The sequence below is a fragment of the Salmo trutta genome, chromosome 3, assembly GCF_901001165.1.
Source record: "Salmo trutta chromosome 3, fSalTru1.1, whole genome shotgun sequence".
In the NCBI taxonomy this organism is placed as follows: Eukaryota; Metazoa; Chordata; class Actinopteri; order Salmoniformes; family Salmonidae; genus Salmo; species Salmo trutta.
In genome coordinates this window covers 51,831,900-51,935,190 of record NC_042959.1, presented here as the reverse complement: position 1 = coordinate 51,935,190, position 103,291 = coordinate 51,831,900, and the positions used below count along the sequence as shown (strand labels likewise).

At 42.5% G+C, this 103,291-nt stretch overlaps 5 protein-coding genes across 9 annotated transcripts; 4 read left to right on the top strand and 1 right to left on the bottom strand.

The window, feature by feature from the left end:
* The first annotated feature begins 18,927 nt into the window (after positions 1–18,927).
* On the top strand, positions 18,928–27,541 carry LOC115177917 (transmembrane protein 106B). Its single transcript, XM_029738914.1, has 8 exons — positions 18,928–19,070; positions 19,836–20,046; positions 20,307–20,370; positions 20,510–20,669; positions 23,815–23,955; positions 24,370–24,419; positions 24,506–24,559; positions 26,021–27,541. The coding sequence occupies exons 2-8, from the start codon at positions 19,842–19,844 to the stop codon at positions 26,136–26,138; spliced, it is 792 nt and encodes a 263-aa protein (XP_029594774.1). The 5' UTR covers positions 18,928–19,070; positions 19,836–19,841; the 3' UTR covers positions 26,139–27,541.
* Positions 27,542–36,547: 9,006 nt separating this feature from the next.
* Positions 36,548–38,515, top strand: LOC115177907 (von Willebrand factor D and EGF domain-containing protein-like). The gene is made up of 5 exons (XM_029738906.1): positions 36,548–36,927; positions 37,120–37,215; positions 37,475–37,579; positions 37,868–37,963; positions 38,212–38,515. The coding sequence occupies exons 1-5, from the start codon at positions 36,687–36,689 to the stop codon at positions 38,319–38,321; spliced, it is 648 nt and encodes a 215-aa protein (XP_029594766.1). The 5' UTR covers positions 36,548–36,686; the 3' UTR covers positions 38,322–38,515.
* A 184-nt stretch (positions 38,516–38,699) lies between these two features.
* On the bottom strand, positions 38,700–66,254 carry vwde (von Willebrand factor D and EGF domains). Its single transcript, XM_029718758.1, is given in 33 exon segments — positions 38,700–39,036; positions 39,836–39,933; positions 40,054–40,149; positions 40,307–40,402; positions 40,844–40,939; positions 41,053–41,148; positions 41,302–41,397; positions 41,648–41,743; positions 41,907–42,002; positions 44,694–45,048; positions 45,095–45,111; positions 45,355–45,618; positions 45,779–45,913; positions 46,235–46,454; positions 46,842–47,104; positions 47,656–47,773; positions 48,794–48,898; positions 49,253–49,417; positions 49,565–49,701; positions 49,925–50,793; positions 51,128–51,185; positions 51,188–51,329; positions 51,672–51,945; positions 52,090–52,163; positions 52,959–53,176; positions 53,398–53,548; positions 53,738–53,827; positions 54,273–54,474; positions 54,477–54,504; positions 55,231–55,296; positions 55,946–56,177; positions 60,533–60,723; positions 65,919–66,254. Coding segments are annotated over 33 exon segments (5,235 nt in total). The 5' UTR covers positions 65,935–66,254; the 3' UTR covers positions 38,700–38,961.
* Positions 66,255–74,213: 7,959 nt separating this feature from the next.
* c3h7orf78 (chromosome 3 C7orf78 homolog) lies at positions 74,214–78,037 on the top strand. Of its 3 annotated transcripts, none has more exons than XM_029738859.1 (5): positions 74,214–74,304; positions 74,459–74,939; positions 75,100–75,184; positions 75,408–75,550; positions 77,501–78,037. In XM_029738859.1, exons 2-5 carry the CDS (start codon positions 74,496–74,498, stop codon positions 77,582–77,584), a joined length of 756 nt encoding a protein of 251 aa, XP_029594719.1. In that variant the 5' UTR covers positions 74,214–74,304; positions 74,459–74,495; the 3' UTR covers positions 77,585–78,037. The 3 variants fall into 3 exon arrangements, with proteins under 3 accessions (XP_029594719.1, XP_029594733.1, XP_029594727.1); XM_029738873.1 differs by having other exon boundaries at positions 74,227–74,304; positions 74,625–74,939; XM_029738867.1 differs by lacking the exon at positions 74,214–74,304 and having other exon boundaries at positions 74,455–74,939.
* Positions 78,038–79,737: 1,700 nt separating this feature from the next.
* arl4aa (ADP-ribosylation factor-like 4aa) lies at positions 79,738–83,141 on the top strand. Of its 3 annotated transcripts, none has more exons than XM_029738896.1 (2): positions 79,738–79,888; positions 81,704–83,141. In XM_029738896.1, the coding sequence occupies exon 2, from the start codon at positions 81,804–81,806 to the stop codon at positions 82,404–82,406; it is 603 nt and encodes a 200-aa protein (XP_029594756.1). In that variant the 5' UTR covers positions 79,738–79,888; positions 81,704–81,803; the 3' UTR covers positions 82,407–83,141. The 3 variants fall into 3 exon arrangements, with proteins under 3 accessions (XP_029594756.1, XP_029594749.1, XP_029594742.1); XM_029738889.1 differs by lacking the exon at positions 79,738–79,888 and adding an exon at positions 79,935–80,694; XM_029738882.1 differs by lacking the exon at positions 79,738–79,888 and adding an exon at positions 80,811–81,238.
* Positions 83,142–103,291: the final 20,150 nt, after the last annotated feature.

Here is a 103,291-nt window from a genome sequence, read left to right as displayed (position 1 = left end):
CACGTGTGTGCACACAGATACTGTGTAAATTTGTTTGCCCACACTCTAACACACAAACACACTATGCATTATGCACATGCACACCCACTCACACTCTCACTCTCTCTCACACACATCTCCCTCACACTCAAACACAACCTCACACACACATGCACACCCCTCCTGCAGAGAATTGTCCAGACTGTGCGATGCATGTGAGTAAGATATTGCACCTTGGAGTGCACTAGAGTCCCAGTCGTGTCCTCCCAGTGAGGCAAGGAAGGACTTCAGGAGATTAAGAGCTTACCTCATCTGCCCCGACCACTCTCAGCTGTCCTCATCTACTGACCATGGGCCAAAACCAATTAGTCTGATGACAGGCTAGCGTCACAACACACACGCAGTATGCTGGGCAGATTTTTTCCCCACAAAGCCTGCTGCTGCTGCTGCTGCTACTTCAAAATAGCTCCACATTAATTAATGGACTGTTCGACTAAACATTCAACTCTTTGATGCGACTTTGATCAGTGCCCTCACTAAAAGCTGGGGTCAAACAATCAATTACATAATGGACCACTCGACTAATCAATGGCAGTCGAGTCACACCCATTTTTTAACTAATCAAAATGAATCTATTGATTAATCAAAATTACCAATATGTATTTTGTCAATGAATGATAATTCATTGGAATTAGTTGTACTGTAACTACCAGTGAGATCATAAATGACAGTTGTGATCGACATATCTGTTGATCTTCTAAACTTTGAAAAATATGAGCATATGAAAGCAAATTGTTGTATTGAGAATAAAAAGCACCTTCCTAATTATTTTCATATAGATGCTCGGATGGAGTCAAAGTAAATACGGGTCAGTAGCATTGGAAAACAAGCCAAAAGAAGCCAGGAAAGAACGAGGTCAGGTGCAGTTCTTTTTAGTGGCCTCCCAGCCAATCCACCCAAAATAGAGGAAATGACCCAGATGTCATATCACAGCCTACACTTCACGTCATCATGTAGACCACCTGCATGGCTGGACGTTTAGCAGAGGTTCAATAATGTACGGAACATATCATGGAGGACGGAATCATCAATAATGTCGGTTTCTCAAAGTTTGCAGGTTGAATAACTCAAGTTTAATCATTAACGCCATGCAAATGGTGAAAAAAGTGAAGGGGTCACATGCTTTTATGGTAAGAGTATTTAGTCATTTTGAGTAATACAATAACAGCAGGAGCCTGCATATGTTCTTTTTGGTGATAATAATGCTTTCTAGTATAATTCTGACACCGCTGACTTGTGGCTGGTTTTTCTTTTGAAGGCGCAGCCTAGAGGACAGGCCTACAGCCAGACACTTTTCAATGAGTGCTGCCATAGCAACGGCGACGAGAGCAACCAGACCCAATGGTAATGTACTGTGACAAGCAGACAGGATGGCAGTGTGTGTGTGTATATGTGTGTGTGTGTGTGTGTGTGTGTGTGTGTGTGTGTGTGTGTGTGTGTGTGTGTGTGTGTGTGTGTGTGTGTATGCCGGCGTGTGCCTGTGTGCATGCCTGTGTGTGATGCTCATTAACTACTCAACACCACTCATTTGTCTTTGCTGTTCAGAAGGAGAGACTTGGGAAGAAATTGGAGCAGGGGTAGGACTATAGCTAGTCCTGAAGCACTCCTACTGTGTGTGTGTGTGTGTGTGTGTGTGTGTGTGTGTGTGTGTGTGTGTGTGTGTGTGTGTGTGTGTGTGTGTGTGTGTGTGCATGCACGTGCGTACGTGCATGTGTACGTGGCGTGTGGCGCAGGAAGGCACGGCCAAGGTTCTGCCCCCACAGGCATCACATTGGGCCCCTGGGGGACGCCTTAGTGAGTCCAAACAGAGAGAGGTCCAGTGGGTCAGGTTCACCAGGCATTACCATGACCTACAATCACACAGCCTGCTCTATTTCCATCTCCTGCCACTTCCTTATACTCTATTGGTCTCAAAACACACCGCAATTTGATCAATTAAAATTCTGTCATGGAGATTAGAGCGACTTCAATCACATTCCATTTCCCCCCCCAGCCTACTAGTCAAAACATGGTATCTGCCTTGCACAGTCGTACATAACACAAAAAGAATCACCAAAATACAGACTGTAACCTCAAAACCCTCGTGACACCCAACAACCTACTGGCTACACCATCCACATCTGGCTACACCATCCACATCTGGCCAGACCATCCACATCTGGCCACAGTCCTCCCCAACGCACCAGTCAGTTCCTCTCCTATAGTCTCAATCCCAACAGGACGCTAATGCTACAGTCTAGCAGCTGTGGTGAAACACAGATAGCGTGGCATGTTAATCCAACCACTGGCCTGACGCTCCAAAAAACGTGATTAATGTGCAGCCCTCCAGATTGACGGGCTAAGTAATTGACCTTGGACACATGTTGGGACCAATATTACACCCCTCAGAATGAGGGGGGTTCAAAATGGCAAGCAGGTGATCAACAGCAACAAACAACATCTCAGCAAATATTAAAGTAAGTAGTGTAGTATGTGTGTCAAAGGTCACCGTAACATGTAAACAAATACAGTTAAGTACAACAAAAACATATGAGGGCAGAAGCTTTTTTGGGGAAGGTTAATGTGTTAACTTAAAGAGCCATGCTGTGCATCAAGCATTAGTCGAAACCCCAATAGTCCAGAGGGAAAGTCTGCATGGGCCACGACCAAGCCCTCTGAGCAATCGCAGATCTCAAGAGTCATATTCTAGGAGAGAGCAAAGCAAACCAAATCAGGTCAGCACTACAAGGAGTGGCCCATTTCATTCATTCAAAGAAGGAGGGCAAGAAAAAGGAGGGCAGTAAAAGAACCATTTAACCACACACTAAAAGCCTCATGCAAACCATGATCTAATCCCACATACACCCAGACACTGTCATAAAATCTCTCCCCAGCTTTTCTCAATTTGGTCAGAATGTGATTGGATGATCCTCTGTGGAAACAGATGTACGTACTGTACATAACCAAGATCAATCTAGGGTTAGCTATGTCTGACAACAACCTCAACACACACGGTATGCTGAACAGTTTATACTATATAGGACACAGTTAAACTGTTTCAATACTGTAGATCCCCCCTCAAGATTACCTGTCTCCTTGTAGTTGACTCCTTGATCCCTAAAACAACATTTTACATTGATAATCTATAATTCTGTAAGTGGTGTTGTAGTTATTTGAACCACCGTACAGGACTGTGCAGTAATAGTATTTTTGATTGAAAAGCTGGTGAATATTCTTTGAGATTGTTGAGAGATGGGGTTGAAAAAAAGGCAAAAATGCCCCCAGGACTCATCTGAAAACTGTATGATTGCATGTTGAGTAATCACAGTTTATCATAATTATTAGGAGGATTCAACCAAGACGACTAATATTCATGCTTCCTGGATTTCCGAGGGCTCTGTATCCTGGTGGCTTTTGACTTTGCCTGCAATTACCAATTCATGTAAACTTGTTCTAACCAATCGCAGAGGGAATGGCAACGTTAATATTTCATTGCAGTTCAATATTGAGAACTTACAGAGCAATTACAAACAAGCACATGGCAATTCAAGTGAGGATATTGCTTTAGGGAGTTGTGGAGTTGTGCCTCGTCCCTAACGTAGCATCGCTACTCCCAGTTTAAGCGTGACTATTCCTTTTTAACATCAGTGCGTAGTTTATAGAATTCAAACGGCTTATGGCTGGGATTGATAACGTCCAGACCTCTTAAGGCCAATTCCAGAAATGTAAAGAGAGAAAGCATGCTTGGTATTTACATGATTAAATTCCACATTCTTATTATGTGGTTGATCATTTCAATTAACATTGGTTGCCTAATGCCCCGTTACTGATTTATGATTGACGGTTGAAATTGACAGGGGCAAATGAACTTAGCAGCAAGTGGACTGAAGGGACTGCAAAAATAACCTTGCAATATGGATTTCATCCGCACCCTCTGCACAGATGCTGATAGTTTGCTGACACTGGGAGAGGGCGGATGTGTCTACAAGGCTCTCCCTAAGGTCTTATCAGAGACACACAGGCAGCCTCAGACTGTAGTCTGTCTGGAACGGTAGCGCCAGAAGACTCTTAACTCTCCACCTAAGACTGGAACGGAAGGGTTTTCCATACCCCTTATGGTAATCCAGAGTAAATTATGTACAAATATGATTGTGTTTGTAGTGGGAGCTGAGTGCTTAGGATGCTGTAGCCGTACGGTAACAGGAAACGCAGACTGAGCAAGAGGAAGCCACCTCTCTAATAAAAGGTGGAGGAAAGTAGGGCTTGCTCCCCCTTACAAAAAAAGACAGCAGTCAGAGTTCAGTATAACTGCAGTATGCTGCAAATACTGCATCCAAAATAACCGTTTTTTTTAATACAGTAATTTTGCAGTGTAATTGCAGTTTGAGTGCAGTATAACTGCATTTCAACTGCAGTGCACTGCAGTTTTTCTGCAATTACTGCGCCCAAAATACCACAGTTGACTGCTGTTACTGCACTTTTACTGGAGTTTCAAAACGGCATCTTTTTTTGTAAGGGTCTCTCTGGGCTTGTTAAATCTGTACATGTAAATATGTTTGAGCACCTCAAGACTCCTTCTGCATTGGTCTGCATTTTAGGAATATTTTGTACATTATACTCATTAGCATCGACTGATTTCAGGAATATTTTGTACATTATACTCATTAGCATCGACTGATTTCAGGAATATTTTGTACATTATAATCATTAGCATCGACTGATTTCAGGAATATTTTGTACATTATAATCATTAGCATCGACTGATTTCGTCATGCTTGGAGCTGCCTCTCTTATTTTCTTAGTGTGGGCACAATGACGAAACTAGTGGCAATACAAAGTAGGCCACGACTAAAACACTGTTAGTGCAAAATATTTTGAAATGTTTCTACTTGACAGCTGTCCTAATTCACAATTTTCCCCACATTATTTAGAATAGCTCATGGGAATAAGTACAGAGATTGGAATAAAACTATTGTTCCAATAATCTGTTGAGGAACCATCCGGTCATCTGCAATACTTACAGTATACTGCCCTCCTGTGGTTATCAAAGACAATACTCCTTCTCCTGCCAGGCAATTCTAGAAATGTAAAAAGTGTGTATTACCTCACGTCTTCTTATCTGAAGGAATAGTGAGTTCTCTATATGTCTATCATCATCCTCTAGTCTAGCTAATACAAATAAATGCACACTGCCTACCAAATTATTTGAGTCTTAGTTCCTTTCCATTATTTGAGTCTCAGTTCCTTTCATTAATTTTCAAGAGCGACTGCCCCTAAAAAGCAACTTCTCGTTTTGAAAACGGCCCATGAGGCATCGATATCAGCCCAAAACATTTATTCAAGTGTCAAAATTGGATAAAAAGTTTAAATAGGAACATTTCTGTCATAAAGTCAGTCTCGTCCAAAAGTACGTTTTGCGAGATGATAGGAAAAAATTGTATGTCACAGAATGAAGGGTATTTCAATCCTGCCTACATGCCCACAGCTGGCCGCATCCAAGTAATCATGCATTTACTGCAATTCTACCCATTTGGCCATGGGGTGGAGAGAATTTTTTATTTATTTTGAAGCTAATCTCTTGCAATTCTATACATTTTGCCATGGTTTGGAGAGAATTTTTTATTTATTTTGAAGCTAATCTCTTGCAATTCTACACATTTTGCCATGTTAATGATGTCTGAGTGAGAGTGACTAACAAAGTCAATGGGGGCTTCCTGGAGGTCAGAGCCCCGGGGCCTGGTCGGTTTTGGCCTTTAGAACAATACGTTTAGATAGCTGGCTAGACTAACTTACCAATAAACTTTTTTCGCTGATATGGCTAATTGATAGACTGTTAGTGACTGACATAACAAGATAAAAATTGCTGATGCACAAACAAATTTCAAACATGAACCTTGTATATTCTACCTCCCAACAGTAAGTGTTTTATTATTTAACCAAGGAAAGTCGGTTAAGAACAAATTCTTATTTACAATGACGTCCTACACCAGCCAAACGTGCGCCACCCTATGGGACTCCCAATCATGTCTGGTTGTGATAGAGCCTGGATTCGAACCAGGGTGTCTGTAGTGAGTCCTCTAGCAGTGAGATGCAGTGCCTTAGACCACTGTGCCAATCAGGAGCCTTGAGACCCTGACTGAGTTCCAAAAAAATAAATACAAAATGTTGCAGTTTTTAAGCAAGTTTTCTGCAGTTCTACACATTTTGCCATGGGGTAGAGAAAACATTTTGCAATTGTATAACAAATTCCATGCATTTCTACTAATTTTGCCAAAATGTTACACATTTTGCCAAGACTAACGCCATGTTAATGACATCTGAGTGAAAATGACTAACAATATCAATGGGGGCCCCCTGGAGGTCAGGGCTCCTGGGCAAGTTACCGGTCGGTATTCAGCCATGATTACTACAAGTTTAGATAGCTGGCTAAACTAATTTACCAATCTAAACATTGTTAGCTGACATGGCTAACTGAGTGACTGTCAGTGACTGACATAACAAGAGAATTTAACCATCTAACCATCAGTAGGACATGGGCTCCTTCAAGGAATACACACACGGTAACCTTATTTCAGTATTGGAATCATGTGACAAACTTGTAGCCCGGTTACAATGCTGTCATTTGTAGAACACCTGGAAAGCCAAGAATTACAGTAGGTTAATCTCTCCCATCAGGTGACATAGGCTACCAGGTATCTGACAGTATAATTAGAACCTAAAGCCATGCTAGAATACTAAGTATGCTCTAAATGTCCCACTCCCACCTGAATTGCCTGTTTGTTCTAGAAACATGCAGTATCCAGACTACATAATCAATATGAGACACAGCAACCAACATATTTGAAATACAAAATAGATATAAGATTATTTACATTATCACACTAGTATTGTAAACACATTTCATATAAGATCTAGGCCTATAATTGTCACACAATTACATAACAACAAAGTCAGTCCAATTTAGATAGTGAGGGGGCATGTACGAATATCGTTCTCCTAGCAGCAGGATATTTTTCTGGCAGCACGATAGCGGAATGTTTCTTTCAAAATAAGAGTCCCTTGCAAATGCATACTAAACTTTTGGAATATATATTTTTTGAACTCTAGTGCAGTGCAACTGTTTTTCACAGCATTGCAACCACCTTTGATTTTTTTTAAATACACTTTGAATAAAATAGAAATGTATGTTATTGGAATTACTCAAAAGACTCTGCAAAACTTAAATGGTTCTTGTGCTGAGCAACCGATGTAGTGCAGAGTACTGGTGACTCCTTACTCCAACCACTCCAAAACGTTTCTACCTGTCTCAGCTAAAGTGGGGTGTGAAATACTCAGTAGGGTCTCTACTCAGTGGTGGAAAAAGTACCCAATTGTCATACTTGAATAAAAGTAAGATACCTTAATAGAAAATTACTCAAGTAAAATCACTCAAGTAAAAGTCACCAAGTAAAAGAATACTTGAGTAAAAGTCTAAAAGTATTTGGTTTTAAATATACTTAAGTAACAACAATAAATGTAGTTGCTTAAATATACTTAAGTATCAAATTTCTAACTCTTTATATTAAGCAAACCACGGCACCATTTTCTTGTTTTTAAAATGTACGGATAGCCGGGGGTACACCAACACTCAGACATCATTTACAAATGAAACATGTATGATTAGTGAGTACGCCAGATCAGAGGCAGTAGGGATGACCAGGTATGTTCTGTTGATAAGTGTGTGAATTGGATCATTTTCCTGTCCTGCTAAGTATTCAAAATGTAACCAGTACTTTTGGGTGTCAGGGAAAATGTATGGAGTAAAAAGTACATTATTTTCTTTAGGAATGTAGTGAAGTAGTTGTCAAAAATATAAATAGTGAAGTAAAGTACAGATACCCTAAAAGTAGTACTTTAAAGTATTTTTACTTAAGTACTTTACACCACTGTCTCTACGAACCAAATATGGTTACTTTTGGAGGGAGTCTGTGTTGCACGGCCTGCTGCTGGATTTTCACTCCATCCCCTCTGTAGTCCCTAATGCAATACACTGTAATAAACTGTATGTGGGAAACATATTGGCTTGTAGAGATAACTTTTCCAGCTTTCTCAGCTAAAGTGATGTGGGAAATACTTAGTAGGGTCTCCACTAACCAATCACAGCTTTAAATCACATGCTCTTGAAATCAATACACACTCAACAACAACAAAAATTAAACACAAAAGCTAAACTTTTTTAACAAAACTAAATCTAATTTATTTACGAGTTAAATGTAATGAATATTTACCAGGCTATTAGGACACAGTATAATCACACTTTCTGAACAGCAATGGACAGAATTATTTACGTTGTAGGCCGATATGTGCTTCTTATCTATCAAGGTTTGCAGTACATAGTAAAGGCCTATTACCTAGTTTAAAAACATTATAACAAAGACAAGATTATTTACATGATTATTGATCAAGATCAGCAAAAGCACTTTTTGTCGAGATTAAAATGTATTACAAGAGACAACAAGGTTACAAGGCTAACAGTACACAGTAAAATCAAGCTTTCAGAACAACAATGGAGAACATCATTTACAAGTTAAAGTGTAGCGGAAGAATGAGAGAAGGTGATACTCGCGACTAGCGACTGACTGGCGTGGGAGCACAGCGTGAGCACAGTGTGATGACTCAATCCGGATTTATAGCATTGTTCGCATGACAGGTTTCATGCATGTTAACATAAGAAGCTTCCTCCCTAAGTCTGTTTTATTCACTGCTTTAGCACACTCCGCCAACCCGGATGTCCTAGACGTGTCTGAATCCTGGCTTAGGAAGGCCACCAAAAATCCTGAAATTTCCATCCCCAACTATAACATTTTCCGACAAGATAGAACTGCCAAACTACACCTCTGCTGTCTTCAACCAGGATCTCAGCGATCACTGCCTCATTGCCTGCGTGCGTAATGGGTCCGCACCCCTCATCACTGGCAAACGCTCCCTAAAACACTTCAGCGAGCAGGCCTTTCTAATCGACTTCCGTGTATCCTGGAAGGATATTGACCTCATCCCGTCAGAAGAAAATGCCTGGTTGCTCTTCAAAAGTGCTTTCCTCACCATCTTAAATAAGCATACCCCATTCAAAAAATGTAGAACTAACAACAGATATCTTGGTTCACCCCAGACTTGACTGCCCTTGACCAGCACAAAAACATCCTGTGGCGTTCTGCATTAGCATCGAATAGCCCCCGCGATATGCAACTTTTCAGGGAAGTCAGGAACCAATATACTCAGTCAGTTAGGAAAGCTAAGGCTAGCTTTTTCAAACAGAAATTTGCATCCTGTAGCACTAATTCTAAAAAGTTTTGGGACACTAAAGTTCATGGAGAATAAAAGCACCTCCTCCCAGCTGCCCACTGCACTGAGGATAGGAAACACTTTCACCACCGATAAATCTACGATTATCGATAGTTTCAATAAGCATTTTTCTATGGATGGCCGTGCTTTCCACCTAGCTACCCCTACCCTGGCCAACATCTCAGCACCCCCTGCAGCAACTTGCCCAAGCCCCCCCCCCCCCCCCACACTTCTCCTTCACCCAGATCCAGACAGGGGATGCTCTGAAACAGCAGCAAAATCTGGATCCCTACAAATCAGCTGGGCCAGACAATCTGGACCCTCTCCTTCTAAAATTATCCACCAAAATTGTTGCAACCCCTATTACTGGCCTATTCAAACTCTCTTTCGTCTAGGATCCCCAAAGATTGGAAAGCTGCCGTGGTCATCCCCCTCTTCAAAGGGGGAGACACTTTAGACCCAAACTGTTATAGACCTATATCCATCCTGCCCTGCCTTTCTAAAATCTTCAAAAGCCAAGTGAACAAACAGGTCACCGACCATTTCAAATGCCACCGTACCTTCTCCACTACGCAATCTGGTTTCTGAGCTAGTCATGGGTGCACCTCAGGCACGCCATCTTCATCAACCTGGCCAAGGCTTTCGACTCTGTCAATCACCGCATTCTTATCGGCAGACTCAATAGCCTTGGCTTCTCAAATGACTTCCTTGACTGGTTCACCAACTACTTCTCAGATAGATTTCAGTGTGTCAAATCGGAGGGCCTGTTGTCTGGACCTCTGGCAGTCTCTATGGGGGTGCCACAGGGTTAAATTCTCGGGCTGACTCTTTTCTCTGTATATATCAATGATGTCGCTCTTGCTGCTGGTGATTCTCTGATCCACCTCTACGCAGACGACACCATTCTGTATGCATCTGGCCCTTCTTTGGACACTGTGTTAATAAACCTCCAAACGAGCTTCAACGCCATACAACACTACTTCCGTGGCCTCCAACTGCTAGTAAAACGAAATGCATGCTCTTCAACCGATTGCTGCCCGCACCCTCCCACCCGACTAGCATCACTACTCTGAGCGGTTCTGACTTAGAATATGTGGACAACTACAAATACATAAGTGTCTGGTTAGACTGTAAACTCTCCTTCCAGACTCACATTAAGCATCTCCAATCCAAAATTAAATCTAGAATCGGTTTCCTAGTTTGCAACAAAGCCTCCTTCACTCATGCTGCCAAACACACCCCTCGTAAAACTGACTGCCCTACCGATCATTGACTTCGGCGATGTCATTTACAAAGCATTCTCCAACACTCTACTCAGCAAACTGGATGTAGTCTATCACAGTGCCATCCGTTTTGTCACCAAAGCCCTATATACTACCCACCACTGCGACCTGCATGCTCTCGTTGACTGGCCCTCACTACATATTCGTCGCCAAACCCACTGGCTCCACCTTATCTCAGCTCACTGGTCACCATAGCAACACCCACCCGTAGCACGTGCTCCAGCAGGTATATTTCACTGGTCATCCCCAAAGCCAACACTTCCTTTGGCCACCATTCCTTCCAGTTCTCTGCTGCTCATGACTGGAATGACTTGCAAAAATCTCTGAACCTGGAGTCTTATATCTCCCTCTCTAACTTTAAGCATCAGCTGTCAGAGCAGCTTAACAATCACTGTACCTGTACACAGACAATCTGTAAATAGCACACCCAACTACCTCATCCCAATAGTATTACTTACTCTCTTGCTCTTTTGCACCCCAGTATCTTTACTTGCACATCATCATCTGCACATCTATCACTCCAGTGTTAATGATAAATTGTAATTATTTCGCCTCTTTGGCCTATTTATTGCCTTAGCTCCCTACTCTTCTACATTTGCACACACTCTACATAGATTTTTGTATTGTGTTATTGACTGCACGTTTGTTTATCCCATGTGTAACTCTGTGTTGTTTTTTGTCGCACTGCTTTGATTCATCTTGGCCAGGCCACAGTTGTAAATGAGAACTTGTTCTCAACTGGCCTACCTGGTTAAATAAAGGTGAAATAAAAAATAAATAAATAAAAAGACCATCTGTGGGCTATCACAGGGGTAAAACATACCTTATCTGTGGCAATCTCAATGAAAAAACATTCCCACAGAAGTCATAGGGTCACTGAAGCTAGGAGAGGTTGTGAGAGAAAATATTGTTGTCTGAAGAGATAGCATTGAATTGTACACAGCATCTCCTCTCCCTCTATCTTGGTTCGTGCAGGTGACTGTGACCTCCTCCTCAGACCAATTGGCAGTACGCCAAGAACCTTGTTCTGGGAACCAAAATGATACCTCAGTTTCAAGGTCTCAGGTTGGAGAGGAGACGCCTCATGAGGTATAGGTTGGTCTCATGCAGGAACCAAACGTTAATGACGAATTAATAATGAATAATGTAAATCACGCAAATATAACTTGTCTGTGTAAACAGTATATAAGAGAATTAACGGGACTGCCCCGGCAGAGCTCCCAACCAACATGTACTATGGCGCATTAACCTTTCCAGCTTGCTGATTATAAAGAATGATTCATTTAAGTTTGACTTTGAGTTCCTGGTGGTAATTTCCACAATAAGGTGAAAACTGATGAAACTTGAATCAAGGAAATCAATGTGACTGTGTCAATTAAATTGTAATGTTTGGATTGTTTCAAGAGTTCGTAAAGAGCTATGCATTTTGATAAGTGCTATGGATTTATAGTTACAGAGACACTGTGTTATTCTATTCATTGGATGGCGGATAGTTCAAAGAGGAGAGACACAGGGTGCACCAGTATAATTTAGATAAGAGTTGTGATGATTAGATCCAAGAATGTGTGTGTTGTTTTCATGCCTTTGTTTTAATGTTTTGGGCCATGCAAAGGGATGTTAATTAGAGAATAGGAGATACTCGGAGTTGGCACTCTTGGAAGAATAAAATCCGGGTTTAAACTTAGATCATGGAGTCACTGGTAAACCAATCTCCTGATGCACGTTAGTATGTCATAGTGGGGAGTTTTCTATGCTGTTAAGACAGTATCTTTTGTATTATTTTTATTGTTAGATTTCTGGTATGTTGAATAAAAAACATGAGCTGGCACACAACAAGAGAAAATTGTTTTGTGAAGAGGTGATGACTAACGGCAAATAAACTATAAGTTATAAAAAATAAAGAAAGTCGCACACTCTATATATAAACTCCCAGTAATTTATTGGGTAAATCACCAATGTTTTGGCATCACTGTGCCGTCTTCAAGGTAATGTCATGAATGCTTGAACCAGGTTATGTAGACAAACAGTGCAATTAGTGCAACCAATGACAATAGTGAGGGGTGTGTCATAATTATTAAGTTAATTAGAATTAATTGTGTGAAACTGTTTAATAACATTTGTTTATAGCATATTGAATATATTAGGCCATTTTATCTTCTGAAAACATTATAAAATATTGTACATAATATTAGCATCAACATACATTATTGTTTAATTCAATTTCACATATATATTTCATTGTTTCCTATTTCATTTTTTTTAGCAACATGCTCAATGCCTGTGTATTTGAGGGAGGAGATGGGATGGTTAGCTTCAACAAAGTGAGCTGCTTCTGGATAGCCAATGTTCTTACGCCTGATTGAGCTAGGGTGTTCAGCTATGCGTTGTTTATTAAAATGTATTACGTAGTCATTTTCTCTCTGATAACTGATATAAAACATACTCTCACATGCCATTGTGACAAAGCGTATTCAGAATGCCCTCTAATAAGACTGCATTACAGAATAGGCACACATTAAGACCACAACTACTACCATCTGACTGTCTTCTAAAATTGGGGAACTGATGAGAACAATTCATAGTTTAGTGTCACATCCACCACAAATACATACATTGCCAGATACTGTAATGCCAGGTATTTCTGAAGTGGAAGTAGTGTATCCTTTAATTCTCTTTCATTTAAAACCTGTTGGGGATAGGGGGCAGTATTTGCACGGCCGGATAAAAAACGTACCCGATTTAATCTGGTTACTACTCCTGCCCAGTAACTAGAATATGCATATTATTGTTTGATTTGGATAGAAAACACCCTAAAGTTTCTAAAACTGTTTGAATGGTGTCTGTGAGTATAACAGAACTCATATGGCAGTCAAAACCCTGAGACAAATCCTGACAGGAAACTGAAATCTGATGTGTGGATATCACTTCAAACATTTGCCATTGAAACACACAGGGGCTTGTGAATCATTTAGCACTTCCTATGGCTTCCACTAAATGTCCCCAGTCTTTACAAAGTGGTTTGAGTCTCCTATGGTAGTAACTGACCCAAAGAGAGGCTGTGGCACTTGGTCACAGGGGATGGGCCATTACCATTGTGACGTCGGCGCCCATGACTACTCTCCCTTTTCGAAACGTTTTGAAAAACAATGCAACCGTCCCAATGGAATATTATTGAAGCCCTGGTTGAAAAAGCCCCTAAAGATTTATGTTGTACAACGTTTGACATGTTTGAACGAACTTAAATATATATTTTTTGCTCATTCCTGACGACAAGTCAGACGCTCACGGTACATTTTCACTAGCCTTCGGAGCGCGCTAACACTATTGGGACATAAATTATTAACTTTTTTGAACAAAACTACATTTGTTATGGACCTGGGATTCCTAGAAGTGCCTTCTGATAAAGATAATCAAAGGTAAGGTATTATTTACAATAGTATTTTTGATGGTTGATCGTTCCAAGTTGGCTCCAACATGTATAGCCTAGACTTTTTTTCTGGGCATACCACGTCGTTTATTGCAAAGTGTGATTTCCCAGTAAAGTTATTTTTAAATCTGGCAAAGCGATGGCATTCAAGACATGTTAATCTATAAGTCTTTGAATGACAATATTACATTTTAACAATGTTTTCGAATAGTAATTTTGTAAATTGTAGCGCTAATTCACCGGAAGCATTTGAGGGAAAAGATTTTCTGAACGTCATGCGCCGATGTAAAATGCTGTTTTTATATATAAATATGGACTTTATCGAACGAAAAATGCATGTATTGTGTAACATGATGTCCTAGGAGTGTCATCTGATGAAGGTTGTCAAAGGTTAGTGCTGCATTTAGCTGTGTTTTGGGTATTTGTGATGCATGCTAGTTGCTTTGAAAATGGCTGTGTGATTATTTCTGGCTGGGTACTCTGCTGACATAATCAAATGTTTTGCTTTTGCTGTAAAGCCTTTTTGAAATCGGACAACGTGGTTCGATTCAGGAGAGGTGTATCTATAAAACGGTGTAAAATAATCATATGTTTGAGAAATTGAAGTTATAGCATTTATGAGGTTTTGCATTTAGCGCGACGTGATTCCACTGGCTGTTGATTAGGGTGGGACGCAAGCGTCCCACTGGCCTAGACAGGTTAAGGAATCCATCATTGTAATATGTAATGTAATACAATTACTGCTACTAACTATATGTTGCATATCTATGGCTATAACTGTCCAATTTGACATTAAGTTCACAGGCACGATCAAATCAAATCAAAGTTTATTTGTCACGTGCGCCGAATACAACCGGTGTAGACCTTACAGTAAAATGCTTACTTACCAACAGTACGATTATTAAGTAGAAAATAGGTATTTGGTGAACAACAGATAAGTAAAGAAATAAATACAACAATAAAAAGACAGTGAAAAATACCAGTAGCGAGGCTATATACAGTAGCGAGGCTATATACAGGCACCGGTTAGTTGGGCTAATTGAGGTAGTATGTACATGTAGGTATGGTTAAAGTGACTGCATATATTATAAACAGAGAGTAGCAGTAGCGTAGAAGAGGGGTTGGCAGGTGGTGGGTGGCGGGTGGCGGGACACAATGCCGATAGTCCGGGTAGCCAATGTGCGGGCGCACCGGTTAGTTGGGCTAATTGAGGTAGTATGTACATGAATGTATAGTTAAAGTGACTATGCATATATGATAGACAGAGAGTAGCAGCAGCGTAAAAAAGAGGGGTTGGGGGGGCAATGCAAATAGTCCGGGTAGCCATTTGATTACTTGTTCAGGAGTCTTATGGCTTGGGGGTAGAAACTGTTGAGAAGCCTTTTGGTCCTAGACTTGGTGCTCTGGTACCGCTTGCCATGTGGTAGTAGAGAGAACATTCTATGACTGGGGTGGCTGGGGTCTTTGACAATTTTTAGGGCTTTCCTCTGACACCGCCTGGTGTAGAGGTCCTGGATGGCAGGCAGCCAGTGATGTACTGGGCCGTACGCATTACCCTCTGTAGTGCCTAACAGTCGGAGGCCGAGCAGTTGCCGTGCCAGGCAGTGATTACAACCAATCAGGATGCTCTCGATGTTGCAGCTGTAGAACCTTTTGAGGATCTGAGGACCCATGCCAAATCTTTTTAGTTTCCTGAGGAGGAATAGGCTTTGTCGCGCCCTCTTCACGACTGTCTTGATGTGTTTGGACTATTCTAGTTTGTTGGTGATGTGGACACCAAGGAACTTGAAGCTCTCAACCTGCTCCACTGCAGCCCCGTCAATGAGAATGGGGGCGTGCTTGGTCCTCCTTTTCCTGTAGTCCACAATCATCTCCTTTGTCTTGATTATGTTGAGGGAGAGGTTGTTATTCTGGCACCACCCGGCCAGGTCTCTGACCTCCTCCCTATAGGCTGTCTCATCGTTGTCGGTGATCAGGCCTACCACTGTAATGTCATTTGCAAACTTAATGATGGTGTTGGAGTTGTGCCTGTCCACGCAGTCATGGGTGAACAGGGAGTACAGGAGGGGACTGAGCACGCACCCCTGAGGGACTCCAGTGTTGAGGATCAGCGTGGCGGATGTGTTGCTACCTACCCTCACCACCTGGGGGCGGCCCGTCAGGAAGTCCAGGATCCAGTTGCAGAGGGAGGTGTTTAGTCCCAGGATCCTTAGCTTAGTGATGAGCTTTGAGTGTACTATGGTGTTGAACGCTAAGCTGTAGTCAGTGAAAAGCATTCTCACGTAGGTGTTCCTATTGTCCAGGTGGGAAAGGGCAGTGTGGAGTGAAATAGAGATTGCATCATCTGTGGATCTGTTTGAGCGGTATGCAAATTGGAGTGGGTCTAGGGATTCTGGAATAATAGTGATAATGTGAGCCATTACCAACCTTTCAAAGCACTTCATGTCTATGGACCTGAGTGCTACGGGTCTGTAGTCATTAAGGCAGATTGCCTTAGTGTTCTTGGTCACAGGGACAATGGTGGTCTGCTTGAAACCAGTTTGGTATTACAGACTCAATCAGGGACATGTTGAAAATGTCAGTGAAGGCACCTGCCAGTTGGTCAGCACGTGCCCAGAGCACACGTCTGGTAATCCGTCTGACCCTGCGGCCTTGTGAATGTTGACCTGTTTAAAGGTCTTACGTCGGCAACGGAGAGCGTGATCACACAGTCATCCGGAACAGCTGATGCTCTCATGCATGCCTGTGTTGCTTGCCTTGAAGCGAGCATAGAAGTGATTTAGCTCATCTGGTAGGCTCGTGTCACTGGGCAGCTCGCGGATGTGATTCCTTTTGTAGTCTGTAATAGTTTGCAAGCCCTGCCACATAAGATGAGTGTCGGAGCCGGTGTAGTATGATTCAATCTTAGCCCTGTATTGGCACTTTGCCTGTTTGATGGTTCGTAGGAGGGCATAGCAGGATTTCTTATAAGCTTCCGGGTTAGAGTCCCGCACCTTGAAAGCGGCAGCTCTACCCTTTAGCTCAGTGCAAATGTTGCCTGTAATCCATGGCTTCTGGTTGGGGTATGTATGTACAGTCACTGTGGGGAAAATGTTCCAGTCAAGTAATATATTGACGGTTACAGCAACTTTCCCACTCGCCTTCTGTGGATCCTTGCGAGGCACCCCACTCTGTGTCCTCTGTACCTGCGTCTCTTTCTCTTGCCAATGACGGTGATGTTGGCCTTGTCGGGTGTTCGAAGTACATCCTGTGCGTGCCTTGCAGTCGGAGGCCGAGCAGTTGCCTTACCAGGCAGTGATGCAACCAGTCAGGATGCTTTCGATGTTGCAGCTGTAGAACCTTTTGAGGATAATAATTCATAAAAATATATATTATTACATTATTTTACAAGGCAAGTCAGTTAAGAACAAATTCTTATTTACAATGACGGCCTAGGAACAGTGGGTTAACTGCCTTGTTCAGGGGCAGAATGACAGATTTTTACCTTGTCAGGTCGGAGATTCAATCTAGCAACCTTTCGGTTACTGGACCAATACTCTAACCACTAGACTACCTGCCGCCCCCCATAAATAACTCCTGCTGTGTCCTGCATGTTTGTAGATTCTATAGAGATCATCTCTATTGAGATAATCTTAATCTTAAAAGAGTCAAATATAAGATGTGCCTTGTAGTGTCCTTTTTTGGCATTTATCTCTGAATGACAGACTACTGAGCTCAATATGTAGGTCAACCTCTCATTGCGAACTGCTGAAAGAGCAATAAAGCGAGATAGGGACACAAGGTTTCACATTACCGTGGATGACTTTTGACCTTACACGAGAAACATAAAGTGCAAGAATATCTGTAGTGCTGGTCCAAATAGTTAGTCTACTGAGTACGGCTGCACATTTACTGCATGTGGGTGAGGCTTCTCCCTTTGCAATCATTTGCTTGAAAAGAATGCCAAGCGTGCCTTTTTATGTTTGGTAGTGAAGTTTCTAATAAGGAGAGATGTACGGAAAAAATTATGAAATGTATGCATTCACTACTGTAAGTCGCTCTGGATAAGAGCATCTGCTAAATGACTAAAATGTAAAATGTAAATGTAATGTGCTGTGATCCATGAATCAGTCCAAAACCCAAATCCAAGAGGCCAGCCTTTGGATTGATTGCGACCGAGGTGGGTTTAAGAAAATCGTTGGAAGGCTATGCATAATTGGGGTGATATAAACCTATAGCAACATGATTTTACTAGGATGTTTTATTGTTTTATTTGTCAGGCCAAGTGATTGAGCGGATGCATGTTTTGGCACATGTCAAGGTTGGTCTTGGGCTCCATTTAAATGTGTAAAGTTGCAGCCATTACCATCACCATTAGGTTAATCTAGGTCTTTAACAGGTATGCCAGTCCATCCTTGCTTACGTTGTGTCTTTGTCTTTGTTTAAATTTTTATTTCACACCGGAAGCAAACAAGGCAGTTTTCTCTCTACAAGCAAATATGTATGCCATGTACAGTCTATTACAGTATATTGCATTGGGGGCTATGGAGGGGGTGGAGAATGAAGTGCTGCTGGATATGTATGACACAGTCCCCTTCCAAAACTAACCATGTTTGGTTAGTAGAGATCCTATTGAGTATTTCTAACCCCACTTTAGCTGAGATAGGTGGAAACGTTTTCTCTTTAAAGCCCAATATTCTCAACATAGTAGTGTCAACATGGTATTTTCATTATTGGTCTTAAAATATATTATTTACATTTGTTTTCATAAATTACTTATTGCAATTTCTTGTTGGCACAGTAAAAGTGGCCATAGATTAAAATTCAATATAATTTGAATTAGTTATACACATTGACATAGAATTTTTGAAATTCGGGCTTTTATTTTGAAGGTTTCAACATTACCATACGAAAGTGACGTTATCGTCGGAGCTGCTGGCAGAATACTAGTGCGTGTATTTATGTCAGTACTATATTGACCTAAACAGCGGCTGTTCGTGACCAAGCATATGTAAAGCAATTCTGCGTGAATATATGCAAAGGTAAGCAGATGAATCCAATATCGAATGTTGCCATTTTGATCATATCCGTAGTGCGTGTGTAATACCGCACAGTGATGCTTTGACATTGTCAGAGGAACCGGGCAACATTTTTCAATATGGAAACATTTTATCCATGCTAACAATGCCCTATGCTCTGCAAGTATTCTACGCAATCATCCACATCAATAACTTGACACCAAATACAAATACAACAGAATATCGGAGCGAATACGCAACAATGTATTCGTGAGTTTCGGATTAAAATGGCAGGCGGCGAACGAGTTTCTCTGGAAGGAACATGGTGTACTGAGCAGCATAATGGTCGTCTGCACGTCATCACAGTAGAATACACGATGCGATGTGTTTTGCTGACTAGGTTACGTATATTTGGTCCATACGAAACCTTGGTCAGACCAAGTGTCTTTTGTTTGACAATAATTGTTTGAAGCACGCATGAATTGCATAGATGGTGCACACTTTATAAGAGCTTTTGGGGAGTTGGTGTAAACTGGTCTAAACAAAACCAAAATAATCTATGCAAAAATGGTATAGGAGAATGGTAGCCTGTGTACAGTATAAATTGGCTTTAAAACCTGTATTTACATGGTCATGACATAGGCAGGTACATTGTTATAGTACAGAAGTAGTATAAAACAATTTGTGTAAACTGACCATAACTACCATGTAAATATCAAACGAATATGTGGCATGAGTTTACACTACCAACCACACCTACTTATTAGATCTTAAATGTTTTATTCACAGAAAGTGATGGGGAAGTCACACTCCCTCTTGTCGAAGGGGAAAGACGACCATGACAGTCAGAGTGGCCTGGCGACTGGTCCAGAGTACATAGATACACAGAGTGAAGAGGATGGAAAGAATGGAGATGTGTCTCAGTTCCCCTATGTGGAATTTACTGGCAAAGACAGTGTCACATGCCCCACATGCCAGGGCACTGGCAGAATACCACGGGGTAAGGGGATAAACATAAAAACAAATACATTCCTACACACTAATAAACATGAACTCTCACTCACTGACACAATACACCAACATCTGTTCTAAAACTCCACCTCATGAGCTGCTAATCATTTTTGCCTAATTTGCATTTTGATTTGATAGGCCACCTAGAAACACTGTGACTTCCAACATTCACTGAAAATGAAAAAGACATAAGTTGAACCAATATCAGTTTCCTCTGTAAATGGCTTTGTCATCCCATCTCTAATGCAGGCCAAGAGAACCAGCTTGTGGCTCTGATTCCATACAGTGACCAGAGGCTCCAGCCAAGGAGAACGTAAGTCTCTCATCTCACTCAGCCAGACGTCTCTTTTTTTTTTAAAGATGTGCAATTGAATAATTCAACTGTGGTTGACTGTGGTCTATATCCAACTTCTGTCTTTCTTTTAATGGCGCTTCCTCCCTTTTTCTTGCAGAAAGCTGTATGTCACTGTGTCCGTGTTTCTTTGCCTTCTGCTGTCTGGCCTGGCTGTGTTTTTCATGTTCCCTCGTTCTATCGACGTCTCCTATGTGGGCGTGAAGTCTGCATTCGTCTCCTATGACCAGGACAAACGGATTGTCTATCTCAATATCACGGTAAGATCCTCTCTCTGGTGTTAGTTGTCCTTGTGTTTCCATCTAAGGGTTGACATGGTTTCAAATCAAATTGTATTTGTCACATGTTTCGTAAAACAATGGGTGTAGACTAACCGTTCCCAACAATGCAGAGAGAAAAATAGAAAAACAACAACACAAGGACTAAGTACACCATGAGTAACAATAACATGGCTATATACACGGAGTACTAGCACCGACTCAATGTGCAGAGGTATGAGGTAATTGAGGTAGATATGTACAGTTGAAGTCAGAAGTTTACATACACTTAGGTTGGAGTCATTAAAACTCGATTTTCAACCACTTCACAAATTTCTTGTTAACAAACTATAGTTTTGGCAAGTCAGTTAGAACATCTCATTTGTGCATGACACAAGTAATTTTTCCAACAATTGTTTACAGACAGATTATTTAACTTATGTCTGTATCACAATTCCAGTGTGTCAGAAGTTTACATACACTAAGTTGACTGTGCCTTTAAACAGCTTGGAAAATTCCAGAAAATTATGTCATGGCTTTAGAAGCTTCTGATAGACTAATTGACATAATTTGAGTCAATTGGAGGTGTACCTGTGGATGTATTTCAAGGCCTACCTTCAAACTCAGTGCCTCTTTGCTTGACATCATGGGAAAATCAAAAGAAATCAGCCAAGACCTCAGAAAAAAGATTGTAGTCCTCCACAAGTCTGGTTCATCCTTGGGAGCAATTTCCAAACGCCTGAAGGTACCACGTTCATCTGTAAAAACAATAGTACGCAAGTATAAACACCATGGGACCACGCAGCCGTCATACCACTCAGGATGGAGATGCGTTCTGTCTCCTAGAGCTAAACGTACTTTGGTGCGAAAATTGCAAATCAATCCCATAACAACAGCAAAGGACCTTGTGAAGATGCTAGAGGAAACAGGTACAAAAGTATCTATATCCACAGTAAAACGAGTCCTATATCGACATAACCTGAAAGGCCGCTCAGCAAGGAAGAAGCCACTGCTCCAAAACCGCCATTAAAAAAAGCCAGACTACGGTTTGCAACTGCACATGGGGACAAATATTCACATTTTTGGAGAAATGTCCTCTGGTCTGATAAAATAAAAATAGAACTGTTTGGCCATAATGACCATCGATATGTTAGGAGGGAAAATGGGGAGGCTTGCAAACCGAAGAACACCATCCCAACCATGAAGCACGGGGGTGGCAGCATCATGTTGTGGTGGTGCCTTGCTGCAGGAGGGACTGGTGCACTTCACAAAATAGATGGCATCATGAGAAGGAAAATTATGTGGATGTATTGAAGCAACATCTCAAGACATCAGTCAGGAAGTTAAAGCTTGGTCGCAAATGGGTCTTCCAAATAAACATTGACCCCAAGTATACTTCCAAAGATGTGGCAAAATGGCTTATGGACAACGAAGTAAACATTTTGGAGTGGCCATCAAAAAGCCCTGTCCTCAATCCTATGGAAAATTTGTGGGCAGAACTGAAAAAGCGTGTGCGAGCAAGGAGGCCAACAAACCCGACTCAGTTACACCAGCTCTGTCAGGAGGAATGGGCCAAAATTCACCCAACTTATTGTGGGAAGCTTGTGGAAGGCTATCCGACGCATTTGACCCAAGTTAAACAATTTAAAGGCAATGCTACCAAATACTAATTGAGTGTATGTAAACTTCTGACCCACTGGGATTGTGAAGAAATAAATAAAAGCTGAAGTAAATCATTCTCTACTATTATTCTGACATTTCACATTCTTAAAATCAAGTGGTGATCCTAGCTGGCCTAAGACAGGGAATTTTTACTCTGATTTAAATGTCAGGAATTGTGAAAAACTGAGTTTTTAAATGTATTTGGCTGAGGTGTATGTAAACTTCTGACTTCAACTGTACATATAGGTAGGGCTAAAGTGAATAGGCAACAGGATAGATAATAAACAGTGTCAGCAGTGTATGTGATGAGTCAAAGTGCAGAAAGGGGCAATACAAATAGTCCTGATAGTTATTTGCTTAACAATTTAGCGGTCATAAGGTTAGGGGGAAGAAGCTGTTCAGGGTCCTGTTGGTTCCAGACTTGGTGTATCGGTACCGCCTGCCGTACAGTAGCAGAGAGAACAGTCTATGACTTGGGTGGCTGGAGTCTTTTACAATTTGTAGGGCCTTTTGTTACACCAACTGGTTCTGGATGGCAGGGAGCTCGGCCCCAGTGATGTACTGGGCTGTACGCACTACCCTCTGTATCGCCTTGCGGTCGGATGCCAAGCAGTTGCCATACTAAGCGGTTATGCAGCCAGTCAAAATGCTTTCAATTGTGCAGCTGTAGAACTTTTTGAGGATCTGAGGGTCCATGCCAAGTCTTTTCAGCCTCCTGTTGGGGGAGAGGTGTTGTTTTGCCTTCTTCAAAACTGTGTTGGTGTGTGTGGACAATGTTAATTCCTTAGTGATGTGGACACCGAGATACTTGAAGCTCTCAACCCGCTCCACTACAGCCCTGTCGATGTGAATGGGACCGTGCTCGGCCCTCCGTTTCCTATAGTCCACGATCAGCTCCTTTGTCTTGCTGATGTGGAGGGAGAGGTTGTTGTCCTGGCACCACACTGCCAGGTCACTGACCTCCCTATAGGCTGTCTCATTGTCGTCGGTGATCAGGCCTACCACCATTGTGCTGTTAGCAAACTTAATGATGGTGTTGGAGTCGTGTTCGGTCACACAGTCATGGGTGAACAGGGAATACAGGAGGGAAATTAACATGCACCCCTGAGGGGCCCCCGTGTTGAGGGTCATAGTAGTAGATGTGTTGTTGCTTACCTTCACCACCTGGGAAATATATATATTTTTTTAAACCTGTAAGGCAGCCTGTAAGGAAGTCCAGGATCCAGTTACATAGGGAGGTGTTCAGTTCCAGGGTCCTGAGCTTAGTGATGAGCCTAGAGGGCACTATGGTGTTGAATGTTGAGCTGTAGTCGATGAAGAGTATTAGCGCATAGGTGTCCTTCTTGTCCAGGTGGGAGAGGGCAGTGTGGAGTGCAATAGAGATCGCATCATCTGTGGTTCTGTTGGGGCGGTATGCAAATTGGGGTGGGTCCTACGTAATGGCTCTCTTTCCAACAACTGTTGTGCCGCATGTCTTTTCTTCTAGAACACTCTGAACATCACCAATAACAACTACTACGCTGTATCCCTGACCAACATCACAGCCCAAGTGCAGTTCTCTAAGACTGTGATCGGGAAGGCCCGTATTAGCAATGTGACGACCATCATACCACTGGATAAGCAGCAGGTGGGTCTTTACCATGTGTCGTTCAGAATAACATGCCTTGGTATAACTGCTTGTTATAAACATGTTACAGTGTATGAAGTGAGCATAGCTTGACAAGTGCATCAGAGTTGTACTTTCAACTGTCCTGAAGTGCTTTTCTATCGCTCAACACAGCAGCTCATTGTTCCGCCCGCTTTGCTGCAAAATCTAGACAACAAAATCAGGCAGCATTGATAATGAACCTTGTTGTTGTTGATGAATCCACTAGAACATCTGTCCCTGTTCTGAGGACATCAGTAGCAGCAAGGATGGAATAAGGATGGCATTTTTAGACTGTTGCCCTCAAAAGTTACTCATTACTTAGTCAGCACTCAACCGCCCTGTTCAATATGGGAGATGGATAACGGCTGCATTACAACATATTGTTTATTTCAGATTGACTACATGGTTCCCACAGTAATTGCTGATGACATGAGTTATATGTTGTAAGTATTTCACAAGTAATTACATTTTATTGTGTGGTTGACAGTACAAATCGTGACATTTCTTGAATAAATGTTTTGTGTTGCAGCGACTATTGCACCCTGCAGTCCATAAAGGTTCACAACATTGTGGTCATGATGCAGTAAGTATACAGTGCATTCGGAAAGTATTCAGACCCCTTCCCTTTTTCCACATTTTTGTTACATTACAGCCTTATTCTAAAAAAAGAAATTGCATTTTTTTGCTCATAAATCGACACACAATACTCCATAATGACAAAGTGAAAACAGGTTTTTAGACATTTTTGGAAATGTATTAAAAATAAAAAAAACTGAAAAACCTTATTTACATTGGTATTCATACCCTTTGCTATGAGACTCAAAATTGAGCTCAGGTTCATCCTGTTTCCATTTATCAGCCTTGAGATGTTTCTACAACTTGATTGGAGTCCACCTGTGGTAAATACAATTGATTGGACATGATTTGGAAAGGCACACACCTGTCTATATAAGGTCCCACAGTTGACAGTGCATGTCAGAGCAAAAACCAAGCCATGAAGTCGAAGGAATTGTCTGTAGAGCTCCAAGACAGGATTGTGTCGAGGCACAGATCTGGGAAGGGTACCAAAACATTTCTGCAGCAATGAAGTTCCCAAAGGACACAGTGGCCTCCATCGTTCTTAAATGGAAGAAGTTTGGAACCACCAAGACTCTAGAGCTGGCCGCCTGGCCAAACTGAGCAATCGGGAGAACAGCCTTGTTCAGGGAGGTGACCAAGAACCCGATGGTCACTCTGACAGAGCTCCAAAGTTCCTCTGTGGAGATGGGAGAACCTTCCAAAAGGACAACCATCTCTGCAGCACTCCACCAATCAGGCCTTTATGGTAGAGGGGCCAGACGGAAGCCACTCCTCAGTAAAAGGCACATGACAGCAAAGGACAGAGAGATCCTTGATGAAAACCTGCTTCAGAGCGCTCAGGACCTCAGACTGGGGCAAAGGTTCAACGTCCAACAGGACAACGACCCTAAGCACACAGCCAAGACAACGCAGGAGTGGCTTCGGGACAAGTCTCAATGTCCAGCCAGAGCCCAGACTTGAACCCGATCAAACATCTCTGGAGAGACCTGAAAATAGCTGTGCAGCAACGCAGAAACTCCCGAAATACAGGTGTGCCAAACTTGTAGCCTCATACCCAAGAAGACTCAAGTCTGTAATCGCTGACAAAGGTGCTTCAGCATAGTACTGAGTAAAGGGTTTGAATACTTAATATAATACTAATGAAATATCACATTTAAATGATTTTTTTTTTGCCAAAATTTCTAAAAGCCTGTTTTTGCTTTGTCATTATGGAGTATTGTGTGTAGATTGATGAGGGGGGAAAAAACGATTTAATCCATTTTAGTAATAGGCTGTAACGTAACAATGTGGAAAAAGTCAAGGGGTCTGAATACTTTCTGAATGCAGTGTACCTTTTCAAATATCTACTAATACATTGAGTTTACACATGTTACTGTACCTACTCTATTTATTTTGTCAAACCTCACACGCCCATGTGGGCAGCCATTTGGGGGAAACTCACTACTGTCCATTGACTGGTTTTCAGGGTGACTGTGACCACATCCTACTTTGGGCACTCGGAGCAGGTCTCCCAGGAGATGTACCAGTATGTGGACTGTGGGGGCAACACCACCTCACTGCATGAACATGTGAAGATGTATTAGTAAGGCAGTAAAAACAAAGCCATAATGGAAGCCCGTCGATCTAAAGGTAGACGAAAGGGTTTTACGGAGTTCCTTTGGGCACACGTCTACTGTAGAAGGAGGGACCATGTCTCAGAGAAAGTGAAGTTAGCAAGGTGCCAATGTACAGTTTAATGAGGGTTTGATGATGTCACCGGTAGAAAATCTCTTGTGCAAATTCTTCTTAATAGAATGATCCAATGTGTATAGGCATTTGAGATAAAGATGCACTTTAGCTTTGTATGGGAAACGCAATCATGGGAAAGTATTTATACGGCAGAGTTGTTGATGTAATGTAATCTGTACCACTAACCTTCCCAGACCACTTGGTATGGGACATGCAATACAAATAAAGTAATAGGACAGCATTCTCATTTTGATTATCAGCACCACTAATCACCCCAAACCACTGTTTGATGGCATTTTATTCCATTCTTTTTTTATACCCGCCATTTTGTTTTCTTCAAGGATGTATTTTGTACATAATAGTACTTCCTGATGTGTGTCGTTACTCTTACATTTTCATTGTAATGACAGTTAGATTTACATCTAATTCCGAGGTGGCTTATGTCGGGGTGAAGTCAGCGTAATTATGATGACTACGGACCTTAATTAGATTGCAACATTTAGGTATCTAATGAGAGGAATCTTGTATTTTTATATAATTCAAATACAGTACCTGTAACTATTAGATGTGTTCTGTATGATGTGAATTACTCTTTAATTGTAAACCTCTGAATTGTTTGTTTTAATGGGAATGTTAGGTGGGTTTTTTCCTTACTTGGGTAGTAGATGACTACTTATTTGGAAATATGATATTACGTAAATACCCTCAATGGTGTTGTAAAGTTAGGTCTTTATTTTCTCTTTTAAGAGGTCATTTTGTCTTTCCTTGTTTTGTTTGATTCCCTTTTGCCCCTTTTAATTCTTCATGATTGATCACTGAAACTTGCAAGTAAGTTGTGCTTTTCGAGTTTGTTTCTTTCTGAGATGATTAAATGTCAGGATACAGTAAGTATCCATTTGTTTATTTTCCTTAAACATTTGTTAAAGTCTGTTGTGCAGGTACAGAATACTTAACTGAGGACAATTAAAAATGCCCAAGATAAAATATCAGATGGGTACATTGTTTATATTATCTGAAAAACCCTATGGAGGAACAATCACTCCAATGTACTGTTGTATATGTCAATGTGCCATATTATGTACCAACTCATCCAAGAAGACAATTTTCATTTTAAAGTCCGTTCTGAATCATCACTGAGGTGTGTTGACCTTGTACTACTGTGTAAATGTGGATACTGTCCATGTAAGCCACTGCCAATCGTACATGTAACAATGTTTTTTCCTTGCATGAAACTGGGAATAAAAGTGGTTGATTTTGAGGTTTTTGTTTGGTGCATTTATTGATAGTTTTGTTGTTGGGGGATAATTCAAAGGTTGGAGAAATGTGCAATACCAATCACTATCACAGGGTAGGCGCCTAATTTAACAAAATTAACTTATAAGTAAGTGTTGGATGAAAATATCGTTTCTATAATGACCATATGCACAGGTTTGCATAAAAAGCTTACCATACTCACTATTAAAGTCCAAGTAATTAACAACACAATGCATGCCATTCATGTGTAAAACACACAAAGTCCAATATTTAGCATCTTAAAAATAGCATGACGTTACATTTAAAGTCCCACAGAATAGACAGGCTTAGGTATGTTTGATAGGGTGATTTAGTGAACAAATGTGAGTGTTTTATTCTAAATGGACAGCATACAGCATGTTTGCTGTCATACAGTATTGTGTCAATGTGGTACACTGTTCTACAAGATCCTAAACAGGTTTGTATGCTGTATTGTAATGCATCTGCTAGTCCTGCATGACCTTTGAATTTATTTGTAGACTGTTCTGGATGTGTGTCAGTGTGTTACTTTGTTTGCTTCCAGATGTTCACCGGTGCTTCAGGTCTCCAGTGTGTAACGGTATGTTTACCTCACATCTGTTGCTGTCGTTTAAACAGCAGTTGACTTCCTCTCCAGGATTCAGGTCAGGGACTTGGAGCGGTTCCTAATTAACCAGGGCCCAGTTTCCCAAAAGAATCTTAAAGCGATAGTTCACCCAAATTACTAAATTACACATTGGTTTCCTTCCTCTGTAAGCAGTCTATGGAAAAGGTATGACAGCAATCCATGATTTGGTTTAGTTTCCCTGGCACTGTTTCCACATGTTAACGTTCTAGCATTTGGCACAAATCCCATTCAAGTCATGGGACCAATATTAGCATTTTTCACCCACCATGTCCAAATCATCTGAACGTATCTAAAATTGATTGTAAAAGCTCAACAAAGTCAGTTATAAATGTTTTTGAACATGACGCGCAAAAAATGCTAATATCGGTGCAATGACTTGAATGGGATTCGTGCCTCAATGGTTTCCCAAAACCATTTTTACTAAAGTTTCACTTGAAAACACAGCTAAGTGCGTTGTTAGGTGCTTTTTTGCCCTTCCGCGTCATTTTATACACAGAAGATCTCCACTGAACATACAATAAGGATGTTTATACACCTCTGTGACCACAAAGTTCAATAGAAATACAAAGTTGCCAATGGCTTTGCAATTGTTACAAACAAGCAAAGGATAAAAATATGCTTTCAAATGAAAACCGAGATGACTGCATTAAAATGTAAATACATTATAGGCTACATAGGCCTATGTATTTCAATCATATTGTGTAACATGTTCGCGACTTGTAAGCTTAAGTTCCATCTATTGGGAAACCGGGTCCAGACACAGACAAAATGCAGTCACGTGCTGTGCTCACTGGCCCCATTTATGGCCACCAACTCTGAGGGAGATTGAGTTTTCCTGTATTCAGAGTGTATTGAAACTAATGGCCAAGATTCTGAACTATTTGTAATGCTGTGCAGGCTACTGTGCTTCCTCAGCATGATACAAGACATCTGGGAAATAAAGTAGACTGAGTGAGGATGTGAATTTGGTTTCAGACTTCTGGGTTAAGCAGTTCATGCAATGTTCACAAAATGGAGTTCTTGCGGAAATATGGTTGCTCTTCAGGGAGAAAAGGTACAAATGGTGAAAGTAAGATGACGTTTTTACAGCTATTGAGGAAGTACATTAACCCAGGGATGTATGGATGCCAGTGTATGGGTTCATGTTTCAGGGATGTATGGATGCCAGTGTATGGGTTCATGTTTCAGGGATGTATGGATGCCAGTGTATGGGTTCATGTTTCAGGGATGTATGGATGCCAGTGTATGGGTTCATGTTTCAGGGATGTATGGATGCCAGTGTATGGGTTCATGTTTCAGGGATGTATGGAGGCCAGTGTATGGGTTCATGTTTCAGGGATGTAGCCTAGACAAACAACAAGGGTGTGAAATAATTATCTAAATCCAATTGTGTTTCTACAAACAACACTAAATATCACAGCACACCGAAAAATACATTTAGATATCAGTGTAAGGTAGACTAGGAAGTTAGAAATGGGAGCACACTAGACCAGTTTGGCTGTGTAAATGTCATTTCCTTCCCCATAGATCATATATACTTTCCCTTTTCCAGATGTAAGGAAATTACTTTTCCAGGTGCGCTGTCGATGGACTTCCAGTACAGAGAAAACCAACTGAACATTTATGTTCTACCACGACCCTAGTCTCCCTTCCATGATGGAGAAATAGAGTTGCCTAGTACAACCTAAAATGGTTCCTTGAATAACCCTTTTTGGTTCCAGGTATAACCCTATTGCGTTCCATGTAGAACCCTTTTTCCAGAGGGTTCTAAATGCAACCCAAAATAGTTCTACCTGGAACTAAAAAAGGGTTCTAACTGGAACCAAAAGGGTTCTCCTATGGGGAACCGATTTTTCTAAGAGTGTACCTATCATTGTGAATTAGGTCTACTTCAAACTCAGCAGACTATACTTTACAGGCTATAGCCTACATTAGGCCTACATTCTGACTAATAACCATCCCATCATGCATAGAACGTACTAATGAAGCCTTGATCATTTTTAAACTTCTATTGAAGTCTATCATGTGAACACTTTAGCCTGGTTGCCGTCTCTGTTCGGCTATTACATTCCACTCCTTGCCACTTGTCATTTGCCAACGAGACTGGCCTTTCGGCAATCTTCAAATATGAACATTCTATCATTAATGAGCTTGAGGAGATCCTGGAGGATTTGATCCTGATTCGATAACCCTCACAGCTATCCAACCACAATGTTTATGCAAATTAGATAGCATTTAAAAAATACTTAATTCACACATTTGATTGGAAGCATTCTAACATTCAGCATTCTGACATAAAACATTTCATTGTAAACATAAACATTGGGCGCGGGGAGAACAGAGCATTCCCTTTCATTGTTTTCTTACCACCAGCCAGTGTGATCACATCACACCTGAGAAGCTTCCCCACCACTGTGAACACTCTAGCATATTTTATATCCAGCAAGCAAGGACAAGGTGCTTCTTTGTCGAATATATGTTTTATTTGCTCAAAATAGGTGACCAAACTACATTAAGTGTACTAACCATTAGGAACATCTACTCTATCCATGACATAGACTGACCAGGTGAATCCAGGTGAAAGCGATGATCCACTATTGATGTCACTTGTTAAATCCACTTCAATCAGTGTAGATGAAGGGGCGGAGACGGGTTAAAGAAGGATTTTTATGCTTAGAAAAAAAGGAGGACCAAGACACTCTTCATATAATTAATTAAAATGCCTTTATTTGTATGGCATGTTCAATGGAAACAAAGTTTTAAAAATCTGACGCGTTTGGCTGCATGACCTTCGTCAGGGAGTACAAAGAAATGATAATACAATGCCCTCTTTGGAACAGCTTTTTCCAAACAGAGGATTTTTATGCCTCGAGACAATTGAGGCATGGTTTGTGTATGTGTGCAATTCAGAGGGTGAATGGGCAAGACAAAAGATGTAAGTGCCTTTGAAAGGGGTATGACAATAGAAAGGGGCAACTCAATATTAGGAAGGTGTTTTGTACACTCAGTGTGTTGGGACACACATTGGGCTAGACTACTGGTTCAAGAGTTATAACAGGAATAGAGAGAGGATGGATGTAAGAGATGCCAGTGGAGATGCATGAATTGCACAATAATATTTTTTGTCTGACGCACGTTTTGTGCCAATGAATTGAAGTTGAACATCACCAAATGCGTCAGTTTAATTAAATGTGCAATAAAAAAGTATAATGTCTAGGCCTATTTAATTAAACCCTGGCTGTTTATGTAGGCAACTGACAGGAGTGTCAAGGAGTGGAATGTAAACTAAAAAAGACTGGTACACAGACTATGAACTACCAATTTGTAAGTCGCTCTGGATAAGAGCGTCTGCTAAATGACTTAAATGTAAATGTAAAATGAACACGTGACATAGTAGCTATAAGTCTCTAACATCAAGGGAGTCCCTTGTTGACCTTTCACATTAGCTGGAAAAGTCTTGACAGAGTTCAGAGACAGCTGTCAATAAATCACTTCAAAACAGTGAGTGACTTCCGTGCAATGGTAATTTCGGTTAACCCAGAACTAAAGTCTCAAGTAATTTGTCAGCTGCCCACCCATGAGAGATTAGTGCAATGGTAAAAATGTTGTAAATGTTCAGGCTATCTCAATTCTCTAAATCTAAATCTAAGTCTAAGTCTTCATGGCAGGCATTCCTCTCTGCAGAACCACTTAACAGAGAGGTCCCAAGAGAAAATTGAGGCCACGTTCAAACTCCCCAATCCCACCCTGTCCACACCGATGTGAAGCTAGCCACAATAACTATTAGCCACAATAATGGAATTTGCGAGTTGCCTTCAAAATAAAAGTCCCACATGGAAAGTGATGCAAACGGACACAAATAGTGGAACTATGCCATATTTGGACTAGATAATCCTAAACAAGCCTCGCTTGTGGTTATATAATTCAAAATAAATACAATAATTCATTAATTTGAAAATAAATAGTACAAAAAATGTTTTAATCTCACTGTGGATGTATTTGACTGCATAATTGCATTTGGGGCATACATACAGTATATGCATTGTACAGCCTTACCTATGGAGTGTGCACTGTCTGTGAACCCATGGAACGGGGTCTCAGCCTATTCAGTGACACCCACAGATTACAACTCGGTACAGTTTACACAAATATTAGCGTCAGAGCTCTTATTGTCATTGGTGATCAGTCCTGCTACCGTCATGTCGTCAGCAAAGTTGATGATGGTGTTGGAGTCAAAAATATTAGCGTCTTATTGCAGGACTTTGACTGTGTCAAATCACCTCCTCAGTCAAACCATTGTGCGTATTGAATATTCATTCATATTGGACTGTACAGCCTTAACTATGGAGTGTATGCCCATGAATTTGGGTATCAGCCTACTCAGTGACACCCACAGATTACAACTGTAGAGTTTACACATATATTAAAAATCTAATCAAATGTTATTCGTCACATGCTTCGTAAACAACAGGTGTAGACTAACAGTGAAATGCAGAGTTAAAGATAAAAGATCAAATAAAAAATGGAAATAGTGGCACGCGGAATAAATACAGAGTGAATAACAATAACAATGACGAGTAAAAATAACATGGCTATATACAGGAAGTACCAGTACCGAGTCGATGTGCAGGGGCACGAGGTAATTGAGGTAGCTATGTATATATAAGTAGGCTTACTGTAAAGTGACTAGGCAACAGAATAGATAACAAACAGTAGCAGTAACCTTTTGGAATTACCTGGATTTCTGCATAAATTGGTCATAAAATGTGATCTGATCTTCGTCTAAATTACAACAATAGACAAACACAGTATGATTAAACTAATAACACACAAATGACTGTATTTTTCTTGTCTATATTGAATACATAATTTAAATATGTGAACCCCTAGGCTAATGACTTCTCCAAAAGCTAATTGGAGTCAGGAGTCAGCTAACCTTGAGTCCAATCAATGAGATGAGATGGGAGATGTTGGTTAAGAGCTGCTCTGCCCTATAAAAAACACTCACAAAATTTGAGTTTGCTATTCACAAGAAGCATTGTCTGATATGAATCATGCCTTGAACAAAAGAGATATCAAAAGACCTAAGATTAAGAATTGTTGACTTGCATAAAGCCTGAAATGGTTACAAATGTATCTGTAAAAGCCTTGATTTCCACGGTAAGACAAATTGTCTATAAATGGAGAAAGATGCTACTCTCCCTAGGAGTGGCCGTCCTGCAAAGATGACTGCAAGAGCACAGCGCAAAATGCTCAATGAGGTTAAGAAGAATCCTAGAGTGTCAGCTAAAGACTTACAGAAATGTCTGGGACATGCTACCATCTCTGTTGACGAGTCTACGATACGTAAAACACTAAACAAGAATGGTGTTCATGGGAGGACACCCCGGAAGAAGCCACTGCTGTCCAAAAAAAACCATTGCTGCATGTCTGAGGTTAGCAAAAGAGCAGCTGGATGTTCCACAGCACTACTGGCAAAATATTCTGTGGACAGATTAAACTAAAGTTAAGTTGTTCGGAAGGAACACACACCATTATGTGTGGAGAAAAAAAGACACAGCACACCAACGTCAAAACCTCATCCCAACTGTAAAGCATGGTGGAGGTAGCATCATGGTTTGAGGCTGCTTTGCTGCCTCAGGGCCTGGACAGCTTGCTATCATGAATTCCCAAGTTAATCAAGACATTTTGCAGGAGAATGTTAGGCTATCTGTCCACCAATTGAAGCTCAACAGAAGTTGGGTGATGCAACAGGACAACGACAAAAAACACAGAAGTAAATCCACAACAGAATGGCTTCAACAGAAGAAAATACGTCTTCTGGAGTGGCCCAGTCAGAGTCCTGACTTCAACCCGATTGAGATGCTGTGACATGACCTCAAGAGAGCAATTCACACCAGACATCCCAAGAATATTGTTTAACTGATACAGTTTTGTAAAGAGGAATGGTCCAAAATTCCTCCTGACCGTTGTGCAGGTCTGATCCGCAACCACAGAAAATGTTTGATTGAGGTTATTGCTGCAAAAAGGAGGGTCAACCAGTTATTAAATCCAAGGGTTCACATACTTTTCCCACCCTGCACTGTGAATGTTTACACCGTGTGTTCAATAAAGACATGACAATGTATAATTGTTTGTGTGTTATTAGTTTAAGCAGACTGTGTTTGTCTATTGTTGTGACTTAGATGAAGATAAGATCAAATTTTATGACAAATTTATGCAGAAATCCAGGTAATTCTAAAGGATTCACATGCTTTTTCTTGCCACTGTATTTAGTAGTCTTGTTTAGCAGTCTTATGGCTTGGGGGTAGAAGCTATTCAGGGTCCTCCTCTCCACCCTCTCAGGGCTGGGCATCTCAGGCTCTGCACACTTTTTAATTGCATCCTACTTGGCAGGACGCTCCTACCATATGACATGGAGAGGATCTGTGAGTGCACCATGTACTCTAACTACTGGTGTCCTCCAGGGCTTGGTTCTAGGCCCTCTCCTCTTCTCTCTATACACCAAGTCACTCGGCTCTGTCATATCCTCACATAGTCTCTCCTATGATTTCTATGTGGATGACACGACTATCTTTCTCCTTCCCCACTTCTGACACCCAGGTGGCGACACGCATCTCTGTGTGCCTGGCAGATATCTCAGCTTGAATGTTGACCCACCACCTCAAGCTCTGTCCTCCAGGGGAAGGCCTGCCCGCTCCAAGACTTCTCCATCATGGTTGACAACTCCACAGTGTCCCCCTCCTAGAGTTCAAAGAACCTTGGCGTAACCTAGGACAACACCCTGTCCTTCTCTGCAAACATCAAAGCAGGACTCCTGCAGGATCATGCTCAACAACATCTGTTGAGTACAATCCTACCTCACACAGGAAGCGGCGCAGGTCCTAATCCAGGCACTTGTCATCTCCCGCCTGGACTACTGCAACTCGCTGTTGGCTGGTCTCCCCGCTTTTGCCATGAAACCCCTGCAACTTATCCAGAACGCTGCAGCCCAACTGGTGTTCAACCTTCTCAAGTCCACCATGACACCTTGCTCCTCTGCACACCCCACTGGCTTGCAGTTGATGCTCGCATCCCATAAAAGACCATAGTACTTGCCTACAGAGCAGCAAGAGGAACTTCCCCACCTACCTTCAGGCTATGCTCAACTCCTACACCCCAACCTGAGTACTCCTTTCTTAACACCTCTAGTCTCTTGGCCCTCCCACCCCTATGGGAGGGCAGCTCACGCTCACCCCAGTCCAAGCTCTTTTCTGTGCTGGCACCCCAATGGTGGAACCAGCTTCACCTTGAAGCTAGGATAGCAGAGTCCCTGCCCATCTTCCGAAAACATCTTCAACCCTACCTATTCAAAGAGTTCTTAAATAATCCCACAGCACGTGACGTTGAGGGAGAGGCTGTTGTCCTGGCACCACACTACCAGGTCTCTGATCTCATCCCTACAGGCTGCTTAATTGTCGTCGGTGATTAGTCCTACCACCATCGTGTCATCAGCAAACTTGATGATGGTGTTGGAGTCAAAACAATTAGCGCCATAGCTCTTATTGCAGGACTTTGACCATGGCAAATCCCCTCCCCAGCCAATCTATTGTGTGTACTGAACATTCATATTGAACTGTATAGTCTTACCTATTAAGTGTGCACCCATGAAATGGGAAGGTGATTTGCCACAGTCAAAGTCCTGCGATAAGAGTTATGAGGCTAATATTTGCTAACTCTACACAGTTTTGTTCCGCGGGTGTCACTGAGTAGGCAGATACCCCATGTCATAGGTGCACACGATAGGTAAGGCTGTACAGTGCATATACACTACATGGCCAAAAGAATTTGGACACCCTTTCAAATGAGTGGATTTGGCTATTTCAGCCACACCCGTTGCTGCCAGGTGTATAAAATCAGCCGCACACAAGCCTAAGATCACCATGAGCAATGCCACACGTCGGCTGGAGTGGTGTAAAGCTCGACACCACTGGACTCTGGAGCAGTGGAAATGCGTTCCCTGGAATGATGAATCATGCTTCACTATCTGGCAGTCCGAGGACGAATCTGGGTTTGGCGAATGCCCACTTTCGTCTGTTGGAATTGTCCATCTATGGCAGTAAAAGGGGGACCAACTCCATATTAATGCCCATGATCTTGGAATGAGATGTTGGACAGACATACTTTTGGCCATGTTGTGTATGTATGCCCCCAATGCAATAATTTTATAATCCAACCTTTTATTAGCATTACCTAGTCCAAATATGTCACGAAAACCAGTATTTGTATCCGTTCGCGTCACTTTCAATGAGGGACTTTTATTTGAAAGCCGAACTATTGTTGTTAATCGACATTGTGGCAAGCTTCACATAGGTCCCGTCCTCTCCGTATCCTTTCTCTCGACTAACATCTGCTGTAGTATCTCTGTCCATCAGTGGGGGCGACGTGGAGAGAAACCCTGAGGTGTCATTGTTCGAAGAACTTCGTTTCAACCCCAGTTCTCGTTGTCCACTAAGTGAAGAAGATGGTGCTTGCTCGCTGCTGCTTTCCCGCGTCGATAAAGATGAACGTTGCGCTGCTGGCCTGCTTGGTTGCGCTTGTGGGCATCTGCTTAGCGCGCTCGGACGCTCCGCGAGGGGTGGCGGTGCCCTTTGTTTTTGACCTCAAAGCGACGTGCGACCCTCCGTGCCAACATGCTGGCATCTGCATCCGAAACAACACCTGCTTCTGTTCTCGCGGCTATGAGGGAGAGACCTGCCAGTATGGTGATGTTACAACTTTATATTTACCTAGAAAGGAAACAGTAAACAAAATGGCCAAACTAGAAAAGAAAAGTGATGCATTGAAGAATATATGAAAAATGTATATCATATATTTTTTCATCACAACATGTATGTAAAAGTTGCATGACTTACTGGGTGAGTGCTGATTAATATATTGTCTGTTGTTTTGAACAGCAAACTGCTATCCCAAATGTAAGAATGGAGGAGAGTGTCTTCGCCCTGGAAAATGCAGATGTCCTTCTGGATTTGGAGGAAAATATTGTCATAAAGGTACTTATCTAACTCAGTTAACCTTTTAGATATACAGTATGTTGGTGCTTGGTTAATGTTAAAAATCTGATTAAGTATTGTAATTATATTTATTTATTGGTAACTACAGTAGGCTCGTACAAGTAACCTAATATGTTTTATTTAGAGAGAGTGTGGTTTGAAAAGGGTAGGGAGTTAAGACTTAGTCCTATAGTAGAGGTTATGAACATGGACATGGAGAGGTAAGTGGATGATCAGATTTTATGTCTGTCTTTTCCAGTGAAATGTGATAGTGGATGCTGGAATGGTGGCGACTGCATCGCTGTGAACGGAGTGGCCAAGTGCATCTGTCCCTCCAGCTGGACTGGCTCCAAATGCCAAGAGGGTTTGTTTACCTCCTAATTAGCCTAATCCACACAGAGGTGAAACCAGCAGTGAGACTGGTTGCACAGCTGGCCTATTAATCAACAGTAGCATATTCATCCTCTCCGGAAGCCTCTGACAACTTCATTGAAATGCTAAGATGCCTTCACACGTACTAAAACAATAAAGAAATAGTTGATTCAATTACGATCGAATGGGACAAAGAAAACGCTTCACATGGCCAAAGGTATAATGGTGATTTATTGGTTCCCGGAATGTTGAGAATGCGTTGTTGCGATGTTTTCCCCAGCGATCTGTCCCCAGGGGTGCAGGAACGGGGGCAGCTGTGTGGCCCCAGGAATCTGCAGCTGTCCAGAGGGCTGGCTGGGTGGAGCCTGCCACACTGGTGAGTGAGATCTTAAGATGAATGCACCAACTGTAAGTCGCTCTGGATACGAACGTCTGCTAAATGACTAAATGTAATGTAAAACGTGAGAATCATACACAGTTCAATGACTGTTTTGAGATGTTGTTCTCAGAGCTGTCTTTCCCCAGATGTGAAGGGGCCACCAGACCACATAATGAGCCCTCCTTCCTCTCTTTCTTAATGTAACATCTCTTTTTCTCATTTCCCCCCCTCTCTCTATCTTGCAGCTGTGTGTCACCGGCCCTGTCTGAATGGAGGCAAGTGTTTGTCTCCCGATTCGTGCCGCTGTCGCCCTCCTTACTCTGGACCACACTGTGAGGAGAGGAAGGTGTTTTAACCCTTTAGGGGTCAGGGGTCAAAGAGGACCAGATCTGGTGCTTTAGATATCGTCTCTCTACCTTTTGTAAAAATGTTTTTTTTATAAAGAACCACAGATTTTTGTGTTAACAATAACATTTGACTGTTAACGTAATATCTACTATACAATTTTGGGTTTGTGCTATATAATGAATAAAATGTGGACAAAAGGTTTATTGTTATTTTCTTTTGAAATCATTTCTTATCATGCAGTCAAGATGATTTACAGTAAAACAACACTTAGCGAACTGCTTTTACTAACAATATACTGTAGCCAATTAATAGTATAACTAAACTGTTACAAAAGTGTACGTCCATTCCTTACTGAATTGCATTTCAACGTGTTACTTAAAGCAAATGACACAATAACTTTTAATTTTGTTTCCATATGCGTGATTTACAACAACGCGGTGTACATGTTAAAATAACAAATGTTTTGACCTATGTAGAGTATAATGTACAAAAGTGATCAAGTATATCTGAATTGATACTTACAACAGATCTTCGTCAACAGTTACAAAACGATTGCAGACAAGTGGCCCTAAAAATCAAACAAGCTAATAACATTTCCAAGGCAGGTGTGATGTATAAAGAAGAATAGTGTTATTTCTCAATACATATTAAGTATTAAACAGTGCACAACAGCTTAGGCAAAAAAACACTTTCAGTACCACAATAAACCAGAGCTGAAAAAACTTTGGTCAAATCAATAACAAGGAACAACAAAACAAAAAGAAAAGTGGGTATTAATATCTTATAAAGCTAGATTGTTCTTCAATAAACCATCAACTAGTTTTTAATCTGATTCTCTTCTCTTACTCCAACATAATACTGTGTGCAGTAACACTTCTGTGTAAAAGCCTAGGATAAGGACTATAAAATACATTTGTATGCATTAAAATACATTAATTAATGTCTATGTTAGATTACATATTTTGGCTGCGTTTACACAGGCAGCACATTTCTGATCTTTTGCCCAATTATTGTCAAACGAGCTGATCTGATTGGTCAAAAGACCAATTAGTGGAAAAAGATCAGACTTGGGCTGCCTGTGTAAACGTAGCTTTTGAGACATCAACACGATTGGCATAAACATTTCTGAATGGCTATGCAGTGTTTAAGACAGTATTATGCATTGTTTATGAATATGTTATGCATTTCTTATGCAAGGGCTTTACATCAATGTGCTACCTTGAGCATTGAGGTAGTAACAAAACAGCGACAATTAGATACGTGCAATATATCCAGTCCCCCTGTTAATGTACAAAGATACACACACACACACACACATACAGGCACACACACTCCACAATCACACACTGCCTAATAAGGACTCTCCACTTGCGCTGTGTATTTTGTAAAACTTTTGCATCTTCATTTCCCTTATGCAAGAGCGGCCTACAGAAGAGCAAAGAGATTTTACAGTACATAATCTCCCAACAATAATAAAAAAAAAACTGTTAATAAACATCCAAACTGTGGCCCAATGCTTACCTTTAACCCACAGGTGACGCCAGTGTACCGGTTGCGGTAGTGGTAGAAGTTGGGCAGGACACACCTTCCCCCGTTGAGGCATCTCTGCTTACAGACGGCTGTCCGTCCGGCAGAAGGAGGAAATAGTATAGAACTCAATATAAGTATAGGATAAAAGTATATAGCTATGTATTGAAACTTGGCAGCAGTATATCATATTGAATGAGAGAAGGACTCACCAGACTGATACTGTAGGCCTTCCCATCCTGTGGAACAGTGGCAGGTGTTGGGTCCCACACACTCACCACCGTTCTTACACTTCTGCAGGCACACGGCTAAACACACGCACGCACGCACGCACGCACGCACGCACGCACACACACACACACACACACACACAAACACACACACACACACACACACAGTTGCTTAGCATTGTAAAGGCATCTTTACATGGTGACAGGTTCAGGTTAACATTATGTTGTCACTCACGAATGTTACACCTCTTCCCCCTCCACCCAGATGCACAGGAGCAGGAGTTGGGCCCCACACACTTCCCCTTGTTCATGCACATGGGGTCGCACACACCTGAAAGACACAATGCAACATGCATTTTTGGCTCAATTAACATAACTACATGTACATACTAGCTTGCTACAGGGTTATTACAATTAGGTCCTTTCACATGTATTTACGTTGGTATAGGGCCTATAACCATTTAATACTACATGGATAGACAGTGATGTGGGGTGTTTGGTTGTGTCTTCTGACACCGCTTCCCTGTGTAGCCCCCGGGGCAGGAGCACACGTTGTTCCTCATACACTGACCTCCGTTCTTACAGGGAGGAATGCACACAGCTGGAGGGCACAGCGCACAGTGACACAGCTACAGTTATACCTCACTAAACCACAGTACCACCATGCAATAGACTTCTGTGCAAATTGACGGATCAATCACTAATAGGGGAACAGTAGAATGTGTCACAATCAATTGAGGTCATTGATTGTCAGTGTGACACCTATTCTTACCAATCTGACATTGGGAGCCATAGAAGCCACCGGGACAGGCGCAGATGTTGGGTTTGATACAAGTCCCACCATTCAAACACACTGGATTGCAGACAGCTGGAGGTGAAGACAATGGAATATTTAGCCCATAGCTAAACATACTGTTGTCGAAAAGAGATATATTCGTCATGGGCTTCTAAGTAGAAACACGTGGTGTTGATTGGCGTTACCTGAGTTACATGTTGGTCCGTACCAGCCAGACTTGCACTTACACACATCGGGAGAAGTACACTCCCCTCCGTTTTCACAGTGTCTGTTGCACACCACTGAACAGAGACACACATAGACACAGTTACACACGACAACTCCTAACCCCTATACACACATTCCATTTTTTTTAAGAAGCAGACTGGTTTAGATAATTGTAGAGAAACATGATACATGCCAGAAAGGAACAAATGGATTGAATTATCTCTCACTGATTTCACATCTTGGTCCCACGTAACCGTAAGGACAGGTGCAGAGATTCCTGACCAGACAGGTTCCTCCATGCTGGCAAGATGGCTCACAGTTAGCTACAAACACAGCAACCAAGGGGTGTACAGAGCATCCAGTAAGAAAAGGAGAATATATACAATATTTACAATGGAGAACATAGCCTGTACCCAGATCTGTTTGTGCTATCTTATCATCTCATATTACGTCATTGTCAAGCCACACAATGAGTGGCAATGAGTCGGCAAGTTAGCACAAACAGATTTGCGGCCAGGATATAGAGTACAGTACATAGTTAGAGTTCAAATATGTGTGGGATGATATGTTTACCTTCCTCACATGTTGGTCCGCTGTAGCCCACGGGACACACACACACATCTGGGCTGACACACTTCCCCTGGTTCTTGCAGTCCGGTCGGCAGACAGCTGAGAAGGTAGAAGGTTAATAGAATTTACAACTTCTATGTGTAACTGAAAACAACTTATTCTAATTTACAGACATTTTTGCAGAAGTTACTTTGTAACTCTCATAAAGAGCCATAAGAATAGAAACTCAGCTGTCTCGTCCAACCCTGACTGTTGTTCCTACCTATGTGGCAGTTATATCCGGTATAGCCTTCTTTACAAGTGCAGGTGTTGGGTAGAGAGCAGTCCATATTCCTTCCACATGGATACCGGCACACAGCTGGAAAACACCACAAACAGTTTCATGGGAACCTACAGTACACAGTGGCTTGCGAAAGTATTCACCCCTCTTGGCATTTTTCCTATCTTGTTGCCTTACAACCTGGAGTTAAAATAGATTTTCGGGGGGGTTTGTATAATTTGATTTACACAACATGCCTACCACTTTGAAGATGTAAAATATTTTTTATTGTGAAACAAACAAGAAATAAGACAAAAAAACGGAAAACTTGAGCGTCCATAACTATTCCCCCCCCCAAAGTCAATACTTTGTTGAGCCACCTTTGGCAGCAATTACAGCTGCAAGTCTCTTGGGGTATGTCTCTATAAGCTTGGCACATCTAGCCACTGGGATTTTTGCCCATTCTTCAAGGCAAAACTGATCCAGTTCCTTCAAGTTGGATGGTTTCCGCTGGTGTACAGCAATCTTTAAGTCATACCACAGATTCTCAATTGAATTGAGGTCTTGGCTTTGACTAGGCCATTCCAAGACATTTAAATGTTTCCCCTTAAACCACTCGAGTGTTGCTTTAGCAGTATGCTTAGGGTCATTGTCCTGCTGGAAGGTGAACGGCCGTCCCAGTCTCAAATCTCTGGAAGACTGAAACAGGTTTCCCTCAAGAATTTCCCTGTATTTAGCGCCATCAATCATTCCTTCAATTCTGACCAGTTTCCCAGTCCCTGCCGAAGAAAAACATCCCCACAGCATGATGCTACCACCACCATACTTCACTGTGGAAATGGTGTTCTCGGGGTAAAGAGAGGTGTTGGGTTTGCGCCAGACATAGCATTTTCCTTGATGGCCAAAAAGCAACATTTTAGTCTCATCTGAACAGAGTACCTTCTTCCACATGTTTGGGGAGTCTCCCACATGCCTTTTGGTGAACACCATAACGTGTTTGCTTATTTTTTGTCTTTAAGCAATGTTTTTTTTCTGGCCACTCTTCCGTAAACCCCAGCTCTGTAGAGTGTACGGCTTAAAGTTGTCCTATGGACAGATACGCCAATCTCCGCTGTGGAGCTTTCCAGCTAAAGAAATCAGCCAAGACCTCAGAAAAAAATTGTAGACCTCCACAAGTCTGGTTCATCCTTGGGAGCAATTTCCAAACACCTGAAGGTACCACGTTCATCTGTACAAACAATAGTACACAAGTATAAACACCATGGGACCACGCAGTTGTCATACCGCTCAGGAAGGAGACGCGTTCTGTCTCCTAGAGACGAACGTATTTTGGTGTGAAAAGTGCTAATCAATCCCAGAACAGCAGCAAAAGACCATGTGAAGATGCTGGAGGAAACAGGTACAAAAGTATCTATATCCACAGTAAAACGAGTCCGATATTGACATAACCTGAAAGGCCGCTCACCAAGGAAGAATCCACTGCTCCAAAACCACCATAAAAAAGCCAGACTACGGTTTGCAACTGCACACGGGGACAAAGATCGTACTTTTTGGAAAAATGTCCTCTGGTCTGATGAAACAAAAATAGAACTGTTTGGCCATAATGACCATTGTTATGTTAGGAAGAAGAAGGGGGAGGCTTGCAAGCCGAAGAACACCATCCCAACCATGAAGCACGGGGTGGGCAGCATCATGTTGTGGGGGTGCTTTGATACAGGAGAGACTGGTGCACGTCACAAAATAGATGGCATCCTGAGGAAGGCAAATTATGTGGATATATTGAAGCAACATCTCAAGACATCAGTCAGGAAGTTAAAGCTTGGTCGCAAATGGGTCTTCCAAATGGACAATGACCCCAAGCAAACTTCCAATTTTGTGGCAAAATGGCTTAAGGACAGTAAAGTCAAGGTATTAGAGTGGTCATCACAAAGCCCCGACCTCAATCCTATAGAAAATTTGTGGGGAGAACTGAAAAAGCTTGTGCGTGCAAGGAGGCCTACAAACCTAACTCAGTTACATCAGATCTGTCATGAGGAATGGGCCAAAATGCGGCCAACTTATTGTGGGAAGCTTGTGGAAGGCTACCCAAAACGTTTGACCCAAGTTAAACAATTGAAAGGCAATGCAACAAAATACTAATTGACTGTATGTAAACTTCTGACCAACTTGGAATGTGACGAAATAAATAAAAGTTCAAATAAATCAGAATGATTCTGACATTCTGACATTTCACATTCTTTAAATAAAGTGGTGATCCTAACTGACCTAAGACAGGGGAATTTTACTTGGATTAAATATCAGGAATTGTGAAAAACTGACTTTAAATGTGTTTGGCTAAGGTGTATGTAAACTTCCGACTTCAACTGTATATACTGAGATCCTGTGACACTTAGATTACACACACGTCGACTTTATTTAACTAATTATGTGACTTCTGAAGGTAATTGGTTGCACCAGATCTTATTTAGGGGCTTCATAGCAAAGGGGGTGAATACATATGCACACACCACTTTTCCGTGTTTTATTTTGTAGAATTTTTTAAAACATGTTATATTTTTCATTTCACTTCACCAATTTGGACTATTTTGTGTATGTCCATTACATGAAATCCAAATAAAAATCCAATAAATTACAGGTTGTAATGCAACATAACAGGAAAAACGCCAAGGGGGATGAATACTTTTGCAAGGCACTGTACGTCCATGTAAGGAAATTCATTTTAAAAAGATATGAAAAAAGAACAAAGACCATATGAATGAAAAACAGACAACAAGAGTGCTGACCGCTAACCTTTGCAGGTGACCCCATCTCCAATGTAACCATACGGGCAGCGGCCACACTTGAAGGAGCCTGAGACAGTGGGCTCGCAGGGCACACTGGAGAAGAAGGGCGAGTCCGCACAGGTCACTATTTTAGACGATGACCCACACCTGACCCCATGGCTGAGGTCAGGAGTCAGGTCCACCTTGCTGCTCTGACCTCGGTTGTGATTGGTGGGGGTGGAGACTCTGGTGATAGTTTGGTCCTGGGGGCTAATAGATGTCTTTCTGTCCACGGAGAGGACTCTATTGCTACCCAATGAGGGCCCCTCAGTTTCTGGGAGGAGGTGGAGGAAGAAGAGGAGGAGGTGGTGCCAGTGATTTCCCTACTGGAGTCTTCCATCACTTGGGGACGTCCAAGTGGTAACTGGCCTCTGTCCTGTAAAACACTGGAAGTTAGAGGATAGAGCTTGAAAAGGAACTCAAATGGGATTTGTATAGAGCTATTATAACTCAGTCACCTCTATCAACTAACCCTGAAGACCTAGCATAACAGTTAGCTTTACTAGGAGCCAGCTATAAAACTATGAAATAAGCCCATATAAGCCCAGATATTTAATAACCTTATAATAAACACCCAAACACACGAACCCTGTGAATCATCAGCTAAGTGATCAGGTGACCCTTCTCACCTGTTGTGGTGCTTCTACTACAGGTGTGTCCGTTGCCATGGAGCCCAGGTGGACAGGGTCCACAGATGTACCCTACGGACACGTGTGTGCTCTCGAAGCACTGCACCCCTGGGTAGCATGGTTGTCTGGAGCAGGGGGCCTGGCTTGATGGTTTAACCGTGCTAGAATCCTGGTGACCTCCTGTGGGTACAGCGGGTACAGGCACGGTCACTCTATGAATAGGCTCATAGTCATCACCCTTACCACTGGACGGCTCCGATTTAACTACAGGAGAAGAGGAGGTAGAATATATTTATTCACAGTCAATAGAAATATATTAAGAAATTAATGAGGGTTGGGGGTGAGAGGATATGGGTAGAGAAAGAGAGAGATACAGAGGGAGGGAGAGAGACAGAGACAGGGAGAGGGGGAGAGTGGGACCCACTGCAACTCTTCCCGTCCCCAGTGTAACCCTCTGGACAGGAGCCACAGGTGAATGAGCCCAGTGTGTTTTTGCAGCCCACCCCAGGGAAGCATGGCTCTGCGGCACATTCATCCACATCCTCTCTACAGGTATGACCTGGAACACAAAAACAACATGAATGAAAACAGCCTTCCACACACATAGGATGTAATCCACTAACAAAACATCAAAATCTAAATTCACTGAACCAGATAAGGAAATCTGGCACTGCTTGTATCCAAACACTGAAAGAGTGGTCATAAGGAGTATGGTTCATAGAATGGAGTGTCAAAGCACAGCTTCCTAACTGATCGATTCAAAGTAAGTTCTCAGAGTCATAAAAGCATCCGAGACCCACAAATGAGCTGCAGTATTAGCATGGACAGCATGTACAACGTACAGTGTGTGTTGTAATTCTATTTCTGTCATGTACAGTACCTGTCATTCTGGGGGGACAGATGCAGGAGAAAGAGTTGGGTCCGTCTATACACTTGACCAGACGGCAGGGGTTGGGTTTACAGTCGTCTATGTCCTCCTCACACCTGTCCCCTGTGAAGCCAGCGGGACAGACACATAGGTAGTCCCCGCTGCCAGAGGGGAGGTTGATGTTTGTAACACAGGAAGCTCCGTTCAGACAGTCACAGGGCCGCAGAGAGACCTGGACACACACACACACACAAACACAAACACACGCACACACACAAAGGAGCGGGAAGTGTTCGTAGAGCTTTAGTTTAATTCACAAACACTTTGAAATAGACATATAAGCATGAGGAAGAACGATTGACAATCCGTGAGTAATTACTACATTTTAGTTTTGAATGTCTTGCTAACAGACATACCAAAGCAACAGACGCAGAAAGACTAGTACAGCGGCAGGCTGGACAATAAGGATTGTACATCTAGGGAAAAGCTGACAATCAAGAGAAATCTATAGGAATCCCCATTCACAGAGTTAACAGAATCAAGTCAAGGAATTCACATCCCAAGTTTCTTATTTTGGGAACATCCTTATTCAACAGTGTTCTCATCTTTTGAAACCTACCTGTACAGAGGCAAGCGTCTCAGCACTACAATCGTCTGTGATAGTGAACTGAAAGGTCTGCGTGGAGGAGACGGCAGCAGTGTCAGTAGCCTTCCAGATGAGCAGGCCAGCGGGGGAGAGGGAGGCGTCACTGGGGCCTGACTCCAGAGTGAACAGCACCACAGAGCCTTCTGGGTCCTGAGCCTGCAGCTGGTACACAAAGTTCTCTCCCTGGAACGTCTGCAGATGCCCCTGGGCTGACTGAAACACTGGTGGCTCACTCTCTTCCAGGAGCGGAATAGTAATATTTAGTAATAACGTTAATAATGTCATCATTAAAGTCCATATCATTATCTGAGGTACAAAATATACAATCATTTTCCCTTTATTTCAACTTGTTTATTGATATGTTTATCTATCTTTGTAAATTGTTCTATTCCTAATTTGAACCAGTTGTATTAATTTCTATAATTTACTCTGATTGATTTGGAGTGATTTGGCCTCATTTTGTATAAACACTCAAATCAAAACACAGCACAAAGAACACATTGAGTCAACCACAATTACAGTACCCAGAGGCCTGACGTTACTATAATGAGTCTGACCCCAATAACACCTTGTTCTCTATAGCATGACCAACGCTGAGCTGTAGACATATTGCAGAGACCGTGCAGCCATATGTGTTCTCTGTGACTGTGTGCTGTCGTCAGTAGTGGGTGGCAGCGAATACCTTTCAGTTTGCTGTGTTCTGAATTTGTATAGAGATGCTGTTGTATAATGTAAACAGCAGTTGTAGAGTAAAAGTACGTTATAGGTAAGAGGACATTGTACTTACTCTCAGCGATGGACCATGTGTATTTGGAGGAGTCTGGTCGGCATATCAGGCAAGGGCTGCTGGGATTGAGGTCTCCCTCTCCATAACACACACTGTCAATGTTGCATGTTTTCTCCTGCTGATTGATACACAGTAACACAACTGGCACGTATCTGTTTGCCTTTTAGAAAACATAAAAACATCTGTTCTTGCCATTGAAATAGGAACCAGGAACACTTTTCAGGCCAACAAGAGAACAAGGGCTGGCAATGTCTTACTGCATATACACGCAAGTGAACCTTGACAATCACACTGTACATGTGGATATGGCTAAAACACCTAATTGTTTCCTGTGTTAAGAGATGCCAGGGAGGTAATCAATCAGAGCATTGGCCACTTTTCGTTTGGGTGATAAATGTTCTGTTTGAGTTCTTCAGAAGAAACTCATAACTAGGAGTGGTGCTCATATAGCACATGGGGATGTGTGAAACGTACTCGTCAGCATGAAGCGTCTCCACTTGCGCCACATAGCTAGCTTTTTGTGTAGCGCCGACTGGTAAGACGCTTCGGGCTGAGGAGTACGTTTCACACATCCCCATGTGCTACACTCACAGTTAGCTTTAAGATGGTCCGGGCCCATGTGCTACACTCACAGTTAGCTTTAAGATGGTCCGGGCCCATGTGCTACACTCACAGTTAGCTTTAAGAGGGTCCGGGCCCATGTGCTACACTCACAGTTAGCTTTAAGATGGTCCGGGCCCATGTGCTACACTCACAGTTAGCTTTAAGATGGTCCGGGCCCATGTGCTACACTCACAGTTAGCTTTAAGAGGGTCCGGGCCCATGTGCTGGTTTTTCCTGGTGGGGAAGGGGCCTAAAATTTGAGCTAGCCTGAATGTCCCACAACATAATGTACAGTATCTGTTGAATGTTAGTGGCTGAAAAAGAACCCAAACTACAAAAAGCGGATTCATGCATCCTGTTCTCAATCAACATGTTCTCAATCAACTTGGAAAACACAAGGAACAAGGACATGAAAAAAAAGGGGAAAAAGGTTACCTTGTTAAAAGTATTGAATCATTTAAAGTCAGATTCTAATCATTAAACAACGCATTCTGATCATGCTATCAGAAACATTGTGATTCCAAGAGAAACCCACCCTGGAGGTACAAAGAATGTCAGCATTGAGCGTGCAGATCTGACAGGCTCCATCGAACAGGGTCAGGATCTTGGCGTTACTGTAGCCATAGCCGTCGTTGGACACCTGCCAAGACAACGTTAATGACTTACTTATCAGTGACTACTGGTAATAAACATTTACAGAAGCTACTACAATAAGTAAGAGTATCTTGTCCAGGTTGCACCATCTTGAAAACATCTGGTTGTTGTGCAAACAAACCACATTACAACACTAGGCCAGAACCCTGCCCTGCTGCAAACAGTACTATTGTTTAGGGCTCTGTTACCCAGCTGTATTTTATGGGTGATTTGCCCATTCCCAAATGAGTCTGGACCCATTGGTGGGTTGGGACCTTTTGGGTAACAGCTTAAGACTGGCTCCTGGTTAGAAACGGTAAAAACTTTACTGCGATGTGCTGCATAGTGTTGTTCCACTGACTTTGATCTGCCAGCGTGCGAGGGGTCTGTCGGTGGCCGTATCCAGGTCCAGGCCTGCACTGGGTTGTCTGTACTCCAGGGGGAGCTGACACTCCAGACCTGACACATCCAGGAAGTTAGCCAGGGTAAACTGAGGTTCATCCAGGGTCCACTCACCATCCACAAACTGGACGCACGCAGACAGAGACAGGTGGGGACACTTGGGTCAGAAGTACTGTGCGACAGAAATTAAAATCACAAATATGGAGGTGTGCGTGTGTGTGTGTGTGTCGGTGTGTATGTGTGTGTTTCTGTGTGTTATGTAGTATGGTACCTTTTCCTTCAAAAATTCACACTTCAGTTCATAGGAGTCTTTGATGCCTTGTCCAAAGACCTGTACAGTGGAGCAGTCACTCTGTCTGACATCACACAGTCCCTCGTTCTCCAGCTCTGTGATCTCTGGAGTCTGGTCTTCATCATCCCAAATGACACCAGAAACAGACACAAATGAGAAGCAAAAAAAATGTCAGCAGGTTTTTAACAAATCATTTCACTAGGATTAGTAAATTACTGTGATATGTCTTTCATTTTGATGAACTATGAGCCAAACCCTGGTCTAGTGTTGACTTACAATATGTATGATTGACTTAGAGCATAGATGTGTGTTACAGATCCAACCCTCCCATCTTCTTACCAGAGATAACGCTGCAGTCGTAGGAGCCGAACCCGGGGAAGCACACACACCCCCACTCGGAGCACTGCCCATTCCCATTACATAGATTAGGACACTTGAGGAAGGACAGCATGTCCTGGTGCTCTTCCTCTCTCCCCCTCTCCTCCACTAGCCTCCTCTCACACTCGTTCTCAAGCAGAGGCAGAGTGGCGCCCACCCAGGCCTGGTCGTCCTTTAGCTGGAGGTCGCTGACGCACATAGCCACCGCCTGGCTCACTATGGCCGGGCCTAAGAGCCGGCCGCAGCCCAGGACCACGCTGGAGTTAGCCACCGCCCGCTGGCACTGCACCCTGGCCTGGAGCTGTGTTAGCCCAGACAGGGTGGGCCAGGTGGGTGGAGGAGAGGACTCGGGCCGGGCCGTCAGGTCGTGGTCCTCTGGGAAGAAGTAGGTGAAGCCCTCCAGGTCGGACTGGCTCAGGCTCTGGTAGGGCGTGTCGGGGAGGAACTGGTAGGACTGGCGCCTACCACGGCTCCTCTGGTTGTTGGCACCATGGCTGGAGCCTGTTAGGGTAGAGCCTCTCTCTGCAGGCTGGGCGGAGGTGTCCTTGGCCCGGCCGTGCCGGTTGGTGTTCCCTGAGGGCTGGTCGTGGTGGTCTTTGAACAGCTCTACTGAGTTGATGTATTCGGCAGTGACATCCAAAGTGGGGATGATACTGTGGAGTCTCACGTTGCCGTGGTGAGAACAGGAGGAGTCGGAGCCAGGGATTGGCTGAGACCTGGTTTGCGGGGATGTGGGGCAGGACTCCTCTTCACAGTTACAGTACCTGCGAGGGTTTGGGGCGCTCTGATAGGACGGAACGGCGTCAAACAAGCTGCCACCAGGAGGGAGTCTGCCAGAAGAGAAATACATCCTTATCAGTTAGGATCTCGACGGAAATACATTCAACAAATAATAATGTAACACACCACAGCTGAAAGAGCTCATGTAAAATGTCAAAATGATTCATATCCATCGTTTAAAAGAACAGTCTCAGGTCCAGATTTGGTTGTTGCACTTGCGCTTTGCAGATCTAAAGAAATTCTATAGGCATAGGAATTACAATGAAAGCTGCAGTGCAATCACTGATAGGCTGGTTAGAACAATCACCACATATCTTCTTCAGATCTGCAAACTCCATAGCGTTAGGGGCTAGAGGTTGATTTGAGACTTGGCATCAGACTAACTTCCATTCAGAGATGAAGGCTGCTACGTCTTCGTTGTCCAGCGCTGCGCCCCTGCTGTGTGGAGGTCATTGTGGGTCTGTCCGTCATACGTCCCACACAGGCCCTGGGTTTGGCTCCAGTCTGAGCTGGGGGCCCTCAGGGTCAGACTCATGCCCCAGTCAGACACATCGGCACGCACAAATGCCCCAGACGAGAAGGTCATCTACAGCACAGACAGAAAGGGGATTAGATCCTATTGTATTCTGTTGTATTTCATTTGATTTTGCTCTATTCTATTACAACTAAATGATTTTCTGCTTTCCAGTGCGTCACTATATCATCACAGTCTGTATCATATCATAGTTAGCATAAACAATTGAATACAGACTTTGCACTGTAAGTTTACACTGCCTTTCTCAACACACTATTGGCTAATGACTACTACCTGTGGGCGTGAGCTTCAACTCGGTGACCTTTTCTTTTTCCTGCCACCACCAACTCATCGGAAGACAACTTTAATTTAATTCAATTTTTTACGTTACACTTTATTTATTTATTCACTCACTGTGACTTTGCGTCCTTGGTAACACTCAGTGATGCAGATGCGGCTTTTGCCCACGTCCCTGTTCTTCACCGACAGGTGCGGCCTGGTGTCCCCCAGCTCTCCGTTGCACATGTCGAAGGCTATGACGTCACCGCCGTCTCTCGCCACGAAGCCGCAAATGCACGAGGCACCGTGGACAACGCTCCCACACTCCCACTGGCGCACATGGACCTCGAACGGCTGCCTCGTGCTCTTGTACAGCACAAACGTCCCGATCTGATAGTTGTCATACTGCCTGGAAGGAAATGCATGAAATATATTACACTACAGTATCAGTTACGGTAATTTGTATTCTTATGATTGTTATCATATTTGCAGGCTAACATTGCCTTGACTGCATCTATCATTTATGCTGACTATAAAGGAGTGACTGAAGTACCTGCCATCAAACGTGATGATGTGAGGATCAGTGAAAGAGTAGCAGTATGCAGAGGGAACATCCGTCACTGTGATCTGAAAACACAGAGAAAATATCACATATCAGATATCATTTATTTCATTTTCACATTCAGCTATCTAGATGGGAAAATAAAGTGTATACAGTGCATGCTTACATGAGTGTGTTGGCAACTTACAGTTTATGTATGGGAATTGTGGCAGTGAGCAAATGTACACTATACAGTGTATACAGCATCATAGCATATTCTGCATTGAGTGAGTTAACCTCTCTTGGGTAGCGGGCAGTATTTTGACGTCCGGATGAAAAGTGTGTCCGTAGTAAACTGTGCCCTGTTTAAATCGGGTACGTTTTTTTATCCGGACGTGCAAATACTGCCCCCTGGCCCCAACAGGTTAATAAGAGTGTGCTCCTAATCTCAGCTCGTTACCTGTATAAAAGACACCTGGGAGCCAGAAATCTTTCTGATTGAGAGGGGGTCAAATACTTATTTCCCTCATTAAAATGCAAATCAATTTATAACATTTTTGTTGTTGTTATTCTGTCTCTCACTGTTCAAATAAACCTGCCATTAAAATTATAGACTGATCATTTCTTTGTCAGTGGGCAAACGTACAAAATCAGCAGGGGATCAAATACTTTTTTCCTTCACTGTACGTTACACCCAGATCTGTTAACAACCTAGACTGGTCCGAGACCTGTTTATGCTGTCTTGCAAAGTTTTATGGCAAACAGTGTGACAATGACCATAGGAGTTGTCAAGACAGCACAAACAGATCTGGGACCAGGCTAAAAACAACCGTCACTCTCCTCCCAACCCATCACAAGGGTATTTTTTCCAGTTCCAGTACCTGCACACTCTGTGGTGTGTAGCCGCTCCAGAGGAAGTTGGATGTGACGATGGGTTTGACAAAGATCTGTGTTGTCCTGTCCCCGTCCTTGAGGAAGTCTGTGACAGCGCTGAGGTGAACCAGGGCCTGGCTACACACCCCATTACGACACCCCAGGCTCTGAGAGAGATCCACCCGGCACGACGACAACACCACGTCTGGACCCAGCAGATCGTCTCCTGCAAAGGAATAGATCATGTAATGGTTGTTGTCATTGGCTTTGGTTTTGTCTTTTTCGTAGGGATACCAACATGTCAATATGCGTTGTCACTGGAGAATCAAGACGCTATGGAAATCAAACGTATTGCCAAAATCAGTTATTAAGAATACTACATTTTGAAGAATAAAACTTTACTGTGGTGATACTGTGAGTATGCATGATTACTTACGAAGTCTTTACCTTGATTGCTTGTACTCAGGTGTAAGGAGAGAGTACACTGCTCTGTGGTGGAGGAGGAGGCACCATCAGGGCAGGGGACAGGGATGGTACTCTCCACAGTCAACTCATAGTCCTTCCCATCCTCAGACACAGTAGTCACCTCTGGTCTCAACTGCAGAGACAAATCACAAGAGAAATTATGATTAACCAGTGACTATTTAAAACAAAAAGGAGACACACAAACCCAGACCCAGAGAGAGAGAGAGAGACAGACAGGCATGTACGCACACACAACTTACACACTTTACACACACTCAAACACCAAATCCTTGAAATAGTGTTCTCTATCTCTTTGACTTACCCTGATCCCGGCGAAGAACTCTTCGCTCTCCGCAGGGGTTCCCTGGATGTCCGGCGAGTCCAGAAAAAAACTGGAGCAACAGCAGTAAATCTGACAGAGAGGGAAGGACAGCCACAGCCGTTCAAGAGGAAGAGAGGCGCTACAGTTCAGGATGTAGAAAAGCCTTTATAGTTGAAGCCAGGTAATATACATGACACCACAGGAAAACAAAGCAACATGTCTGACAAGAGTTTCATAAAAGGATGACACGACAATATACTGTATAACTTTGATGGCCGGTGACAGTCTAGGTTTTCAACACGGCCAGCTCGATTGCTCTATATCCTCACTTGTAAAATAAATTCACTTCAGTTTTGAGAGAGAGCTCGGAAGCTAGCATTATTCTGGGCGTTTGACTGTTTTACAAGAGAGGTAGAAGCTACCCCTAACCACAAGTCTCGGATCAAATGACACCACCCCCGATCTTAACCTTAACCATTAGAGAGAGGAAAAATATGTGACCCTGCGTCAGTGGTTAGGGGTAACTTCTACCCACCTTGTCCCCCAGTCGGAGGTTGATCCCGTCCAGCTCGATGAAGGCAACGGTTTGGACAGTAGTCTGTTGTTTCAGTTCTTCTTTGATGCCTTGGGGGGAGAGGCGAGACCAGGCAACCACATAGCCTAGGGAGCTGTTCACTCTATGGCCCTCGAAGCTGCACTTCAGGTAGACGATGCTCCCAGAGAGCTCTGCTACTATCACAGGTATTGATGGAGAAGGAGGCTGTTGGCTGGAAGGGATAACGGAGTCGTGTTCAGTAGGGTACACCGAAGCAAAATGTTTAGCAACATATTTTATTGGACAAAATTAGACAAAATGTCTTATTGGACAAAATGGGTAGTTTCACTCAGTTGTATTCCTACTGAACATGTAACTGGTATTTACATGGACATAGCAGGTAATAATGTATACAGTATTTGGGTGATATGAGATGGTTGTGTTATAATAGAAGCTTGGCTGAATGTTTTTGTCCTGTGACCCACCAAGTAATCAAAATCTATATTTCAGGCAAAGATCCAGTTCTCAGCCACTGCTTTCCAGTGGGTCCCAACATTTTGGTCGATTTCTGTAACTCTATCAGGGAAAGGGGCCAACCATAACAAACCAAAAGAGTAGGTACCTTCTCCTATTTATAGTATCCCTTCCAACTTGATAACGTCTCTTGTGTGAATAAAAGTTAATTAAACCATCCACCTATGTCCCCAGCCACCCTCCTCCTTCGCCCTAAAACCGGCAAAGGGATAATTCAGGACCTCGCCGAGAGATGTTGTCATGGAGACGGGGCGAGGGAGGCAGGACACACATGCTTAGCTCATTAAGAGGACCTGTGAGGGGCCTGTTGCTGCATTCCACACCGCATGGCAATTCTGACGTGGATTGTTGTGGTGTCTGACTTTAACAAGGGCCTCCTATAGAGCCAGACAACACACAGTCAGGAGGCAGAGAGCTCACTCACCTTTACACGCTCCAGCAACCTCCACCTCGTCAGGACCACACACCACCGCCGCAGAGTCTGACATCTCTACATGGTGAATGATAGCAGGACAATTAACAGACAATTAACAATGGTGGTCTTAACAGTTAACACTACAGAGGTCTGAGTCACAAGCACATAAATAACAGTTTAATGAGTTACATGTGGTTAGTGCTAATTATTTAGCGTTTTTACAGTTGTATCATGTCACCTTTACCTACACTATTACCACTATAAGAATTCCCTCTTAATAATAATAATAAAATTAGTTATATCCTATTCTAGGAGCATGTACAGCATTTAGCAAACACTTTTAAAGAAACCTAAAGTAATGTAATGTTTACATTGACACATACAGGAAGAGATCAAAGCATAGAGCACTGGCAATACGCTATGAAAGTGATGCAGCACTACATCGTTCTGTACTTCCGGGGTCAGCCCTAATCTTTTGAATGGGCTTGACGATTATATCATCAAATTCATGAAAACACGCCCGTTTATACAATTATATATGTGTTTGTGGATGAATTGCCTTTTATGACATTTTGGCGCTGAAGATCATAGCACTCCGTTTTTGCCTATTGAAGAAAAGAAAAAACTACAAGGCTACTTCCTAGAAAATGCAGCCTCACTTTCATAGCATATGAAGCTCCTCATTGCCTCCACCTAAACAGACTATCGTAAACAGCTGCTGTACCCTGTGCGCAGTAGCCCATGCAAACCTGGGTGGGCTGGAGCAGGTAGACGTAGAAGTCTCCACAGTTGCGCATGGTGACAGGGATGCGGAACAGGCAGCAGTCCTTACTGCTGCTGAGGAAGAACTGCCAGGTGGCACAGGCCGTCAGCTGCGTCACTTCCAGGGGCCGCGGAAGGCTCTCGCCCTCCCCCAGAGACAGCCAGACTGGGGCCTGGGTCCCACAGTGGTTCACCTGGTGGACACAGATGAAGACAATGGAGAACAGAATAAGACTACTTTAGCCAGGTTCCAGATCTGTTTGCGCTGTCTTGCAAACTTCTAGTCACTCAATGTGATAATAAGTAAGACAGCACAAATATGTCTGGGACCAGGCTAGTTTATACTGGGTGGTAATAATACAACCACATGGGTAATGATCGGCAGGGCGACACTTTTCAGGCAACAACTGCAATATGACACATGACAATGCCCTGGGAAGAAGAGGAAGCTGACACCTCTGATGGATCCTTCAGTCTGCAGTACAGCAGGCAGCCCAGGGAAAATGAGTCTCCCCGTCTCTCTCCTGTCTCTCGTCTCTCTCCTGTCTCTCTTGTCTCTCATCTGTCTCCCCGTCTCTCTCCTGGCTCTCTTGTCTCTTGTCTGTCTCTCTCCTGTCTCTCGTTTGTCTCTAATATCTCTCTCCTGTCTCTTGCTCTCTTCGATCCTGTGCTTAATGCTGATACCATCCCAGGGTCCTCGGAACAAAGAGCCTATGTTCACTTGAAAGTGCAAGACTAGCACTCATGTTACCACTGCAATGACTTGGCTACTCACTGAAAAGTACTCAAGTGCAAGAATAGCTGCTTAAGAAAATATTTACTATATAAACTAAAGTAAAAAATGTAATAAAAAGTAACACAATAAAATAACAATAACGAGGCTATATACAGGGGGTACCGATACCGAGTCAATGTGTGGGGATACAGGTTAGTCAAGGTAATTTGTACATCTAGGTAAGGGTAAAGTGACTATGCATGAACAATAAACAGCGAGTAGCAGCAGGGTAAAAACAAGGGGGGGGGGGGGGGGGGGGGGGGGCATTTGATTAATTGTTCAGCAGTCTTATGGCTTGGGGGTACAAGCTGTTAAGGAGCCTTTTGGACCTAGATTTGGCGCTCCGGTACCGCTTGCCGTGTGGTAACAGAGAGAACAGTCTATGACTTGGGTGACTTGACAATTTTTGTGCCTTCCTCTGACACCGCCTAGTATATAGGTCCTGGATGGCAGGACGCTTGAACCCAGTGATGTACTGGGCGGTACTCACTACCCTCTGTAGCACCTTACAGTCGGATGGCGAGCAGTTGCCATACAAGGCGGTGATGCAACCGGTCAGGATGCTCTCGATGGTGCAGCTGTAGAACTTTTTTAGGATCTGGGGACCCATGCCAAATCTTTTCGGTCTCCTGAGGGGGAAAAGGTGTTGTCATGCCCACTTCATGACTGTCTTGGTGTGTTTGGACCATGATAGTTTGTTGGTGATGTGGACACCAAGGAACTTGAAACTCTCGACCCGCTCCACTACAGCCCCGTCGATGTGAATGGGGGCATGTTCGGCCCCCCTTTTCCTGTAGTCCACGATCAGCTCCTTTGTCTTGCTCAAGCTTGTTGTCCTGGCACCACACTGCCAGATCTCTGACCTCCTCCCTATAGGCTGTCTCATCGTTGATCAGGCCTACCACTGTTGTGTTGTCAGCAAACTTAATGATGGTGTTGGAGTTGCGCTTGGCCACGCAGTCATGGGTGAAGAGGGAGTACAGGAGCGAACTAAGCATGCACCCCTGAGGGTCCCCAGTGTTGAGGATCAGAGTGGCAGATGTGTTGTTGCCTACTGTTAGCACATGGGGTGGCCCTTCAGGAAGACCAGGATCCAGTTGCAGAAGAAGGTGTTTAGTCCCAGAGTCCCTGTTTAGTCCCAGTCCCTAGTGATAGGCATTGTGGGCACTATGGTGTTGAACGCTGAGCTGTAGTCAATGAACTGCATTCTCACATAGATGTTCCTTTTGTCCAGGTGGGAAAGGGCAGTATGGAGTGCGATTAAGATTGCGTCATCTGTGGGTCTGTTGGGCCGGTATGCGAAATGGAGTGGGTCTTGGGTTTACGGGATGATGGTGGTATAAACACCATGGGACCACGCAGCTGTCATACCACTTAGGAAGGAGACGCGTTCTGTCTCCTAGAGATGAATGTACTTTGGTGCGAAAAGTGCAAATCAATCCCAGATCTTCACGAGAACCTTGTGAAGATGCTGGAGGAAACAGGTAGAAAAGTATCTATATCCACAGTAAAACGAGTCCGATATCGACATTACCTGAAAGGCCGCTCAGCAAGGAAGAAGCCACTGCTCCAAAACTGCCATAAAAAAGCCAGACTACGGTTTGCAACTGCACATGGGGACAAAGATCGTACTTTTTGGAGAAATGTTCTCTGGTCTGATGAAACAAAAATAGAACTGTTAGGCCATAATGACCATCGTTACGTTTGAAGGAAAAAGGGGGATGCTTGCAGGACGAAGAACACCATCCCAACCGTGAAGCACGGGGGTGGCAGCATCATGTTGTGGGGGTGCTTTGCTGCAGGAGGGACTGGTGCACGTCACAAAATAGATGGCATCATGAGGAGGAAAATTATGTGGATATATTGAAGCAACATCTCAAGACATCAGTCAGGAAGTTAAAGCTTGGTCGCAAATGGGTCTTCCAAATGGACAATGACCCCAAGCATACTTCCAAAGTTGTGGCAAAATGGCTTAAGGACAACAAAGTGGAGTGGCCATCAAAAAGCCCTGACCTCAATCATACAGAAAATTTGTGGGCAGAACGGTTAAAGCGTATGCGAGCAAGGAGGCCTACAAACCTGACTCAGTTACACCAGCTCTGTCAGGAGGAATGGGCCCAAAATTCACCCAACTTATTGTGGGAAGATTGTGGAAGGCTACCTGAAACGTTTGACCCAAGTTAAACAATTTACAGGTAATGCTACCAAATACAAATTGAGTGTATGTAAACTTCTGACCCAATGGGAATGTGATGAAAGAAATCAAAGCTGAAATAAATAATTGTCTCTACTATTACTCTGACATTTCACATTCTTAAAATAAAGTGGTGATCCTAACTGACCTAAGACAGGGAATTTTTACTAGGATTGAAAAACTGAGTTTAAATGTATTTGGCTGAGGTGTATGTAAACTTCCGACTTCAACTATATGTACGGTCACTGTGGGGATGAAGTCGTCAATGCACTTATTGATGAAGCAGGTGACTGAGGTGGTATACTCCTCAATGCCATTGGATGAATCCCGTAACATATTCTAGTCTGTGCTAGCAAAACAGTCCTGTAGCGTAGCATCCGCGTCATCTGACCACTTTAGTTTTTGCTTGTAAGCAGGAATCAGGAGATAGAATTATGGTCAGATTTGCCAAATGGAGGGCGAGGGAGAGCTTTGTATGCGTCTCTGTGTGTGGAGCAAAGGTGGTCTAGAGTTTTTTTCCCCTCTGGATGCACATGTGACATGATGGTAGAAATTAGGTAAAACGGATTTAAGTTTGCCTGCATTAAAGTCCCTGGCCACTAGGAGCGCCGCTTCTGGATGAATAATTTCTTGTTTGCTGATGGCCTTAGTGGTCTTTGTGCCAGCATTGGTTTGTGGTGGTAAATAGACGACTACGAAAAATGTATATTATTCGTGTCGTCGTTTAACCACAACTGGGTGAAACATAAGATATTACAGTTTTTAATGTCCCGTTGGTAAGATAGTCTCAAACGGACATCAACCAGTATATTTTCCAGTGATTGCACGTTGGCCAATAGAACGGATGGTAGAGATGAGTTACCCACCCGCCGACGAATTCTCTCAAGGCACCCCGATCTCCGCCCCCTGTATTTCTGTCTTTTCTTCACGCGAATGATGGGATTTGGGCCTGGTCTCAGAGATGCAGTATGTGCTTCGCGTCAGACTCATTAAATAAAAAAATCTTCATCCAGTTCGAGGTGAGTAATCGCTGTTCTGATTTCCAGAAGCTCTTTTCAGTCATAAGAGACGGTAGCAGCAATATTATGTACAAAATAAGTTACAAACAATGCAAAAAATGACACAAAATAGCACAGTTGGTTAGGAGCCCGTAAAAAAACGGCAGCCATCCCCTCCGGCGCCATTGTAAGATCTCATGGGGACAATATTTTTCTGTACTGTTCTGACTGAGGCATGGCATTTGCTATGAAAGACCACCTAAACCAGGGGTGTATAACACATTTTTCTCTGGGGGCCACATTCGGTCTTCAACAGAGGTCCGGAGGGTGGCACTGACATTTTTAAAAATATTTCCTTGGCGTCAAAATAAAAATAGTCCTCTATCCATCGTTTTGGAAATTTTCAATGCTTCCTGACTGTCTAGCTTCCATTTCGGTGATTATTAGTGAGCTGGACACAGTCAAGAAACAATACGGTGTTAGCGACACGTAGGGGGATGGGGTGACCTCCATACATTGTAACATGCTTTGAGACCTAGAGAGAAAAAGTACTATAAAATAAAATGTATCATCGGTATTTACCTCCACACATTGTGTGGGCATGCTGGCGGGCCTGTCAAAGATCTGGAACTGGTACCAGCCTGGTATGAGGGAATGGTCACAGATGAAGTCCTGGAGGGCTGACTGCTGCAGGCTGCGGGAGCTGAAACTGGTGCTGCGGTATGGGTTCTGGAGCAGAGAGTGACCCCCCGGAGCACATTCTGGGGGCAGCACTGAGGATAGACACAAGCAGCCAAACATGTAGCACAAACATGAGTCAATAAGGTGCTGCTTTGTTTTCACTCAAAGCACACGCACGCATATGCACACAATTTGATTTGAAGTTACCGATCCCAAGTTACCCCCCCAACACACACACACACACACACAAAATCAACTGAGTTAGCAATGAAACACTGTCAATACTATGTTGCAACCATGTAATAACTAGGCCTAGCCTGGTCATAACAATTGTAAAATAGGAGTTATGGGATTATGAGACAAATTAATGTTGAAATTATGTTGATCTTGTTTGTACTTTTGTGCATAAAAAAACACATTTATTTGGAGAAATGAAACTCTTAACAAAACAACAATTTTCTGGAGTTGGAACGTCTAGGAGTTGTGACTAGAGGGAGTACAACTACGACCGGAAGTTACTTTTCGCAGCAGGTTAGGAGAGCATTTTAGCTAACCCTAAACTTTTTCTAACCTTAACCTAAGTCTCCTAACCGGCCACATGAATTGTCCTAACCTGCTGCGTAAATGATCCTAACCTGCTACGAAAAAGTACCTTCCGATCGTAGCTGTACTCCCTTTAGTCAGAACCAAGTAAAAAATGGTGACATCATAGAGAGACACTGACATTCTAGGTGCATCAATCAAACAATTACTTGACTAAACAACAAAGTACTTTCAAAAAATATTGTGTTAAACTAGTTAAAATAACTGTTTATAACTATGGAGGATCATAACCCTTTCCAGAGTAATGCTTTCACACCTGACTCAACACAAGGTAAGCATTTTATGTTCAATTACAATTCAAACCTCTCAAAACTGTCTGTTAGCTTTTCAGCTCTCTAACTATCTATGCTTTATGCTTTATTCTAAAGTTAGCATGAAATTATCATTTTGCATGACAGAAATTAACAAGGCAAAGGCATAATGACTTTAAAAATGCATTTATTCATAACATACTGTACAAAATATTTTGTGAATCAAAAAATGATAATTTGGTTTGCTTTCAGGAAACAGTTTACTGGCAGGACAGATAACTCTGGTCATAGATCACAGCACAAACCCTCCGGTTGTAACAGCCCATTTCCAGCAGCCTCCTAATCATCCCAATCTCCTTCATCACCATCTTCATCTTCATCATCACCATCAACCCCTTCTTTCTCATCTTCAAACCCATCAACATGCGATCTATGGCACATTGTTGTCTACCAAAGATCAGCCCCCTCAGCCACCACCAGTGCCACAAATCTGGGCAGTATGCCCCCCACCAGGGTACATCTGTGTGGCTGCACCAGCACCAGCAGCTGCAACCAACATTACCATGGCACCTATTGACACAACAATGAACACTGGCAATCCAGTTGTCCCATTGGAGGAGGCCGCAGGAAGCCCTGTGATGGAAGCTACTAAAAAGAAAGAGGATGCAGATCAGAGAAGAGGGGAGACGACAAAGAAAACAGCCATCATTGGAGAGGTTGGTGACAGTAGTGATGGCATGAACAGTGAAAAGATAGAAGGTGAAAAGAGGGATGGAGAAAGAAGTGTAGAGGAGAGTAACCCTAGTCCTGTGAAGGAGGTGGTCCAATGTGCAACGAGCGGTGCTGCAGATGGAGGTGGGGACAGAACAGGTTCAGACATTTCCTCATCCAGGAAGCAGAAAGGTAGCGTTAAGGGGGCTAAGTTAGGGGTGCGTCCTACCCAAAACGCTCCCCAACCTCCAAGGAGCCGTCTGGGTCATCAGATGATGCAGTCTGTTCAGGTTTTCCACAAACTTGGGGTAAAAGCCCAGACATCCAATCAGTCCAACCAGTCCATTCCCAATGAACAAATGACAGAAGAACAAGTAATTTTGATGGACCAGGACCTGCTAGACTTTGAGACGATTCATGTTACCGTAGCAAACAGTAACTCCTCAGTGGTGGAAATAAGAATACGAGATGATGTAGATACCATTGGGGCATCCCAAGCTGAACATCCTTCGTCTGCAAAACCAACTGTCTTTGACAACCCAATAACATTTGACAACCTTTCACAGAAGTCTGCTAGCTCCACAACCAAGTCTGTCTCCCCATCCTGTCAGAGTAGGCAACCAACTTCATCAGGGGGAACAATCCACAGCGACCCCACACACTCCCAACCCTTCGCACCACCCATTACCCAAAACCACCCCCCGTTCAAAGCCCCCAACCCTCACCCAAGGAGAAGGTACCGTGGTTCTCGCCATCAGTTTCCCAACACGTGCCATCACCCAACCCCTCCTGGGCAGTACGGGAGGTTACCCCCTCCTGATTCCCTCTACTTTCCCAGCCCCTGGCAGGCCTCGGTGCCCATCTCTCTGTGGCAGAGGGAGGAGAGGGAGGACATGAAGAGGAAGACCCAGCAGCAGAGAGAAAGGATGTCCCGGATCACCAAACAAGGCTGGGACCACAACGTGTTCATCAACAGGGACCAATACACTCTGGAGAAATACCTGAGTAGTTCCACAGTACCCATGCTGAAGGGCACCATGAGCGCCTGGAAAAAGCTAATGGAGATCTGGAATAAATGAATGGCAATTTTTTTGGTTAGCATGTGTTTAGTGTATCTTTTCGGAAACTATAGTGATGCACGGGGTATACTACAAAAGGTGGTAAAGACGGTTCACTTCTATGTTTTCTACATTGACTGCCACTGTACTGTATGCAAGTTACGGACAGTCGTGTTCCACTAATTGAATGTGATTTACAGGGAAGTGTGATTGTCAAATCCACTATGCTCAATGCAGGAGATCCACTTTGTATGTGATTTTCTTCAACTTCCCCTACATCTATGTTGTAATTTAATGTATCCAATGACAGTCCCAGCTGGGAGCAGTTAGACTGGAAGTGTTTAGTATGAAAGGATCCGTTACCAAACATGGCGTCTCCAAACATGGCGTCTCTTTGGCTACGGAACTAAGCCGTAGCCAAAGCTAACAGCCTTATTATTTATAGGCTTCCAAGTCAAGTAGAGACACTTCAGCCTTGGCAGGATGTGACTGCTAATGTCCATATGGTCCATTTTAATATATGCCTTCACATGAGAGGTATCATAAAAGGGGGAAGGAATATGAAGTACTTGCTATTCAATGGCATGTGGTAAAAACCTGATGTGGTGATCAGAATGTTGCTTAAGATAAGCATGTTTAAAGCAGCTTCAAAGACAGTCCGACTTCTCAGTTTAGGGTGAAATGTGAAATTGAAACAGGAGGGAAAGTATTTATTTGGAGCATACCGAAGCGAGACCCTCGGGTGTTGGACAGAATCTAAATGAAAGACATCCTCTTGAAACTTTGCTGAGAGGGAAAGTAGGCCTACTGCAAATACAGCTGTTCTGAAGCAGGAATGTTTGGTAGTTGCCACAGTAACACCAGCTGTGTTCACCTGAGTAACAATTCTGACATCACAGTCAGGTAATGGTGGAGCAAGATTCTAAAATGTACTACTGATGCTCTTGATATTATGTAGGTGTGTCCTTTATAATGTATCTGGCATAAGAGCAGAGGATAAAAATGAACTTTCAGTACAATTACCAACAACACTTATTACAACAAGATCATGGTAAGTGTGTTGTTTGAACATCTTTTAATAGCATAACCACAAAACCAAAAATGATGAAACAATCAGAAATTGCTTCACAAAGAAAAAGTGCACTTAGGTCATACTAGCATCAAATATGATTACTATTAATTGCATGCCTAACAAAAATAGATGGTCATGATTTCTCAAATATTGAATATAAAACTAATTTGATTGTCTTCAATATACAGGACACCGTTCAAAAATGGGCCTAGATTCTGCTGTTCTTGCAAACATTTCCACAGAGGCCTACACCTCTGGAGGTATCATCCAGCCATCTACTCCATGGATTGATTATGTCTACACTCCACACCCTCAGCACCTTCCGATGATGCCTATTGGACCAGCCTGGCGCTCACAGCCATACCACTGTGTTCCAACCATGGTGGGTGCTGCTATACCTCCCGTATCTGTGGTTGATCCCAGCATCCCCTCTACGGTGATGAAAGGAGAGAAGAATAAAAGGCAACGAGCTGTTAGGGCGAGGGCAAAAAGAGACCCTAACAGTTTCACTCAGAAATATAGGAGACTGATGACAGTGATGGGCAAGACTGGAACCAAAATTGACGACACCTCTTGTTCAAACTATCAGAGATGCGACGCTACTGATATAGTGAATCTTCCAAGTCAGGCAACGGAGGCCAAAACAGAAGAGGTGGGTACCGCTGACAGAAACTTATATATGCTAATGGTTAATGAAGAGCAGAACAGCATGAGGGAAAATAAAGACGAAGACAAGATGAATAGAGAGAAAGATGGAGAGGAAACTCCAAAAGTGATAGCTGTGGGGCTTAAAGGCCAACATGAGATGAGCATGAGGCAGAGATTTCACAGCCAAGTGAAAAGTCATCGCCCAACTAACTATGACACAGTGACTACAGTCGGACAAGTTGTTGCAGGTGACGACAGGATCTTTCAGAGGTACCCTATCATCGTTCACTCTCAGCAGCACCTGGTCAGTCCATCTCTCTTCCGCCAAGACGGGAACTCTCATAGTCAATGTCCTGAGATACCCTTCAGCACCATATCTCTGTCCGAGTGGGCGGCCCTCATGGACAGGTGTCTCTTCCCACCTTGGCCGCAGGGGTCAAAGGCTTGTGTGGTTGGAGAAGACACAGAGACAGGCTTGGCCCCTGCTGCCTCCAATGACAGGTCAACAGACTGCCATCGCAATGAGAGTCGTAGGTATGTGCCCTTGGATGACAGCACCTTGATTGATGAACTTTACTATCAGTATGCACGCCACAGATTTACATCATTCTTACCAGATGGACAGGACTAACGAATGGAGAGAGCAGATACAAAATCACCCGAGACTTTTGAAAATGTTTATCTGGCTCTAATAAAGTATATATTTTCAGCATTAAAAACGGTATTGTCACCTTTTCTTCCATAGCTATGCAACATTTATCCCCCAGTTCATAATAGTAGGCTTAATGTGTTCATAATATTCATCGTAAACCATGTCCGTTGAAAAAAAGAAGTTTGAAACCCATTGGTAGGCTACAGGTAATTTTCGCACATCATTTTACGGTCTACATACAATTTAGTCCCAATTTGGCATTATCAATTAATAGCATTGGCATATCACTTACCTGTTTGACAAAACATTGTATTAGGGAGTAAAATGATAAGGAAATACAAATGTTCCAAAACTATGTTAAGTTTCATCGTTCACGAGCCAATGTGAAGCCTTCCAAAATGACCACTGACAGACCACGGTTTTACAAAGGTCCTTGGCTCCTCAAAAGGTATGCTCAGTTCAGCTGCCTTGGGTTTTCCAGTAGCCTAAAAAAAGAGTAGGGATAGGCAGAAATAATCGACCATCAAAGACACCGCCGAGAGTCAAAGAAAGACCGTTTCTAAGAGGTTCGCAAAGAGCTGATAAAAGCACTTCCCCGGCACGCCGGACTGCGGCGCGTGACCACAAACTCCAAGAGCAAAAGCAGCAACATATTAGGAGGAGCGTCCACGAACCTTATCTCGACCGAATCTACAGCGACGACTGTTTGGACAAGGACAAGTGATAAAAGGATTCAAGTCGGGGACTATCCAGCTGCATCAACAGGAAAGTGGTCGGGTCGTCATCATGATTGTGGTCATTCATTCGCGGAGAACTGATGCAGCGTTCAATTTTGAGCAAATGTAAAAATGGTAGGCCTAAATCAATGATGAAATAAAAGTAGAATTGATGCTTTTTTTTTGTTGAAAATAATGGACTTTTATTACAATGTTTGTTCTTGGTACAATGTTATTAGTCATGATTGATTTTTCCTCTGGACTGTAATTACCACTCAACAAACTGTGAACTCTACACAGAACATATCATCATTTTGTCACCGTTGTTGCTGCTGAGTGGATGACGTTGAAGACTATCATATTTACAAATGCATAATAAACAGAAACAACTATGGAAATGATTAGCACTAAAATGTATGACATTACCATTAGTTGATTGAACCTGACCAACTTGACCGAGCTTGGCAGGTAATTTGCCTTATAATTATTCTGCACTATACAATAATTATACATTCCATACGCCCAAGTAGAACCAGAACAGTAAGGTTAAACTGAATTTACCACAGGCAAAGATGTGTACAACCTATGATTTTTTCTCTCTCTCTAGTCATCTAAAAAAATGCGTTGATTTCTCTCTAATTATCCAGCGACTATCGAGGCGATAATGATGTCCATCCACTATGCAGTCATGGGATGTTTAGTCACCACTCCAATCCACTAAACCAGGTGGTCATACTGTATCTTTCGGGAAAATGACTCGGCCAAAGTGAGATTTTGAGTGAGATTTTGGATAGGCCAGATATCACGTAGGCCAATATAGCTCACTCTAAACGGTATCTTTCCATTCTCATTTAATTTGAAAGTGTATTGTGCAACCGTATACCTTGCTTACTGCATTGCAAGATCTCTTTTAGTGTTTGGATTTGAACCGACAATGATCGCTCAGTTTGAATTGTTTATACACAGATGTAGGATCTTAATTTGAGCCAGTTTGCTACAGCAGGAAAATAATCCTGCAGCAACATGTTGATTGTAATATGGAAATGTTTTGTAGGGGCTGATACATTTGTTATGGCAAATCAAGTCTGACATTTTAAAGTGGAAATTACTATGTTTATTATGATGTTAGAATATTTTTTTTAAACCTTCGAATACACTACCTTTGCTTTTCCTGATGTATGGGGAAATTCTCAGCAACAATAGTGATCAAATTAAGATCCTACATAGGGAAAAATGTGAAATGCTATTCATTGCTGAGCCCCAGTTTAACCTATGATATAAAGGCAAATCTGTTCAGTGATGTGTGTGAGACATAAAAAGCAGTCAGATCACCAGAAACCAGCTGTTGAATTGTGTTTATAAAGACTGAAATTTTACTATAGCTGTGGACATCATTCAATAACACATTGACATCCCACACTGACATTTGTTTGAGAACTGTTAGAATTACATAACACAGAATTACGCTATAAAGAATGGACTGATATCTTAATGGGGAGGATTTCCAGTGGGCTCAAAGAGCTCTTGAAAAACAAACAAACCAATCAGATGGGTGATAATTCTTTCTGAAAGTCATAGAATGGTTTTCACAAGATGACATTTATATTCTGCTGGATAAAGGTTCCCTAACCATCTTGTCCAAGGCTTTCTCCTTTTGACTCTCAGGCAGAGGGAGGCACAACCTCTCGCTCGTAAATCTCCTGGACCATCAACCTGTGAGAGTCTGGAAAATCTATCAGGTAAAACATAGATATTCCCCTCATGCAATTTCTTTCCCATAACAAGTAATTAGGTAAAATCTCGATCGTGCATTCCTAATCACTTAGTTTTTCAACCATGTAAACACTATATACAATCATGTATAAATCTAATCTTGGGAAAGAATAAGTGATCTGACCCATTAACAAATACAGGTAATTGACAATTTGATAGTTTAATCTAAACACTTGACCTCATTTTGTGCAATTTTCCCTATTACAATCAGTTATGCATGGATGGAGTGAGGAGAAAATACTACTCCCTATACCTCCTGTGGGAAATCTGATATCAGCTAATGGAATACTGGTGTGTAATTACTTTGACCTCCCCTTACAAACCCTGATTGCACAACTTCATGTACACACAACATGGTTTTGGTATATACTTTTAGCCCCTAATTTGTGCAACACAAAATGCGGCCCTCTCTCAAACAATATTTACAAAACAGTGTAAAGCCTACCACTAAAGCACACACAGTTTTAAATATAATCACCAACATAACAAAACAAAGGAAGCAAAATACAAAATATAAAGACAGAACAGGCTCCATGATTTACGTCAGTAGGAAAAGTAATTAGCTCTAGTGACAGGCCTTACAGGGCCATTACCGGACTGACCTTGTCCATGTAGCCCAGTGGTGTTGCAACAGGGAACCACTCCAAAGGCCAAAGCCATACAAGTGTCTAGACATGTGTTCACATGCCCAGCCCACTTCTGCTTATTGATAGAAAGATGGCACTATGGAGAAAGTGATGTTCATTATAATCCGTTGCCAAGGAGGAGGTACTGCTGAGCAGATTGGCATATTGACATGGTCAATTGTTATACAGACGAAAGGATGGGAGGCTATTAGATAACATGGTAACATGCAGTATTAAAGCTGTCGATATACATGACCTTGCTTCTGGTGCCCTAGCTGTACAGGAAATAAAAAATAACCCACACACTGCTTGTTGTGCTCCAGAAACAACCTAAAACATGAGGTCTTCATCAAGTCTCAAGTCAGTTGCTGACCTCTGACCTTTTTAGATATGCATTCAGTGTTCTACCCTTTCTGACATGACATCTAAATATGACATTGACCCAGCACCCTGATTTACACCTCAATCTGTTCACTTTTTTTTTCGAAGACAAAACATCCTGTTTCCAGACAAAAATAAAAGTAGGCCTACCTAAGGGAGGAGGGGTGAGAGGGTAGACAGTTGAAAGGATGGGGGGGGAATGGCTGGATCTAGGACCCACAGTCGCTTTCGTGACCGAGCTTAAACAATGGTAAAAACAGACGTTGGGTCCTGGAACGTGGTCAGAGACGGGCTGTGGCCCAGGCAGACGGGGGCGTTGAGCTGAAGGAGAATGGCTGGGGAGGAAATAGGAGACATGCAGCTTAGTAATGAACCCAAGCAGTTATTGGAAGAACCATTTCCACAGCCCAACTCCACAGTCCACACATATACTATCGGCTCCCATTTGTTCTTTGTATTCTCCATCTGTATTTAGCTTTGTGTGTTTCTTTCTTTCAGTACACCTACAGCTACCAGAGATAGCTGCGTGATTTGTCTGGGCTATTCACTTGTTTGCGTTCAGACAATATAGCAATTAGGCACCGCTGACAGTTCTCTGCTTTGACACTCTCCAGTACACTTACTGTGGGGTTAAGTGGGATGTGTTTAAGTGCACTTAACAGAGGGTCATCAGTGACCTCTCAGGTTGACAGCTTTGACAAAAACCCACAATAATTGGTACAACCAAACCTTGAGGGCTTGGTAGGTGTAAATGACACTGGATACAATGGCGAGAACTATTCTAAGACACAGCTGAAAAGGCAAAGGTTGAACCCAGCGCTCTATCTCAGCTTTATAGGGGCATTAGGGTCAACTCCTTTACAGGGGCTGTATGGCCTGTATCAGGCTTCCTGTTGCTTTTAGCCTCTCCGTTCAGCTGCCATGAAGGGCCCAAATAAAAAGGCCACCACAACAACTGCGTGGGTAAACTCTCCCACATGCAGATATGCATTTGTGTAAGGGGATACCCTCCGCTTTACGTCTGACCCCAATATATTGCAGCTGTGACCTCTGACCTCCTCTGTCTGTGTCTAGACCTGAGGTTCCATCCTCATTCGACCACAGGATATTGGGAATCTGTCAGGAAAAAAAGGACAAAGGTTTCTTTCAGCATATCCAAAAATGTTTTACTCATAGCACAATTGACCATTATAGATGGCTGACTTAGCATAGCACAATGGCAACTGAATACAATGAATGCAGTTATGGTTTGTTTATGTTTCTCTTAGTTGCCTTGAGAACGCTGACCTGAAAGGAGGAAAGTCTTGAAGATAACTCATCGTACTATTCTATACAACGTAATGTCCAACAACTTCATGGTTGCTTGGGGATAAAGCTAACAAAAAAACACTGAGATGTGACCAGATCCATTTCACAATGACCACAAAATATTGATGAGGGGGCTACTCATTTTACTATTGGGACAGTTGTTACAAAGACATAATTAAAGATGGAAATGTATTGTGCAGGACAGAACTTGCTGCTGACAGTCTGATTTGTCTGGGAGGTTTAGTCTGTAAAAGTATCTCCATGTAGCTATAGTAGACATAAAACAGCTATTTGATTCAGAGAATGATAGCAAGTCAGGTTCTGGAAGAGGCATAATCCCTGGCCTGTCTCTAAAGGGTTTCTGATGAAGCATTCATTATAAACTGTTTGCTTACCAGGTAGGCTACACTGTGTCTTACTGATGGAAATATGCCTCGGAATTTAACTGAAATAGTGAGAGAACTGGTGAAATAAACTCAGCAAAAAAAGAAACGTCCTCTCACTGTCAACTGTGTTTATTTTCAGCAAACTTAACATGTGTAAATATTTGTATGAACATAACAAGATTCAACAACTGAGACATAAATCGAACAAGTTCCACAGACATTTGACTAGCAAAAATTGAATAATGTGTCCCTGAACAAAGGGGGGGTCAAAATCAAAAGTAACAGTCAGTATCTGGTGTGGCCACCAGCTGCATTAAGTACTGCAGTGCATCTCCTCCTCATGGACTGCACCAGATGTGCCAGTTCTTGCTGTGAGATGTTACCCCACTCTTCCACCAAGGCACCTGCAAGTTCCCGGACATTTCTGTGAGGAATGGCCCTAGCCCTCACCCTCCAATCAAACAGGTCCCAGACGTGCTCAATGGGATTGAGATCCGGGTTCTTCGCTGGCCATGGCAGAACACGGACATTCCTGTCTTGCAGGAAATCATGCACAGAACGAGCAGTATGGCTGGTGGCATTGTCATGCTGGAGGGTCATGTCAGGATGAGCCTGCAGGAAGGGTACCACATGAGGGAGGAGGATTTCTTCCCTGTAACGCACAGCGTTGAGATTGCCTGCAATGACAACAAGCTTAGTCCGATGATGCGGTGACACACCGCCCCAGACCATGACGGACCCTTCACCTCCAAATTGAGTACAGGCCTCGCTTGGTGTAACGATCATTCCTTCGACGACAAACACCATTTTTTTTACAAATTATCTTTGAAAGACAGGGTCCTGAAAAAGGGACGTTTCTTTTTTTTGCCGAGTTTACAAATATTACATATAACAAGAGACATTCCCTCTCTACATCTATGCAGACTCCTCTTTCTCTCTCACACACACGCTGTAGAGCCTCCTCAACTGATGTTTTCAACACACACTACATACCTTTCACTTAGAGTATGTAGTGCCATCTAGTGGTTTCTTATTTTCCTCACCCCACCTGACAAGAGGTAAACTGTTGAAGACCAAATTAATAATTCAGAAATAATTAGAAATTCCCCCTGTCAACCTGGACTCAAGGGTAGACATAACATAGTAAAGGTAAATCAGGGACACTCCAATTAGTATGATATGGTAGGTTTCGTATTGGTATGTATTCATTTGTGGATGTCCATCATTCATTTTGTATGATATGTTACGAATTTGCAAATCGTATGATACACTATGTGGACACCCCTTCAAACTAGGGAATTAAACTATTTTAGACACACCCGTTGCTGACAGGTGTATAAAATCGAGCACACAGCCATGCAATCTCCATAGACAAACATTGGCAGTATAAAGGCCTTACTGAAGAGCTCAACGACTTTCAACGTGGTACCGTCATAGCTTGCCACCTTTCCAACAAGTCAGTTCGTCAAATTTCTGCCCTGCTAGAGTTGCCCCGGTCAACTGTAAGTGCTATTATTGTGAAGTGGAAACGTCTAGGAGCAAAAACTTCTCAGCCGTGAAGTGGTAGGCCACACAAGCTCACAGAACGGGACTGCTGAGTGCTGAAGCGAGTTGCTAAAAATTGTCTGTCCTCGGTGGCAACACTCACTACCGAGTTCCAATGTTAGCTAGTTGGCTAATGTTAGCTAGGCTAAAATTAAATCAAATCAAATTTTATTAGTCACAGGCGCCGAATACAACAGGTGTAGACTAGGGGTTAGGGTTAGATAACATGCTAAGTAGTTGCAAAGTAGCTAAAAAGTAGTAAGTCAAATCAAACTTTATTTGTCACATGCGCCGAATACAACAGGTTTAAACCTTACCATGAAATGCTTACTTACAAGCTCTTAACCAACAATGCAGTTCAAGAAAGAGTTAAGAAAATATTTACCAAATAAACTAAAGTAAAAAGTTATAATAAGTAACACAAAATAACAATAACGAGGCTATATACAGGGGGTACCGGCACTGAGTCAATGTGCGGGGGTACAGGTTAGTCAAGGTAATTTGTAGGTAGGTAGGGATAAAGTGACTATGCGTAGATAATAAACAACGAGTAGCAGCAGTGTAAAAACAAATGAATTTGAGGGGTGGGGGTCAATGTAAATAGTCCGGGTGGCTATTTGATTAATTGTTCAGCAGTCTTAGGATTTGGGGGTAGAAGCTGTTAAAGAGCATTTTGGTCCTAGACTTGGGTGACTGGAGTCGTTGACATTTTTTTGGTCTTTCCTCTGACTCCGCCTAGTATATAGGTCCTGGATGACAGAAAACTTGGCCCCAGTGATGTACTGGGCCTTACACACTACCCTCTGTAGCGCCTTACGGTCAGATGCCGAGCAGTTGCCATACCAGGTGGTGATGCAACCTGTCAGGATGCTCTCGATGGTGCAGCTGTATAACTTTTTTAGGATCTGGGGACCCATGCCAAATCTTTTGGAGGGGGGAAAGGTGTTGTCGTGCCCTCTTCACGACTCTCTTGGTGTGTTTGGACCATGATAGTTCGTTGGTGGACACCAAAGAACTTGAAACTCTCGACCCGCTCCACCTTTTCCTGTATGCCTTTTCCTGTAGTCCACGATCAGCTCCTTTGTCTTGCTCACATTGAGGGAGAGTTTGATGTCCTGGCACTACACTGCCAGTTCTCGGACCCCCTGACACATCCGATGAGAGTCAGAGCCGGTGTAGTAGGATTCAATCTTAATCCTGTAAGTAATTCGCTAAAAAGCAAAAGTTGTCCATGATGAGATTCGAATACGCAACCTTTGGTTTGCTAGACGTTTGTGTTATATGCCCACCCATCCACACCGACTAAGTAGTCTTCTATCTTCTGTAACCATACCAAACATAACATATCATACTAATTTGAGTGTCCCGGATTTACATTTACTATGTTACGTCTAGTATGAGACTAGACTGCCTCTGTCTACACATCCTGACTGTGTAAATTACCATATCATTTTCTATTGTTACTCATAACAATTCAGTGATCAAACACATTTGTGAACAGACAAACACTGTAGATTTAATCCAATATTCTAAGAAGCTACACTAAAGTTTACACATTCGAAAACTACCCTTCAGGATAGAAAGTCTACCAAGCACAGACCGCGTTATTTCATATGCCTCCAAATTACTTAGTCAGTCTTTACTAATCTGACAGGTCCTTAAGTTTGAAGGTTGATACTGGCATTCAGAGGACACATTGTTCCTCGGTTGCTAGGAAGTTTCTATTTTTTCTTTTAGGGAGTCTCCTGCTGTTCTCAGACCTTTTGCATATTATTTTTGTAAAGTCTCCAGACCCTGGTCACTTAGCAACCACTTTTATTGTATTAACACTTTCTTCCTGTGTTGTCCCTTACTTCACATCAAACAGTGCAAGCTGAACTTGAAACTCGCAGTGATTTCTGAACATGTGTCTTCTGTAACAGATTGTGTCTTTGAAATTCAAGGTAAGAGTAAAATTATTTATCCCTGGTCAATGCTGCTTGATGTTTTTAAAAGAGGTTGAAGCAAAGTGTGTAATGTTAGACACTTTAGAGTTTTCTACTGCTGTATGGTTAAGAAGTTCAATAGCCCTTAATTTTTTTCTTTCCACCTGAACAGGTTACCGTTCATACAATTCCAGGACTGTGATATCACAATGACCTCTAACAGTTATTTGGATCCTTCGACATCAGTTTATTTTAATAAAAAGACAGTATTTTCTGCCAGCCTGAACTTAGCCACCATAAGAAGCAAAGGTTTTATCCGTCCTCATTATTCACATCAGGTTGACCAATGGAACTTGAAGCCGCCTGATTTCTCTCCTAAACTCTACACATCTCTGAGTGTCCCTCGAAGGAAGAAGACAAAAAATACACACCAACCTTTACTGACACTTGCCTCAAATGAGACAGCCTTCAGAGTGGACAGATTTACCCCAAACATTCTAATTCCTGAGATTGACCAGAATAAAAAAGCACTGCCAAATTTCAGCACATCATACAGACCTCCTGGCTCTTTAGAATCCAAGCTGATGTTTGTTAAAACAGGGAAATACCCTCCTGTGGCCTACAAGAACCCTAAACCACATAACTTTAGACAGGTATGGTGCTGGAACATAACATAACACCTTCCTTACAAGTTCTTTGTGATTTCCATGATTTGTACAAAATACTGGTACTAAATTCTTGCCGTGTATGATGCTAACACAAGATGGTGACAAATTTATTGAAAAACATTTTGCTCTGAAACATTTATTTCAGCTTGCTGATGACATGCCAAATATTGTTACTGCAGCTGAAAGGGATCCTGGTCACTTGAACTTCAAATCTCAGCACCTGAGTATAAGTAAGTCAGCTTTCCTGAATATTGGTGCGTAGACACTGCTCTATTACTGTAATTAGACAATTTCCTAAGCATCATCCATTTTGTGCTTACTCATGACATAAGCACAAGGTCATTTATCATTTGAAAGCTAAGTCCATGGCCTTTTATCAAAACTATGCCTACATCACACAGCAAACTCAGCAATATCCTGCTGACTATGACACTGGTTTCCATTCTACTCCAGTTAGGGGGACCAGATCGGACACAGACATTTATTCAAGGGAACCTTTGGGGAAGATGGACACCTATAAGCCAACAGAGCCCAGATGGGAGGCCAGGCTCACACTCCCTAAACTGCCCTGGCCCCCAAAATCTGCCTCCTATACTGTGAGTGGACTGGTTTATGCCCAGCCTGGCTATAGGACCCACACCATTTTAATTCAATGCTTTCATGCTACTTTAGGCCACTTCAGTAGCATGAGTGTTGAATTGGCCAGTTACCAAGTTATTATGCTGTTTAACACAAAAGTGCTAAAACAAAACCATTTCCCCGCCCGCCACTTTTTCGGTAAAAAGCTTAGGGCTGGAGAAATGTAACCACTGAAATTCATAGGCAGAGATATTGATGCAAGGATTGACCCTCCATGATATCAAAATTATTGTTTTAACTACATGTTTTAAGGCTATACAGGATCATCTTTCCTCCATTAAAAAGCCTAGAGCATAAGGCAAACCCATAATAAATATATACTGCTCAAAAAAATAAAGGGAACACTTAAACAACACATCCTAGATCTGAATGAAAGAAATAATTTTATTAAATACTTTTTTCTTTACATAGTTGAATGTGCTGACAACAAAATCACACAAAAATAATCAATGGAAATCCAATTTATCAACCCATGGAGGTCTGGATTTGGAGTCACACTCAAAATTAAAGTGGAAAACCACACTACAGGCTGATCCAACTTTGATGTAATGTCCTTAAAACAATTCAAAATGAGGCTCAGTAGTGTGTGTGGCCTCCACGTGCCTGTATGACCTCCCTACAATGCCTGGGCATGCTCCTGATGAGGTGGCGGATGGTCTCCTGAGGGATCTCCTCCCAGACCTGGACTAAAGCATCCGCCAACTCCTGGACAGTCTGTGGTGCAACGTGGCGTTGGTGGATGGAGCAAGACATGATGTCCCAGATGTGCTCAATTGGATTCAGGTCTAGCATTCTGCTGACACACTCCAGCCACATGAGGTCTAGCATTGTCTTGCATTAGGAGGAACCCAGGGCCAACCGCACCAGCATATGGTCTCACAAGGGGTCTGAGGATCTCATCTCGGTACCTAATGGCAGTCAGGCTACCTCTGGCGAGCACATGGAGGGCTGTGCGGCCCCCCAAAGAAATGCCACAACACACCATGACTGACCCACCGCCAAACCGGTCATGCTGGAGGATGTTGCAGGCAGCAGAACGTTCTCCACGGTGTCTCCAGACTCTGTCACGCCTGTCACGTGCTCAGTGTGAACCTGCTTTCATCTGTGAAGAGCACAGGGCGCCAGTGGCGAATTTACCAATCTTGGTGTTCTCTGGCAAATGCCAAACGTCCTGCACGGTGTTGGGCTGTAAGCACAACCCCCACCTGTGGACGTCGGGCCCTCATACCACCCTCATGGTGTCTGTTTCTGACCGTTTGAGCAGACACATGCACATTTGTGGCCTGCTGGAGGTCATTTTGCAGGGCTCTGGCAGTGCTTCTCCTGCTCCTCCTTGCACAAACGGGCAGGTAGCGGTTCTGCTGCTGGGTTATTGCCCTCCTACGGCCTCCTCCACGTCTTCCTGATGTACTGGCCTGTCTCCTGGTAGCGCCTTCATGCTCTGGACACTACGCTGACAGACACTGTAAACCTTCTTACCACAGCTCGCATTGATGTGCCATCCTGGATGAGCTGCACTACCTGAGCCACTTGTGTGGGTTGTAGACTCCGTCTCATGCTACCACTAGAGTGAAAGCACCGCCAGCATTCAAAAGTGACCAAAACATCAGCCAGGAAGCATAGGAACTGAGAAGTGATCTGTGGTCCCCACCTGCAGAACCACTCTTTTATTGGGGGTGTCTTGCTAATTGCCTATAATTTCCACCTGTTGTCTATTCCATTTGCACAACAGCATGTGAAATGTATTGTCAATCAGTGTTGCTTCCTAAGTGGACAGTTTGATTTCACAGAAGTGTGATTGACTTGGAGTTACATTGTGTTGTTTAAGTGTTCCCTTTATTTTTTTAGTATCTTCTGCTTCAAGTGTCTACTGATACACATTTTCTGAAATATGTTCTTATTTTCAGAGACACAGGCACAGACGCGGAGTGTACAGTGCTTTCATGGACAGAGTAGAAGAGAAGATCTCCAGCTCTTGGAAAACTGGCTGACACTTTGACCTCCTAAGTCATTTATGGAGTCCACAGCTGTGCAGTGATACGTGCATCGGCTCCCCTAAAATTTCCAGTGTGTTAAGCCAGAAAATATGTTCTAATCTGGGTGTGTGAAAGGCATGGCTGAAATTTTTGCATTCACAGAAAGGAATCTTGCAGGCTATAGCCTAATAAAAATACTTTGAGGTATCATGAAAATACAATAATTGTAGGCTAGACTAGAGAGTTCATTGCAAAAAAAATGCCTATGCCATGAACATTTTTGAAAGATGTCCTTTTTTTTATCTAGGCCTAATAGGCTATTGTGTGTGTATAAATCTATTCTCTCAAACAATAGGCAACAAAGATAATCCCAGTAACTGGAAAATGTAAACAAAGTGTGTCAGTACAATGCCATTGAAACTCATTTCTAAAATGTAGGCCTATATGCAATTAAAGTTCACAATTGGAGAGCAGCTAATCTCGGTTAATCCAGAACAAAAGTCTTGAGTAATTGGTCAGATGCTCAATTAAATTCTGGGTCCATACATGAGGGAGGGAGAAGGGAACAAACAGCTCTACCCGTTCTCTTTGCAAGTTAGGGGCAAGTCTATGGGCCAAATGTCCCCTCCCCTTTCTGAAATTCTAAAGCACCGGAATGAATGCTGCTCATTATCTCACACTTCCCGTTGTATCATGACAAATTAGTGTACCATTTATGTTAACGTAGTCTGTCCATGAGAGATTAGAGAGCAACCAAACTAATATCGGAACCCGGACCCAAATTATTGCAAATGTTTGTTCATGTTACTAGCAATTACAAGCACATTCCTATTGCTAAACATGCCCCACATTTGTAGGCTATATAAAAGTTCACATTTGAGAAAAAAGTTATGTATATTTAGAAGTTGTAGCCTACACATTATATTCCTGAACCAGGGGGTATACTGCAAAGCAGCATCAATGATTTAGCCAGCTAACTTTTATAAGCAACCACAAATAACTTGGTTTTATGGTTAATAAAATAAAATTGTTTGTTAAATCAATTAGACCATGCCCATGTCAAGCTTATCTTTCTACAAAATAAAAGTAATCAGAATATTTAGACAAGTTAGCTGGCTAAATCCATAATCCTGTTTTCTAGTATACCCACAGAGTTTCTAAACCTTGTTATAAACTGGGTGGTTCGAACCCTGAATGCCAATTGGCTGAAAGCCATAGTATATCAGACCATATACCATGTGTATGACAAAAAAGCTTTTTACTGTAATTACATTGGTAACCAGTTAGTAAAAGCAATAAGGCACCTTGTGGTATATGGCCAACATACCACGGCTAATGTCTGACTCCAGGCACTCCGCAGGTAGCCTAGCGGTTAACAGAGTCGGGCCAGTAACCGAAAGGGCGCTGGTTTGAATCCCTAAGCTGACTGGGTAAGAAAATTAAAAATGTATGTGCCTTTGAGCTAGGCACTAAACCCTAATTGCTCCTGTAAGTCACTCTGAATAAGATTGTCTACTAAAATGTAAGACGTTGTGCTTAAGAATAGCCCTTAGCTGTGGTATATTGGCCATATACCCCTCTGCAGCAGACCATGGATATACTGACAAGCAGTGGCGGTTCTAGACATTTCAACTGCGGGGGCCAAGCTGGGGCCAGTTACATTAGACGTTATTGTTGTCATATCGTTTTCTTCACTGCATTGCAGGCATTAGCATGCAAAAGACCATGTTCATAATCATCATCGTTGCCACTGTCTAATAACGGATGTAAAAAAAAGAATGATAGCAAAAATTACTCCATATTTAGGGGGGCCACAAGGGGGTCCAAAATTGTTGTCACAGGGGCACTGCCCCCCGCCCCCACCCCCAGAACCCTAGTGCTGACAAGATACATGTCCCTCTGCCCTAACAAAACCGTTGTCCACAAAGGGCATGGAGGGCTGTCTAGCTCCCGCCTATCCTTTCTTTGAATTGGTGGATACATCACATTATTGTAATCGTTTTTAAAATATTTGATTAGGGTCCTTGACGTCAACCGCCTGTATTTAATCTCGAGACAACGCCAATATGAAGTGTTTGTTTTTTTCAAAGTTGCCGGGATGTCACCTGTCCTACTTATAACAGTACACTCGTAACAACTTAAGCATTACAAAACTTCTATTCGATCAAATAAACCATTCAACGCCACCTGCTGTAGGGAGGCAGATTTTCCACCGAGTTGGGCCTCTCTTCCTCTATCTGTACTCGCCAATTTCGATTGTTTGTAAACTGGTTCGACCTGGATGGCGCGCTTTGGTCACGTCCACATTTTATCCAACAGGTGCTTGCGTTTAGTAATTACAATGTTCTTTGTGGATGGGTGTTTGCCTAATATCTTTCTTCGTTGAATATGTATGTGACATTATGTCCTGATGTGTTGAAATGTATTATGTATTTGCTAGTGATATTGAAACTAGTTAAGTATTGATTAGGCTATTGAGTGAGATATTTATTTAAACTGAGGAAATACCAGTTATGTTCATTTTGGATTATCCCAGTGTTAAGGGTTGGGTTATTTTTTGTTGTTACCTTATTAGCCTCAAGTGGGTAATTTTCGGGAAAATTTAGGCTGGAGTGGCATGTTGTTCCAGCTGCTAAACTCAGCTGTGTGAGGAATTGTCGGCACTCTGCCTAAAAGGAAGCTAACCTTCTGCACCTGTAAATAAATTCCAACATTTTGGACATTTTGCACCTGATTCCGTCTTACTCCTTCTTCGCAACCCCCTGACAAGACGGATAGTGCGATCCGGGATCCCTGGGACGTCCCTAACCTAACCCATACCTTCACCATTTTAAATGTGAACTTCAATGAGGCGCTATTTCTAAAAACATAGGCTACCGTATTTATTTTTAAATATATATAATTAACATTATTTCAATAGATACCGCAGGATTATAATTTATACAATTAATCCTGTGATTATTCTCATTAAATTCAGTATGTGTGGGATACATTTTGTACTATTGACCAATCAGTTTGAAAGTAAACAGATAAGGGCGCATCATGGGGCGGCGCTGTTTAGCCTGTATCAAAACCCAAACCAAGGCACACGCGACACACCAACACAGCACAAAAAAAACGCTAAGGTAGGCATTTTATTATAGTCCAATAAGTTGTTTATTTTAATACATTCGTTTCACAAACTATTTTGTGACTTTTCTTTTACTTTTAGTTTATTTTACTTCGACTTTTACGAATATAGCCTACATAATGCTTGGCTTGCTATGTTATGTTAATAACCATTCGTAAATATTACGTTTAGACTTTGACCTAGCCTACTATCAGATACGTTTTTATTTAAGGCATTGTTCATTTTGCATAGTATTGCGTAATGATAGTATAATAAATCTATTGGCTGGAATAATGACGTTACAGCAACAGGTGATGGGCGTGGTTTGAAAGGATACATTATTGATGGACTTCCCCTTAAACCAATCGTTTGCTAGAACATGAGCAGGGTTTTCCACAAATTGCACTGCAGTATTATTCTATGGGAATGAAACCGTCTAGTAAAATAATAGGACGCTGCTGACCGCGCGACAGTCCATCGGAATCCCTGTATTGTGAACATTGGATAACATGTTACTGGACCTCGTGAACACAGTTCCGCATATTCAGAGTGAGATAGATGTAAGTGATGCCCTGCACGAAAATGTCTGGCTGGACGGAACGGTTGTAGGCTGTTAAAAAGATTTATGCCGCAATTTGAGAGCCTGGTATCAGGCAAGTGACGTTTCTGGCTGTCAGCATCTGTATGACTATCGACTTTATATTAATTTACGCACCTGTCCTTGGCAATAGGCTTGTGCATTGCTGCCGCCTAAAATTCAAGTATGTAGCATACCTTGACAAAGTCCGGTATTTCTGCATTGTATTTTCATTTGAGCCTTTATAATTGAGGGTGTCTAATGAATGTCATATGCATTTGGCAGTACTCAGGTCAAATGCTGCCACCAATAAGTGAATAACACATGGATAACTGATATGATAACCTTCATATAGTCTATAGGTATTCTGTGTCGAATTAAGTTTGTGGTAGACTTATATTTGTGTCCTATTTTTGCTTGGCTGAAGTAAAATTTGTTTTGTTTTTAGGTCACTGTTGCAATCTAATTGGAATATAATCAGTGCCAATCATCGTTGGAGAAGTAGACCAACCCTTTTATTCCACCTGTTGTTCCCCATATGAGAAAAGATGGGGAATAGATTATCAGAACCACAGACCTTCCTCTCAAGAATCCCCTTCTTTCAGTCATTCCATATCGCCATTTTGGGACTGGACTCTGCAGGTAAAACAACTGTTCTGTACAGGTTGCAGTTCAATGAGTTTGTCAACACAGTGCCTACCAAAGGCTTCAACGCAGAAAAGGTCAATGTGTCTTTGGGCGGCCACAGGACGGTGACCTTCCATTTCTGGGACGTGGGTGGTCAAGAGAAGTTGCGTCCATTGTGGAAGTCATACACACGCTGTACTGACGGAATTGTATTCGTGGTGGACTCTGTAGATGCCGAACGCATGGAGGAGGCTAAAACGGAGCTCCATAAGATCGCCAAGACCGGAGACAACCAGGGAGTGCCACTTCTGGTGGTGGCTAACAAGCAAGACCTGAGGCACTCTCTGAGTCTGGCGGAGATCGAAAAGGCGCTAGCGTTGAAGGAACTGGGCCCTGGCACGCCTTGGCACCTGCAGCCCACCTGTGCCATCATAGGAGACGGACTGAAAGATGGCATTGAGAGACTCCATGACATGATCCTTAAACGGAGAAAGATGCTCCGCCAACAGAAGAAAAAGAGATGATCAAGGAGTGAACTGAATGAACTAAATGAAGGACAAAAGGAGATGTTCGCGCACCTGGGTGTATATAGGAATTCTCCCATAGGCTCGGCACACTGAGTTTTATCAGTCAATGTTAAACTGTAGGTTCTCGTGTCTCAGACATCAGTCTCTTGCTTCATCTTCAGTATTTGTTGCTTTTTAGTGGTTGAGAAAGCACTATGAAGGTAAAGAATTTGGTGTTTATGATTTTATATAGGAATTTTTAAGTTGTCGTTACAAAGAATGGTTTTGATCCTTGGTATTAGACCATTAGTAATGGCTACTTCAAAAATGACAAGTTTGACGAAGAACAGAAAATAAGTCACTTTTCTCTACAAAGGTTAGTGGGAGGACGACAAATGTGGTCTTCCGCAAAGGGAACTTTTGAACCTTGTAAAGAGTGCCTAAGCTACTTTTAAATGTTGTACCTTTTTGTATTTTTTTTCCCATGTTTCTTTCCTTCTCAAAAGGAAGGTACAGTCTTGTGCTTTTTGTCTGTCTAGTGTACCTCTACTGTCTGTTTGTTAATGCACTTTAGATGACCTTTTTTGATAATGGAGTTTACAGCCTTGAGGTTTCCCAATGGAGCTTATTACACAAAGAGTTTAGTTGCTTCAAAAAAAGGCACCTGTACTGGGTCCCTATTGGCCACATGGACAATAGATGGGATATGTGTTTCATGTTTTCATCTTTAATAAAGCCTCTTTGCAGCACTGCTTTTGTTTTGTATGAAGGCTATTTCTATTTCGATTATTTGTAGTCATAATATTTTCAGAGAAGTTCTGAAGATCTGATGAGATGTGTAAAATGTATGTCCTCTGATTCTCATATTTGAAAGAAACTCTTAGTTGCTCACACTTTACTGATGGATAATGAATCTCCTTCCTTTTTTCTCTTTCTGAAAGTAAACAAGAAGGATATGATTGAGGTGATGGTGGTTGAGTGTTTACTTGCAGTGTGATTATAGGGCCTGGAGTCCTTTTATGTTTTCTGGAGCCGAGAGCCTCAGCAATGCAGTCAGGGCAGTCTACTCTGCATGCCAAGCCAGATGCCATACCCTGTACAACAGGCTGGGGCAGGAGGAAACTGGAGGCTTGGGAGGCAGAGCATTTCTGTGATGGGGAGAGGCTGTTGTCACATAGCTCAGTGAAGTGATGCCTGTTGCTCAACCATCCCTTTAGAACAATTGTAACCTTGTACTGTGGAGCAGCAGTTGACCTACTAAATATAGTACTATATTTGCATATGTTGCCCCTGTTATTCTGTTCTTTACAATGCTCCGCTTCAAGTGCAGAATTTGCTCTTTTGTTCTCATGATGTATTTGACAAAATTATTAGACCTGTTTTGTAATGGTCCTGTATGTTATAGATTCCATTTCACTGTCCTTTCTTTCCTGATTCAAATGATATTAGTAATGTTAAACCTACACCACATTTTACAATGTCTGTCTTTTGATTGATATGCATCAGGTTTTAAAGAAAGATCGACAGTACGGCCTCAGGTCCAAGATTAATCTTGAGGGTGTCACTCCTTATCTGTGTTGTGCAACTCTTCCCAGTTTGTTTTCCAAGGAAGGAAACCCTATTGGATGGCAGCAACATATTCCTGCTATTCCCATTTCCTGCTCTCCATTCTAGGAAATGGAGGTAATGGGAGTGAGTGTGAGTCTGATCATGGGACTGGTTTTGGGGTCAGATCCTGATACAGGCCTGGTGGCAGGGTCTCTTCCGTTGATCCACTGATGTAATTAACTAGGGATTAGGATTGGACATAGCTTTGGAAATCCTGAAGCTGGTTTTCTTTCTCACACTTTGCTTTTGCTAACTCAATTATAAACTAACATAGGAAAGTAACATTCATGCCCTGTAATGGCCCGTCGTCACATGATATCCCTGTGCCCAACTAGTTTCCTGGACACCTACTAGGTGGGGGTTTTATTTGACCTCTTGGCCCTGGTTGAGGTCAACTCTGTGACGATAGTAAGTCCCTCTCCTCAGTAACAGGATCACTGTAGGAAAGGCATTGTCTCACGTCTGCACTGGCAACTGCGTGTCGCTTTAGGAAGACAATTGTAGGAAAGGAGAAAACCACTCCTCATTCCACTACTCTACTAGCTAACCTTGAGATTAGGAATGTCGTGCGTCAACTCGCTTTCTCAAAATGCAAGAAAATGTACATCAAGTCTGTCTTCTGGAGCAAGTCGGAATCAAATATTTTTGTGGAAATATTTTATCTACCTGTGTAGTAAAAATATATTTTCTCTTAACTGTATACATTTTCAAGCTGTGTACACTGTACTCAAGGGAAGTAGCAATAATGCATACTCCTCTGCTGCTCATTATGCAGGGTTGTCATATCAGGATTCATCTTTCTTTTTCCTGTCTTAGCGAGCGAGTGGCCTATTTACATGTGAATTCTTCCATCGTCGTAGCAGCCTCTGAAAGTAGGGTGAACGGGGCCACCTGCAAGGGGAAAGAAAAGGGGAGGGAAAGAAAGACAGAAAGCTCTAGAGAAGCTTGCTCTTGCTCTTCTTTGGTGTAAGGTTGCTCTCTTTCCATTAATCCTCAGAAGCATGAAAAGAGAGACTGAGAAAAAAGTGAACGGGACCAGATGGGCATATAACAGGGTTTTACCAAATTTATTCCGCGGGTGATTTTATTTGACCCCCCAAGTTTTCTGAGCAAAAAAACCCCCAGAAAATCAGCTCCAAGTGATTTTAATTTGGAAATCTGTTCCAAAGTCTTCCCACGCATAATAGATATATGTGATCGTATACAAATCTAAGCAAGGTTTGAAATTGTTATGTTTTAGTCAAAAATATCAGTTTGGGCTTCAAATTTGCAGTCTTCAAATTATTTGTCATTATGTTCTGGCCTCCTGACTATCCTTTCAAGCCTGTGGCTTAATGTAGTTTATGATCTCTGGCATATAATCTATCGTTGGTCCCATAGATTCATTCATTATCCATTCATTAGGGATTATACATTTCTGTATCGTTGTTCTTATTATGAATATGTTCCTAGAAATGATTAATTTAATATTCTGGGTCTTGGAAGTCATGGGAAGTAAGACCAATAACCATTGTGTTGTCCTTGCTGTTGTTGCTTGTGGGGATTATTTTGATAAAATATTGCTCAGTTGGTTTGGATATCTTGCTGGCAATGCCAACTCTGAGTTAGTTTATTAGCTACTCACTGAATGTGAATGTGATTTTTATTATTCCTATCTGGGCTGTTTTACTATGCATAGAAGTCAATGCTGCCTGCATGTTCATGTATTGGCATCCCCTGCCTTACCCTGTATGGAAGGCTCTGTGAAAGGCTCATTGTCCAGGTGATGATTGCTTTGTCAACTCTGTCTGTGACTGAGAGGGCTTGAACATTGGCAGCTGTGATCTGTATGGGAGACTGTCTATGTGAGAGAGGGGCAGAGAGAGAGATAATGTGTAGATGACTTTGTCATTCTCTCTGCCATTCGGCCATACACACGCACACGTGTGTGTGCGTGTGCGTGTGTGTGTGTGTGTGTGTGTGTGTGTGTGTGTGTGTGTGTGTGTGTGTGTGTGTGTGTGTGTGTGTGTGTGTAAAAAAAATAAAAATAAATACAAAATAAAAAAAAACTCCCGCTAGTCTAGTCATTGTGAAGCACAAGCCTGTGAAATCTGGCTATCGTCTCGTTTGTGCAGGATTAGGTCAGGGGCAGAATGAAGCCCCTTTAGCTTTGTAGTGGCTCCATTGTCTGGTGGCAAACGCCAGGGAAAGTTGTGACCTGTAAAGCAAGGGTTCAACTCAAAGGACTGATTCATTTGGTGAGGGGATGCGGGAAAAAATGTATTTTGATGGAGGCAGCTTAAATCTAAATAGGCTAGTTGTGAAGTATTTTGTTCACTTGTTGTCTCTCACCAACTTGTTTACTTTGAACTATGTTTCTGAAAAATGATACATACGGTACAGTTGAAGTCGGAAGTTTACATACACTTAGGTTGGCGTCATTAAAACTCGTTTTTCAACCACTCCACACATTTCTTGTTAACAAACTATAGTTTTGGCAAGTCAGTTAGGACATCTACTTTATGCATGACTCAAGTAATTTTTCCAACAATTGTTTACAGACAGATTATTTCACTTACCATTCACTGTATCACAATTCCAGTGGGTCAGAAGTTTACATATACTTAGTTGACTGTGCCTTTTAAACAGCTTGGAAAATTCCAGAAAATGATGTCATGGCTTTAGAAGCTTCTGATAGGCAAATTGACATAATTTGAGTCAATTGGAGGTGTACCTGTGGATGTATTTCAAGACCTACCTTCAAACTCAGTGCCTCTTTGCTTGACATCATGGGAAAATCAAAGGAACATCAGCCAAGACCTCAGGAAAAAAATTGAAGACCTCCACAAGCCTGGTTCATCCTTGGGAGCAATTTCCAAACGCCTGAAGGTACCACGTTCATCTGTACAAACAATAGTACGCAAGTTTAAACACCATGGGAACACGCATCCGTCACACTGCTCAGGAAGGAGACGCGTTCTGTCTCCTAGAGATGAACGTACTTTGGTGCAAAAAGTGAAAATCAATCCGAGAACAACAGCACAGTAAAATGACCTTGTGAAGATGCTGGATGAAACAGGTACAAAAGTATCTATATCCACAGTAAAACGAGTCCAATATCGACATAACCTGAAAGGCCACTCAGCAAGGAAGAAGCCACTGCTCCAAAACCTCCATAGAAAAGCCAGACTGCAGTTTGCAACTGCACATGGGGACAAAGATTGTACTTTTTGGAGAAATGTCCTCTGGTCTGATGAAACAAAAATAGAACTGTTTGGCCATAATGACCATTGATATGTTTGTAGGAAAAAGGGGGATGATTGCAAGCTAAAGAACACCATCCCAACTGTGAAGCACAGGGGTGGCAGCATCATGTTGTGGGGGTGCTTTGCTGCAGGAGGGACTGGTGCATGTCACAAAATAGATGGCATCCTGAGAAAAAATGATGTGGATATATTGAAGCAACATCTCCAGACATCAGTCAGGAAGTTAAAGCTTGGTCGCAAATGGGTCTTCCAAATGGACAATGATCCCAAGCATACTTCCAAAGTTGTGGCAAAATGGCATAAGGACAACAAAGTCAAGTGATTGGAGTGGCCATCAAAAAGCCCTGACCTCAATCCCATAGAAACTTTGTGGGCAGAACTGAAAAAGTGTGTGCGAGCAAGGAGGCCTACAAACCTGACTCAGTTACACCAGCTCTGTCAGGAGGAATGGGCCAAAATTCACCCAACTTATTGTGGGAAGCTTGTGGAAGGCTACCCAAACGTTTGACCCAAGTTAAACCATTTAATGGCAGTGCTACAAAATACTAATTGAGTGTATGTAAACTTCTGACCCACTGGAAATGTGATGAAAGAAATAAAAGCTGAAATAAATCATTCTCTCTACTATTATTCGGACATTTCACATTCTTGAAATAAACTGGTGATCCTAACTGACCTAAGACAGGGAATTTTTACTCGGATTAAATGTCAGGAATTGTGAAAAACTGAGTTTAAATGTAATTGGCTAAGGTGTATACAAACTTCCGACTTCAACTGTACATTGCTTTTGTCTGGAAGGTCCCTCTCTGTCGCATTGATATTCAAGTCAGCCTGCCATAAGGATGTCAGACCTAAAATGAAGTTGCAATCCAAGAGAGGGTTATTTTAAGAGGTTTGTGTAATGTGTCATACGATACAGAAGTTAATGCAGTTGCCCCTCATGACTTTCTCTTCTTTGTCCCATTACATTTCATTCTTGTTCTATACAGTATGTCGCTAATGTCATATCTAATGGATGTGATAGATTATGATCCAATGTAATTCCTAACTGTTTAAACATCAGTGTGCAGAAGAAGGTTTTTGACAACTTAACCCTAATTGCTAATGTAATTGACTAAAATGTAATTCCATTCTAGTTGTAAGGTGTAGACATCTCCAGAAACACAGGTTGACATTTGGCAAGCCTTTTTTGAGACACTGTGGGGGCACCCTAATATCTGTAAGGTAATTCAACAGCCGTGCCATAAAGACTCTTTATAGGAGGAGTTCATTAACTACAAAGAACATTGGGATTGAATAATGGAACCAGACGCTTTTAAGAGTCTAGGAGGGGTCGTATTGATGTTGCCCAATCATTTACGCCCACCACCGACTGGCCAGGGGTCCTCAATCTGTTTCGATTTCCATGGCACTCGGGGATGGACCTCACTGTAGGAGCTCATTGCTTTCAGGCCGAGGCTCTCTGCTTCGGTACTCTGGTATATTAGAGGGGGGCTGTACGAGTGCACCATCTGCCCCAAAGCCACATTAAAGTCAAGATAAGAGAGCAAATGATTGGGTTCTGTGGAGTCTGTGTTTCATGGGTCTGCACTCATGCATACCCCTTATCTGTCTCCGTGTCTCTTTTTTTAAATGGCAGTAAGAGGAGATGTCTGGTTAATCTATCTCCCTCGCTCTGTCCTCAGCTGTCGGCATGGAGAGCTAGGAACTGTTAGCGGGCTGACAGAATCTGTGATAAATAATTTAATTATCTTCAAACCCTTATCTTACAGTGCCAGGGCTTGATTTGTAGGCTACAGCTAGCAATTTGAACATTAGGGTTGTGTTCGGCTTTGAAGAATGTTTTTGGACCAAAATGTGTGTGCTAAAGTAATTTGCAAGAATGGTCCCACTGGGCACAGACGTCAATTCAACCTCTATTCAACGTTATTTCCATGTCATTTCAATAAAATTCAACCAGTGTGTGCCCGGTGGGGTACTTCGAATTAAGTACATTGATCTGTTCATAGTAAAGGTTTCATGTTTGGTCAGTTTTGAAACACAGCTGTGATATATGTCAGCTAGTGAACCCAAATATACAATATTACAAAGACGAACTAGAATGATAGTGTAGGTTTCATATGAAGTAGACACGGGACGGGACCCCCTTCCTCTCTGCAAGTGAAACCTCGTGGGGCGGTTATTGCCCTCTGACCCCCTTAGTCATAAATCAAACTAAATTAAAGTCAGGATACCCAGTGCATCTGGTGCCCCACCCCTGGTAACAGAGCCTGGCCCTGCCGCCCCTGCTCTCCCTCTTCATTCATCACTGCTTCTCTCTGGTGTGCTCACTCATCGGTGTCCAATGCACTGGAACACTCCTGTCTAGGAAGGCGCAACAGGCTGCCAGGCAGAAAAACCATGTTATCAGGAGGAAGCAATGGGATTCTTCTTTACTTCAACTCAGGTTTCTCTCTCTCTCGCTGTGTCTCTCTCTGATGGATCATATGGCAGCAATTGCTGTATGTTGCATGCAGAGTTAAGCCTCGTATCACTTTCTCTCCCACTGTTTTCATGAACCCTTCACTCTCAACTAACCCCAAATTCTTCAAGCATTGTCCCCTGCTTGGAGTGAAGACCAAATTAGGGTTATTTGCAAAACCACCACAAATATTAATTTCCACAAAGTTTGCTGCTTCAGTGTCTTTAGATATTTTTGTCAGATATTACTATGGAATACTGAAGTATAATTACAAGCATTTCATAAGTGTCAAAGGATTTTATTGACAATTACATGAAGTTGATGCAAAGAGTCAATATTTGCAGTGTTGACCCTTCTTTTTCAAGACCTCTGCAATCCACCCTGGAATGCTGTCAATTTACTTCTGGGCCACATCCTGACTCTTGGCAGCCCATTCTTGCATAATCAATGCTTGGAGTTTGTCAGAATTTGTGGGTTTTGTTTGTCCACCCGCCTCTTGAGGATTGACCACAAGTTCTCAATGGGATTAAGGTCTGGGGAGTTTCCTGGCCATGGACCCAAAATATCGATATTTTGTTCCCCGAGCCACTTAGTTGTCACTTTTGCCTTATGGCAAAGTGCTCCATCATGCTGGAAAAGGCATGTTCGTCACCAAACTGTTCCTGGATGGTTGGGAGAAGTTGCTCTCGGAGGATGTGATGGTAACATTCTTTATTCATGTCTGTGTTCTTAGGCAAAAGTCTTCGCTTCTCTGTGTGTGCAGATGCACTCACACCTGTCTGCTGCCATTCCTGAGCAAGCTCTGTACTGGTGGTGCCCCGATCTCGCAGCTGAATCAACTTTAGGAGATGGTCCTGGCGCTTGCTGGACTTTCTTGGGCGCCCTGAAGCCTTCTTCACAACAATTGAACCGCTCTCCTTGAAGTTCTTGATGAGCTGATAAATGGTTGATTTAGGTGCAATCTTACTGGCAGCAATATCCTTGCCTGTGAAGCCCTTTTTGTGCAAAGCAATGATGACGGCACGTGTTTCCTTGCAGGTAACCATGATTGACAGAGGAAGAACAATGATTCCAAGCACCACCCTCCTTTTGAAGCTTCCAGTCTGTTATTCGAACTCAATCAGCATGACAGAGTGAACTCCAGCCTTGTCCTCGTCAACACTCACACCCGTGTTAACGAGAGAATCACTGACATGATGTCAGCTGGTACTTTTGTGGCAGGGCTGAAATGCAGTGGAAATGTTTTTGGGGGATTCAGTTCATTTGCATGGCAAAGAGGGACTTTGCAATTAATTGCAATTCATCTGATCACTCTTCATAACATTCTGAAGTATATGCTAATTGCCATCATACAAACTGAGGCAGCAGACTTTGAAAATTAATATTTGTGTCATTCTCAACTTTTAGCTACGACTGTATGTTAATATGCTGTTTATCAATGACTGCTATTTGATAAGTCAAAATCTGGATGTTACCAAAGAATAATGGACAAGTGCAAGTTGCTAATTAATTGAGCCAATTAAATAGACCAATTGTGACCTATCCAGTGTGAAGATATACAGTATGTTTAGTGTAATTAGAATTATTTGGCATACTATAGGCCTTGAAGCTGCTCTATGGCATTGAGGGAGGTGAAGGGCCTGATAAGCTGTAGTGGACTCACTAGTAAAGCTGTGGTTTTATCTCCCTAGATATGGCTGATAATCCATTTAAAGAGGGTAATCCTCTCATTACTGGTAATTTGCTATGTCCTTATAGGGGACATGTGACCCATATGCAGCTCTCTGACACCACTGACCAACACTTTTTTTATTTTCATATGAATTTGACATTTTCAGTATGTTGTAAACTATTACGTATTGTCTACGGAGCTGTGAGGGGAACGGCACCTCCGTACCTTCAGGCTCTGATCAGGCCCTACACCCAAACAAGGGCACTGCGTTCATCCACCTCTGGCCTGCTCGCCTCCCTACCTCTGAGGAAGCACAGCTCCCGCTCAGCCCAGTCAAAACTGTTCGCTGCTCTGGCACCCCAATGGTGGAACAAGCTCCCTCACGACGCCAGGACAACGGAGTCAATCACCACTTTCCGGAGACACCTGAAACCCCACCTCTTTAAGGAATACCTGGGATAGGATAAAGTAATCCTTCTACCCCCCCCCCCCCCCCAAAAGATTTAGATGCACTATTGTAAAGTGGTTTTTCCACTGGATATCTTAAGGTGAATGCACCAATTTGTAAGTCGCTCTGGATAAGAGCGTCTGCTAAATGACTTAAATGTAAAAATGTAAATGTAAATGTATTGTTCTTTGAATTTGACCCAAGACCTTGAACACATCTTGGTTCGTCCTTGATCTAAGCATTAACAGTCCAACAAATATCTACTTGTTTTAATGCCTACTGTAAGAATAGGTAGAACTACAAGTGCAACAACGTGCAGTGAGAGGACTGAGTGGATAGTGATTATCTTGCCGAATGCATTAGACTTGGCATGCTAGAATGGACATGCATCCAACAGTTGCTGCTCTGCCAACCAGAGGAACACAGAACACCTTGTGATCAATTATGGCTGTTTTTTCCCTGTTATTTTCTTTGGGAAACCATTATCACTTTCTACTGCATGAGCACAGGTGGTTCCTGCTACTGCTATGATCACAGTCGCTTTCCTGATTTATTTTTTTACCTCTCACCACTTCCAAACAAGGTCAATACTGTAGACCTTTTCTAACGCCTTTACACAAAAGCGTTTGTATTTCTTGAATTGCTACACACATAAAGAAATATATTGGGTTTTCTTACACCATAATTGTCACATCTGAACCATAGAAATACAATAACTATTCTATTTCATGTGTTCCTCATAACCAAAGAATGTCCCATTTGAATGAGAGAACGTCAAGATAACTTGATAAAAGTTTCATTCGTCTGTCTCTTTGAAAGGGACTTGACTCTCCGCAGTTCCGTAAGAAGCTGCTCCGCCCAGGCGCCCACCATGGGATCAAACAAACAGATTCCTTTGAGCAGTACTTTGTTTCTGAAATGAAAGCACAGCGATAATGACTTTGTGATGGAAGTTGAAACTCTAGCTGAGCCTCCCAGTGCCAGATCTGAGGCTGTAGACTGGAAGCTCATTAGCAGTATAGCTCTCTGGCTACACTGGCTGAACACAATGTAGTTTTGTCTCTATGCAGTCCGGGTCTTTGACACAGTGAGGCCCTGTGCTGAGAAAGACAATCTGACTCAGGGTGGAAACACTTCAAAAGAGGGCTGGCTCCACCTTTACCTCTCCCTGAAACCACAGAGGACAGTTAGGGGTTGTCCATCATCCCCCGTCATCAAGGACAGTTCAGTACCTATCTCCCCTTGAACATGAGCTCAATAGAGATTGTAATACAGATTTTCCACTAATGCAGTTGCATTTCATCCTACATATGTGGTCACAGATGAGATAACTACAGGTTTTGATACCCCGCTACTGACACTTCACTTCTTCACCGGAAGGCTGGTATGCTTGTTGACATTGATCTTGAAGTGTGGCCCACTCGCTCTGGGAAACACAATAGCCTGGCAGGTAACTGGAAAAGTGTGAATGAGAGGAAAAGTGAATGACGTAGAAACAGGAAGGCAATTAGCTAGCAGATGGCAAAAACACTATCTGTCACCGGGGGTAACATCCCATTCCATACTGCTTGAGGTGGTGTGTTGTTTATGTTGTATTCTGAGCTGTGGACCTTAAGACAATGACAACTGGCATCTTGATTAGCTGGACAGTAAGTGTGCAAATGCTGTCATTTAGTGCCGAAGTGATTCTGCATATGTTTGTTCTCACTAACACCCAGTAAATAATGATAATACTCAATATACAGTTGAAGTCGGAAGTTTACATACACCTTAGCCAAGTACATTTAAACTCAGTTTTTCACAATTCCTGACATTTAATTCAAGTAAAAATTCCCTGTCTTAGGTCAGTTAGGATCACCACTTTATTTTAAGAATGTGAAATGTTAGAATAATAGTAGAGAGTGATTTACACACTTTTTGTCAGTGCTGCCCACACATTTTATATAGGATTGAGGTCAAAGCTTTGTGATGGCCACTCCAATACCTTGACTTTGTTGTCCTTAAGCCATTTTGCCACGACTTTGGAAATATGCTTGGGGTCATTATCCATTTGGAAGACCCATTTGCGACCAAGCTTTAACTTCCTGACTGATGTCTTGATGTTGCTTCAATATATCCACATAATTTTCTTTCCTCATGATGCTATCTATTTTGTGAAGTGCACCAGTCCCTCCTGCAGCAAAGCACTCCCACAACATGATGCTGCCACCCCCGTGCTTCACGGTTGGGATGGTGTTCTTTGGCTTGCAAGCCTCCCCCTTTTTCCTCCAAACATAATGATGGTCATTATGGCCAAACTGTTCTATTTTTGTTTCATCAGACCAGAGGACATTTCTACAAAAAGTACAATCTTTTTCCCCCATGTGAAGTTGCAAACCGTAGTCTGGCTATTTTTTATGACGTTTTGGAGCAGGTTTTGGAGCAGGTTATGTCGATTATAGGACTCGTTTTATTGTGGATATAGATATTATTTATACCTGTTTCCTCCAGCATCTTCACATGGTCCTTTGCTGTTGTTCTGGGATTGATTTGCACTTTTCGCACCAAAGTACGTTCATCTCTAGGAGACAGAAGGTCTCTCCTTCCTGAGCAGTTTGACGGATGCGTGGTCCCATGGTGTTTATACTAGCGTACTATTGTTTGTACAGATGAACGTGGTACCTTCAGGTGTTTGAAAATTGCTCCCAAGGATGAACCGGACTTGTGGATGTCTACAATTTCTTTTCTGAGGTCTTGGCTGATTTATTTTGATTTTCCCATGATGTCAAGCAAAGTGGCACTGAGTTTGAAGGTAGGCCTTGAAATACATCCACAGGTACACCTCCAATTGACTCAAATGATGTCAAATAGCCTATCAGAAGCTTCTAAAGCCATGACATCATTTTCTGGAATTTTCCAAGCTGTTTAAAGGCACAGTCAGCTTAGTGTATGTAAACTTCTGACCCACTGAAATTGTGATACAGTGAATTATAAGTGAAATAATCTGTCTGTAAACAATTGTTGGAAAAATTACTTGTGTCATGCACAAAGTAGATGTCCTAACTGACTTGCCAAAACTATAGTTTGTTAACAATACATTTGTGGAGTGGTTGAAAATGAGTTTTAATGACTCCAACCTAAATGTATTTAAACTTCCGACTTCAACTGTAAGTTGAAAACCTATTAGAGATGGTCTGCATGTGAATTTATGGAGAACCCCCCAAACTGTATTGAGTTGTGGTCAGCAAATCCTAATTTTCCAAAAACTTGGATAGAAAGATGAAGAAAAGTACAAGCCAAACCTTAAAAAAAACATATTACTCACAAAGAACATATGTATTTGTTGACACTTTGCTCACTCCTGAGTGTTATTTGAGTTCAGCTGTCTCCTTGTCCTCAATGGACCCCTCCGGTGGGAGAAGGCATGGCGTGGGTGGGTGGTGTTGTGATTTGGACTAGCTTTGCTTAGGACCTGTTTCTCTAGAGCAGGTGCTTCCTTGTACAAAATCCTCACCAGCGGCAGAGCACACCGGTCACTGAAGGACAAACAACAGGCATGTGGAGAAAGGGAACTCTCTGGGCAGGAAAACCCATTGCACATAATCCCTCATCAGCTATTGTCAACATCTGCATCGCAGCAGTTTTGTCATGTGAGGGCATACCACCGGAAGGCCTGGAGATGATCAATGATAGAAATACAGTAGTTTTATTTTGGCATAGAATGTGACATTTTTGTGGACTTGCTGTATGTCTGGAAGAAATATTCACGGTCTGTCATGACAATAGTCAAGTCCACATGTCATCATTCCTAAACAAAGCTGCAAGACCAGTATGAAAGGAAGCAGTTTGATTTTGAACCACACTGGGAAATCCCTGTCCACATACCACTCAGATTCCAGACCGCCTATGGTTCTTTGAGCTATTTGAATTGCTAGTGTGCCATCAATTGTCGCATTGGGGCGGCAGGTAGCCTAGTGGTTAGAGTGCTGGGCCAGTAACCGAAAGGTTGTTAGATCGCATCTCCGAGCTGACAAGGTAAAAATCTGCCGTTCTGCCCCTGAACAAGGTGGTTAACCCACTGTTCCTAGGCCGTCATTGTAAATAAGAACTTGTTCTTAACTGACTTGTCTAGTTGAATATAAAAATACATTAGTGGATGGTATCCTATTTCTGCACTGTTGCTAATGGAGAGAGGGTTCTGTTTGGTTCCCCCATCCGCTGTCCTGTCTCACAGTAGGGGGGATTCCCCCTTTTCTCCCTCTCTCCTCATTCTCTTTCACACTCACCCACTCTACAGGCAGAGAGACAAGCGGTGCTATAGGCTAGGGAAGTAGGCCATAACCCAGCCAATAAAAAAAACATGTGTCCATGCAGCGCACATGAGGTTGGTGGCACCTTAATTGGGAAGAACGGGCTCGTGGTAATGTCTGGAGCAGAATTAGTGGAATGGTATCAAATGCATCAAACACATGGTTTCTATGTGTTTGCTGCCATTCCGTTTGCTCCGTTCCGACCATTATTATGAGCCGTCCTCCCCTGGGCAGCCTCCACTGATGCAGAGACAGAGCAAGAGATATGTGTCCTACCTGAACTCCAATACAAAGACATTCTGAGCCTCAGGGCCCTGAGGCTCTCCCATGCTAATAAGGGAGGAGTGGAGTAAGACTCTATGACGGAGTGTAATATTGTGATTATATAAATAGATCGCCTTCACACTACAACAGAGAGGTCACACTGAGGATTGTGTTATTGATCGTACCCAATTTACCAACTAGCCGAACATTTGTTGAAGACCGTTTATTCGCCACGGACACAAGACGTGTTACGGTTCTCGGTTCTCTAACTAACCCGGGGATGTCCTTTCCGATGGATCGCACGAGGTCTCCCTAAATGAACGTTTTGAGTTATTCATTGCTTCCTTTTTACAGGTCAGAGTACAGTTTCCTGTTAACCCAATCACTGGACAGATAGATGTGGATCTATGGGAATGAGGCTCGGTGGTTCACGTTGTGGACATTGACAAACTGAGATCTGTCAGCTTAACGTGAAAGACAGGAAATAATAAACAATCTCAAACTGGTTTATTGCATGTATTTTTTACAGAACAAGTCTGCCCTGTAAGTTTAAACGATAGTCAATGCTCACAATGACTTGGTTTAGTCATTCAGAAGCGCCTCTGTGAAAACAGCCCTCCCTCTAAACAGTAATGACCAGCTGCACCTCGTAAGCAAACAAGACTCCATTCACTATGAGATAACCCGCCATGATGTCATTAAACAAACAACGGAACCTAATAATAATAAATCTCTTCTCGATGTTTTGTTGACGTTGTCCTTACCAGTGGGTGTTAGCTCATCCACAATGGTCAAAGTCCAACTCCGAACTCCGATGTTCTGTGCCATGCAGTCTAACACAAGTCATTACATAAACATTGACTGATACAGGTACCTACTATTCAAATAGAATATTATACAGTAGGCCTCTGTCATTTTCAGCTTTGCCAAAATTACAGTTGTCAGTATGGTACTTTTGAGTGTAATGACCCAGGATTATAACATCAGGTGTGTGTGTGTGTGTGTGTGTGTGTGTGTGTGTGTGTGTGTGTGTGTCCTGTTCTTCCCATTTTATTCTAAAGTTTTTACATTCAGAATGTTGGCACTTCTGCATCATTCTAGAAATCATAATCACCATGACAACCATTTCTAAGTAATCCTTTGACAATACATGATGCATTATGTCCATCACATCTGTAGGCCACTGACTGAGCAAAACAAAGGCCACTAGACAAGACTGTAAGGAGACCATTTTATGTGAATCAAGTGCAAAACCAGCTATGTTGAGGGTTTGTGTGTCTTCTGTTTTGTTGTTGATCATTTGGCTTGGTTCTGTGTGTACAGTTGCTTGCGTGTCCACTTTCTCACTGAGTGTCATTCTTTCAACAAGCAGCTCATGACGTCTGTGGATCACATGAAGGAGGACAAGTGAAAAGAAAGTCCAGGATGGCCAGATCAAAGGAAAGAACGGAGGGAGAGATGGAGGAGAAGGTGACAAGTGACAGCGAAGAGGGAGGGGAAGATTACTACAGAACAGAAGGAGAACGGATGAAGAAAGCAAAAGCCGGCATTGTGGCAAGATTATCAGCAAGAGAGGTGATGGACAGAAAGGAACAGGAAATGAAGGAGGTGATGATGAAGGAAAAGTGGGAGAAGTTACACGAACACAAAGAGATGGGATTGGAAGTGGTCAGAGAAGAGAAAGAGCTGTTACAGGAAGAGAAAGAGAGGATTCAGAAGGAGATGGAGAACATTTTAAAAACGAGAAAAAGCGGATTTGCGAGAGAACTGTGGTTTGAGGAGACCGAGTGCAGGTGGTGTTGTAAAGACAGCTGTTGGAGGAAGAGGAGCTCAGGGAGGAGAGGTTGGAGATGAAGGAAGCTGGTGAGCACATTGAGAAGGAGCTAATGGAGATGCTACTTGAAAAGGGGGAGATGCTCAAGGAGAGAGAGAGAGAGAAGTTTAAAGAAAAGAGGAAGATGGAGGAGAAAAAGATGAAGGAAAGGAAGATCATTGACTTGGCACGTATGTTTATGAGTGAAGTGTTATAGGCCATCGGAAAACAGTGGGAAAAGATAGAAAAAGAAAGGGGGCAATTGAGGAGGGAGAAAGAAAGGATGCTTAAAGAGAAGGAGACAATAAAGGAGATGAGCAAGGAGGAAGAGGGGCAAGAGGAGGAGAGGGCGAGGAGGAGAGTGATACGAGTTAGTCATCGCTCATTCTACTGAACCGCAACATTAAAAACATGACTTACTGCATTAAACAAACGCAGCATGAAACTCCTTAACCTTCCACTATTTTTGTTAACATCCTTAATAGCCAGCTGTAGTTCAATGTTAAGTTAACAGTAGATTCTTATCATGAAGAAGTACTACTTTATTATTGTGGACTGAACTACAGCCTGTTAGCTGCTTTCCCTGTTTTCTGGATTACAATGCTTCAGAGATACAGTTGCCTGGAATTTGAGGACTTCCAATGGTGGCCTTTGTTATTGGTTGAGGTGTGTAAAAGTGGTGACAGGCTGTACCATAAGCTACATTCCACAGAGTTACTGAAGAGAGAGGCTTGAGGACTCTGTGGCTGGTACAGACAGTGTGGGTCAGGTGGGGTGAGGTTAGGGAGTACATTGTATTAAATCACTGCTCTGAGTTGCCCTTAATTAAGCGTAGATCTAGAATCAGTTTACGCTCCCTTAACCCAGTATATGTTAGCACGTATTACAGTGCACAAGACTGACCTTAGATCAGCAAATGACTATAGAGAGCAGTGTTAAGCAGGACTTAAGTGTTAGGAGTGGCACTTTTATGTGGATAATTCCTCCTACACCTTAAAATAGAAATGTTGCTTATAGCCCAATAATTATTCACAGTGTGGGTATCCAGTTATGTTTTCCCAAAATGGGCGTCAACATGTCTGCAGGCCAATCACCCCAATAGGAGGTTGATGGTCAAATTTAGGAATGCTTAAAATGTATATTTTCAGGCGATGGAGTATGTAGGCTATACACTGAACATGTGTTATTTAGTGCATCCAGTTGAATGGATGCAACACTTGCTTATAACTGAAAACGTTTGAGATACGAATCTATTTTGATCATTTGTGTCTTGTGAGGCTCCGCTGTAATACTGTAGTATCTGCTGTAATACAGCAAGATTCCAGTGGTAGGTGGTACATATGTGTCACGCCCTGATCTGTTTTCACCTTGTCTTTGTGATTGTTTCCACCCACCTCCAGGTGTCACCTGTTTTCCCCATTATTTCCAGGGCATTTATTCCTGTGTTCTCTGTTTGTCCGTTGCCAGTTCGTCTTGTCAAATCAACCAGCGTGTTTTTCCGTGCTCCTGGTTTTGACCTTGAGCCTGCCTGCCTCCCTGTACCGTTTGGAACTCTGACCTGGCTAATGAACTTTTGCCTGTCCTCGACCTGCCTCTTGCCTGCCCCTGTGTCTGCATCTGGGTCTCGCCTGTGTCGTTATACATATGACCCATTAATATGAAAAACTCCTGGGGATTTTAAAACGGGGTTAAACCATGCAATGGTTTAAATTCCCCTTCAAAGTCATATTTTTTACTATCTTTAATAAGATGATCTCATGGGGTTAAATCATCGAGTAATGTGTTCCTATATTTGCATCAATCCCCGACAGACTACATATCCTCTGCCCACATTAACTATGGCCAAAACTCCAGAACGTTCACTTTATACATTATTAATAACTTTAGAAGACACAGAGGGGCCAGAGGACTAACATTAACTGTGGTTTTTAACAATAAAGCTTACAAATAAACGTCTTTGATGTGGATGCACTGGGGAACTGGGAGAGAGTAAAATCAATAGCAGTGCAGAGGAATTTGTCATTCGGCAATTACAACCAAAGCAAACATTCCCACTCCTTTGGTTTATGCCAAGTGTCTGGAGGGAATGTTTCTACTGTCAGTAGGAGGAGAAAGAGAGAGAGGGGGGAGAGAGAGAGACTTCTAGGATCTGTGGGGGGTAAACATCACTGAGTGCTATAGGGAGATATATTTCAGAAATGTGTTTTTGTTGAGTTCTCATGCAGCCCAACCTCTCTTAATGCTATTCTCTTAAGGCAGCTTAGTAAGGGGATAGCAGAATAATATTTGGTGCCTATGTGGAATTACCCTGTGAGACTCCTAGGGAATAATCTACTACCAATATTTGTGTTTTGAAAGGGTGAAGATTTTTTTTGTTTAAATGGCGGTTTCACAGTTCTTCAATTGTAATCAGAAGGATTTCAATGACTTTCTCCTTTTGAGATTATTTTCCTCTTTAACAATCTCCTTTCATTGGCCTTCAGGATTGGCAGAGTGGGGCAAAACTGACCTGTGAACTTCAGGCATGAAATTAGACTGACGAGTTTAAGTCCTTCACAGGAAATCCTTCACAGCACTCTGCTTTATTCCTGATACTGAATATGTTGCCATATGTAGCATGGCTTGGCTATAATTAAAAGATACATGCAAATAGTAGAGATTCACAGTTTTATTAGTTTGTGTACATTATGTTATTCTGAAAAAGTAGTAAAATGTTTAGCTCACTATTTTACAACTTGATGTTAGAAAGTAGTCTATGGGCCAAGATAACTGAACCATGGATTATAGATCTTTAAACAGCCACTACAAACTTTTGCAAACTTTAGCCACCACAAGCTAACAATCAATGGAAGTGATGGGGGCATGTCAGCATGTAAAAAAAAAAAAAGAATGTCCAAATCACCTTTAAGTAACATCAAACTAACTGTGGAGTTAAGTTGAATTGATTTCAGGTGATAATTGCTTATAATTTTAAACACACTCACATACCCCCATCACTCCATTGATTGTTAGCTTGTGGTGTCTAAGGTGAGCTGAAGTTTGTAGTGGCTGTTTAAACCATGGTTTCTCCTGGCCCATATGCTACTTTAAGGGTGAGGAACCATCTAACATAAAGTTGTAAAATACATATTAAGAGGGTTGTTGGTTTTCAGCAGTAAAGGCTGCTATTTGATGCTAAACTGCCCTCTAGTGTAGGAAGGTGTGACTGCAGATATTCTGTCGGGTCCCACTTTACAGCAAGACCAGGATTCAATCAAAGGAGCGTTGTCGACATACACACTGCACTTGACTTTTTAAAGGCACGTTACGGTTGAGCCGACATCCCAGTGTTTACCATGAATATGATCTCCGTGAACATCAGGGAAATTGCCTTCAAAAGGCACATTATCGACAGTGCACTGCGCTTGTCGACAACGTGCCTTTGATTGAATCTCGTCCTAAGTGTTCCTAATATGCATACCTATATTTACATGGTACTGCTTACATAGGCAGATAGTGTCATTACATTGTAGGTACAGATTGTTATACACTTGTGTAGTACTCACCATGTGGATGCATAGGGTTTCCAATAATGTATTGTAAAATGACTGCAAAGCCTCTGTGGTGACTTGATCCCCATCCATCAAAATAGTTCGCTATTCTGATTTCATATGATCAGATCAGTTATCAGTGTCACAGCCTTTCATACTATTGTCATGTGAACAGCAGGGTTCCTGATATTGTGTTACTGTAAACGAGCTCAATCTTTGTAAAGTGTTAATGAGTGACTTTCATTGTTTTTGTTAGTGTGTCACAGGGATGCTCCCTAGCACCCAGCCCCCACACCCATCCCCTTTAATGTACTAGCAAGTGATTCCTACTGTACGAATCAACACTGCTTAATTGGCATCATGAGTTCTCATAGTTGTACAGTGTTGTCTGTACGTTGCTTTCCCATTGTTTTACTACGGATGTCTTTTCAGAGCCTCTCAGCCCTTTTATTTTCATATCATCATCATCATCATCACTGTGATCGTTATTGTAGTCCTCCGTCATACATTATGCACGGTGGCACCAGACTGATGGTGTAGTCGCTTGGTTTTATACATCAAACATTCAGCAGAGGGCGCTATTGTAACTCCTATGAACACTGAAATGAGCCCTCTATGGAGTTTCTACATGTTGATGTACAGTATGTCTGTCTGTCATTCTGTATAATATGTGCTTTAGACATGTATTTTTGGACTCTGCTATATTATTCTCTGAAGTGTGTAATATTGTGTAGAGTTAACTTTGAAGAGCCCAATGATAAAACGTTTGCTTTTAACAAACAGAAGTCAGGGCCACTCTGCTCAAACAAAAAAACAGTAATTTTAGACATTCAACCATTCATTTCTACTTTTGATATTTCCCCCTTGACCAATAACGATGAAACCCAAAAAACTGGCTACTAACAGGCCATACATTGTATAAAATATGTCAACCCAACTTTCAGTCATTCTACCAAATTTCACTTTCCTAAGCCCTTTGAAACTGCTTTTCTGTTTGTTTTTCCTCGACCTGGCACTGTGGCACACCACAGACCGCAGTAACACTTTGCGGTTTGCTCCGTGTTCTTCTCCCACAAACAACAACACTTGAGAGAGTACATGGGCGGCAGCAGCGTTCGCAGCTGCTTTGTATGCACGCTCACAGTCGCACGCCGGGCCGTCAGTATCTGCGAGCGGTGTGATTAATTAACATCCAGTTCATAACCCCCCAAATTAGCGCTAGAGCACACAGGCTAATGAGCTGACTGTGAACCTGGAGGATACAATAACCACACTACACCTCATCTATCAATACTGAACTTTCTCTTAGCTACCCAAATAGGCCCAGGCGTGACTTAACTGAATATCTCTCTCTCTCTTTCTCTCTCTTTCTCTCTGTATTTACATCCTTGATCATGGTAAAATACAGTTATTGAAATGGCCCGTGCCTTTTCTCTCATATCCCATAGCCTTGCCTGGCTCACAGGCTGGTCTTTCTCACCCCATCCAGCTTGAGTGATTATACCTGGCCAGTGAGCTCACCAGTCTCAGTCACAGCCCCAACCAGCGCTGTCAGTGTCAAGCCTAGTGGCAG

Excerpts from the sequence above, each read along its gene's own strand:
- LOC115177907 (XM_029738906.1), top strand. The coding sequence starts at position 36,687 with ATGGTGCTTGCTCGCTGCTGCTTTCCCGCGTCGATAAAGATGAACGTT. Across the intron at positions 37,216-37,474 it reads AGGAAAATATTGTCATAAAG|TGAAATGTGATAGTGGATGC; the intron begins GTACTTATCTAA and ends TGTCTTTTCCAG. Across the intron at positions 37,580-37,867 it reads TGGCTCCAAATGCCAAGAGG|CGATCTGTCCCCAGGGGTGC; the intron begins GTTTGTTTACCT and ends TGTTTTCCCCAG.
- arl4aa (XM_029738896.1), top strand. The coding sequence starts at position 81,804 with ATGGGGAATAGATTATCAGAACCACAGACCTTCCTCTCAAGAATCCCC.
- c3h7orf78 (XM_029738859.1), top strand. The coding sequence starts at position 74,496 with ATGACCTCTAACAGTTATTTGGATCCTTCGACATCAGTTTATTTTAAT. Across the intron at positions 74,940-75,099 it reads AACCACATAACTTTAGACAG|CTTGCTGATGACATGCCAAA; the intron begins GTATGGTGCTGG and ends CATTTATTTCAG. Across the intron at positions 75,185-75,407 it reads ATCTCAGCACCTGAGTATAA|TTAGGGGGACCAGATCGGAC; the intron begins GTAAGTCAGCTT and ends ATTCTACTCCAG.
- LOC115177917 (XM_029738914.1), top strand. The coding sequence starts at position 19,842 with ATGGGGAAGTCACACTCCCTCTTGTCGAAGGGGAAAGACGACCATGAC. Across the intron at positions 20,047-20,306 it reads CACTGGCAGAATACCACGGG|GCCAAGAGAACCAGCTTGTG; the intron begins GTAAGGGGATAA and ends TCTCTAATGCAG. Across the intron at positions 20,371-20,509 it reads AGGCTCCAGCCAAGGAGAAC|AAAGCTGTATGTCACTGTGT; the intron begins GTAAGTCTCTCA and ends TTTTTCTTGCAG.